General features: G+C 36.4%; 1 protein-coding gene across 21 annotated transcripts; it reads right to left on the bottom strand.

The window, feature by feature from the left end:
* Window positions 1-1524: 1524 nt before the first annotated feature.
* Window positions 1525-110563, bottom strand: PICALM (phosphatidylinositol binding clathrin assembly protein). 21 transcript variants are annotated; one of them, XM_049713444.1, is made up of 23 exons: window positions 110024-110562; window positions 78048-78190; window positions 74413-74488; window positions 71128-71230; window positions 54163-54256; window positions 50985-51096; window positions 49300-49406; window positions 46954-46995; window positions 43746-43831; window positions 41740-41863; window positions 41331-41467; window positions 39033-39136; window positions 33750-33878; window positions 30266-30346; window positions 24359-24466; window positions 22678-22809; window positions 22555-22585; window positions 22275-22374; window positions 18880-18903; window positions 17431-17490; window positions 15606-15710; window positions 4130-4232; window positions 1525-2871 (listed from the first exon to the last, which is right to left on the bottom strand). In XM_049713444.1, exons 1-22 carry the CDS (start codon window positions 110151-110153, stop codon window positions 4140-4142), a joined length of 2121 nt encoding a protein of 706 aa, XP_049569401.1. In that variant the 5' UTR covers window positions 110154-110562; the 3' UTR covers window positions 1525-2871; window positions 4130-4139. The 21 variants fall into 21 exon arrangements, with proteins under 21 accessions (XP_049569401.1, XP_049569400.1, XP_049569399.1 ...); XM_049713443.1 differs by having other exon boundaries at window positions 22678-22794; window positions 33750-33899; window positions 110024-110561; XM_049713442.1 differs by having other exon boundaries at window positions 33750-33899; window positions 110024-110561.
* Between the last annotated feature and the right edge of the window lie 33616 nt (window positions 110564-144179).

Genomic DNA, 144179 nt, shown 5'->3' on the forward strand with positions numbered 1-144179 from the left:
CCAGGGGTAATGTTTTGTTGGCTTGTGGAGAAGTAAAAGATTCCTGCTCTAACATAAGGCCTCTTCCTAAATATGGACTCTCACAGTCAATGGTTAAGAAAAGTATATCTTAAAAATATAATGAACAATAATAATGAGATGTTAAAAGGAAAAATTTTGCAAATGATCTGGGATGGGTTAGCTGCCCTCTGCTAACAGTCTTAATCTCTTTCTGCAGCCACTACCAACTTGTTAGCTGGGTAGTAAGATGGCGGGGGCATATACAGGTTTAGAACCTGATTTAGTTATGTATTTTTTTATGTATTCAACAGCTGACTTACTTCACTTACTTTTTTTTTTTTTTTTTTGGCGGTATGTGGGCCTCTCACTGTTGTGGCCTCTCCCGTTGCAGAGCACAAACTCCAGACGCGCAGGCTCAACGGCCATGGCTCACGGGCCCAGCCGCTCCGCGGCATGTGGGATCTTCCCGGACCGGGGCACGAACCCGTGTCCCCTGCATCAGCAGGCGGACTCTCAACCACTGTACCACTAGGGAAGCCCCCACTTGTTACATTTTGATTAAAGTTAACATGCTCATGTGTTTTGCAGGAGGTGGGAAGTATGCTTCATAGGAGAAGACCATCTGAGAATAGACAGTGGTCATCAGGCTTGACCACAGAGGGAAATAATTCCCTTTTCAGTTTATGCACAGACAGAACAATGGACCATGAAGCAAAGACCTGATTCCAATGTCTGTTAGCTTGTCAACCTGAGCAAGTTCCTTATTCCAATCTGTAAAATGGGTAAAATGTGGATAATACTAATCCAACAAGCCCAAAAGTTTGAACAATAAGATGGAAATGTTTATGAAGGATTTCACAAACTTGAGTATGTTGGAAAAAAAAAAAAAGTAGTATAAAAGGAACAAGCCATAGACCTCAAATATAACATCCACTCAAACACCACCAGGAGAGACAAATCAAAATCTGTGATGACGTTAAGGAAGTTAACTTACAAAAGTACATTTTCCAGTCTGTATGAAAATGGTTTAATAATAGTGAAACTTAAAAAGTGGTAAAATTAACAATGTATATTGGTTAAAGACTATGTTTTCCAACCATGGCAAATAGTATGCAGACATTTATCAATGCAAAGCTTTTAGTCCCTCTATCATGTACTCTGGATCCTACTTACTATTCAACATGAAACACGATACAGTCAGAGGTTTCTTTGGCAGACATAATCACATGCATCAATAGGTCAAATTCAAAGCATTTTCTCCCTTAAACTTACCTGACTGAAGGCGTCTGATCAAAAGACAAAAATGAACAGTTTTAATAAGTAGTTCAGTTTCTAGAAGGTAACAAAAGTACCAAGATCAAGCTTCTTGGAAGTTAAGTTAAAAGAGAAATAAATTTTACATTTTATTAAATCATCAAATATAATCACTTGGGTATACTTTTATTAGCAAAAAATAATAATACCAATGATAAAGAAAAGAGGAAAAAAGTAAATGTGCCTCAGACCAGAATACCATAACAAAAGTTTTGTGGAAGCTGCATTTTATTTGAAAATCCACCCATTTTTGCTAACATACATTTTAATATTGTAAACAAAAATAGAATCTGCAGAGACAATGCAACAAGTATGCTTAACTCATGTACAGAATTGCTTTCCTACAACAAACTGTCCTTCTTAAGGCCCCTCTCAACCCAAATGTTAAGATGTATTTACACAAAGCACCGATCAACAGTGCAGCTTAATTCTTCGTTAACTAAACTCTTGGCTAGACATTAACTTTAAAGATACTATTTCCCCTTATTTAAAAGGTACATGATCATAACATGGCATGAGCCAAATAAAAGGTTCAAGGATTTTGTCCCCTCCCCTCCCCCCATAACACCTCCTAGAGTTTTACTGAAAAGAAGGAAAGTCTTGAAGTGAAAGCAATTCCTCACATTCATTTTGGAAAGGCCCTAATGTCAAATGGAAAATAATGACATGCCAAGCACAAAGCAGTAAAGTCCCTTCCCAATGCACTAATGCTGAATTTAAAATGTAGTGCTTTTCCCAGTTCTGTGAACTGTTCCCTTGCAAAATCCTAGGCACAGAATTGACTATAAGGATTAATGCATTTATAATGCTTCCCTAAATCCCATAGAAACTGAGAATTCTTAAGCGATTCAGACCTATGGACTTGCCTTAAAATATTTAGTGCTCTGTATGTCAGCTGAAAAGCATTCTGAATCAGATTCATTCTTATGGATAAAAATCAAACATACTGTGTACATCCATACTCATTTTCATAAGGAGGTTTGATACAATATTAATGTTACGTAAATTGATAATCATAAATAAATACAAATACTTAAGGAATGTCTACTGCAAACTGAATATATAATTTTTTAAAAAGAAAAGTTAATTTTAGTTACTGTTTCTGTATCTGTGAGGACTGGAGAAAAGAAAGATACTGCATAATTAAGAATTATGATTTGATCCCCCCAAAAGAGTCCTGTTGCATTACAGTAAAGGACACAGCTCTTCTCTCCAGGCAGCTTTTCCAAATACAAATTTCACTCTTTCCAGATAAGGGCTTTTCTTGGTAGGTTACTGATTATGGGTATTAACAGGAGATGAAAGAACTGAAGAATTAGTCACCAAAAAGACAGTCTGAATTCATGGCAATTCTTGGCTTTATAAACTGTATTGATACGTTCTCCTATCGACTAGTCCCAATTTCCTTCATGGGCCTTCATTGGGTTACTGTAGCATTCTAATGAGAGTTTAAGAGACAGCAGTTTGGATTTTGCTGGAAGTAAGTATTTGCGCTGCTTGAGCACTTGTCTTTTTGGAATAATTCCATTCTCTTCCATCTAGTTACATAAACTGTATCTGGGGGAAAAAAAAGAGTGTAAGTTAATTCACTGCATTGTAGGGTATCTTCTCATAAGTAAAAATGCTTTGTGCCTCTTACTATTCAACTTGCCTGGAAGTGTTCATGGCATGCTTATCACAAACCCTGATTACAAAACGAAGTCAGTATTATCAGCTTATCATGAGCCAGAACTCAATATTTGAAGCATAACTACAGGAACTTCCAAATATCTTTCTAATTACTAAAAAACCAAGGGATATGGGAAGAAAGAAGACGAATGATTTTTCCATGACAAGTTCAGAAAATCTCTCCATGAACACAAATATTCCACATAAAAATCTCATTTAGGCAACAAGCAAAATTTGAAATATTATTTCCAAATATTATAATAAAATCAGAGATAATTAAGGCAACAGTAATATTTATTAAAAATTTCTGATATAAATCAAAATCTGAAAGATCTACAAAAGAATACTTTTCAATAGGGTGTCAACTAGTCACTCAGATATTTCACTCATGATATCTTTATCCTTTAAACTGCTCATCCAAAGACATTACTGAAATGATGTGCTAATAAACTGTTGTCAAATCAGAAGAGTACAAACTCTCAAAGATCCAGAAGGTGTATCTACACTGGGGGCTACGGCATCAAGAAGAACAAATGACATTGTCTTCCAGGAAAAGAGGCAGTGTGGATCAAAAGCAGAATCTTTCTATCAAAAAGGGCACTAAGTATTCACTTGCTTTTAATTTAAAAAATATATATAAGCTGTTTTTTTGGAAAATACTATTTTAAAATGAAAAAGGCATACATAAAAATATAACCCTTTAAAGAAATTGTTAAAATGAATTCTTCACAATGAATCCTGGCCATTATGTTAAAACTAAAGATGCTCCTAATAAAGCTTGAATCCAGTGTGTAAAATTGTGTTGTTCTCTATAAATCTTTTAAGACTGAATAAAACACCCAGTTTTTAACGGCTGGTGTTTGAGCTCATCCATCTGCTGTGCACAGTGGATGCTTATATGTACATATGTGAGATGGTCTTTTGATTTCACATCTTCTAATAATGTTAAAGATATTTTCCAAAAGTTCTTTGTCCTTATGCCCTGTCTTGATCTATTCTTCACCTAAAGAACAGAGGAGGAGGAGAAAGAGAGGGAACCTAGAGTCCTTTAAAGAAACAGAGGAGAAGAGTAAATTGTGCTTAATGTTTGGTAATTTTTAAAAGTATTGATATTTAAGTCCCCATCTCCCCCAACAAGCAGCAATACCTAAAGTGATTTATAAGAAATCCTCCAAAGAGAGCTCTGCAAAAGGGTCCTTTCCTGAAGCTCTGTGAGGACTGTGACTGGAGGGGCTGGATGCTGCCGACAGCTGGGGGAAAAGAAGACAGAGAGAGGGAAAGAAAAAAAGATCTCAGAATGACAGAACATGAAAGCAGAAAATGTAATGAAAGAAGAAGTGGTTTTTGTTTTGTCAACTTTAATAAATATAATGGCAGCCCTTGCAGAAGGTGGAATTATTTAAACAAAAGTTTCAGTCACACGTCTAGTTAAAAGGGTATCCAATGGCATGTGTTTTTCAGAAAACAAATTCTTGTTTCTGAATTCCAAAGGAATAAAGTCTTTTACCCAAAAAGGTTGAAATAAGCTGACCCATGGTTAAGACTTTTATTTTATGTGTGTGTGGGAGAGGGGAGGACGGGAACCACAGCCTAATTGTGAGCCACAGAAGATGGCTTCCTGTGTCCAGGCTGTCTGTCAAACGGTGTGTCAAATCTGACCTCAGTCCAGACCCAACACATCTAGCTGCAATACCCTTTCCTTCCTTCCTCATAAGAGGTGGAAAGTCCTGTTCTCAGTGTTTACACTTTTTTGACATGGAGTTGTCTCCTGCCTGTTTATCTGGACATGCCACAGCTGATGCTTATACTTTGGGAGGTAGAAGGAGCTTAGAGGTTATCTGGTCCAACTACCCGCATACTGCCCTGAATACATGGAATACTTAAGATCTTTGGTTCAGCTTCCTGTTAGAATACATTCACTTGATTCTTGGAATTTGCTCCTGTTGTTTAATTTGAATATACAGTAAGGCAAGCAGACTGTTGAACTCCATAACATATCTTTAGTAACCCTAAAGTACCAAGATGTTCATTTCATACATGTATCTCCTTCACCAAGCCTACTTTAAGAGTATTTTAAACCAAATATGAGCCATTTTAGTTTGGAACAAACTTTTAATTTTTTCCTCCTCCTGCATCAGATTGCAGAGGCATGAACAGGAATGTTCAACTGAGCATTAAATCAAAGTTAAGACTAAGTAGAAACAGTTTCAATTCATACGTCAACATTCGAATTCCTATAAAGGATTTCAAGGCTCAAAATCTGTCTTTGCTGGGTCAAAGTGATCTCATTTCTACCTTTTTATTTTCTTAAGAAAAGCACTATAAAGAATGAAGAGCCAATGAGTTTTCAACAAATATTACACCACAAGTATGTGCAATTTGTTGTTTTGGATGCCAAGATTAATTTACAGGTTTAGAAATCATCTTCAGTTATATTAGTGGTTGAGTCATTTTCTTAATCCATACCTTGTTCTCAGAAATAAATGTTCAAAGACAATGGGAAGAGACAATGGAAAAGTTGATGGAATTACACAAGCAGCTACAGATGGGAGGACAGGACAGCAGGTCTGGGTTTGGAGATTCAAGTATCATACGTGCTGAGACAGAATAAGGTGCAACTTATTAGAAAGACATTTCCTCCTCACCTTTCAGACCAACCAGGATGACCATTCAGAAGCGAAATGATTTTAAGTAAAGTGATCCCTGAGGTGGAGGGAGTTTAAGATTAACTGGGTTTTTCTCCAAAACAGATTTTCTTTTTCATTTGAAGTTAAAAAACAACAACAAAACCCCCCTGCTTACTGCAGATAGCTAAGCATCCAAAATCAACAGTCTCCCATGAGAGCCCCACACTGAAACATCTTCTTAAATCAAATTTTCATGAGGGCAGCAGTCTGAAGACCTGACAGTCTCAGGGGAAAATGTCCCTGAAGAATATGGTCAAAGGGAGCACCAGAATTCTGTTCTTTTCCATATGTGAGCATACTGCTGGAGAAAAGTCCTGGAGGCTCAAAAACAATGTTGAAGAGGATCAATTTTCCTTGAGGGAAGAAGTGCTAGTTTCTAACTAATACTTCTACTATTCTGTTAAATTGGCAAAACAAACATATACATATGTCTTATACCTATAAAAAATATGTAGCTAAATTAAAACATGAGAAAACAAGACTTAATATCCCTGCAGTAAGTTTCATATCATCAACATCCATTTCAAGCAGACGAAACCTTGGCCCAGACTGGACTGGCTGACTGCAGCGAGTGCCAAGGACTGAGCCATGGAGCAGCCCTTCACCAGCGGGCCCCACCCCTTCCTGGCACCTGTACCGAAGCATAGGCACATCTTGCACTGGTGAGAAGGTAGTCAGCTCAGCGAGTAAATAAGGAAGCAGAAGGAAAGGAAATATACTGCAATCGCCCAGTTAATGCTCAAGGAAAGAAGGAAGCACAAAGTACACAAAGGAGTAACAGGATCCTGGTGGGTGAGAAGCAGCAGGATTTAAAGAGCCTGAGAAAGTCAAGTTAACCCTCCTTTACTTATAATTCTTGGGAGTAGATTAAAGAACACGTAGGGTTGCTACGTACTGGAGGATAAGGAATTTAAAAAAAGAAAAAAATCCAATGACCATCATTAATTACAATATCACCATATTTTACAAGCCAGCGTAAGACAAATTGTAACTGACCATTCCGGTAAAATTCTACTACAAATATGCCAACACACACACACACACCAAACAAAAGAAAAAGACTTTCACTCATTTATTTCAAGTAACATTCTCTATACCAAAATTCCCACAGAACTAAAAAATTAGTACAGCTATCAGTTTGTTCAAATTAAATCGACCTACCTCACAACTAAATATGCCATTTAAACAAAGCAGTCAGTCTCACTAGTCTAATACAGACATACTTAAAGTCTTCTCATTTTATAGGAAAACGAAATACTGAGAAGCAGTGAAAGAAGAGCCGCAGATAAATAAAAATACTAAAATGTACAAGTAATTGATGATGGCAACTCTCAGGTGACATTCCTTCACCCACTCCCGCCACTCTAATCAACCTTTAAAAAAAATATGTTGAAATAGAAAAAAAAAGAATCTAATGTTACCAAAAATCTTTGTTTTTATCTCCAGAGCAAAGATTTTTTTTTGGCTGTAGTGTGTGTTTAGTATAGTAAAGACAAGAGTACAGAAATCGTAAGTTAACTTTATAAAAAAGCAAACATACAGAGAATAAAGGAATTTTTAAAAAAGAATTCTATCAGCACACTAAAGATCATAAATAAAAATGGTTACTCCTTCATTCTACTCCCATTCAACACCAAAGAAAGAAAATTTCATGTTAGAACAGGAAAATAGCATCAGTCTCAGAAAGTGAACCTAGTGCAATTGAAAGCTTACGGGAGAATAAAAGACTGGGTATTTAAGGACAAACTTGGCTGTGCTTAAAATTCTTAGCGAAGAAGCAAGGTGCCACATCTTTACATTTGAATTTGTATCCAAAAGCCTGGATAGCAAATAGCAATGCTGTAAAGACTCATTTTGTCTTTCTTGAAGAAGCAAAGTTAACATCTTAGGAAAAAATGGGCGTATTTCCTTTGCCTGGGATGAGAGAGCACAGTTTTATGGAAAGGAATCTAATCCTGGCTCTTTTGTAAAATGAGGTTAAGAATATCAAGACCCAATACCCACATCCCCGTTAATGGCTGTCTTGAGGATTAAAATATACAAAAAGCACCCTGGCATATGTTAGTCACTCAAATATTAGTTCAACCTTCCTTACCACCTACAATCAAATGCTCATCTAGTCTTACATAATAGGAGCCACTCTGTCTTGTCTGTGTTGCTCTTATAATAGTTCTTATTTTACCATCAACCAGTCACTTGTGCTTCCATATTATACTCACCTTTAGGCTCCTCAGATGTAAGAAACATATTCTCCCTGTCTCTTGTTCAGCAACTAGCAGTGACTTACACATATTATAAGCATTCTATAACATGCTAAATTAAAATGTTTTTTGGTGATAAAACAAGCTCTGTATAAAAATGTCACCAAAGTCGGATATTAGAAGTATTAGAACTTCCCTATTAATTTTTACCCTTTTAAAATGTCTATTTTTACATGTTATTTAATGTACATATTGTTGTAGGGATATATAAATATAAATACACTGAGGGTACATGCTTAAAGAATATTTTCCTGATATTGCTGTGCAATGGAAACATTTTAGAAACCTCAGCCCTACCTAATATGATTTCACAGAGATGTCAGATATAAAACTGAGCACAGAAAGGTATGTTGTTTTTGAATAATGTTAGACCACGGCCAGACCACTGAATCCAGATGCACAGGGATATAAACATATAGTGCTGCATTCCAAAATTTTATACTAAAGATAATGCTATTCTCAGCTGCCTCTGTGAAGTATAGCTAAAAGAGAGGACTCCTTTCTCCACTGCATAAGGTAGAGGGCCTGTCCTGTACGTTGAGTCTAGTGCCTTTTGATAACTGCTTCTTGGGTTTATGCTTAACACAACCCATCTTGGGCTTCTGCCCATCAATAACATCACAAAGTTACGCCAACCTTACTCCTGTCACCTTCAAAGCACTACTTCATCTTGTCTTAAGGGCACCAAACAGTGACCTAAGAGGATTTCTCTTTGAATGTGTTGTTTCTAAACCTCTCTACTGCTAGAGTCCACATAACTTAAAACTATTAACATAGGAGTGACATTATTCCAAAATGGCATCTAAGTCATCTCCTTAGAATTATGGCAAACTAAACTGACAAAGAGTTAAAGAAGACCAAATTGGAGAGAGGGAAATAGATCAGAAGATTTCCTAAACTCATGGGAGGAAATACTATTAACTGACCTAAGCCAAAAATAAACAACATTTCTGTATATCAGAAGTATTTGCAAGGGTAAGAGAAGTCTGTTTAAAGTTCCATTTGATGGATGGAAATCATGAAAACTGGCTCAGCTTATTTGAATAAAATGTTCACTGCTCATTCATATTAGACTCTTACCCCTTGAAAACCAAAGAAAATGAAAAGCTGTAACGTTTATGTCAACTGGTACATAAGGAGACAAAATAATAATTACATGTGCCTACAATGCACCACTTCTTTGCTGTTTATTGAAAATATGGCACTTTTGTTTGGTTAAAAAAAATTTCCAAACCGTGTTCCATATATGAGCTTGAGGCTACCTGCTTTTACCTGATTTATCTATTGGGCTTCCACTAAAAACGTCTAAGACAGAGTTCCTTAGACTTAGACATTTTCAAAAGAGGTTTGCCCCTCCCCACAAAAAGAGACTTATAAACTGTATTAAATTGGACCAAATAAAGATTTTAATTACTATAAAATAAAGCTTGGTCCTTTAGGGTAACACCACCTCCACAAATGCTGAGCCAATTCAGGTGCTGCTGACAGAGTCCTCAAGAGCGGTGTGTCAGGTTCCTGTAAACAATGTCCAGCGTCTACACCTCATGTGGATGATTCAGGCCCTAATGCAGACCGTGCTCACCCAGCCCGCCCCATCCCCACACCACAGTGACTACCCTAGCCTGTGGTTCTCTATGAGTTTATCTGATGTCATCAGATAATAGTGAGCCATGATTAAGGTTTCAAAATAATGAAGTATGAATTATTATATTTACAATAAAGATAATTTGTAACACATGGGCAGAAATATAAACTGTGTTATAAATCAGAAGTTGGGAATAGGGACACCTCATGGAATAGAAACAATTTCTGAAAATAGGGCAACCTTGTAACATTTTCTTCTAAAGACAAAAAAGGTTCCTTATAATCATCAATAAAAAAACATAAACATCCACATTCCTAAGTCAATTACAAATATTTTCATTTGGACCTTTCAACAAACTTATAAAGTACACAAGGTAAAAATCACCATTCTATATATAAAGAAACTGAGGCTCATCAAAGTTACGTAGACAATTTTCTCTGAAACACCCGGTTAAGTGAGGAGTCGAGCTGAGAGTCTGTTGAACTGTATCCCCTAAAAAGATACGCTGAAGCCCTGACCCCTATGAATGTATTTATGAATGTGACCTTATTTGGAAATAGGGTTTCTGCAGTTGTAATCAAGTTACGACAAGGTCATTAGGGTGGGCCCTAGTCCAATGACTGATGTCTTTGTAAAAAGAGGGAAAGGCCATGTGAAGACAGAGACACAAGGAGGATGCCATGTGAAAGAGGCAGAGACTGAAGTGCTGCAGCTCTAAGTCAAGGAATGACTGGGGCTACCAAAAGCTGGAAGCGGCAAGGAAGGATCCTCCTCTAGAGAATTCAGGAGGAGCGTGGCCCTACTGACACCTTGTTTTCGGACCTTAAGACTCCAGAACTGTGAGAGATTAAATTCCTGCTGTTTTAAGAAATCGAGTTTGTGGTACACTTTGTTACAGCAGCCCCAGGACACTAATAACAGACTCGAAAGCAGATCTGCTGACTCCAAGGCTGGTGCTTTGCTTTCTCTCTAAAATCTGCTATCTCAAGCTCAACTCAGCTAGAATTCATGGCTATATTTTAATGTACAGAAAAAAGTTTAAGAGTCGAGAAATAATTTTTTAAAAAGGACTTCTCTAGTAAATGTTAGACAGTCAATATACCTGTGTGCTTTCTATATTCACAGTGCCGTACACAATCACTGATGTTCATCATGAGGATTTTGAAGAACTTCACAGTCACCCAAGATTTTATGAATATGTTCTAAGTTTTGTTTAAAACAAGAATTAGATTTCCACCTTTTAGAAAAAATGTTCTCAGCAAAAATCCAGTGAAAAGGCCTGGTCGTACATGTTGTCTTATTAACAATAATGGTAAGCAGACGGGACTCCAGAAACATTCTCACCTATGGTCCTAAATCCCAATTCCCAAAGTAAATCCCCTCCTGAGCTCTTCTACTAAGCAAGGATGAATGAGCACAACACACTGCTGACAAGGAAAAAGGCTTTCACAGAAATGCAGCTGGGCAGATCAGCTGACAGAGAGGCACTGCCAACACCCACAGTTAACATACCAAGAAAGTAAACAAACAAACAAACAAACAAACAAAACTAAACTAAGCCTAAAAGCAAAGAGAGCTATTAGTTCTTATACACAGGAAAGTCATTAAAAGGCTTTTTTTTTTTTTTGGTAAGACTTGAATTATTCCAATATCCAAAGCCAACAGTGCCCCCATTTACATCGGTAAAAAGCACTCACAACTAGCCATTGTGTCCTTTCAGACACTTAACTGATGTCATACTTACTTAAATTTGGCCAATACAAAAAAAACCCAGCAGCCATTTTACATCTTTAACCACAGCCTCCATTAAAAAAACCCCTCAAAGCCCCCCAATACCAACCAAGAAAACAATAAAACTTTTAATATGCTTATTTTAAAAAATAAATCCCCAAATGTAACACTCTACTATGGTTTTCATATTGCTTTTGGGAAAACAGATAAGGGATCAGTTTGAGTTTCTCATATAAATAAGTGATAAGAACATAATAAACACAACCCTCCCCCTCAAAAATCTTCAACATCTAAACTGTCTTATAAACATTCATTAAGAGAATGTTAGCTCACGTCACAGTAACTTAAAAAAAGCAAAACTAACTAGGTTAATTGTCTTCATGCTTAGTAACATAATAGCTGCATACTGCAACGCAGAACGAGTTTATAAAATATTGACCAGCAATGGATATTTCAATTTATATACCAGTAAGTACCAGTAAGATTTATACAAAGCATGAGCGAGAGGGCATTAAGAGTCCCCACTCTCCCCAAGTTAATGAACACATTAGTAACCGGTAACAGGCAATCAAATAGTGTGAGGAAGCACAGAAGAGGAAAAAAAAGCATTAACCAAAGGTATCTAGTGTTTTCCATGTAGTCAAACACCTAGAAAGATGCACTCATGTAAAACATTAAAAAAAAAAAGCTACAATGTTAGGCATGGAACACAAGAACGTAATACCCATCTTTAAGCATCTAATAGTTGTGTTAAAATATCTTAAAAAATACAGAATAAGCCAGCACAAAAAATTGGATGGGAACAGAACAGAAGAAGTGTATAGGTGTATAGGGAGGCATAATTTCAACACTACAGTGTAGTCTATTAGATTAAAGCTATTCTGAAGACCATTTCCTAAAGAACAAAAAGTCTGAGCTAACAGTCATGTGGAAGGTATTAGCTACTTTCTCACTAGCAGGCCCTAACACAGCACTAAGAGTAATCTAGATATAATTCAGAACACACAACACATTGTTTGAAATACCTCACTGATGGTAATATGATAAATATATGTGGGAGGGTTGAGGTACTCTCAAGAATATTAGCTTGGTTCAATGGTAAGTAGGCAAGAGACCAGGAGCTACAAGTTACACCTTTGGTAAGTAATGGCTCCCAAAAGAAATACTTCAAGGAATAGGAAAAGATTTTTGATAAGAGCTGGAGAACTGGGATTTGATTAAAAGATTCTATTTTGATGGCATTTGACTTACATTTAAACTATCATTTACTTTACAATGTACAAAGAGACGTCTCTGCCTCAAGGAATTTTTATTGAAAAAAAGAGCAAAACAATGAGAGAACAATTAAAAGGTACTTCATTAAGAAAAATTACTTTGGTTACTACTACCATTGGATGGACAAAGTTAATGCAAGGGACTGGCTAAGAATCATTAAAATACTAAAGCATGAGAAAATCTTTCCTACTTCAAAGATAAATCGTTTAATTTTTAAATGATTAAAAATATTCAATCATGAAATTAAAGGTGTCTTCATTCTTCAGGTGACAGTCATCTAACATTTTAACTTATGGTCTATTAGCATAAATTAAACCAATTTTGAACACTGCTATAAATTATTACAATGGTTATAAGTAAGTAAAAAGCTATACCAATGAGAAGCAGAGTAAGTTACGAAATGGTAAAGGTAAGTTTTCAACCAAATTCACTTGTTTGACAAATAATGTTCAAAAACTATCATGAATCAGGCACTGTTTTAGGAACCATGAACACAGAAGTAAACAAGCCACATCTAAGCCTGCCTCTATGAGGGTTACAATCTAATATGGGATCAGATGGATGGATGGATGAACGGACAAATGGATAGACTGATGGACAAACAGATGTCAAGTAGTGGTAAGTTCTATAAAGAAAAATAATGCAGAATAAGGAAAAGAACTTCAGATCTCAGAAGAACTGAAAAGGGACAAGACATGACTAAGATTGAGTAAAGAGTAAACGCACTTTATGACAGACAAAGGACTTCTGGAAAAGACAAACAGCAGCAGAACACTGGATACTTATCGAGAGTTATAAAGGCATGGGAATTGAATATTCTGTTTATTCATTATTATTCTTACAAAGAGGGAGATTTTGTGAGGTAGTTTTTATGACAGAAGGAAAGCCTTACATTTCAGTTATGTTAGATTTGTCTCCTCAGATTTTTGAATATGGAGATGATACAAATGCTGCCTATAAAAGTTTACTCCAGTATCTACAAAATGGATTAAATTAGAAAGGCAAGAAAAGTTCCAATCTGGGCAAAGGATATAGACTGCAAAAAGGGTGGAGCTAATAATAGCAGAGGAACAATTAGTGGGACTTTATGACAAGACATATGGAAAACAAAGGGGTAAAAGGAATTAAAAGTAACATAAAATTTAAGATTCTGACTTTCAACTGATTCAAATAACTGCATAAGGAGAAGACCAAAGCCTCTTTGAGCCACTTTACTGCCACCTGATTTTCTTTTCCTAGTTATCAATTTCCTTCCTTCACAGGCTTTTCTCAATCAGTAATATTTAAAATTAAGTACTTGCTTCAAATTTGATTTCTCAACTAGAAACTTATTACCTTAATGTTCTCATTCTCTTCTCTTCTGGTATAATTAGAAAAAGGCAGTTCTATCACTCTTTCATTTAAAGAACTTGGAAATTCTTGCACTTTTTTTGGTGTTTCAGTGAAAGTTACATGGATTTCAAAAGGAAACAGGATATAAAATCTGTGTTAAGAAAACATGCCAGGAGGCCAGCAATTTTTTTAAAGGTAGATTTTACTAAGATTTTTTTTTTACCATATTAAAAAAAAAACCCTCATATAAAGTGTTTCAAGGTTGAAAGTATTATCCAAAATTGTATAGGATGCTCTTGACAACTACAGTAGTTATATCCCAAATACATAAATATAGTTTATAATATAACAGGAAACCCAAGGAATTAGCAGAGTGCTTCGTTGCTGACAAAAGGAAGACAGTACTACTGTAGTGGCCACAGGGGCTGAGTTGCACTAGTAGAGAGGCAGTGTGGCACAAATGAGCACTCGACCAGGAATCAAGGATTCTGGGAGCTAAGTTGCATTTCACCACTTATTTAGTTGAAGAACCTTTCCAAGTCTCAACTTTCTTTATCTATAAAGATAAAGGATGATGACAATAGTGATCCTAGGCCCATCTACCTTAAAGATTATTTTGAGAATAAGATGAGATAATGTATGTGAAAGTGCTTGGAGACTGTCAGGCAGCATCCAAGGTTAAGGTAACAATATATTCTGTTTTCTGTTTCTGTTTCTGAGACAAAAGCTTCAACTGGATCAATACAAATAATTTTGGCCATGTAACACTGTATGCACTGGCAAGTGTAATACTTATATCCATTCAAGTGGAAAAGGAATAAGTCCATTACCAAATGCTCCCATGAATGTTTTCAAATAGCATTAAACACATAAAGTAACCAATCAGTTGGCATCGGAAGCCAAGAAAGGTGTACTTTAACAATCACATGTCATTATTTCTAACTGTTAAATGATATGAGCACAGCCACAGATACAGAAGGACAAGCTGTCCTATCACTTTACAAGGATCTCATTCCATAGTATGCTGCCAGAGAAGTAAATAACAGAGAAACTTCATATCTCCTCTCCTAACCACAATGAGAAGCTTTTTTCAGAAAAAACAGATTCCCCTGATGCTAACAACGAGATGAAAAAGAAAGAGTGAATATTTAGGTGAATTTTCTTGAACTGGAAGAAGGCCTTAGAAACATTTGAAGAGGAAAGTCTTTTCTGTGAAGACATTAGGTCAGCATGGCATTTCAAGCTTTTTTGTCCTTTTGGAGGGGTTGCTTTTAAATATGATCTTTAGCAGCAGGAAGTTATCTAATGAAAAAACAGCATTCACAACTTTTGAAGACTTGTCAAGTTTCACAAATATCTCAAAGGCAACACCTTTATTGTAGCACCATTCAAGCCAAGGCACTGAGTTCTGAGTTCAAGGTTTCTAAGGCCCACAAAGGAGAGCATGTCAGAATCATCATCAGAAAAAAGGTTCCTTAACCTCAGAAAAACCATCCTCTGGACCCACCAACTGTAAGTTATCAAGAATTTTCCATCTTTAATATTTGTAATCTGCTTATCCTTTCTTTCTAAATAATCAATATTCCTACAAACTCTTAGATGAGAAAGATATGCAAAGAAAATAACATCCACAATGAAGGGGAAAAAATGCTAATAACCTGCTTCTCAAGTTGTATAAAAGGATTTTTTGCTATTATATTTCTTCCACATCAAGCACATTAAAACAGTTACGTGTAGCATGTTAATTAGTACCTGTGCTCCTGATACAGGGCCAAAAGGGTTTGGTGGTCTCATGACAGGCTGGCTGTATATTAAGGTTGGTTGTGTCATTACAGGTACACTTCCCATTTGAGGAGGCTAAAAAAACAAAAAATGTCAAGTTAAAGGATGTTAACTCACATTTTCCTTATTATGAGTAAGTAAACAAGAAGGATGACAGGGATGAACAGTACTAGTACTTTTGCAGTAACTCAAAGGGAAAATACCTGTAAATGCAAATAAGACTGACAGCTACAAATTTTTTTTTTTTTGCTGTACGCGGGCCTCTCACTGCTGTGGCCTCTCCCGTTGCAGAGCACAGGCTCCGGACGTGCAGGCCCAGCGGCCACGGCCCACGGGCCCAGCCGCTCCGCGGCATGTGGGATCCTCCCGGACCGGGCACGAATCCATGTCCCCTGCATCGGCAGGCGGACTCTCAACCACTGCGCCACCAGGGAAGCCCCATCTACAAATTTTTAGGAGTATTTTTTTTTATATGGAAAGTCTTTAATGTGCTCATCTTTTAAAGTTTGCAAAAAAGCTCAACTTTTTCTACATGAGTTGCAAAATTCAAACTACGATAAACAGACAAAATAATTTAGACCAAAAAAATTTCCAGATTTGCCAGCTTTAGACATGGGAAACTTGAAACTATAAAATGGCTAAGACATTTCAAAGAAAACTGCCTTTGTGTATCAAATCAAGTTCTTATGCCATTATGCAAATAAGCACAAGGGAAAATAGTTGATTGTTTGAAGAAGTTTACTCCCAATTGAAAGAACCCAATGGTTCTTTCATTTTATTTCAGACGTTTTTAGGGAAAACCAAGAGGCTTAAATTACACACAAAGAGGTTAGTTCATTCTTAAATAATTGAAAATCTCAACCAACCATCTCTTTAAAAATTACCACTCCATGGTATATAATTAACGTAAGTGACAAAATAAAGTACACACTGACCACCATATTATTTTGGTTAAAATGCTATATTCTAAAACCTTACCTTTCTGCAAGTTCTATTTAACCTTTTAGGATGACTCCTATTTGTAGTGAGATTCATTTTGAGTTTTTTGTGCAGACACCTTTTTAATGTAATGACTACTAATCCAAAAGCTGTGAAACTCCTTCATATGCAGGAAAAGAGCTACAGATGTATAATAAATAAAGAAGTAGCAGAAGCAGCCACAGTAGCAATACCAACGGATGCAGTGCTGCCTCCCAACAGCAACAGTTCCGCCAAGTGTGTGGTGGGCTGAAGCCACTACCTTCATTTCTTATTTATGTGAGTCTATGTATTAAGAGAGTTGGGAGAGTAAGGGCAGTCTAGAATGTGGGTTGTGGGCAGCTTAAAGGTTTAAGGACTGTTTCTGTACTATCCCAATCATGTCATAGGAAAATTTCTGTGGCCTTTACTAAACTAAATTTACCCCTACACAATTCAAGAAATATTAATTCCCCCCTTCCTCTAGAGTGGTATTCAGGTTATAAGACCTCACTGGTATTAATGTAAGATCACAGCAACGAAGACTTGGAGTTAACATTAATGTTTAAATGAGTTCATAATGAAGTATAAAATGCCTAACAAACTTATGAGAGGAAAAATAAGCCAAGTAAATACAGTGAACATTAATAAATAGTATCTGTTGTATAATGACTATTCTAGAAATACTTATGAAACCTATGCTATGGTGCAAGGTTCTGTGTTAGGCATTAAGGATATATGTGGCACTAAGTTCTTTTTTCAGTTAAGCTGCGAAATAAATTCATGTTAAATGTGAGTCAACCTATTTTCAAAAAGCTGTGTTGGGAAAAATACTTACGATTCCATATCCTATCATGCCTGTTGGTGTAGTAGCAGGATAGGCCATTACAGGGGGTGCCTGACATGATGAAAGAAAAAATAAACAAGGAAGTATAACTCATGTATGTCAACGGAGTTCAAGGAATTAATAGCTGTAGTTCCACTAAAAAGAATTGCTAAGACAGCTGTGATTAAATATGACATTTGTGTTCGTTAATAATTGTGTCAATTAAAGCTCAATGAAAAAAAGTGTCTTGAAATTAGCGGAAAAGAAGAATTATCAGAAAGAAAAAATACCATTTAAAGTTAGATACAACAGTGATCTAAGATTTCATTGTGCTTTTACAAGCTTTAAAAATATTCAGATTTTTAAAAATACTCAAAGTTCTAAATTTAAAGTCTATCACTAACATAAAAAATGTTTGCCTAGAAAAGTAGCATTACTGAATGTTTTCCTAGGTACTTCATTTTTTGAGCAAAATAAAATGTAAAGATCCCAAATCCATGAACAATCTGATCTTCCAAAAAATTAGTTTCTAAGGACCTCATTCACTCTTTTCAAATAACTCCAAAGATTTCAAACCACTATGGAGTATGACTATTTCTAAGAAGCACAAGTTCTTACATAGAGCATGTATACTAGTATTCCTTCTAATTTATTTCATAAATTATTTAAACTATCTTCTGCAAAGCACCAATTTGGAAGAGCAATACATTTTTAAGTCTGTTTATGCTTTAAGTCCTAAAAGAGCCATCTACCACTAAGATGTTTAAGGTCCCTTCCTCCTCCCACTTTAACTCAAAATAGACAATCTCAGCACAGAATCATTTTAGACATATCTGCTGTCTTAACAACATTCCCTGTGTGTGTTATCTTATAATAAAAACTGAAGAAGCTGAATACAGGTGAAAGACCAATAACACTGCTAAAACATGAAAAATAACAAATTATATGGCAATTTGAACATACACATGGAGAAGTTAAATGAAGCATAACTAAAGTGAACGGTTAAAAGTTTAGTATTTGGGTGAGCATGTAGGACTTATTGGTCTCTCCCTACTTAAAAACCAAGAGCTGCGAGAGCAGTAGACAAACTGCCAAGTTCAGCAGAAGCCTGTTAAGATTTCATGCAATTGTTATTTTCAACATTACCACAATCAACATTTCCCTTCATTCAGAAGTCATCAAGTGCATAGTGGCAGCACAGATACAGACACAGACACCCAGCCATCTGGCAGCAAATGGCAGAATATTAAGCAAGAAAAAAAAATTTGTATTTCCCATGCCACCATCAGAATCAATTCTGCAACAAACCCACAAAATCAGTAGATGCTAGGAAGAATTTTTGGCACATTGAAAATCTGAATGTGAAAACAAGTAATAGCTAGAAGGTTATGAGATTCTGCTACAGCATTGGTTAACAGCATGCCAATTTATTGCAAAAAAGGCTAGTTTTTGGTCACTTACGTATTGTGGAAAATGCATGCCATTCTGTTTTTCCCAGGGAGAACAATTACATAATGCAATAACACTGGATTAGAACAAGTACTTACACAACAGAAAATACATAGAGAGCATTTTAGTTCACATGAACATTCATTAACTACTTAAAATCCCTTGTATTTCCAGTATCTAATGGAAGAACATCTATACTAAAACACTATCAAGGTTGACACGGGAAATTTAGTCTTTGGCATCATCACCTTACTTGCATAATAGTTTATCGATTACAAGTGTCATCAAAACGTAAAATCTATCAGTAGCATCAACAGTGCATCCCATAAACAGGGTTGCATTGCATAATGTCTACCACAGAAAAAAAGCAAACAGTAATAGAAAGAGTTGGTAGTGTAACATCATTATATATTTTAATAAAACATCAATGAATGGTTAAAATGTTAAAAAATTTAAAAACCTTGACAGTGTTTAAGGATTAATTAAAAAGGTTAGAAATGTAAAGAAATGTCAAAAGCAGCAGTTTATCTAAGTAGTGAATCACATCACCAGCCCTAATGTTAGTCATTACAAAGAACCTCTATAAAATACATACATACAAATGTTTTACCAAAATCCTTAAGAGATGATATACCTTACCGTATACAACACAGCACCATAGATATTGCTTCTTATCAACAAATTCTAGATGGTTAGATGCCTATTAAATGCTAAAAGTCAATCTTAAGTCAAGTGCTATTCACAAACTTCTAATACTTCATACAGATTAATACTAATTTCATACAAAATAAGAAAATATTCATTGTATTTTTATATCATTTGGATTTATATCATTCCTCATATACTGTCAATGTATAATTCACTCCTGAGGCTATAACATCTACTAACCTAACCTCCTGCCATCCCTAGTCAGAGAGGTGTGTTAGAGTGGGAAAAACACTGATTGCGAGTCAGAAAGGATGGATTTCAATTTAAATCTGCTTTCTAGTTGCTTTGCAATTGAGGGAAAAAAAAAATTGCATAACTTTATCCTTACAGCTGGGACAATAGCTGCTCAAACTCCCCCAAGAGTGCACTATTTACAGACTCCGGATAGTGTGTGTGTGAGTGTGTGAGTGTGTAAAAATGTAAACTATTTAAATGCAAGGTTTTATTATTGGTGACGGTAGTGACCACTACCAGAGAAAAAGTACTGATTTAAAAAGGTGGCTAAATTTCAATATTATTTTCCATTAATGGAGACTGAAACTAATAAAACTCTTTAATGTCATGTAAAACTTTAACAGCACACTATTTTTAGCTCAGCCCTATTAATTTTAACATACAATTAACCCAAGGAAACAGCAAAACAGCACAGTACTCTGGAAGAGATTTAATAACAAAAAGTAGCTATAACAAGGATAATGTGGGGAGATCAGCTTGGTGCTTTGTAAGGACCTAGAGGGTGGGATGGGAGGATGGGAGGGAGACTCAGGAGGGAGGGGATATAGGTATACATATAGCTGATTCACTTTGTTGTACAGCAGAAACTAACACAACATTGTAAAGCAATTATAACCCAATAAGGATGTAAAAAATAAATAAATAAATAAAATGAAAAAAATTTAAAAAAAGAACACCCCTGAAGGTATATTAAAAAAAAGTGGGCAAATGGGGATATATGTATACGTGTGGCTGATTCACTTTGCTATACGGCAGAAACTAACACAACACTGTAAAGCAACTATACTCCAATAAAAAAAATTAAAAAATTAAAAAAAAAAAGGATAATGGGGGTCTCTAACAACAACAGAAAGGATACAATGTGTGGCTCGTGTAATCAAATGCTGATTAGCACACACTGTTGCAAGAAAGCATGTTTCAAATTTTTCTACAAAAAAATTGGTTTTCTCCGATGCAGGGAGACTTACTGGATTGGTAAAACAGCAGCTGACCAAGGATTGGGGTACGGCCACAAAACTACTCTGGGACGACCATACCTTATATTAATTAAAACCATTAGAACTTCTTCAGTACTAGATGCTAACTCATTAATTATCATATACAATTAATTTTCATTACTCATGGATTCTGTATTTGCAAATTTGCTATGCACTGAAATTTATTTGTAATCCTAAAATCAATACTTGTGGTGCTTTTGAAGTCATTCACATACGTGCGCAAAGTGGTGAAAAATTTGTAACCGGATGCATTCATTCCCAGCTGAGGTCAAACAGGGGCTGTGCCTTGTTTCAGCTCTGACATGAAGATGACCAGAAGATGGAGAAGTAGGGAACAGTGTAGTGTACTGCAAGAAGCTCTGGGACCAGTTGGATAGGGCAAGAGTCTCTCAATTCAGGCACCTATTAGTGGGGATGCCTCAGGCAAGTCACTTAATACCTCTGGCACTCATTTTCTCTTTTGTAAAATAAAAAAATATATAATCCACTAGAATGAATTTTTTTGTTTTGGGATTTAAGATTATAATCTATGTGAGATGTGTATGTGTATAGGCATACTCAATTAAAACTATACTTGCTTGGCTTTTGTTAATACTGTCATATAATTTATATAGTTGATTCTCCTTATTTGCTGCACTTACATTCTTAAAGTCACCAGAACACTGAATTAGTGAACACTGCACCATCAGTGCAGCGGTCCCCAACCTTTCTGGCACCAGGGACGGGTTTCAGGGAACACAATTTTTCCTCGGGTGGAGGAGCAGGGAGAGAATGGCTCAGGCGGTAGTGCGAGCGACGGGGAGCGGCAGATGAAACTCTGCTCGCTTGCCAGCCACTCACCTCTCCTGCTGTGTGGCCCGGTTTCCTAACAGGCAGCGGACCCATACTGGTCTGTGGCCCCAGGCATTGGGGACCCCTGCATTAGTGAACACTGAGCCACTGTTGGGGGAAACACGTGTATGTGTGTGAATCTAGCAATTGGTTCAGTGTTAAGGTTATTTATTTATTGTAGATAGATAAATAATAGATTTGAAACCAGCAGTAGAGAATAGTGATTAAGAAAATATGCTCTGAGGTAAGGCTGCCTGGGTTCTAAAAACCCACCCAATCTCTGTGATCTGGGCTTACTACTTAATAACCCTGTGTTTTCATTTCCTCATCTGTAAAATTGGGATAATAGTTACTACCGTGTAAGGTAAATTTGAGGATTATATAAAACAAAACCACATATTATTTGTTAGAATCATGCCTGACACAAAGTAACCTTTAAATAAATGTTAGCTACTAAAATGTACCTGGCAAACATAGTCAACCAAGCTTCCTTTAAAAGAAATACAAATTACTTATATTTCTAAAACTTGGTAACAATCTTTCCACTTATGCCTTATCACTATTTAAAAAACATTTTCATGTTACACATTTACCTAAATCATTCATGTTAGTATATAATGAGCTTTTCCAACTCACCATTGTTGCAGCATTCCAAGCAGTTGTTGGTGCAACCTTCGGTTGCCAGTTAGATCCTCCAGTTAGCTTCTTTTCACCTGGCTGACTCCAATTTACATCACTTTAAATAAATATGAGTGAGAATATTAAGTGTGTGTAATTATGAAGTTTCTTTACTACACATTTAGATTGAACAGAGCATTTAAGATGCAGATGACATCTCTATACATACTTTCTTGAGAGGAAAGCCTAATCAACCTCTAAATGGCACATAGGGAAAGAATACAAATAAAACACTCACTTCTTAGTGGTTCCATTTCCAATGCCAAGATCTAGGACAGGAGAAAAAGAAAGCATTTAAAAACTAGACTAATTTTTATAAAACAACTTATTTTAAAGATTAAAGAATACAAAAAATACTTACTGCCAACAAGGTTGGCTAAGGATGAATCCAAGTCATCAGATACTAACTTGTTAGGTGGGAGTTTGGCAACAGGAAGACTCTGGTTCTGAGAGGCCACTGTTGGTTTGAGAAGTCCACCTAGTTCATCAAAGCCTTAAAGTTACAAACAGACGAAATAGGATTTGTAAGGAACTTTATGGTGCTACAGCTTTCTAAAGGAGGTCTCTGCCTTTTCTCCTTGTTTGTTTACTGGAGAAGTCCTCCAGGTAAATGGGCACTAATAAATGCTCTTAAGTGGAAAAAGGAGAAATCCACAATTTCAAATCCCTTCTCTGTGAAAGAGAAGGGAATGGAATTAATCCTTCCCCTCAGCTGACAAAATTTTCTGAAGACTCACTTATACCTGAAGCAATACAGGTAAAAAATATATCTCTGTAACTTTGAAAAAAAGTTCCTTTTAAGAAATAATATTTTATAGACCTTTTAATACTCTTCAAAGTGGAGAATGTAAGGTATATGTAAAACAGTATATTAGAAGCAAGTGAAAATGAACCACTAGGTTATCTCTTCTCCTGTCTAAAAACAGCTAGCCTAAATTATACACAAGAAATAGTTAAACTACACTCAAACTGCATAAAACTATCTAGTAAAGTAGAACCCTGTTTAAAAATTAAAAATAAAATAAAATAAATAAAATAAAATCCCTTAAGGTTCTCTACCAAACGGTAAAAGGTGAAACAGATCCAATCAACAAACCACCAAAGGACTGAACGGCACAACCCAGGAATACCAGAGAATATGAAAAAGAAAGTCACCAAAAACAGGGGTTTATAAAATATGAACAATTGGTTTCTATTTCCTTTATCCTTTTTCCCAGCAAGATAAACTCAAGAGGACAAAGTCAAATGCATCAAAAAATGTAATTATAAACCTACTAGTGCACAGAAAAAAATAAATTCCTAGTTCATACACATTCTTTATAAGTTTGCTTCTTACTTTTGTATGTATACTTATGATAACTAATTGTATATTATAAAATTAACAACACCTCAATATATTTCTTTAAATGGCTTGAGTTTAATTACTACACTTACCACCCCATGATTAAGAATGTAATTTGGTGCCAACTTTACAGGAACTCAATCTTTACAAAACTTGAAATTACCAAGATGTTAAATGGAAACTTGGCTCTACAGATTTTATAAAGTTCTCTTAAGATGACTAAACAAGCATACTATAAAGCAATAAAAAGCCCCTGAACCCACAACTCTGATATTTAGTTATTCTAGCTGTTCATTACACAGACTACCTCAACGAGTCAAGGTACCACAGGTCATATTTTCCTAGTTTTCAAAAAAGCCAATTTCATTTCAGTAAAAGTAAAAATTAGAGTAAAAGGTACAGCATTCTACACACAGTCCCTAGCAATTTAGCAGTCTAATCTGAGTAAAACCTCTTTTTTTCTCTCTTATTTAATAGCTCTGGGAGAAATAAAATCTACCCAGATTCAAAACTGCCACTAAGAAAAGAGTAAAGGCTAACAACAGTCCCTTGAAGCTTTCTTCTAGTGGCTGGGGGAAGAGGGACCACTTCTTTGGCTACCCCAATTTCATCTTTACACGTTAAAAGGACCATTATCTGTCCTTACACAGACTCTAAACTAGAACATTATAGTAATGTTAATAAAGCAATTTTTTCTTACCCCCAGAATCTACAATAACGTTGGTAGATTTATTTCCAAACACAGATTCAAAGTCAACATTAAGGCCAGCTGAAGGATGTGGCTGTGCAACTGGAGAAGGAGTGAATCCTAAGAAAAACCAAAATGGAAAAAGCTCAATTCTTTAATAACTCTACATCTACAGCTCTTTAATAATGATGACAATAGAATGGAAAAAGCAGTAAATTCCCACAACAAAAAACAAAGCCAACCCTTCAAGCAAAATGCTTCCTAGACTACCACATCTCTTGTGATTACATTTTCCAAAACAAAATCATCCCACTAAGAAAACTAACAAAAGAGCAAGTGAAGTTGAACTACTAGTTTGTTTCATTACAGAAATAACATTTTTTGCTTATTTTTTACCTTAAACTTGTAAGCTGATGTTAAAAAACCAAACACATCTAAAATTCTAGGATTTTGCATGAAGCCAAATTTAATTTAAGGGATCATTTGGGAATAAAATAAGTATTCTGTGGTGCTTTAAAAAAATACGAGTCTACTTAGTATCCCCCAAGAGTCTTTCTCCCTCTACCTACTCACCTTCCATATTTCTCTCTCCTTCCTTCCTTTCTCCCTTCCTTCCTTCGATGGTTAATCAAAAGCTATATGGTTTAAGTTAATTTGAGAAGTGACAGGATTCTGAAAGTTATAACCCACTAATCCTTATGAGCCCCCCCCTTGTGTCCAGATGTGTTCTGAATATTAAACAAAAAACAGACTATTTTCAACACCCAACCACCCTCTAGCTTCAACTTAACTACTTCCTAAAGTGGAGCTGACATGTATAATCAAATATACTAATTTACCTAACTGTTCTGAAACACCAGAAAATTTATTCTTTCCTGTCCATGTTACACTGATGGTGGTGGCAATAAGCCAACAGACACCCAGCTCACGTTGCTGAAACCAGACAATGCTGAGTTAAACGTTAAGATTTTCAATTGTGTGAGGTTGTATTTTGTGAGGTGAGGCTCTGAATTTCCAGAGGCTGACAAGAAGAATTAAAATCATCTAAAACCATTAGGGCTGTCACATGACTTGGGGAGCTTTCAATCACTGAGTATATATCCAAGTAGAGAACAGCCTAGCAAGGATCACAAAGAAGGAATTCTTTTGCTTTGTGGAAGGCTGTAATAAATGGCTCCGGAATTCTCTTCCATTTCTAAATTCTATAAAGTCAGAATGTTAAAAATAAAAAAAAAGTCTGGTATCAGAAGATTAACAACTATATCATTAAAGAGAAGTTAAACTTTTGAGCCCTGAACATAGACTCTCTCTCTCTCTTCCTGTCCCAACTTTCTGCTAAAGGACTTTCAGTCCATAAGAATCTCACTTTGAACTCTTAATGTATACCACCAGGATATAAAGAAGTACAATAATGCTGTACTAAAAGGACTGATCTTAAAGAAAAACAAAAAGTAGGACAAGATTTGGTGAGAAGTTCAAGAAGGTCCTCAAAGCCAGAGAAGCCAGAAAGCAATGACTTATTATTAACAATGACCCACACAAGCTGGTATACATCAATGATACTACTTTAAAAGTAGCATTTTACATCATAGTATGAATATTCTGTAGGGCACATTTTTTAAACGTACAAATTTGATCTTATTCCATAATTATTTAACCCTTCCTTAACTCAAAGACACTGGTCATACAATGAGAATACAAGCACTATCAAAACATAAAATAAGTTAGTAAATAAATCTGACCATTCATCAAAAGGCTCCTAGAATTCTATAGATATACTGATTTAACAGCTCTTTGAAGTGTACAAACTGCTTAAGAAATATACCATGGGCTTGACGGTTCTTCTCCTAACTCCTTACAAAAAGAACAGATGTATCTACTCAAGACAGACAAAAATCTATCATGCTTAATTATATGCCCATGCTGAACCACCACACATAGCATTCTTTAAATCATCCTGGAAATAATATCTGAGCTATGATATCATTAAACTTTAGAAAACACAGGGAACAATAATTTATAAAGTAGGATGGCATTCCAATTTCTCTTTTCCCTTGCTATCTTGTCCCAAATTCTTTCTAGAATTTGATTGATATCAGAGATGAGCCTATCCTTTATAATAACACAAAAACAACTTCATTACTTTCTGTAAAGAGAGGAGCCATCTCCTGAGGTCCCTAGGGGTACCAATCTGTGAAATTATATTACTGCCTAAAAGTATAAAAGCTATGAAAAGATATAAAGTAATCCAGAGCTAGTACCTCAAATTTTAAAAGCTTCTACATAGCAGAAGAATAAACTAAAAGGGAAATTCTTTTTTTTTTTTTTTAAGAAAAAAGAATTTTATTAGACACTGGATGAAATTTGAATATTAAAAGTCAAAAGTTTTCTTCTATAGCAGCAGTAATCTCTCCTATATATATAATATATATACATATAATAATTATGTAAAAATTAAAACCACAGAAACCATAAAATATAGAACATATATTTAAAAACAAATTTATGTAAACTATGTATAGATATTCTTAAGGAGTCTTGTGGATTTCTGTGGGACAGATTCCTAGAAGTGATATTTAAGTGATTTCTTTTTTTTTTTTTTTTAACATCTTTATTGGGGTATAATTACTTTACAATGGTGTGTTAGTTTCTGCTTTATAACAAAGTGAATCAGTTATACATATACATATGTTCCCATATCTCTTCCCTCTTGCGTCTCCCTCCCTCCCACCCTCCCTATCCCACCCCTCCAGGCTGTCACAAAGCACCGAGCCAATATCCCTGTGCCATGCGGCTGCTTCCCACTATCTATCTATCTTACTACGTTTGTTAGTGTGTATATGTCCATGACTCTCTCTCGCCCCATCACAGCTCACCCTTCCCCCTCCCCATAACCTCAAGTCCGTTCTCTAGGAGGTCTGCGTCTTTATTCCTGCCTTACCCCTAGGTTCTTCATGACATTTTTTTTTTCTTAAATTCCATATATATGTGTTAGCATACTGTATTTGTCTTTCTCTTTCTGACTTACTTCACTCTGTATGACAGACTCTAGGTCTATCCACCTCATTACAAATAGCTCAATTTCGTTTCTTTTTATGGCTGAGTAATATTCCATTGTATATATGTGCCACATCTTCTTTATCCATTCATCCGATGACGGGCACTTAGGTTGTTTCCATCTCCGGGCTATTGTAAATAGAGCTGCGATGAACATTTTGGTACATGACTCTTTTTGAATTTCGGTTTTCTCAGGGTATATGCCCAGTAGTGGGATTGCTGGGTCATATGGTAGTTCTATTTGTAGTTTTTTAAGGAACCTCCATACTGTTCTCCATAGTGGCTGAACCAATTCACATTCCCACCAGCAGTGCAAGAGGGTTCCCTTTTCTCCACACCCTCTCCAGCATTTATTGTTTCTAGATTTTTTGATGATGGCCATTCTGACTGGTGCGAGATGATATCTCATTGTAGTTTTGATTTGCATTTCTCTAATGATTAATGATGTTGAGCATTCTTTCATGTGTTTGTTGGCAGTCTGTATATCTTCTTTGGAGAAATGTCTATTTAGGTCTTCTGCCCATTTTTGGATTGGGTTGTTTGTTTTTTTGTTGTTGAGCTGCATGAGCTGCTTGTAAATTTGGGAGATTAATCCTTTGTCGGTTGCTTCATTTGCAAATATTTTCTCCCATTCTGAGGGTTGTCTTTCGGTCTTGTTTATGGTTTCCTTTGCTGTGCAAAAGCTTTGAAGTTTCATTAGGTCCCATTTGTTTATTTTTGTTTTTATTTCCATTACTCTAGGGGGTGGGTCAGAAAGAATCTTGCTGTGATTTATGTCATAGAGTGTTCTGCCTATGTTTTCCTCTAAGAGTTTGATAGTTTCTGGCCTTATATTTAGGTCTTTAATCCATTTTGAGCTTATTTTTGTGTATGGTGTTAGGGAGTGTTCTAATTTCATTCTTTTACATGTACCTGTCCAGTTTTCTAAAAGGGAAATTCTTAATAAATTATAATAGCTGATTAGATTGTCAACCTTCAATTTTTAAAAGTTACTTAAAGCAAAGTTACAGAATTAATATCACCATTTCAAAAGAGCAGATTTAGGGACCGCCCCCAAAAAAGATGAATAGGCTATCAAAGTTAAGGTTAATTTTATGAAATAATCACTACATTGAACTGCCTTTCATTTCACAAAGCCCAATGAAAACTCTGTCACTGAACAGCTCCAGTTCACAGATTAACATTTAGAAACCACTGTACTACAGGGCAAATCTTGAGAGGACAATAGTAAGGTGACGGAAAGGTACAAGATGAAAACGCTTTTGGGACAGAAAGGCAATCCAAACACCTTTGAGAAAAATTGGCTGGGTTGTTTAATAGATTTTGATGGTAGTTCTGTAATAAATAGGCCTCATTCTTTTTTGAGAAAATTACTGCTACTATTTATTAAACATTATGCAAGGGCTTTATAGATAGGTTATTATTTAAACCACACAATAACACTATGAGACAGTTATTATTATCCTCATTTTACAGATGAGGAAACTAAGAGATTAAACAACTTATCCAAGGTAAAATAATTAGTAAGTGGCAGAATCAAGACTTAAACCCCAATTTGTTTGATTCCAGAATCTATTAAGGGTTTTTGGTTTATCCTGAGTATTTCATCTTATATAAATTAGTAGGTAGGAAAATTAGTTTTTATTATTATAGCTATAATAATTATATCTATCAGGACTCTTCAAGTTTTATGAACTTCTTGAGCTTTGAAATAGCGAATACTGGGCTAAAAAATAAATAGCCCTTGGCAATTTAAAAATCTATCAGCAATACAAAAACAATGAGTTTTCAAGATTATATCTGATGATTAAATAATTTAGGTAAGAAGTATACTCCAAGTATGAAATGATCTGCATACACAAGATAATTGCTTTTTTTTTTGGCCTCGCCCTGCGGCATGTGGGATTTTAGTTCCCCAATCAGGGACTGAACCCTTGCCCCTGCAGTGGGAGCGCAGAGTCTTAACCACTGGACCACCTGGGAAGTCCCCACAAGATAAGTTCCCAATGCAAGTAGTTTTAATGATACTTCTGTGTCAGGCATTGTGCTAGATGTTATACAGGCATATATGTACACCTCATTAACAATCCTGCAAGACATTATTATCCCAATTTTCATAGTCTTAGAAAGGTTAAATACTTGCTTAAAGTCACACAGGTAAAGGAGTGTAACTGGAATTCACACCCAAGTTCACCGTATTCCAAACATTTTCTTTCTGTTAAATGCCCTCAACAATTCCATTTTTAAACACTTTTAACCATGTCTAATTCTTACTGCCAGTCAAGAACCTCAGTTCTTCAGTTGTGTCAAACCTACTTTTTAATGCCAACTTAACTAAGGTAACAACTCCTATACACAAAAAAATTCAGCTGGATTTTGAGGTCTTATTGCTACTGCACTGGTCTAGACAGAATATATTTGGAAAGATACAGATCAAATTGGTTACACCTCCCTGGAAACTACTTCCCATTTCTATGGCCTTTGCATAGCGCTGGAAAAGTATACTTCTTTCCAGTATAATCTCCCTTCACCTGTGCCACAACTGTTCAAATCAAAATTATCTGCCATTCTATCACTAAGATCTATACACAGAGCTTTAAATTCCATAAGCTTGTAATATTAAAATATTATAAACTCTTCTGAAAATTTGAAAGTTTTGAGAATGAATAAAATCAGGAAGATGACAGGCATCCATTCATAAAACAATCGTGTTTAATCAAGGAAAACAAAATTAAGCAAAAAACTACCTGTTCTTCAAAACCAAGTATTTTTTTTCTTACCAACTCATTTTAAGGAAAACAACAAAAAGAAACCCCTCTTGCATAAATAAACTGATAAATTTTAGAGATTATTGTTACCTACCTCCAAATAAACCAGCTACAGTAGAAGGCTCATGGCACATAAGGGTAGTATTACGATAAGCTTGAGTACCACAAAAAGAATCTGACAAGGCATATAAGGGGGGAAAAGAAAGGACAGGAAAAAAAGAAAAAAGAGAAAGAGAAAAGTGAGAAAGTGAGGAGGAACAGTTAAGAGTGGAATGGAGTAATTAAAAACAAACAGAAACAAATAAAAACAAACAAAACAAAAGAAAAAACAGAGGAGTCCAAGCCATTGGTGTTCTTCAAATTACAACTTACTAAAAAAAAAGCACTTAAGCCTCCATTGTAAGTACTATATTTAAAAAATATATATAAATAATATTCACAACAAATTTTTAAAAATAACCAGTACTGCATTTCTTTAGATAAAGAAATATGAACCAGTTGGCTTTTTAGTCAATACCAACATGTCTTCTAATGTCTTCTTTTGCAGATGAGGAAGCAGGCCTAGACAAGGTCACAAACATGGTAAGGCTGAGACCACAACCCACTCCCCTTGACTTACAAATTTCAGTATTCTTACAGCTTTAATGAGGACAAGCTACAAAGTACACTGAGAATCATATCATCAAATCAAGGTCCTCTCCTGGAAGGGTTGGAAGGTATCTACATACCTAACTCTGATTGTTCTTGGTTGTTCTTAATCCTATAGAGCAGGGGTTGGCAAACTACAGCCTGGGGCCTATTTTATATGCCCATGTGAGCTAAAAATGGTTTTTACCTTTTGAAAGGGTTGTTTAAAAAAAAAAAAAGAAAGAAAAAAGAAAAGATGACGACTCAAAGATTTTATGCATCCTATAAAAACCTAAAGCATTTACTATCTGGTTCCTTACACCAGAAGTTTCCTGACCACTGTTCTAGAGCACTATCCAACAGAGCTTTCTAATAACAGAAATGTTTTATAAATCCACACAATATGCAGATATGTGCATATGGTACATTATGGTAGCCACTAGGCACATGTGCCACTGAAGAACGGAAATGTGGCTAGTACAAGTGAGGAAGTAAAATTTTAATTTTATTTAACATTTAATTTTAATTAACCTTTAAATGATGACATGTGGCTAGTGGCTAATTAGACTATACAGTGCCAGGAATGGCACACCTTGGGTGGTCCTCTCATGCTCTTACTACTCTGAGTAAGAAAGTATTGGAATTTTTATTACACAACTCTACTTCTCAGGAACTTTCAACTTGCATTGAAAGACTTATTAAAAAGCCTCTTCTAGGACAGGCATCAACAAACTACAGCGGCTTATCTTTGTAAATAAAGTTTTACTGGAACACAGCCAAGCTCATGTGTTTATGTCTTGTCTACAGCTGCTTTCACGCTATAATGTCAAAGTTGAGCAGCTGCGAAAGAGATCGTGTGGCTCACAAGCCAAAAATATTTACAATCTGACCTTTCAAGAAAAAGTTTGCTGACCCCTATTCTAGACTAATGCCTAATGGTTTGACATCAGTGGTTTTTAATTTCCCCTTCTGCACTCATTTTCATTAAAAAAGAAAAGTATTTAACAAGTTTTTTTCCTCTAATGACAAAACTTAGCAGATGTGATTTTTTTTTTTAAAGTATACTTCATACTTTCATTTGTATTATTCTCCATCAGAAAGAGGAAGATAAGGGTTTAAATGAAAGTCTGCACTTCCATAAGGGAAAGAGCGCTGCAGAGCAAAGCTGCTGTCTCCTGATTTAGGCTTTGCTCCCACTAGCTGGGTTATCTTGATTAACTTTTCTAGGACTCAGGTGATGCATCCATAAAATGGTAATAATGTTCTCTTACTACTGTGAGAGTTGAGCTGGACCAAACATTCTCTGCAGGTTTTTGCAAACTCTAAATCACCAATTCTATGATTTTAATTTTCAAATGGACCGACTGACCTTGGAGTATATAGCCATCAACTTTACTAATCCGCTTTGCTTTCTGGTCTTCCTCTTGCCCCAAATCATAGGCCTTAAACTTAAAAAACATTAGGAATATGACATTTCTAGGATATTCCTCTTATTACAGGCTTTTTTCCTTGAAAAGTCAAAATAATAATTAACTCTCTCACATGACTTTTATATATTTTTACTCTGTTCTTGTTTATATGTGAAATACCTACAACCTTCAGCACTTAAGGTTACTGTCCTCCATTCTGTCCCCCTTCAGGGGATACAGATGTGACATCCTGAAGCCCATGCACTGCTCTGACCTAAAAGATCTAAATATATAGTCCCAAAGCAAAGACGTATCTGTTTCATATCCCCAAATTAAGGCAACTGACTTAAAAAGATACAAACAGCCATATTTACAACATACAGACTATTCATATTCAGTAAATACGAAGAAAAGATAAACCTAAAAAACCACCACCCCAACAGAACACTCCAAAGATAACTCTAGTTACCCCTTATTACCAAGCAAAAAGGCACTCCATTTGACAAATTTCTAGAGCAACAAAATGTATAATTTAGTTTCAATTACTTTTTATATAATTTTTAAATGTACTACAATAAAGGAATTATTGCAACCAAATATTACACTTTAGAACTATTAGACTAGTTGTATAACTGGAGCACGTGCCTTGAAACTTTCTCATATCTCCAACTACTGCTTTCTAGTCACCTTCCATCCTCCCCTCTCTCAGATATATCTAACAGAATATGGCCACATGATCTACCTAGGGTACACAGATGACTTTCTGCATGCTGCTTTAATCAAAGATTTAAATTTGTGTCACCTTACGTTGTTTCTTTGAATAAAAGCAGTTTTCATCATCTTTTAAGGGGGTTTAGCATCTTTTTAGTAGGATTCAAAAACATTTATTTCAGTTTAGTATGTACTTAAAAACTTATTCTTCCTTGTACAACTTTGGTATGAAATTTTGCCTTTTTACAGATTTTTAGACCACAATTAAGCCTATTCAGTCAAGTTGCTTTTCATTTTCTACTTTTCACCCCAGGCTAACAATGAAATGAGACCCTTAAGATTGGACAGAGGGTATAGTGGGTTTTAGACAATATAAAGTTGTACCATTATTTGAAATTAAAAACAGAGAAAAAAGGAAGATTCAGAAAGCTACTAAGAGTGATAATCACCCTCTTTCTCAAGCAAAGAGGGGAAAATATAAGCACACATAAATACGTAACTAAGTTTAAGAGATGTTACGCCTTCAATCAACTCTAATAACCACCTCTCTGAACTAATAAACAGGATGTAGCATGTGATGCTACAGTATGATAGAGAACAAAACAAAGTCCAATTTCAAAGGAAATTTTCTTTCCTAAAAACTTGCATTAAATAAAATTAGGGATACTGGTGTAAAAAATCTCACTACATTATTGCTATTTAGTTTACTTAAAAATTTATTATTAAAATACAAAGTAATTATTGCAGTGCTTTAAAAATAATGGATACGTTAAAAAAAATACTTAGGCAGTATAAACATTAATTGGAAAGAAAGGTTAAATGGTACTTTACCAACAAACATTTCATGAGTAGGTGTCCTAGTAGTAAAAGTGGATACATCTGAAGAAATGGGAGGGTGAACATCACCACTACTTTTTGTGAGGAAAGGATTTAAGCTTGGAATGGCATCATCAACAGCATCTACAGTAGCAGAGAAAGGATCTGTGCAGTCCAAGTGCATTATAGCAAAATGAAGAGAGGAAGTAAATTAATTAGTATTGTAATCAGTCAAAAGATGCAAAGTGAAAAGTAGTAGCTATATTATTATTAATCTAAATGCAAATGATCAAATCTAATCACCAAGATAGAAGAAATGCATTTAACATATTTTAAAATGAACCCTCAGAAAAAAATACTTGTGTGTCCATAACAACAGTAGCATACGAAGGCTAGATCTGCTTTACATCAGAAAGCCAACAGTCATGTAGTTAAAAAAGAAGATAAGTAAGAACAAAAATGTTTCTATAAAAGAGCCATCTACCCTGAACCGTGTTCCCCACCCAAGGTGGGAGTGTATCAGTTCTGGTGGCATATCTATGTTTACTCACATAATTTGATATAAATAATTCAAATGTGGAATAAGCAGTATTTCAAAAGCCAAAGGGAATTAGGGGTTTCTAACATGTGAATATAAACTCTTGTATGGGTTCAGATGTAGGAAACAAAATAATAAAGACGAAGAAAAGGTCTAATGATGGGAAAGGAATTTTAGAAAAATTAAGAACAGAGACAAAAGACTGGCCATCCCAGTAGACTGGGATTAGCTTTGAAGGCCTAGCTATGAGTTTTAAAGCCTAAATGATTTGGAAGGAATAACAAAAGTATTGTTCCCTACTAGAATGGTACCAAATATGTACTTTATTATCAAATTTAGAATCACATATTTACTATACCTATACCTCATTCAAGGTAACTGTCACTGTAATGACTGAAAGCCATTCATCATACCTTAAGTTAATGGGGAGAAGAAAAAATAAAGAGCAGCGAAAATATAGTGTCATAATTTTTTCTCTTATAACACAATTAAAAATGAAAAGATACTCCTGTACTTCCAACCAGCACCTGTTCTTGCCTCTTCTAGTCTAGTTTGTGGTCCTTACTTAAGAATACAGTATTAAGCACTGTATTTTACTCTAAGACTGTATGACAAAACAATAAGGAAGCAATGGCCTAAGGATCAGCTTCTGCAAAACAATATAGGCACACTTTATCCTTAAAGTCAATAAATTCAAAGCTAGTGTTCCACAAATCCTGCAACTGCAACTTTAAAAAGAAAAATATCAAGATAATATTGAGGTCATTGTATGAAGTCCTACAAACATCAAAACTCACTGATGTACTATTCTAACTCAAATGATCATGTTAAACATCTTTCCCACCCCTCCACTTCTCAATAAATGGAACAATGGGGGAAGAGAGTCAGAAAAAATAATTCAGAAATAAAAAGCAGAAAATAGTCAAAAACAAGATTCATTTTTTTGTACTAAAATAAAAATGTAATGATGACCGCTCTAACTCCTTCTTGTATAAGAAAGGATTTGCGTTAAGTTTAGAGTTGACCAGTTTGGTTGAAAGTACTACTTTTAAATATTTGATAGAGGCATGGAGTTTTTAAAGTACATCATACTTTGTTGGACAAGTAACACAAAACTTCTCTCTGGTTTTCCATGCAAAAGAAGTCATGAGAGAAGTCATTCAAAAAGAGTACACATATTTCTACAACAGATCTATTAGGTTCATGAGAAAAGACATGTTTGGAAAAAGTTACTAGTTATCTGCTATTCTATTGATTGACACTTTTTACCTAAGCACTTAACATCAATCATTTCCTATTATATGAAACATCCTAAAGAAGAATATGCAGAAATGCATAAGTGAATCTGTATATTTAGATCAGTCAGACAATAAGAAAAACCAGCTCTTAATCTACCTTGACAAAACACTACTACTATGGGTAGCAGATTAACATCATTTAGATTAGATGACGATTTTTAAATCTAAATGTTAGTCTACTATACCATAAATGATTAATTCAAATTCATTAAAGATAAAAAAAATAGTAATAATGTTCCAGCTATTCCAACTTAAACTGTACTTATCAGACTGGCAACTCTAAAATTCCTTATACTTTTAATAAATACTTTTTTCCATTATTTTTATCATTATTCACTTGAAAGTTTAATTTTATGTTACATTAGAGTCATAGAAAAATAATGCAAAAAATTAAAACAAAAATAGTACCAGTCATATTACAGTCTTGAGGTAAATATTTGATATCTACGTTTATTCACAGAAAATTGAGAGTTTTCATAGTGTTGTGTGTCTCATGCCAGCTGAGACTAAAACAAATTCAACTTCAGAAAGGGTCATTCTTTTTTACCTGAATTAAATTCTGAAATCTTGCTTAAAATATACAACAGTATACTTAACCTGGTAATACTGTATATTTTTAGATTTGCTGTAACTCAAAGTTTTCAAGGTGATGAAAACTGATATCTCAAGATATTAGTATTCAACACCAAGTGCTTGTTTAGATGCCAGACCATTTCTTGAAAAATCAAAGGCTCACTAATAATGCAATGAGAGAAACAGGAGAGCTTGTGTTCTCTCTCTTCAATGTTCATTTTTAGGTGGAACCGTAAAATGCCTCTCACATTAAACATACGAACTTTACCTCCTCTTAACTCTAATCACTAACCTAGCTGTGATTGGGAATATACATCGTTTCTGTGGTGCATATAAGAACTAAATTAAATACCAAATCTGTTGTTAACATCCATTTTTAGCAAATGAGAGCAAGGAAAGCATAGAATAAGATTTTAGAATTATCAAAAAAAAAGCATACCTCTGTTTCGTCACATACTATAAAAAGCATGATGTAAAATGCTACATATTTCAAATGTTCAGGTAAATGGTTAACGTCAAAAAAATGCCTTTTAGAATTTACTGTTATGATCAAAGCTTTTTATATATAAGATTTATTTATCTTAGTAACTTTAATTTTAAAAATAAAGTAAAAAGTCTTAATCTGAATGTCATGGGTATGAACAATACAATGACTAAATTAGTAAGTATTCAAAGTTCTTGGCTTAAAATACTCTTCCACTATCCAATTATGCAGAAGTCAAAACTCTGAAATTATCACCAACTCAGAAGCCAAATATCTTTATATGAAATATAAGACAAGATTTCATTCTTCTTAAATTGAGGGGTTTATATAAGATCACTGTCCTTTCCTCGTATATAATTGTAAGCTTTTGGAAAAATAGTAGTCAGTTGCTACTGCCTCTGCTCTCAACTATACTTGATAATACTTTTTTTTTTTTAAACAGTTTAACAGTGTCACTTGGACACAGCAAGCCTAATGTTAAAATATGGGGGAAATTTTGATGAAAATAGTACATAAACCAAAATAACCTAAACTAGAAAAGGAAATCATGATTAAATGTACTCCCACACTGTATTCACACACAAATTGCCATGGAATATTTCTTCTAACAGAATATAAAACAATTTTTACAGGCTGAAATTACTTAAAATTATTCTCCTACAGTAACAGTCTATCTGCCTTCATATATGAGCTCAATAATTCCAAGCAGAAACTTTGTCATTGTTAGAATTAATTGTACATGGTATCCAGACAAAATAATTTCACAGTTCAGTTTCATTGAAATGTTATATTAGTCCTCATTAAGCCTTCTGTAAAATTTTTCATCTATCTAAAAATACAACTTTTCAGCCTTAATTTTAGAAAAACTGGTTTGTTTTTTTAAAAGGTGAGCAAGCTAAAACTGCTTAAACGGTCATGTTAATCCTACTGATGTTTCCTAAATCAATTCACAATAAGCAGGAAATAAGCATGTAAATTTTGGCAGATTAAAAATCCTAAAATTGTAATGACTGTTAGGATATTAAGAAAATGCTTTCTTAACCTTAATTTGCTGTCTACAGATCATTCAGATAAATAATTCTAAAATATTTACTGACTTTAAAACTAGCTTATCATTTTTAGAAATTACTCCCAGATCTTAAGATTTAGCTAAATTAAACTAGCTTTCAAAATCAATTAGTTTTAAAAATCAAGTTATGGCTCACAAAATTAGTCTAAAAATCTAGTATTTTAGTGTTTCACTATTCCTGTTCCCTGCCCTGTCTTGAACCACAAATAACCTGCCCCCCAAAAAAGAAAACGTCTAATCATTCAACAAATATTTACAAAGTACATGTTATATATCAATAAGTGTTCTAGGCATCAGGGATATATCACTCAACAAAACATTTTAGAGCTCTTCCCTTCACATAGTTTACATTCTATTATATAAAATATAGTCTTAAGAAATAACTATTAAAAAACCCCTAAAAAGTTATTAACTCAAATCAGTGAAATAAAGATGAAAAAGTCGAATACACCATAAAAACTCACTAGAACAATGAATCCTGCTATGAGAAGTAAGCTAGTCAATTCCGATTTTACATGTGACCAACATAAATGTTAAGGTAGCTTGCCATTCTCTAACGGTTCTCTAGACAGTGTCCTTTCTCAGAGTATCTTTCCCTCCCAAATAATTTTTCAGTGTTTATAAAATAATATTGATACTTACATAAAAACAAACAGAAGTACCAAAACCAAACAAAGGAAATGATTTGAAAACATACTAAATGTCTAAGCAAAACTGCTTAAAAACTGACATGGACTAGGCTCATTCCTTTAAAGATGCCAGGTCATGATCATAATATGGTCACCTTAAGATCAAAGAACTACTCAAGGTCAGCAAACTTTCCTGTTGGTATTAGGGGAAAAATTCTTTGAATACCAAAATCTTGCAGGTCTGAATTAAATCAACATTTTAAATACAAGTAGCATAAAGTTTGTCATGACATTCCTGCAGAGAAGCTAGTGCACTGCCTGATAACACCATCCGAATTTTATTAGAACTTTTATTAGATGAGTTTTCCCCTCTGCAAGTAAATTTTTTTTATATACCAAAGGTAAGATAACCATTACATATTTTTGGGTAATAGAACAGAAATTCAACATTGAAAGAATGATTTCACAACTAAACATACATTTGGTCCTTTTTCATCTTCATTAAACTTCATTTCATAATTTAATTGAACATACATTCCAAAATTGCATTTATAAATGAATGGAAATGTCTTCAAGGGGCAAAACAACTTCACTGTCATATTAATATTTTTCAAGTACTCATGTATCAAGTGTAAGGCAAGTAAACCCCACAGAATGGGGAAGGGAGATGCCTATACAACATACAAAGTAAGTTCATTAATGCTTACCTCCCCATGTACTTGCTACCTGAGAAGCAGCTGACATAGGAAGTACAGATGGGTGAAAAGTTGGCTGTTGCAAATCAAGCAGATCATTTGGTAGCTTTGATGTGCTAGGAAGATATTTTGAAAAGATGCTTTATTTATTAGATAAACTTTGCTACATTAGCCACTCCCCTCATCCACCCCGGTAAATAAAAACATTAAAAAGAAAAGTGAAAAAAGAGTCCCAATAATATAAATCTCCAAAGGAAAAACAGGTGCAACAAGATAACAGTTGCATACCCCTCACGTAACAGCATATTTCTAAGGAGGCCTGGAAAATTATTCAAGTACCATATCTTAAGTTTACATAGGATTCAAATAATAATAGCCCTTCTGGAAAGAATCAATGACTTCCCCAGGAAAAAACTAATTTCTTTATTGAAAAGAACCTAGAACCTAAACAACATAATTTTAAAATATGAAACGTCATGGCAATTAATTTTTTTTAAAAGAAATTTGTTTTCTCAATCTTCAAAAAAACTTCAATTAAATTTGCAACACTAATACTCCTACAAAGTAAAATACCTGTTAACCTTACCTTTATTGCTTCAAATATCAAACAACATACCAACAATACATGGAAAAACTTATACATGCATATATGATATAAATTTACAACGAAGCCACCCCATTACATAACTCTAGGGGAGTACTACTTACGTAATATATTTCGTGTTACGTGATTAAGGAACAACACAAAAAAAGATCCCAGTTTCCATGAATTGAGGCATTATGTGTATCTCAGCATAGATTATTTTTAACTTACACTTATTCAAAAACAAAAGTTTTGAAGACATATCTTTCAGATGTAAAACATAGTTTTATAAGTAGATAAATCAAAATACAAATGCATTTAGTGCTTTGGGGAAAAATACAGAATATGCAATAAGCATTCTGTAATAGGCTGTAGGTTTGTCCTCAATTACTGTTAAAAAGGTGAAAATGTTGAGGGTACTAAGTGAAATAAAAAGATTAGTTCTTTATCTAATAATTTGTTTCATCCTCAAACCGTCAACATTCTTTTCCATTTACCCCCATCCCCCCACCCTACTAAGACAGACTTCTTTTTAAGGTCCCTAAGTGAAAAACTTGACACTTAATGGTTCAGTGTTACTGGGGACTAAGGAAGGTATTATACAAAAATCAAAACAAACAAAAAGATAAAGCTGAAAGAGAAACACATAGCTAAATTCAACATCTACTAAGACTTCAGAGAGCAGGTAGCAGCTGAGTTAGTAAAAGTTACACTGAGCTGTGACAGGAGTCGGTAGGTGGAAGGGAAGACCATTTAAGGATGAGTTAATAAAATAAACAGCAACAACAAAAAAATCAAAGAAACACAAGCAAACAAAACACCCCATCACTCTCTATGTAGCATTTACCATGCACTAAGCACTGTGTTAAACCCTATACTAGTGATCCTGTGACCCTGGCAGAAATGAAAATTCTTGGGCCTTACCCTGCAGGTGGGGCCCAGAAACCTGTGGTTTAATAAACCCTCCAGGTGATTCTAATGTTAGGTAAAGACTGAGAACCACTGACTTATACCATACATTATCTTGCTTGGAAACTGAGGTTTAAAAAAAAAAAAAGATTAAGAAATAAATAAACCAGGATTCAAACCAGAATCTGAATTTCAAATTTCTCTAAACCACTCTGAGGTAAAACATAGGAGGAATTTAGAAAAATCCAGTTATTCCAATTTGCCTGGAAATATAATATTCCTATTGTTAAGCAGCTTGAAGTTGGGCTGGTAAGCTTCAATACCACAGAAATCTGGCAACTAAACTCTTATTGTGTTCCAGATTACTGAGTTTAACACCAGGGACTAGATATGAAAAACATTTAACATCCAATGAAAGGATATCCTGAAATACATATCATACATACATATCCAAGAGTTATATACAGGGTCTTGAACCATTAGACACTTCACAAATGTGTTTAACTATAGTTAATTTTTTTACAATGAAACGTTTGCCCAGAGATAACCCACCACCTTTCCAACTGGTATACCACCACCTTTCCAATTGGTATAAGTCTATCATTTAGCCATATCCCATTTCTTAAATATTTGAAATATAAAGTCTTTCACTTTGTATTTAGCTATTATACCACTACCACCATTTATCACTACCTCCTTTGTGTGAATTTATGATTACAAAATCATGTATCAAACTAAACCTGAAAAACTCTGCAAAATTTCTGTTAGAAGTCTTTAAGCCTAAGTATTCAAAGGTAATCATTAACCACTCCACCTACCTGTTAGAAGAACTAGGGGTAGAAAATATGTCAATGGCTGGTGCAGTCACTATACCCCCTGCTGAGGTGGACACAGGAGAGGCTGCAGTTGTTAAAGAGGTATGAGGTTTCTTTGCAAGTTCTTTTAGGCGCTGTTCCTGTTGAGAAAGGGAACTACCATAAGGAATCCAGAAACCAGATTTGTTTGTATGGCCTCTGAAAAAAAAAAGCATTTTCTAATTTTGTTTTGATAGCAGAAAGGTATTCTCTGTTTTGCCAGTCATTCAATGTCAGGATGAAAAATTAGACTACTGAATGTCACCCCATTTGTACAAATATTTATTAAATACTGTTAGTCTGTACAGAAGTCCCAGTTACTTTATGAACGCCTATACTTGTTTTTCCAAATAAAGAGAATGCACACACCTACCTTTAAAGCTTTTAAACGAGCCTGTTCTTCCTCTAATGCTGCCTGCTTTTCCCTTTCATCCACTTTGGTAAGAGACAGGCCAGTGCTTGCCAGGGAAGAGACTGCATTGGAAAGTGTTGTTGCCCTTGGATAATCAGACAAAGGTAATTTGGTATTTTGCCAAACATTTATTTCACTGGTTATGAAATGGTCTAGCAAGCTAGCCATGGATAGGCACCATAATTATGAACTAAACTTATGGAGTCAAAACCCATACTTCAGATGAAATATTCTACCCACTGACCTAGGGGATTATTAGAAATTAGTTGATCTACACATACATTCATTTATTTTTTTAAAGTAAGTGTTAGACTTTGGAAAGGGTTCACAGTAAAGGTGAGGGGCATTGCCTCTTCCAAGCCCCAAGGTAGGGAACCAATGCAATTAGAGAAGAGCTCACATACTTCTAGGAAAACCCTGATGTGTAAAAAGTATTGAATTTCTCATAGAAAATGATCTTCTGCTAATTTACAGCCTGGGTTTGGCAGTACTACTACAGAATACTAAAACATAAGTACCAGCAATAAATAATGTATGTCTAGGTATGTTTCCCTTATAATAACACCCAAAGATGTCATTCCCAGAGGATCCACAGGTTCTCTCAAAGGAAGATCAGTTTCATTCCAGTCACTGGTCCATCTGGCTCCCCCTTTCTGTCTGCTACCCTTTTGCCAAGCTAGAATTTTCTTTTCAAACATATTATATATGCACAATACATCATCCCTTACTGATGGATTCACAGCAAACCACCTCATTTCTCTTATATCAAAACCTTATCCAGATCATAAACCCCAACATTTAATTCCCCAATGTTATTAATCCTAGGCAAAATAAACATGTGTGGTAAAGAATCCTAACAGGAAACTACTCCTCAGTGACTGCTACTAATTTTCCTTTTCTCACACACCAAACACCATTAATTTCTACTCTAAGCACACAAGTGGAAAAACTAAGTTTTATGTAAAATCAATTTTATAAATGAGCCAATATAAAGATATAACTCAGAAAACAAAGGAAGAGTAATACTGCTGTGAAGAAATACAAGAAACCCAGAAAATTTTATGTTAAAAAACATATGAGGTAAATCGGTGTACCTGAGCTACCTGGCTATATTTTTCATTACTTTCTCAAATAATCGGACCTTATAACTTGGCTTATACTTCTAAAAACCTACTAGAAAATCCAAAGAACAAATCTACAATTAAAAAGCATTAAAATCCAGTAATGACATTTTCCTTTACAAATTACTTAAATTTTGTTGCTAAAAAAAAAAGTTCTGAAACAACAATCAAAAAGAAGAAGAGTTCTCATCATACTTCATACAAATTTCTTCTTCATACTGCTAAAAGGAAATCTTCATAAGAAAACATGAGAATTACTCAAGTTACTAACCAACACAAAAATCACGTTACAAGGTCAATAAGCGATGATGTATATTACTTTCAATTTGCTGGTCTTGGTCTTGGAAATCAGCTAAAAGTCTAATAGAATGATTAAAATATGTCCACAGTCAACCCCATAAACTGGCATTAGAGAAAGATGATGAAATCTTATGTCAGACATCCTAGGTTTGAGTCCCAGAATTACTACTGCATACTTCACAGGGCTATTGTGAGGGTTAGTCAAATCTGTAAAAAAGGCATCTTGTAATTATAATACACCATATGAACCTATGCATTTCATCTTAAAGAGAAATACTGACACTATGAACACCATTCTAAACCACGTAGTTTTCACTGCCATCATCTTAACAGATGCTGACATTTACTGAAAATTAAGAACTATCCCCAAAACTTACATGTGTTAATCCTTAACAGCAACTCTCTGAGGTTGATACTATTATTAAACCGACTTACAAATGGTTAAATCAAGATAAAGAGAAGTTCAATAACTTGGAACTTCAGCTAGACTCATCTACTTTCTCAGAAACATCACTACTGTTCTTTGCCCCACAAAGAATAATGTACCTGCTTGCAGCTGTAGAATCTTTGATTTTCTTTCCTTCCAAGGAAGCTAAATGTTGCTCCAAAGCATCAAGAAGACTGCTGGGGGCCTAAAATTGTACAAATATTAAGACTTTCTTTCGTCAAAATAAATCAAGTATCATCTAACACAGGAGAGCAATAAAAATAAATAGGTATATTCCTCATGATCTAATTAACAGTGTAGTTTCAGCCACCTAAGAATGACACTATTATTTTTATTACATAAGTATGACCTGGTAAGGAGTATTAACAAACATAAAGATATAAAAACTAAGACTATGTGAACATGAAACATTAAGAGAATCTTAGAATTTTCTATATTTAACTTATTTAAATTTTAAATAGAAACACAACCCTAAAAATCAGACATACTGTTGAGCATGGTCCTGGTACTTAATAACTACTCACTGAGTAACTGAAAATGTCCAAACACTATTTCTGAATAGTTATTGACAAATGAAACTGAAGACTAACATCAAGGAAACAAAAACTGAAATCACAGTGAGATATAACTTCTTACCCACTAGAATGGTTAAAGTTAGATAGACTAGTAATATCAAATGTTGATGAAGATATAAAACAAATGCAACTGTCATACAATGCTGGTGGGAGTACATCCACCTTGAAAAAAGCTGTGGGTTTTTAAAAAAAATAAAGTTAAATATACAACTACCTTAATTACCCAATTCTATTCCTAGCTATTTATTCAAGAGAGAGACAAATGTTATCTCCACAAGACTTGTTCAAGAATGTTTTAAGCAGCTTTATTTATGATAGTTAAAAAACTGCAAATAATCCAAAAATTTCCAAATTTTCCAATTTAGAAAACAGATAAACAAAATTGTGGTAAATTGACATGATGGAATACTATTCAGCAATTAAAAAGAATTAATCAATGGTATATTCAACAATATGGACAGATCTCAAAACATTATGATGAGCAAAAGAAGCCAGATATGAAAATAGTTGCATGATTCCATTTATATTAAATTCGAAATCTGATACAAATTATTCTATTAGAATTCAAAATAGTTATTTGTGTGGAGCGGATTAGGGAGTGACTGGAGGGGGACAGGAGGATTGGGGTGATGCAACTGATTTATATCTTGAATGGGGTGTTGATTACACAAGTGTTAATGGTTATCAATCCTCATTCAAATAGATATTTACCTCAATTTTTTTTAAAGACTAGCTTTAAACCTTCAGTCTATATATCAAATCTCAACTTAATATGAACAGTTAATTACTTTCAAAAGGAAATCTTTTCTGTGAGTTGAAAAGGAATTTTTCACTATTTTTAAGTGAAGCAAATACATCAGTGGCATTCACTTACATCAAATATTCTTTAGGATTTCAGATAGAGTTTCTCAATTACAGAGATCCAAAAGCAGTTGCAAGAGACAATACTAGCCAACTTCTCTGCCAATTATGACCTGAACAATTTCCTTCATCCTGTATTTTCTCTCTACATATCAAGACCTTAGCACAAGAAAGATATGGTAGAAAACATTGACTTCTTTGTTGATCTGAGAACACATGTGCACTCCCTCAACCCCAATAAATCAGCAGGCCAACTACTGTCCCAAGAGCTATTGTTAACAATAGCGGTTAACATTTAAAAAGCTCCTGTAACACCACAGGCACTGTGCAAGCTACCTTATATGTAATCACTGACTCTATGAGAAACACACTACTACATATCCATTTTACAAATAAACAACCTGAAACTGAAAATTAAGCAACTTGTCCCAGATCACATATCTGATACATAGCAGGAGCTAACATAGTGTGCAAGGTTTGTCCGATCTGAAAGCCTAGATACTAACTACTATGCTACAGAATCCTAAATTAAAACTGTGGTCATTTAAAGTGTACTTTAATTTTTTCTGAAGGGTTTAAGCTGTGCTTACAAATATTAAACTACCTAGTTATGATAATTAATAAACTATTTCCCAAATCCCTTCTAAATGTATCTGGCTGTTCTTTAAAAGTCAAACCCACATTACAAAGAGTGAAGGAAATGTGATGCTTCACATCCTAAAAAGAGCAATTTATAACAAACAAAAAAAGAATAAATAATCTCAAATTTCCTCTCTTGTGTTTAACTACCATCTTCCCTTAAGTATAAAAAGCTTTGTTTTAATTCACTTGAAAATTTTCTGAATCATTCAGAGATCATCAATGAAGAGGGAGGGACGGAGGAGGGTCAGAGGCTGGCCAACCCTACCCAATCACAATACCATGAATATTAAAGTACAGACACATAATAACAGTCTGGCCTGAGGCTGATGCTTTTTAAACAAAAATAGATGAAGCTGACATGACAAATGGGGTAATGGCTTATCTGAAACTGCCAAATTAGCTTATACTACTATTGTTCAAACAATGACTCTTCTCACTTTTAGCCTACAGTAATGTGCTTAATCTTAATGACATCAATTATCTCATGTGGGCATATGCAGAAATTTTTTATTTACATACAATCCATAACTAAATCTAGTGCATACTCTTAGCCTGGTGATCAAAGGGATGAATTAGAACAAGTGAGTACAGAGAAAAACAGTAAGAACCTTGATACATAAGGATAGTTTATGCCAGGTACTTTCATTCTTAATGCTCAGTACACAAACACCAGAAAAGGCCAGAACTTCAGGTTTAAAGTTTCCTTCCCAGAAATTTTTAGAAGATAATGATGATAAAAATAATATTATAATAGCTAACATTGAGTACTTAATGCTCTAATTGTTTTTTAGGTATTAACTCATTTAATCCTCCAAACTACCTAATGAAATGGGTATTGTAATATCTGCATTTTAGAGATGAAACTGAACCATAGAGAGAACTTCTCCAAATCACAGGGCCAGCTAGTGGAACAGCCAGGACTCAAACTTAGACAAAGCCTGCTCTCTTAACCCAACATCATGTTCTGAGGTTTATCCCATTTAATATATTTACCTGAGCCAAAGAGCCAAAGTGGAAGGTTTAAAACAGGAAAAATAAATCCTGTATAAGATCATTTTATACTGTAATAATGTTAGAACAATTGTCAGCAATATATCAAAATGTTAAAATCTGTCAAGAAAAATTACACTGATCTCCTTGACAGCAGAGGCTGCATATTATTCATCTTTGTACCCTTCATACCTAGCAGAATATAGCAGGCAGTGATTGGTATTATAACAATACTTACCTGTGAAAGGTCTGGTATATCACCTCTGTCAATTCCAACTTGCTGTAAGAAGAAGAAGCATTGTATTTAATAGATAAAATTACAATAGGGTGTTTTATAAGTAAAATTTAGAAAATGACATTTATGACTAGTACTATGAGCAATATTTTAGAAAGAATTCTTTAAAATTAGAAGAATATTTAATCCCCACAGATATCATTCAGTACTTCCAAGGACACAGATGTTGTCTGATGGCTCTACAAGTTCTAACAGGAGGGGAATAAGAGTTGGAAATTCAACAAGGCTCTTAAGTTACCATCTCCACATCTTCTAAACACCTATATAAACCACCTTGTCACAATCTGAAAAATCCATCACTTCTATGACAAAAACATTACACCAAGAATGAGAAAGGCTGACCATGAACAAGTCCCCTGGGGCATAAGAAGAAGTTAAAGGAACAAACCTAATGACAATGACTCTCTCTCCATATAGTATGCTTTCCCTGGCAATCACCACAGATAACAATTTTTAAAACCTATGTTCACTCAAGCAGGTCAGGTTTTATACAAATACCAAGTGATATTTAACCAGGATATAACTGTCACCACAAAGCAATCCCCATACACTTTCATGATGTTCAGGTACTAGGTAATTTCTAGCAAAAAAGATAAGAACCATTTCTATTTATTACAACACCCAAATTTAAAAATTCTTTTCCCTCCCATGACTATATATGACTATATTTCATTTTCTAATCATTCTCTCTTCCTTTTCTCAACCTCTCAAGGGCCAGTCCCAGAATGATAGCAGTAGAAAATTTGATAAAATAATTCATACTAAGATCTTAAGAGCTAATTGATATATTTGTCCTCTTCAAACACATTTAAAAAGGTTACTTGTGTCTTTTTTCATTTTTAAGTATCATTTTGACTTTATTTATTTTTATTTATTTTGGTTGCGCTGTGTCTTCGTTGCTGCGCGTGGGCTTTCTCTAATTGCGGGCAGCGAGGGCTACCCTTCGTTGCAGTGTGCGGGCTTCTCATTGCAGTGGCTTCTCTTGTTGCATAGCATGGGCTCTAGGCACGCAGGCTCAGTAGTTGTGGCTCACGGGCTCTAGAGCACAGGCTCAGTAGTTGTGGCGCATGGGCTTAGTTGCTCCGCAGCATGTGGGATCTTCCCGGACCAGGGATCAAACCCATGTCCCCTGCATTGGCAGGCATACTCTTAACCACTGCGTCACCAGGGAAGTCCCAGTTATTTGTGTCTTTACTCCCAAGAACTAAGGTCTCATAATGAAATTGCTAGCCCAAAGACCGCCTCATGAAAGAAAAGAAGCCAAAGGGAAATGCCAACAAACTAAAACTTTATTTAAGGAATTTGCTAGAATCATAGCATAAACACTACCTTTTTCTGGTTTTAGTATGTGACTGACCCTAAAGAAATGGGGGAAAAAAACCATTGATTTCTCCTTGAGAGATACTTTAAATCCAAAATAAATTTCAGTACACTTCACAAAATAGCTGATTAACACCACAAAGCTATTTTCTTCAAAGGTCTCGTCATCCTTTTCTATCCTATTCCATCTGCTACAGAATAAAACATCACTATGGTAATAGAGCTAGAATCACCAACTTGCTAGTTTCAGATTAACTACTTTGATATTATTAATCAGTTATATAGTCTATTCATCTTCTAGAATTATCCTAGCAAGACACCTCTGGTGGTAATGCATAGAGGGCAGAGAAAGGGAAAACAAACAAAAACACTTCAAGTGCCGCCTCTGTGCAAGCAAGATAATGCCCACAAGCATTACCACAACTACCTTCTGTGACAGTCGCAGAAAATTATTTTTTAAACCGATTTGTAAAATTAGATTATCCTATAACCTACGTTCATGGTTTTCATAATCAATGACAAACAATAAATGCACTATATTCACTTCTGAAGGGAACAAAACATTTTGAACAATGTGGCTCCAGCTGCAACTCTCGCTGGAGAAAAGAGACTTGCACTAACAGAATATTCTCTACCATATTGAATAGAATAAATCTTCTACAATACATGGCCAATTCCAAACATAAAAGTCACTGCCACCTACTTGATTTTATAGAGAAATAAACAATTTAAAAATAGATTACTTTTCAGTATTCAATACTGAATTAAATATACAGGAAATTTTTTATTCAATATTATATCATATTCATACCATAGCACAGAATTCAATATTGCATAGTGATATAATTGAATATATACCTTACTATATTTGACACTTCTTTCACTTGGATATAGACTGATTTCTTTGAAATGCACGCTTAAAGACAAAAAAAGCAACTTAAGAGATACAGTCACTTAAAGACAGTTTACCTCTGCAACTTTGAGAAACTCTGAGATTCTTGTCATCCTAGTCAGGAACTTCTTATAGATGTCAAGACCTTCTTTGCACTGGTTCTTTTTCATATCGAAATATTTTTCTGCAAAAAGTAGATGTAAATATACTTTTATTCACTTCAAAATATAACACTCAAAAAGGAAAAAGATTTAAAACAGCTCTAAAGAGATTATATTGATGTCTCAGAGAACACATTCACCCTACAGAAAAAATAGTGTTAAATAAGCTTAGATATTTAAAGCAAATTAAAATAGAGATGCTGTTATATTAAAAACTAAGAAATTATGACTTTACTCATATTACTAGTATGTTCTACAATATTTCTTCCCTCACAATTCCCTAAATATATACTTGCATGTTAATACAGATCACATTTGACTCCATTTAAAACAGTGCTAACATCTATTTCCAAATATTCTTACTAATGATAAAGAAAGATGGGGGCTTCCCTGGTGGCACAGTGGTTAAGAATCCGCCTGCCAATGCAGGAGACATGGGTTCGATCCCTGGTCCAGGTAAATCCCACATGCCACGGAGCAACTAAGCCCGTGAGCCACAAGTACTGAGCCCATGTGCCACAACTACTGAAGCCCGTGCTCCTATTGTCCATGCTCCTCAACAAGAGAAGCCACTGCAACGAGAAGCCTGCGCACCGCAACGAAGAGTAGCCCCCGCTCACTGCAACTAGAGAAAGTCCACATGCAGCAACAAACACCCAACACAGCCAAAAATAAATAATTAAAAAAGAAAGAAAGAAAGAAAGATGGCAACTTTTCCACGTCCAAATGTCACTTGGAAAGCTAATTTAACTTAATATATAAACAGCAGTAAAGAGCTTAATTTATACCAATCACAGGGTGGGAGACTATGCCTTCCAAAACTTTGTAGAAAAGAAAACTTTCCATTTTTCACTTGTTAAAAAAAACAACAACCTTATTTCCCTATCTCCATAGATTAAAGCATCCCTGAATGAGTCTGTGTTAAGCCAGCCTATGAAAAACAAATTTAAATAAATTCTAAAAAAAAAAGAAGTACTGAAAAGGGAGAACAATTACATTGGAATATTTGACATCTGACACTTGATACTTTGGCACACTTGGCAGACTGTTAATTGTCTACTCCAACCAAATCCCATTAAAAAAACTAGCATCTCTAGGCGAAATTAACTGCATTCCATATATACTGAATACACAGTAAAGCACCACATTCCTGAAATGCCTCAAAAGTAAAAAGCATCGTTAAAAATGCGTGTTTAATTATTTTAAAATAATTAGCAATCTGAAAATTAAGTTTACAATAAAATACCAATTTTACAGTTAAAGTTCATTTTGGAGTAAATTGTGAGGAAATGATTTTCCTGAGACAGAAAATTCCAACTTAATTTTTATGAAATTTTTGTATTTCTAAAAATAATAAAACTGATAGAAAAAAGATATATCTAAAAAATACAAAATTCATCTAGCTGAACATTCTAGTTGTATAAGTATTTAATCACTTAGCATATGTAGTCAGATATAAAATTCTTTTCTCCGAATTGTTACAATGAATGACTATATCTCAGTGGATTTTTAGGCAGCTTTAAGTAACAACTTAGACAATATTATTTACTATATGACACAAGATAAGAAATAAAATGTTATTTAACTATAGAAATACTTACCCAGCAGGTTAATAATTCCTTCATTGTACGCTGCAAACAGTCTAATGGCATCTTTGAACAGGAGCATGAAGGCAGCATTTATTACCCCATTTGTAAGTTCATTGCTATTAACCTGGAAAAACAAAAAGAAAGATTAGCTAATGTTTTGTTTTAAAATGACAATTACTTCCTTCAAATTAAAATACAATGAATTCAAACATTTAGGTGTATGAGAGGAAGACATTTATCTCTAGCAATCAGTTATAGCCATATAGTGCAAAAATCTTGATCAAAGAGTTCAGATTTATTTAAAAGCTACAAACACAAATCCTACAACATTCAATTTAGTTCAGAAATAAGTCATTGAGAACAAAAGTACCCTTTAACTCTTGAAATTCTTAGGCTACATCTCAAAAGTTTTTTAAGTTCAATTCAACATTAAATACTTCTAACTGCAAAATAAAGCCCATTTCTAGGTAGAAGTTCACTCTGAGTCATGAAGAATTTACTGAATATTTATAAATCAAAAAATATTTATTAAATGGCTACTACAATCACCAAGGCACTGAGTTAAGCTAGGCAGAATATATATATTTTAAAAATATAACTTTTCCCAATATTACAAACAACCTCACCTTCATAATGGTTATAATAATATTTCTACCTCACACAGTTACTGGGAGAATTAAATGATATACTGAGTGTAAACAGCCTGATGCAGTACTTTACAAATAAATGATCAATATTTATTATTATTAGTGAATTATGCTTTAACAAAAAAAGCACTTATTTGTTTACCAAGAAATACAAGAAACACCTTTAGTTTTATCTTAAAGAAAGAATCAAAAGGATAAACCAAATTTATCTTAAATTCCTTTTTAGATATCTAAGTACATGATAGTTACCTTGTTAGGTATAGAAAAATATAAGCACAAAACTGAATGGTAAGCAACCAACTGGTAAATATTTGCAGAATATCTGACAAGGTTGACTTCCATCATAGAGAGAATTCTATAAGACAATTCACAAAATAAAAAATACATACAGCTAATAACATGTGAAAAGAAGTTCAACTTCATTGATCAAGTAAATTAAAATAATCAAATTAAATTCCTGAACTATCCTTTCTTGAGCACCAGACTAGTAGGTATCAAGATAATCAAAACCAAGGTATTATTCTATACAGATAAGGATGAAGAAAAACAGGCACCTTTTGACAAGTGACTAGCTCAACCCTTTTGGAGTGTTAAGTTGGCAAAATTTAAATTTCTTAAAAATTTAAATGCTGGGACTTCCCTGGTGGCGCAGTGGTTAAGAATCTACCTGCCAATGCAGGCGACATGGGTTTGATCCCTGGTCCAGGAAGATCCCACATGCCGCAGAGCAACTAAGCCCATGTGCCACAACTACTGAGCCTGCGTTCTACAGCCCACGAGCCACAACTACTGAGCCCGGGCACCACAACTACTGAACCTGTGAGCTGCAACTACTGAGGCCACACTCGGCAACTACTGAAGCACGCACACCTAGAGACAGTGCTCCGCAACAAGAGAAGCCCGTGAACCACGACGAAGAGTAGCCCCGGCTCGCCCCAATTACAGAAAGCCCCCACGCAGCAATGAAGACCCAATGCAGCCAAAATAAATAAAGTTAGTATTCCTTAAAAAAAAAAAATTTAAATGTTTATGTCCTTGAACCACCAAATTCTTTTCCTAGGCATTAACCCTATAGAAGTAGGTTTATAAATGTGTAGATACACTATTATCTAACACACACAGAGTACATAGTGTCCCTCCCACTTGTTTTTTTTCTCCATTTATTTTCTGAATTAAAAAACCAAAATACCCTAAATATTTATCAACAGGAGGATCATATAAGTTGTTACATACAATGCAGTATAATAGACACTGAAAAGAATATGCAATTTTATAAAGGTACCCACAATAAATTAAGTGAAAAAAAAAATTCATGGTTGGACCCTCTCTCTATAAAAACCAAAATAAAGCTCAGTAGTTACATTAATCCCCTGTCATGTAGACTAGGGGCCAGCAAACTTTTTTGTAAAGGGCCTGATCGTGAGTATTTTAGACTTGCAGGCCATATGGTCTCTGTCACAACTACTCAATCCCGTTATTACATCAAAAAAAGCAGCCACAGACAACATGTAACCAATGAGCCTGTTCTAAAAACACAATTGTGGACACTGAAAAATAAACTTCATATACTTTTCACCTGTTAAAAATATTCTTTTTTTTATTATTTGCAACTATTTAAAAATTTAAAAATATTCTTTGTATTATTTGCAACCATTTAAAAATGTTCTCAGTTCACAAGCCTATAAAAAAATACTGGTTTGAGAACCTGTTCTAGTCTATAAAGCACCTTCAGGATTCATTTATTGAATGTTTACTGAACACTATCTATGTGCCACACACTACTGACAATGGAGACACAGCAGGGAAAAAGAAGACCCGGTCCCTGCCCTCCAGAAGCTTAAGACTACCAATTAATAGCATACCATTAAAGGAAAATCAATTTCAGCATAAAACTGTCACAGTTCCAATCACTAACTTACACTTACAAGCTCTAAAATACAATGTCTCTAAGCTAGATGAACCAAAAAAGAAAAGACTTGTAAATGCTAACACCTAACATATTACAAACAAATGACAAAGCTGGCAATTTGGTTCAAGTAACAGTCATTAAAACAAAAATCCCAGGGAACACAACATCCTTGGGCAATAGCTATATAACATGTTGTTACAAGTATATTTGAACTTCCCTTTATTTCTCAATAACTGTCATGCTTTGAGTTCTACAATGCAGACAAAAAGTGAAATATTAAGTTAGCTTATCATAAAGAAAATCTTTATACATTTTTAATATCTAAAAACCATTATCAAAAGAAAGTAGATTTTCACATCAATCTCTTCATCTCTCCATCACTTTCTTTAGCTTATATACCCTATAATTTGGGGGTTAGAGAAGCACCACCAAAGAAATCAGAGTAAATCTAAAACAATTATAAAAACGGAAAGTAATCTGGTTTGGGACCACATTTATAGAAAATCCTTAGGCAAATAGGATATTAGTGTGAAAAAATTAGTCTATGATAACTTGAGAATAAAAACTCTGACCAATTAAAATGATATAATTTTTAAAATCTCAAATTATAAAAGCATTTATGCAATCAACTTACATTAAAATCAAGAAGGGCATCCATTTGATTTTGAATAATTGGTACAGTTTTTAGGAGTTTTTCTGTGTTCATTGTTCTCATAACTCCATCAGCCCTGTTTAAAAAAAAAAAAATGAGTTTGTTATTAAATCTACATTTTGAACTCCCATCTGATTCTCTATTTAAACAGAGAACAAGGTGCTACAAAACATCGCATGTTTTTATCACTTTTTTTTTTTTTTTTTTTTTGCGGTACGCGGGCCTCTCACTGCTGTGGCCTCTCCCGTTGCGGAGCACAGGCTCCGGACGCGCAGGCTCAGCGGCCATGGCTCACAGGCCCAGCCACTCCGCGGCATGTGGGATCTTCCTGGACCGGGACACGAACCCGTGTCCCCTGCATCGGCAGGCGGACTCTCAACCACCGTGCCACCAGGTAAGCTCCATTGCATGTTTTTAAGTCATTATTGAACCTGAAACCTCAAGTATCAATAGAAATCATATAGAGAAAACAAAAACAGGAAACACCGTTATGTCCAATATCAAGGTGCTCGTTTATAACTAAAAAGAAGATGTAAAGCATGAGACATAAAAATAAAAGCTTGCATTATATAGCCAAGTTTATACTATACTTTTTACATGAGAAAATCGTCTGATCCTCACACCACTCATATGTGTGTAAAGGGCAGTTTTACAGATTTTTTTTTTAATTATAAATTTAAAAAAATCATTTCCCTCAAATCACTAAATAGGACACAATGGAGTCTGCAGTTGAACACAAGTCTTGGTGAGCACCACTTTACTTAAGGTACTTTATTTGTGACTCAAATCAAAATAAAATTATTTTATTATAAAATAAAGAACAATTTTACCAAGTCATTCTAATCTGGCCATTAAAATAAGTGATAATTAAGAGGAATGGTTTTTAATAAAATGTTCTGTTAAATATTTCCAAAAAAATTTCTTTAAATATTTCTTTAGATATTTCTAAAAATAGAGAAATATCAGCAGTACCAAATAAACTAGAATTTTACAAAACTGACAACAAAAACACTATATAAGAGGTACTGGGGTTAAGGTGCAGAACTAACACTAAGTGTTTATTATATATCAGGCTCCATATTAAGGGCCTGATGTATGTTTTTAAAATCCTCACAAAAATCCTCTGGACAGTCTTGTCCCATTTTATAGACATGAAATTTTAGGTTCAGGGAGGTTATGACTATCTAAGTTCAGAAAACAAATTCATTTTAGGGTCAGTATGTAAACCCAGGTGTATGAGACTCCAAAACAGTGCTTTTCATAATCTTTTGGCAGAGGAACAAGACCCTTTCAAAAAATATACAGGCTTTCCCTAATTTACAAATGATCCATACTTATAAACAGCTGTTCTACCTTAAGCTACCCCTTCAACCACAACTCCAGATACCAGAAAAACAATTAAGCTATGAAAAGCAAAAACAGTGCTTTGCAGGACAAAACAAGAGTTTAAAGAACAAACACTGGACTGCCTTACATAGGCAGCTATTGACCAGCTTTAGTCCAACAACTCTCCCACATAAGATGTGTTAACCCACCGACACCCATATCCTCTCAGGTATTAAACTACATTGACTGGAGTTTGGGATAAGGACGCCACTCCCTCTTTGTAACCCTTTCTTTATTCTCATACACATCACACTCTCGTTTTATCAGTCACTGTTAGTCCCCTTTTAGTTCTTCCTCCCTCTCCTTGCTGAAGTAATTTTTGATCTCCTGGTCACTTCCCCTCCATCACAGAAGACTTGAATACTGGCTCAGTTTTTCTCAGTTAACTTCAACATCTTAACATGCACAACCAATCCAACATCTTGATCGCAAAATCCCTTAACCACAACCCCTATTCCCATAGTCAGATCCTAACCTTAACTGCCCACCCCCCAAGAAACAACATTATCCCTACTCCCACTCCTACTCCCTTACCCCCAACTTAAGAAAAAGGCAAAATTCAGACACCTTATCCTGACAATAACCTTTTAACTTTCCAGCTGCCTTGGTCAAGTGTCCCATGGCAAAAACTATTTGACTTTATCATAAACTTCAATGCATCAACCCCACCACTACCCACATTGATCCCTTTTCATTTTTCCTTCTTTAATCTAGCTTATAATTCCACAGGTCATTATTATAATCACTCCCTTGCTAATACCCTAACTCTCTTACACCTCTCATTCCCTTGCGGTTACCTGGCAAATTCACAATCCTGGGTGAACACACATTTATCTTCTCCGTGCCTGTACACATGCAGCTGAGTGCTAGTAAAGAAAACTGGGTAAACTGGTTAAACTACAAATTCTTGATCATCAGCCTCAAATGGGGACTCAGCATTGCCAGCAGTCCTCTTAGCCTCTCTAGTGAATCCCTCCCCTGAGTACTTTCAAACCACCTTCTCCCACCTGTCCTTCTCCACCCCTCCCCCACATCCAACACACAAACTCTCAGCTCATAACTCTCAAAATATTTCATTCAGAAATAGAAAATGACAAAAAGAGATTGTCTGATTATCTTGCCACCAAAACTATATTTATCTGATCTGCTCATATTACAACGGAGGAAGTCTATTTCTTTCTATCAAATGTAAATATCAATCACACAGGTCCTTTGGATCCCACTCTGTCACAATCTTTGGTTATCCTCTTTCTCTTTAACACAGCAGTGTCCAATAGAACTATCTGCAATGGTAGAAATGTTCTACACCTACACCATTCAGTATGGTAGCCACCAGCCACACGTGGCTACTGAGCACCTGAAATGTGGTTGATGGAACTAAGGAAATGAATTTTTAATTTTATTTCAGGTGAATTTAAACAGCCACACGTGGCAAACAGCTACCATATTGGACAGTGCAGATCATTAATCTCTTTTAGACTATATCATTCCCATGAACATGCAAGCGAAGTCTACCACACTTTAAACACAACCACACTTTAAACACAAACACACACACACTTGCACTAACCCCACATTCCCATTCAGCTACCACTTCTATTGCATAGTCAAGCACACTTTTTAAAAGAATTGCCACTTCCTTTTCATTCATTATTCAATTCACTCCAGTAAAGATCCACTCTTGCCTCTCCATGTTGCCTCTCCAATGGGTACTTGCCTAACATTACCTGACTAGACTTCTCAGCATCATTCAAAAGTTTCCCTCATTCTTGTAATACTCTGTACTCTGTCTTAGCATCCCCTATATCCCCCACTCCTTGTTTTCTGCCTACTTCACTACCACTTTTTTAGTCTCTTTCATTGACTCCTCATCCTCTACTCATTCTCTAAAATAAATGCTGTGTATCTCAAGATGTTTCTAGGCCCTCTCCTCTCATTCTGTATTTATTCCCTAGAATACTGTCATTCCCAAGCCAGAAATTACCAAACTGCCACTGATATATTTATATTCCCAGACTAGAAATCTCAAAGTTCCTAGTTAGTATTGTTGAATTGCCTAATTGATACTTTAACTTATAAAAATTACAGGCATCTAAAAACTAATATTTCAAAAACGAAATCCTTAATTTTTAATCACTATACCCTACCCTACCATTCCCAAAAACCTTCCCAGTAAAAGGTAACATCTCCCCAGTGACTTAGGCCAGAAACTATGGGGATTTTTTTTATTCTTCCCTCTCTCACTAGCCACATCATTTCATCCCAGAGAACTTTAAATTTTTCAATTAAGAAAAATCCTAAGTTATCACATGCTTACATCAGACTTCAAAAAACTCAACTCACAAACCCAAATGCTTAAATATGATTCAGAGCAAATGTATGACAGTTCATACTCTATGTAGAAAACAAGCTTTTATTACTTCTTAAATAGATTATAATTCAGATACTTGCTTCCCAAATATAAGAGCAGTGAATTAAAGGATGATCATCCATATCCTTACTCACAGACAATACCTCTAATATTCTTTCTTTTGCTTGTTATGTAACAATGTCTTGTTACTTTGAACCGTACTAATTTAGAATTCAAGATAATTAAACATGGTAAGTTAACACTATCAAAAAATGGAATGTTAAACAAATAGAAAATGAAGGGACCAATCTTTAACACAACTAACTAAAAAGATAAATCTACAGGCAATTTACTGGATCCATTTTTCATAGAACCGTTTAATGTACTATTTAGAAACACCTAGTCATCTTTTCAAAAACTATTACATATTTACTATGTTTAGATACTGTGGAAAGTCCTGAAGATATGAATCTGAGTAAGACTATATTGTCTTCATGGACGGACAATCTCATATAAAATCTAACAGAAATAAGGCTTCCTCAAAAAAATGATGTTTGAGTGAATTCTTGAAGAATGACTAAGAATTTGCCAGAATAATGAATAAGGGGCTAGATAAAAGAAGTATATTTAAGTGAAAAGTCATTTAACCATACAAGGGTAATAATTCATTTTGATTTTGAATATCCTATATTTCTATTAAAAATTACAGTTATCTCCACCTCAATTTCTAAATACCAAGATATATTCTAAATGAATTAAAGATTTAAATATAAAATACTGGATCCATAAAAATATCCAATGAAAACATAAATACCTAGTTGATCACTTTGGGGTAGAAAACCCCGCTCCAAGTTTGCTTAAAAAACAACAGCCATAAAAATAAAGATAATGGGCTTCCCTGGTGGTGCAGTGGTTGAGAGTCCGCCTGCCGATGCAGGGGACACGGGTTCGTGCCCTGGTCCGGGAAGATCCCACATGCCGCGGAGCGGCTGGGCCCGTGAGCCATGGCCGCTGAGCCTGCGCGTCCGGAGCCTGTGCTCCACAACGGGAGAGGCCACAACAGTGAGAGGCCCGCGTACCACAAAAATAAATAAATAAATAAAATAAAGATAACAATTTTTAACACATAAGATTTTTTTTAAGTTTCAATACTGCTAAAATAAAACCAGGAGCAATATTTGTAACCTGTGACAGTTTATTTTCCCAATAAAACCAAAAGCTTATTTGTTACTTTGCCATGTGCTATAAACATTACATAAAATATATCATTTAATTCTCATAACAATCCTAATAGATAAGTGCTATTAACATCACCATTCTACAGATGAAAATATATTTACAGATGAAATAACTCGGAGCATAAGTCAAGGCTTCCCAAGTTGTGCCACAGCAGACTACTGTGGTACAATTGGATTATATGTATGCCAACACATTAATGCCTAACCCTTCAGCCTCAAACAGTCTTCTCCATGTAACTAACCCACTGTCCTGTACAAATAACATAAGTTTGTGTAGCATGATGCCGAAATAGTTAGCAAACTGATGGATATGTAAAAAAAAGATACTTGTTCTTAGGAAATAGACATTAAAGTATTAAGAGCTATACAATGTAAAAAGGCATGAGGTATGTAATCCACTTTCAAATGGATCAAAAAGAGAAGTATACAAACACACATACACAAAGAATGATTAAACAAATGTGACAAAATGTTAAAGCCTGGTAAATCTGACTAAAGTGTATAGGAGTTATCTGTATTATCCTTGCAGCATTTCAGGAAGTGAAATTATTTCAAAATAAAATTATTTTTTAAAACTTAAGCTGGGGGCTTCCCTGGTGGCGCAGTGGTTGAGAGTCCACCTGCCAATGCAGGGGACGTGGGTTCGTGCCCCAGTCCGGGAAGATCCCACATGCCACGGAGCGGCTGGGCCCGTGAGCCATGGCCACTGAGTCTGCGCATCCGGAGCGTGTGCTCCGCAACGGGAGAGGCCACAACAGTGAGAGGCCCGTGTACCGCAAAAAAAAAAAAAAAAAAAAAAAACTTAAGCTGGCTGAAGTATCCTACTAAAATCTTTCATATAACTGGAGTGAAGCTAGAAATCAAACCTAAATTTATCTGACAAAACAGCCAGTTAGTCTTAAGACAACAGAAAAGAATTGTAAAAGCCCAACAGAGAAGTGGGCAAAGGACACTGAAAAGCAATTAACAAAGCATGAATGGCATTTTTAAAAAGAGAGAAAGAGGCTCAATATCACCATTTAAAAATTAGTTGATCAACCAATATAAAATGAACACCTAATGAGATACATTTTCATGATGAGGGAAGAAAACAGAGGAAGAGGTATTTATAGCTGTAATTAACTCAGTAATCTGGTACCACTTTTATCCAGGGCAACTTAATATTTTCTAATAAATGGTAAATGTCTATAACGTTTGACTTGTCAATTCTAAGAATTTATTCTACAGGAAACTTCACTTAATGCAACCAGAGAGGACAGACGGAAGAATTATAATCCCGCAGCCTGCAGAATGAAAACCACAATCACAGAAAGACAGACAAAATGAAAAGGCAGAAGACTATGTCCCAGATGAAGGAACAAGATAAAACCCCAGAAAAACAACTAAATGAAGTGGAGATAGGCAACCTTCCAGAAAAAGAATTCAGAATAATGATAGTGAAGATGATCCAGGACCTCAGAAAAAGAATGAAGGCAAAGATCGAGAAAATGCAAGAAATGTTTAACAAAGTCCTAGAAGAATTAAAGAGCAAACAAACAGAGATGAACAATAAAATAACTGAAATGAAAAACACACTAGAAGGAATCAACAGTAGAATAACTGAGGCAGAAGAAAGGATAAGTGACCTGGAAGACAGAATGGTGGAAATCACTGCTACAGAACAGAATAAAGAAAAAGGAATGAAAAGAAATGAAGACAGCCTAAGAGACTGCTGGGACAACATTAAACGCACCAACATTCACATTATAGGAGTCCCAGAAGGAGAGAGAGAGAAAGGACCTGAGAAAACATTTGAAGAGATTATAGACGAAAACGTCCTTAACATGGGAAATAGGCACCCATGCCCAGGAAGCACAGAGGGTTCCAGGCAGGATAAACCCAAGCAGAAACACGCTGAGATACATAATAATCAAACTGACAAAATTAAAGACAAAGAAAAATTATTAAAAGCAACAAGGGAAAAATGACAACATACAAGGGAACTCCCATAAGATCAACAGCTGATTTCTCAGCAGAAACTCTGCAAGCCAGAAGGGAGTGGCACGACATATTTAAAGTGATGGAAGGGAAGAACCTACAACCAAGAATACTCTACCCAGCAATGATCTCATTCAGATTCAACGGAGAAATCAAAAGCTTTACAAACAAGCAAAAGCTAAGAGAATTCAGCACCACCAAACCAGCTCTACAACAAATGCTAAAGGAACTTCTCTAAGTGGGAAACACAAGAGAAGAAAACGACCTACAAAAACAAACCCAAAACAAGAAAATGGTAATAGGGACATATATATCGATAATTACCTTAAATGTGAATGGATTAAATGCTCCAGCCAAAAGACACAGACTGGCTGAATGGATACAAAAACAAGACCCACGGGCTTCCCTGGTGGCGCAGTGGTTGAGAGTCCGCCTGCCGATGCAGGAGACGCGGGTTCGTGTCCCGGTCTGGGAGGATCCCGCATGCCGCAGAGCGGCTAAGCCTGTGAGCCATGGCCGCTGAGCCTGCGCGTCCGGAGCCTGTGCTCCGCAACGGGAGAGGCCACAGCAGTGAGAGGCCCGCGTACCGCAAAAAAAAAAAACAAAAAAACAAGACCCATATATACGCTGTCTACAAGAGACCCACTTCAGACCTAGGGACACATACACACTGAAACTGAGGGAATGGAAAAAGATATTCCATGCAAATGGAAATCAAGAGAAAGCTGCAGTAGCAATACTCATATCAGATAAAATAGACTTTAAAATAAAGAATGTTACAAGAGACAAGGAAGGACACTATATAATGATCAAGGGATCAAGCCAATAAGATATAACAAGTAAAAATATATATGCACCCAACAAAGAAGCACCTCACTACATCAGGCAACTGCTAACAGCTCTAAAAGAGGAAATTGACAGTAACATAATAATAGCAGGGAATTTTAACACCTCACTTATACCAATGGACAGATCATCCAGACAGAAAATTAATAAGAAAACACAAGCTTTCAATGACACAACAGACCAGACAGAACTGATTGATATTTATAGGACAGTCCATCCGAAAACAGCAGATTACACTTTCTTCTCAAGGGCACACAGAACATTCTCCAGGACAGATCACATCTTGGGTCACAAATCAAGCCTCAGTAAATTTAAGAAAACTGAAATCGTATCGAGCATCTTTTCCAACCACAACGCTATGAGATCAGAAATAAATTACAGGAAAAAAAACGTAAAAAACACAAACACATGGAGGCTAAACAATACATTACTAAATAACCAAGAGATCACTGAAGAAATCAAAAAATACCTAGAGACAAATGACAATGAAAACACGACGATCCAAAACCTATGGGATGCAGCAAAAGCAGTTATAAGAGGGAAGTTTATAGCAATATAATCCTACCTCAAGAAACAAGAGAACTATCAAATAAACAATCTACTTACACCTAAAGGAACCAGAGAAAGAACAAACAAAACCCAAAGTTAGTAGAAGGAAAGAAATCATAAAGATCAGAGCAGAAATAAATGAAATAGAAACAAAGAAAACAATAGCAAAGATCAATAAAACTAAAAGTTGGTTCTTCGAGAAGATAAACAAAATTGATAAACCTTTAGCCAGACCCATCAAGAAAAAGAGGGAGAGGACTCAAATCAATAAAATTGGAAATGAAAAAGGAGAAGTTACCACAGACACCGCAGAAATACAAAGCATCCTAAGAGACTACTACAAGCAACTCCATGCCAATAAAATGGACAACCTGGAAGAAATGGACAAATTCTTAGAAAGGTATAACCTTCTAAGACTGAACCAGGAAGAAATAGAAAATATGAACTGACCAATCACAAGTAATGAAATTGAAACTGTGATTAAAAATCTTCCAACAAACTAAAGTCCAGGACCAGATGGCTTCACAGGTGAATTCGTTCAAACATTTAGAGAAGAACTAACACCCATCTTTGTCAAACTCTTCCAAAAAACTACAGAGGAAGGAACACTCCCAAACTCCTTCTATGAGGCCATCATCACCCTGATAGCAAAACCAGGGAAAGACACTACAAAAAAAGAAAATTACAGACCAATATCACTGATGAATATAGATGCAAAAACCCTCAGCAAAATACTAGCAAACAGAATCCAACAATACATTAAAAGGATCATAAACCATGATCAAGTGGGATTTATCCCAAGGATGCAAGGATTCGGATACTGTAAAACTCTTAGAGTAAAACATATGCGGAACACTCTGACATTAATTGCAGTAATATTTTTAATCCACCTCGTTGAGTAACAGAAGTAACAACAAAAATCGACAAATTAAAAGCTTTTTCACCACAAAAGAAACCATAAACAAAACCAAAAGACAACCAACAGAATCGGATAAAAATGTTTGCAAATGAAGCAACCGACAAGGGATTATCTCCAAAATATACAAACAGCTCATGCAGCTCTATGTCAGAAAAACAAACAACCCAATTGAAAAATGCGCAGGAGATCAAACCAGACATTTCTCCAAAGAAGACATACATGGCCAAGAGGCACATGAAAAGCTGCTCAACATCACTATTAGAGAAATGCAAATCAAAACTGCGAGGCATCACCTCACACTGGTTAGAATGGGCATCATCAGAAAATCTACAAACAAATGCTAGAGAGGGTGTGGAGAAAAAGGAACCCTCCTGCCTGTTGGTGGGAATGTAAATTGATACAGCCACTATGGAGAACAGTATGGAGGTTCCTTAAAAAACAAAAAAACAGAACTACCATATGACCCAGCAATCCCACTACTGAGCATATACCGAGAAAACCGTAATTCAAAAAGACACATGGGGCTTCTCTGGTGGCGCAGTGGTTGAGGGTCCACCTGCCGATGCAGGGGACACGGGTTCGTGCCCTGATCAGGGAGGATCCCACATGCCGCGGAGCAGCTAGGCCCGTGAGCCACAGCCGCTGAGCCTGCACGTCCGGAGCCTGTGCTCTGCAACGGGAGAAGCCACAAGAGTGAGAGGCCCACATACTGCAAAAAAAAAAAAGACACATGCACCCCAGTGTTCATTGTAGCACTATTTACAATAGCCAGGTCATGGAAGCAAACTAAATGTCCATCAACAGACGAATGGATAAAGAAGATGTAGTATATATATATATATACAATGGAATATTACTTGGCCATAAAAAGGAACAAAATTGGATCATTTGTAGAGACGTGGATGGACCTAGAGACTGTCATACAGAGTGAAGTCAGAAAGAGAAAAACAAATATCATATGTTAACGCAGGTATGTGGAATCTAGAAAAATTGTACAGATGAACCAGTTTGCAAGGCACAAATATAGACACAGAAGTAGAGAACAAACGTATGAACACCAAGGGAGGAAAGCAGCTGGGGGTGAGGGAGGGTGGGATGAATTGGGAGATTGGGATTGACATATATACACTAATATGTATAAAACTGATAACTAATAAGAACCTGCTGTATAGCACAGGAACTCCACTTCACTGTAGAGTAGAAACTAAGACAACATTGTAAAACGACTATATTCCAATTAAAAACAAAAACAAACCAAAAAAAACTGCCCAGTCATATGGTTTGGCCCTCTTTAGGCAGAAGAGTGGATATTCTCCAGGGATCTCTGATCAGATCCCTGGAAGCTAATTTATAACAAAGCCCAACGCTAATGACTCCCTATGAGGGCCACAGCAGCATCCACATATAAGGTGTCAAGATGAGGAGTGGGCCTTTGGTAAATCATACAACTACTATGCTGATTAATCCTTCTGCCCACAGTTTTCTTGTTGAAAGCCCTGACATACATTTTGATGCTGTGTAAAGGTTCCTTATTCCGCATGTCCATTCCTAGGGAGTAAGCCCAAATCTAGTTTGTTATTCCCCCTTATTCTCTAAAACAATAATACTTGTATATACATCTAACATATAATTATGTTACTTACATTAAAAAAAATGCAACCATATGTAAAAGAATGGTCAATGTGTTACTTTTGTAAGATAAAAAAAATGGGAATGGGGCTTCCCTGGTGGCGCAGTGGTTGGGAATCTGCCTGCCAATGCAGGGGACATGGGTTCGACCCCTGTGCTGGGAAGATCCCACATGCCGTGGAGCAACTAAGCACGTGAGCCACAACTACTGAGCCTGCGCGTCTGGAGCCTGTGCTCCACAATGGGAGAGGCCGCGACAGTGAGAGGCCCGTGCACCGCGATGAAGAGTGGCCCCCGCTCGCCACACCTGGAGAAAGCCCCTGCACAGAAACGAAGACCCAACACAGCCAAAAATAAATAAAATTTTTAAAAAAGGGAATAAATCAAATGTACATCTAGAACATAATTCTAAAGCCATTCAAAAGAATGAGATGGGGATTTCCCTAGTGGCACAGTAGTTAAGAATCCACCTGCCAATGCAGGGGACACGGTCTTGAGCCCCGGTTCGGGAAAATCCCACATGCCACAGAGCAACTAAGCCCGTACGCCACAACTACTGAGCCTGTGCTCTAGAGCCCGCAAGTCACAACTACTGAAGCCCATGCAGCCTAGAGCTCGTGCTCCTCAACAAGAGAAGCCACTGCAGTGAGAAGCCCCGCACCGCAACGAAGACAGCCCCCATCTGCCACAACTAGAGAAAGCCCGTGTGCAGCAATGAAGACCCAACGCAGCCAAAATAAAAAAAAAAATTAAAAAAAAAAAAATAATGAGATGGTTCTATGTGTACAGACATTGAAGATACCTAAAATATATATTAGGGGAGAGAAGCAGTCTTCAAATAATGTGATTATGTAATTTTCTGTGTCCCTGCATACACGTATTTACACACAGAAAACTGATTAGATACACCAAAATATTGTTTCTTTAAGTGAGAATGCTATGTTGCCTGAATTTTTGTAATAGTTTATTACTTTTGTAAACATAAAAATTCGTTACCCTAGTAAATAAAACTTTACTATATACTACACAAACCCTCTCCAAAACTGAAACAGTCTACTCAGGTTTTTGCCATCATATAATAAATTTCACACCTTCATCTTATACTCTTATGTTCTATATTCTTCTTTCTTATTTATACTGATATATATGTGTATGTGTAGGTATCCGGGTATTTTATACACCCAGATACATACACATGTTGTGCTACTCTTGATTCCACTCAATCATAGGTCCTCTTTGATTCACTTTCCTTTTCCTTAGCATTAAATAAGAGTAATTTCCTTTAAATCAGTACTAATTACATTGTGTATAATCAAGGACTGTTCTCATCCAAGTAATAAAAGTTTGCTCTATTAAATATAAAAATGCAACAACACTCCTCAATTGAGAAACTGACCCTTCAGATTAGAAAAGAAGTTACAATTTTTAAAATATATTAATCTGGGACTTCCCTGGTGGCGCAGTGGTTAAGACTCCACGCTCCCAAAGCCAGGGGCCCAGGTTTGATGCCTGGTCAGTGAACTAGATCCCACATGCATGTCACAACTAACAGTTCACATGCCACAACAAAGGAGACTGTGTGCCACAACTAAGGAGCCAGCAAGCCGCAACTAAGGAACCCGTGAGCAGCAACTATGATACAGCGCAACCAAATAAATATTTTAATATATACATATGTGTGTGTATATATATATATATATATATTAAAATGTGAAATCTACAAATATCTTGATCAGTTTTAACTGAACATGCTTTACAGGGAAGTATTAATATAAACCCAGCTGGAAAGTGGTTTACTGGACAGAATACTGAGGGTTAAGAATCAGACCTCTAATATGATCTCCTCTATCATAATCACCTACAAAGTACCTAAATATATGAAACAAAAATCTGTGGAATTCAGTTTTGGTAGGTTCCAAACTCATCACCTCCCAATTAATTTGAAACAGTGACACAGAAACATTTAAATTCAGCTTTAAAACTTCTTGAATAACTGAGAGGTTACTTTACATTTGTATTAAAATTTCCATTTCAGTCTAGTAATTTAACATGTCAAGAGAACAATTTAAAGGAACATATTAATTGCATAGATCTTTGGGATCTTTAAAGAGCAGGGAAATTCAGAAACTCAGAGTATTTCCGCAGAAGCCAGATTCCCCTCAGGGCAGGCCTCCATAGTTACAAGGGTCATCGATGTCCCTTAAGAATGTCTTCTTTCCTGAGGACTCATCATATATCCTAAAAAAAACCTGTACACCGGACTTTTTATCAGGTATAGAAACACTGATTCTATCATTCATGAGATTAGTTCTTATGACAAGAAGACTGTGATTTAGGGCACAGCAAGAAATAAATTCAACCTCTGCGTTCAAGATTAAAAAGAACCTTAAATGCAAAACAGCAATGAAAGAAATTACACAAGATAAACAGAAAGATATCCTGTATTTATGGATTAGAAACAATGTGTTAAGACACTTAACGCTTCCCAATTTGATCTACAGATTAAATGCAATCTTTATCAAAATCCAGCTACCATTTCTGCAGAAATTGATAAGCTAATCCTAAAATTCATACGAAAATGCAAGAGATACAGAATAGCCAAAACAATCTTGAAAATTAAGAAGAGAGCCAGAGAACTCACACTTCTCAATTTCAAAACTTACTACCAAGCAACATTCTTCAAAACAAGTGTGGTACTGGCATGAGGACAGACATAGATCAACAGAATAGAATTGAGAGCCCAGAAATAAGCCTTTACATTTATGATCAATCCATTTTCATCAAGACCATTCAATGGGAAAAGAAAAGACTTCAACAAATGGTGCTGGGATAACAGAATATCCACATACAAAAGAATGAATTTACACCCATACCTCATACCACATACAAAAATTAATTCAAAGTGGATCAAAACCTAAATGTAAGAGCTAAAACTACAAAACAGAAAAAAGGTAGGAGTATATCTTTGTGATCTTGGATTAAGCAATGTTTTCTTAGACATGATGCCAAAAGTATACACAACCAAAGAAAAATAAATAAATAAATAAATTGGAATCCATCAAAATTAAAAACTTACGTTTTTCAAAGGATACCATTAAGAAAGTGAAGACAAGCCACGGGAGGTGAGAAAATATGTGCAAATTATATATATGATAAGGAACTGATGTCCAGAATATATTAAAAAACGCTTACAATTCAACAGTAAAAGGACAACCCAATTAAAAAACAAGGACTTGAACAGACATTTTTCCAAAGAAGATATACAAATGGCCAATAAGCACATAAAAAGACACTCAACATCATTAGCCATCAAGAAAATGCAAACCAAAACACGATACATCACTCCACACCCACTAGGACGGTTATAATCAAAGACAGAAAATAACAAGCATTGACAAGAATGTGGAGAAATTGGAACCTGTATACATTGCTGGTGGGAATGTAAAATGGTTCAACTACTTTGAAAAACAGTTTGCTACCTAAGGAGGCAAAAGACCTGTACTCCGAAAACTATAAGACACTGATGAAAGAAACTGAAGATGATGCAAACAGATGTAAAGATTTACTGTGTTCTTGGATTGGAAGAATCAATATTCTTAAAATGACCTTACTAACCAAAGCAATCTGTGGATTCAGTGCAATTCCTATCAAATTACCAATGGCATTTTTCACAGAATTAGAACAAAAAAATTTTAAATTTGCATGGCAACACAAAAGATCCCAAATAGCCAAAACAATTTTGAGAAAGAAGAATGGAGCTGGAGGAATCATGCTCCCTGACTTCAGACTATAAAACAAAGCTACAGTAATCAAAACAGTATGGTACCAGCACAAAAAGAGACATATAGATCAACAGAACAGGATAGAAAGCCCAGAAATAAACCCATGCACTTATGGTCAATTAATCTATGACAAAGGATGCAAGAAGATACAATGGAGAAAAGACAATCTCTTCAGTAAGTGATGCTGGGCAAACTGGACAGCTACATGGAAAGAAAGAAATTAGAACATTCTCTAACACCATATACAAAAATAAGCTCAAAATGGATTAAGCACCTAAATGTAAGACCAGATACTATAAAAACCCCCAGAAGAAAACTCAGGCAGAACACTCTTTGACATAAATTGTAGCAATATTTTTTTGGATCCATCTCCTACAGTAACAGAGATAAGAACAAAAATAAACAAATGGACCTAATTAAATTTAAAAGCTTTTGCACAGAAAAGGAAACCATAAACAAAAACAAAGACACCTATGGACTGGAAGAAATTATTTTCACACAATGCTACCAACAATGGATTAATTTCCAAAGTACACAAACAGTTCATACAGCTTAACATCAAAATAAGAAAACTCAATCGGGACTTCCCTGGTGGCTCAGTGGTTAAAAGCTGCCTGCCAATGCAGGGGACACGGCTTTGTCCCCTGGTCCTGGGAAGATCCCACATGCATGGAGCAACTAAGCCTATGCACCACAACTACTGAGCCTGCACGCCCTAGAGCCCGCACCACAACTACTGAGCCCACACACAGCAACTACAGAAGCCCGCATGCTCGAGGGCCTGCGTGCAGCAACTACTGAGCCAGTGTGCTGCACCTATTGAAGCCTGTGTGCCTAGAGCCCATGCTCCACAAGAGAAGCCACCTCAATGAGAAGCCCACGCACCACAATGAAGAGTACCCCACACTCGCCGCAACTAGAGAAAACCCTTGTGCAGCAACAAAGACCCAATGTAGCCAAAAGTAAATTAATTAAATTTAAAAAATAAAATCCAAAAATGGGCAGAATAAAAAAATAATTTTTTTAAAAAAGGGCAAAAGGCCTAAATAGACATTTCTCCGAAGAAGACATACAGATGGCCAACAGGCACATGAAAAGATGCTCAATATCACTAATTATTAGAAAAATGCAAACCAAAACTACAATGAGGTATCACCTCACACCAGTCAAAACGCCCATCATTAAAGTCTACAAACAATAAATGCTGGAGAGGGTGTGGAGAAAAAGGAACCCTCCTTCACTGCTGGTGGGAATGTAAACTGGAGCAGCCACTATGGAGAACAGTATGGAGGTTCCTTAAAAAATGAAAAATAGAGTTACTGTATGATCCAGCAATCCTATCCTGGGCATATATTCAGACAAAACTCTAATTCAAAAAGATACATGAACCCCAATGTTCACAGCAGCACTATGTACAATAGCTAAGACATGGAAGCAACCTAAGTGTCCATCAAGGACAGATGAATGTATAAAGATGTGGTATGGGGCTTCCCTGGTGGCACAGTGGCTGGGGGTCCGCCTGCTGGTGCAGGGGACGCGGGTTCGTGCCCCGGTCCGGGAGGATCCCACATGCCGCGGAGCGGCTGGGCCCGTGGGCCATGGCCGCTGGGCCTGCGCGTCCGGAGCCTGTGCTCCGCAGCGGGACAGGCCGCAGCAGTGAGAGGCCCGCATACCCCAAAAAAAAAACAAAAAAAAAAAAACAAAAAAAACCAGATGTGGCATGTATATACATATGGTGTCTCTACATGATAGAATATTACTTGGGCATAAAAAGGAATGAAGTACTGATGCATGCCACAACAAAGATGCTGTAACTTGATTATGCTGAATGAAAGAAGTCAGACACAAAAGGCCACATATTGTACGATTCCACTTATACAAAATGTTCAGGACAAATCCATAGACATATAAAGTAGATTTGTCGTTGTCAGGGTCTAGAGGAAGAGGAAAATGGGAAGCAATGAAATGTTTTGGGATTAGATAGCGGTGATGCTGCACAACTTTGTAAATATACTAAAAACCACTTAATTATACACTTCAAAAGGGTGAATTTTATGTTGTGTGAATTGTCTCAATAAAGCTGTTATAAAATTCAAAAGAACTTTGAAAATCCTAGTGCAAAAAGTATCTGATATACTTCTTCAGAGAAAAATGAAGTTCACCTTTTAAAACTGGCCTGAAATTCCATAACGCATAATCAATAATGCCTACGATTTATATTTAAAATATTAAAATACATCAGATATCAAAAAAAAAGCAAGCTTAACTCACCCTCTTTTCACTTTTGTGAAATCAAATGCAACTTGTCTGTATGAAACTGCTTTTTCATTTAGATATCTACTATACCGCCTAATAAAGGTAGACATATCATATCCTGTAAGAAAAGAAACAGAAAAGGGTTTCATAATTAAAATCCCAATTAGCTTAGAAAACCAACTCATTTCATCCAATGGCCATATTGTCTTGTTATCCCACCTTCAATTTAGTGATGTAAATTAAGTGACATTAAAATCTAATACTTAACATTTTTAAAGTCAGTTATGTCATATGTGGCTTAGAAAAATTTTCCCCCTTAGAATTTCAATAAAACAACAATTCTGTTTTACTTCTGACCAATATTCCTATCTTTTATTTATCAGGAATTGAAAAGCCTGTTTTCTTATACTACCTGATAACCTCATAACTCAAATTTAACATCCTATGGAACCACAACCCCACTCCTTAAATCATTAATCAATTTAATTATTTTCATACTTACTAATCTTTAGCTGCATATGACTTAGAACAACTATAACTTATGTGTGCCAACCTTATAAGTAGCAGAGAAAATTACTGCATAGTACAATGAAAGAAATGGCAATACGAAAGTTTAAGGCCTAACAAAAAACAATTATGTGAATGTTTTCAACTAAACTTCCAAAATGAATACCTAAATCATTCTAAGATTTTGTTTTATCACAATCATGAGATTTGAAAACTTCAGCACCATAAAAATCTAATCAGTATTACTAAAAAAAAAAATTTGTGTTTTAGCTATTGCCTGGCTCAGTGAGGTCTACAAATTTTTGCTTCTCATTGTACAAGCAGGTCCATTCTATCATTCTATTTTAGGTCATCTTCATCTAACACATTCAACTTTAGTTGTTGATGGTCTCTGCTACTTTAAAAAGATAATACCAAAACAAGCAAAAAAAAAAAAAAAAAAAAGAAAGAAAGGAAAGGAAAGTGACTGGATTTAACATAATCACCAATTCATTTATTCAGCAAATATTTCTTGAGTGCCTACTAATTTGCCACTGGAGAAAAATCAGTAAATAGAAAAAAAAAATCACTGCCCTCAGATATTCTCATAGCTACTAGTGCATTTTATAAGGTGTTACATACTCACATTCTTCAGCTCTTTAGTTAATATTGTCCCCTCTAATCCACTCTACTCCATCCTCGATAATGGGAGAAATCTCTCTTATCCTTCAAGGCTCAATCTCTGAAACTTTCCCTGAGCTCTTTGTGCTCCCATATTATTCTTACTCCAAGTACAGCTCAAAGCTATTAGATGTACACAGTGTCTATCTCACTCACCAGACTGGAAGTTTGTATTATATACACCCATTATATATTTAAGAAAATATACCAGACTCCACCCAACAAAATACATCAGCAATCAAAACTACAAAAACACCACTGAATTATATACTTTAATTACCATTTCAGTCTTACCTTCATAATCTCTTTAGAATATGAGCTTTAAATAAAAGGCCTAAAAACTGTTCTCTACATAAAAGGAATGAAAGCCTTAAAACCTTATCACTAGAAGTGCTTAATTTCCATCTTAAGAAAGTAGAAAATCAGTAGCTAATAAGACACAAAAAACCCACTTGGACATATGCATATTTTCTGCTCTAGAGTAGTGGTTTGTATATTGCTTTCCACAGACTCTTACAGTTCAAATGAACTGAATAAGGGGGAAACCAGAAATAAAAAGATGAGCAGGCAGAGTTTTCTCCATGTTCCGGAAAACACAGCAGCTCCAGTTTCATCTGTTATATGTATCTAGCTTCTATTTAAGATTTTATTTGAAAAAGGGATTCCACTGCTTCATTTTTTTCCCCCTTAACTATTTAAGGCATTATATCTCTCATTAAAGTAAAATCAATCTTGTAACACTTGGTCCTATGTATAGATTACTGACCTTCCAGAATCTCTGGAAGACTGGGTATTCAATTCATTCTAATTAATACTTCCATCTGCCAAAAGTAAATAAGTATTGAACTGGACAGTTCCTAAACACAAACACAGTTAGTCACTAAATTCCATTGATTTTTATTGCCGTAAAAACCACAATTCAGGCCCTCATGAACTCTCTACCAGATGACCAAAATAATGACCAGAGCAGTCTCAAGGTCTTTAAGACTTTATTCACTCGAATCCAACCTGCACTGTGCTATGGTGCTTTCTTTATAACACACACTCCCTCTGTCCTCCTCCCTCAACTCAAAAAAGTTTGATGGTTTCTCACTGCATTACAAAATCCCAACTATATCAAAATCTTTTGTGCATGATTTTGGCCCCAAACAGCTTCTTGAGGGCTATCTGTCACTACATGTTCTCTAATACCTCCACCTACATTCTATTCACATTCATTTGCTCTATAAATCTTAAACACCCTTTCTCTTTCACATCCACGTCCATCTGTGTACCTCTGCTTAAGCCAACTCATGTTCTCATCCATCTTTCAAAGCGCAGCACACATCTCACAGATCTCTAAAGATACTTCCCAGTTGAACCTTATTGCTAAGTATTCCTTTAGTTTGTCTTAGTATGGTCTTAGTATGTCCTTTATGAGGCTCTTCCTAGAGTTAACATTCTATAATGCTAACAGCCTAGTTCTGGAACTAAGTATAACAGATCCCATTAAGACAGAATGTACATGGAGGGTGAGAATACCAGATTACAGCAATTTCCACTTACTGAATTAAAAGTAAAATAAGTAACAGGTAAGTATCAATGAACAATTCATCTGAATAACACATAATGCTTACCTTTGCTACTAAAATATATGATATTCCCAACTACATTTCTTGGAATAAAGCATAAAATAATAAGAACAACAATGAAAGCAGATACTTACATAGTGTTTCCTATTTGCCAGGCATCATTCTAGGCACTTTACATGTATAACTAGGTTAAGCCTCATGATAATCCTACAGGGTGGGTGCTATCATTATTCCTGATTTTACAGATGCAGAGAGGTGAAGTAACTTGCTCAAGTTTATGCAGTTGGTAAGTGTTACAGATGGGATTTGAATGCAGTCCGTCCAGTTCCAGAACCCATGCTCTCAAATTGCTACCTTATGCTACTTTTCAAAAAGCTCTGGGTGTCAAGTAGTGAAGTCCATCTTTATCTTCACATGAAAATACAGTTTTTCCTTCCCTACAACCCTCACTAAAACATGAGGTTCCTCCATAGCACATGTTCTAAAGGAAAGAGTTCAACTCTGCAGTAATCCTCAAATGGGGTCACTCTTGATTTTCTATAATGAATAAGTTGTTTTTTACCTTGCAATCCACTTTTATCCAAAAAATTGCTTAAGTTAAACAACGTGTTTCTTGAAGCCAAATACTGAATAAAACGCTGGGGAAAAAAAACAAACAAATAATTATGTCAAATAGTACTGCCATCTAAGAAACTCTAATTTGAGAATTAAGGGAGAAAGTGGTGGTTAACACATTCCATTAATCTTATCTAGTTTAAATTTATCATCCTCAATCCCCCTAAAAACATAAAATATATTTTTCACTAGCATGCAGGAATTTATTAAAGTCTAATGCCCACAGCTATGGTATTAAAGTTAAAATAAAAGGAAACAGGCACTTTTAAACTAGAAGCAGTAATTTTTGGCTTTACTATAGCATATTATGGCTATAGTTAATCATACTCAGATGGTGCCTTTATTTTACACGGATACCTGGTGACTCAAAAATTTTTATGACTTTTTTAAAAAGCAAAATACCTGTAATCATACTGGAGTATAATATTACAGACATCCTCTTACCCACTGTCCAGATTAAACACATTACCATAATCACTTCAGACCCCTTACAGAATCAAATTACAGACTATTGAAGACACACACCTTCAAAACCATTCCCTTCCCTCCCTCCCTCTTCAGAGGCAATGGCTTTTCTGAAGTAGGTTTACATCATTCCCACAAATGTTTTTACAATTTTACTACATATATAAGTATCTATAAACTGTACATAATTTTGTTTTCTATTTTAAATTTACAGAAATACCATACTGTACTTATTCTTTTCCAATGTGATTTTTAACAACTTCTTCCCAAGAATTATCCATTTAATACATGTACATCTAGTTCATTCATTTTAAACAACGTTTGAGCATTTAAATGAACTACTATATCATTATGTATCCATTTCTATACGGATATTTAAATTCTTTGCAATTTCACTATTATTAACAATGTTTCACTGACATCTTTGTACTGGTCTCCCACCTGCAAACATACAAGAGTTTCTCATGATATATACTTAGGGTTGAATTGTTGGGTCGGTATGCGTATGAAAGTTCATTTTCTCAAAATACTGTCAAAACCCTCTCCAAAGTGCTTACCACAGAACACTACCTTAGCTTCCCTTTACATACAACCTCTAAAATAGCTAAAGAAACTCCTTTCGATTTCCTTTAAAAGGATTACTTTTTTGTAAATGTATGCAGAGGATTATTATCAATTTTATGTACACCATCACTTCTCTGACTCAATCTTGTTCATCAGCGATCACCCCAAACAAACCAGGATTTTGAAAAACAATTTGTAAATCGAAGACTCCTGTTTCATCATTTATCCTAAAACAACCTGTTTAAAAAGGTGTTAAAATATCCTAAGAAAATATTACACTCTATGATTTTTTTATAAGTTTTGATCATTCTTTTTTGTGGGGGCCTGTCCTGTGCATTATAAGATGTTTAGCACGCCAGTAGCCTCTACCTACTACATGCCAGTAGCATCCCCTCCAGTTATGAGCAATGTCCCTTGGGGATGAAAATCACTCTCCGCCCTTGCCCTATTTGAGAACTACTGTTCTATGTAATTTCCAACACCATAGCATAGTGAAATCCTATGCATACTCTCTCACGGACTAATAACACCTGCCAATGCAAAAACCTGAGGGTTGTACAAACTAGCACCAAAAAAAGAGCAGAGCATTGGATTTCTCTTAGCTGCTGAAGGGAAACTAGAGTTCATCTGAAAACCACTACTGAAATGCTACCTTTCTCTTTCTGTCAGTCAACTGTAAGGAATGACAGTCAACTTTCTGGGTTTTTTGCCTTTATAAAGTTTTTGCTTCCGGTATCATCACCTTATTTACCTCTGAAAGTCACCACTGATAGTGTGCCTCCTTATCCAGCATTGTAGTTGGTTATATTTGTGGCTTTTTCTTTTTAAAGAATAAACTATATATATTTTTTAGAAAGGTAAAAAATACATACAAGCCTGAAATTCTTCTGAATAAATGATCATGATCTTAGACAAACACATTCCTGATGAAAATAGAAACTAATATCCTAGTTAAGATCAAAACGTTTCGAGTTACACGGAGGCTAGTATATCCAAATTTTTCTATTGACTCTATATACTGCTTATAATGAATGAGAAAGCAACTGAGTAACATATGTCCTAAAAATGGTCACGTCTGTTACCCAAGTAATCATATTTCAGGTAACGCTTCTGGAACTAATTTTTAAAACTTAAGAACTACAAATAAAATCATTCAATGTGGTACTGTAACGGTGAATAATCGGAAAACTAAATTTCCAGGAAAGAGAAGAATTAAGAAAATGATGGACCATATGATCAATTATGTAGTCATTAAAGATGATAAATAGAAAGAACACAGAACATGGAGATGCTTCTTATGCTGTGATATATAAAAAAGTTAAATATAATATTTTATATAAATTATTATAGCTATAAAAAAGACCAGAAAGGAACATCAAAATATGCAAACAGATCTGTTGCAATGTAAGAGTTATGGGTAAATTTCTGCTTTAATTCTGAACTCTAATGATGTTCTCTTTGGTATCTGTCAAAGATAACAGCAGGGGCTTCCCTGGTGGCGCAGTCGTTGAGAGTCCGCCTGCCGATGCAAGGGGACACAGGTTCGTGCCCCGGTCCAGGAAGATCCCACATGCCACGGAGCAGCTGGGTCCGTGGGCCATGGCCGCTGAGCCTGCGCGTCCAGAGCCTGTGCTCCGCAACGGGAGAGGCCACAACAGTGAGGCCCGCGTACCGCAAAAAAAAAAAAAAGATAACAGCAGAGTCTCATGACTGAAAAACCCAAAATAATGAGTAAAGTGATGATGTCAGAAAGTCATGTTTATAAATCTGATACAAATGAATAAAGTCCCTCCCCATCTCTATGGGAGCTATCTCCCAGCAACCAGTGGTCTGCATTTTTCTAAGGCACATACCAAGGTACCAGATTTATCTAGTTCCATTCAAATTTTCTTTTAACACAATTTAAAATACTCCTTTTGACACAATTTTACAAGTATGCTAGGCTGGGAAAATCACCTAAGGTAAGAACTCAAAAATTAGCTATCATGGAAAACAAGATGATTCTCTCCAAACAGTTAATTGCAAAAGCTCATGCATCTTATCTGTTACCCTTTTTTGGGAAACAAAGGCTTTAGACACAACTCTTTGCTGAAGAAGGCGTTCTTCAGTCAGTCTCCTCAGCAAAATGCCATCTTAGTCCTTAATATCACAGCCTTGAACTAGGCAAAGAGCGTCTATAGACAACTACATCAGATCAGACAGAAATCTGATTGGGCTACGATAAAAAAGTAAATGAAAATAGACGAACATACAATCTATACACAAAGGCCTGCAAAAAATCAGTGATGCTTATAGAACCCATCTCTAGGCATTAATCTTTGCTTCCTGATCCCATTACTGAAAGTGCCCTGTGCTCTGACCCATTTTCTGCTTTCTGACTTAAAGGCCATCTTTCCTCAAAGTGTAGGGTCTACAGTTATATTTCTGTATAAGCACCTTGCCCTTTTTACCTATATTATTCAGTTGCTATAGCCATTTCTGAAGTGTCAGTGAGAGAAACAAGCTGAATCAGTCAACTCCCCAGTATACTTGTTAACTAAAAATACTGCTTACCTCATTTCCATACACCATCAAATGATGAGTTGTAATGAGAGATTTGAAGACCACCACCCAACTACTGTTAGTAGTTCTTTCAAATAAACTGTCTGCCAACTGCGGGATGTTCACATTCATCTCATTTGTGCACTGAATTAAGTCTGCAATAAAAAAAAAAAGATTAATTTACTCTGGCTTTCATTTATTTTTAATGCTAGATCTGCATACTAATAGGGTAAAGATCTAAAAAGAGTGGAGCAACAATGGACAGTTCGCAGAAGTTGTTAAAAATCTCTCAAGAGAACAATTGAGACAGTACTTCTACCTGAGAAGTAAACAGCACATTGATTAATATCACACAATTGATCAGTAATACCAGAAAGTAAATCAAACTCCTTTCATCCTTAAGTATTTTATGTATCTCAAAAGGAACTGTTTCAAGGCCTTGAGTAACACTTTCAGTTCTCTTACTACTCACAAACCTTTAGTTACAATACTAATATTATACATCCCTACATTTAAAAAAGAACTTTAAAAATTCATACATATGGAAGCATAAACAAGCTGAAGTTCAAACACTTTATTAATATCCCCCCCTAGAATGCTGTGTTTGCACTAATAGAAAGAGCAGATACGTGGTCTGTGAGTGGATAGGATTCTCAGTTTGTTTAAATAAAATAATTCTCATTCTTTTCTCCCTTCAGTTCTACTGAGTTAGCTCAGTTTTCACTTGATATCAACTAGCTAACACTGACAAACAAAACTGAAAATGAACTGAAAGTTTCTCAATGCAATAAATTTCCAAAGAAGTGATCCAGGAATTCTACTTGATTATTACTCTGAACAGTTAAAACAATGTAAGTTCTAATTTTATATTTTAAAATATAAATAATTGGAAAGCATTACCATAAAATCATCTAATACACAATTGTTTTAGCACCAAAACTGAAAAAAAAAGTTAATATACCTCAGAGTTTCACCTCCAATCTGCTTCAGAGATATTACTGGCAAATTCAATGAAGAAAATACAAAATATGGTCCAATTTAGAGACTTAATGAAGAGGAAGACCAAGAAATGAGTTGTTTTATTTTTAAAGTATGCATAAAACAAAGTGTATAAATACCTCCATTATAACTACCATAAAGGGGAAAAAATTAGTTATCTGTGCCTCATCAGCAGTTTTGTCCACTTTTAACCTTTAGTACCTAATGATTAAATATGAATTCAAGCGACCTAACTTGGCCGTGATTGCTAGTAAGAAACATCAATGTTAACTATGACCGTTTATCTGCTTATAATCTTTCAAAAATGTTTGTTCTAACAGGTCTAATTACTATACAAAGTAACATTTGATAAGCAAATGCATTTTAGAGAAGCAGTTACCCTGGCCCACAATGCCTGAAGAACAAAGCACAAAACAGTCAAACAGAATGCCCATGGAACAGGAGAACGACACAAGGTTTTCACAATTGAGACTACCTGCAACAAAAATTAAATAGTACATTCAATGTACTTGTATGTATGTTTGTTTGGTTTGTATGGCTCAGCTTCTGATATTTCACTTCTGGTATTTTATAATTTGACCTCTGCCTTCTCTGAAAACTTCTTGAATAGTACTTTATACCAGTCCTATGGTACTGAATATACTGTACTTGCCTTATTCCCGAAGATAAATTTTCTGTCTCTCTCTCAAAATATAATTTACTGGGGGCAAGGCCTATCCATGTCTTGCTCATTCTGAATCCTTTAAAACTTCAAGCACAGTGGTCAAGTTCTGAACTTTATAAGAAGTTATATTTCTAGCTTCCTTTTTTCCCATGGATTTATCCTTATATATTTTTCTATATCCTTCTAGAAACTATCTTGATAAGCTATTCAGTTCTTAAATATAACAGTTACTTTCTCACAATGACATCAATAGTCATTTTACTCCTCAGAATCTTATTTTAGTTTCCAAAATTGAATCTGTCACAAAATTTCTTGTCGCAATACTTGCCCAAAGGTGCTCCTACCTGTGTGTGTGTGTTTATAAACACTCCCTAGAGCCAATAGGTAACCAAGTCTCTTAAACCTCTAGCAATCCCACCTTCTCCTCTCCATCCCGTTATCACTGCCAAAGCCAGAGTTCGGATCCCATTTTTCCTTAACTAGAGGTCACCACTTCCGGGAGCATTCAGAAATTGGGGAGAGTGATTATCACGCTCTCTGAGTTTTACTGGCACTTAATGTCAAGGATGAGGGAGACTGTCATGCAATGCACAATTAACACTCCACAATTAAAAATTACCCCACCCAAAACTGTCCCCACTGAGAAAATGCTGGACTGACTGGTCTCTTCACTTCTAACGATACCTAATTTGGGGTCTTACCCACGCCACACTTCCAAACATTCTCTAAACTGGCCATAAACTGACCTATAACACAACACTGACTGTCACTGCCTAACCTCAATGATGTCCCAAATGCTTACAGGATTGGCATACATTTCATCTTTGTCCATATCCTCCTTCTTGAACCTTAGCTTCCAACACAGAACCACCTTCCAGCGTTCTGTAATGTTACCTTTTGCTGTTACACAACCGAATCCTTCCATTCTTGCTCATTCTTCAAAATGAATGACGTCTTTTCCTTTGTGAAATCTTCTCCTCCACAGACTAAGGTACCCACCAAACAGACACTAAAGCTGGTACATAATTCTACATTTTCATTATTTACTTCCACATCATTCTCTTCTTCTACAATGAGAGATTTTAGAAGGAACCTACAAACACTTTTGTTAGTAATTTCCATACTCTTAATCAGGGAGGTAAGTAAACTGCTAGATTAGTCAGATAGAGCCTGATCCTAAATGAAGCCAAAAGTATAGATTTCAGTTTCAACAACTACAGTATTTTATATATTAGAATATATATATTCTATCTATGCTATGTTCCCTTTGTGATCAGCTCTCCTCTCTGCAGCGCTTTGCTTCAGTTACACTAATGTCTCCTTTGCAATACCTCCCATGAGTCAAGTACCCTTACCTCAGGAGCTCAGTACTTCTGTTCCTTGTGCCTAGAATACTCTTCTCCCAGATACCCACACTTCTCTTACTCCCTGGCTTTATTACTATAGATCTTTGCTCAAATGCCATCCATCAGAAGAACATCTCTCAATATTTATAAAAAGTAATAAAGCCTTAAGGGCACTCCTCTACCTCCATACCCTCACTATACCCTCTTACTCTGCTTTATTTCTCTCCAAAGCACTTATCATCACCTAACTCATTTTAATTTGTTTAATGTCTTTCTCTCCCAATTAAAGTATAAATTCCATGTAGGTAGGGCTCTATTATGTTCTCTGCTGTATCCCCAAAGGCCTAGAATAGTGCAACACATACAGTGGTCACCCATACTTTTTGAATAAATGCACTTATTTTAGTATGCACAAGGACAGTCGTAACAGGACCATCCAAAATGGTTTTTTTTTTACGTAGACTAAACCAACGATCCACAACTCTCTGCACAACCTGCTGTTCCCAGAAAGTTGAAAAACAAACCTGAGCCCATCGCATGTGAAAATTTTCAATTTCAAGTTAAAGAGGATCTAACAAATAATGGTTTATCATAATGCTATGAAAACTATATGGTATGCTTTAGAAATGACCACATAAAAACTGAAGGAAAACTCCAGAAACTAAAATGTAACACTTCACATAAAACAGGAAAAATGAGATGAGTTCATGCATGAATTCAGAGTAGACCAAAAGCAAAACCAAAGATATACAAACATTACTGGGAGAAAAAATACTGCACGGGTTATACAAACTCTGCAGAACACACTTCCCCATAGTACTTTAACTCAACCAGTCATTTTCTCCAGGGGTAACTTTTCCTCTGAACAATGTTTCTACTATAGTAGTAACCTGAAAATGCTTTTAAATCTGACCTCCAACAACTCAGGAAGGAAGATGTTTTCCCCACCTCTGACTAACCAAAAGCAAATTGTTTCAAACAAAAGTCAAGCACATCATGGAAATCTTGATAGCTACTGCTTTTCTCATTCTCAATCCAGATTTCATTTCTTAAAAAGCACAAACTTGGTATTAAACCTCCTTTACCAATCAAAAGGCTTCCAAACTAGAAACTCATATTTTTTTTTTTAGCTATTTACCTTAAGAATATTAAAAACTGTAAAACCTTCTTTAATATTACATTAGTAACAAATCCTAAACCCTACACTCAAAAAGTAACTACTATATGGCATATAGATTCTCTGCTTTAGGTAGGTGAGAATTCATGAGGATTTCTAGTATTTAAGGGCAGGGAGAAAACAGGCCCACTATGGAAATGAAGAGCATTTTTCCATACAGAGACAGCAGAAAGAATCAATCCCTACTATATTAAAAAAATGTTCTCACTTTTATTATTTAATATGCCTCTCCAACAAACAAGGTCTGGGGTAGATAAAATAAATGTTAATTATATTAACACAGGTTAGGTGCTTACCCATAGGTAAGGTCACAGGAGCTCACTACTAAATATAATAGATTTATTAATAGAATTAAATTTTTGTAAAAGATAAGGGTGCTTGGAAACATATACGAAGTGAATACCCAACCAGCCAATTTAATGCAAGTTCTAAATTTCTAGCTAACTAAAAACAGAAAAAGTAGTGAAATGCAAAAAAAAAATTTTGTATTCAAGGGAAAATGTTCAGCAAAGTACAAAACTTCGGAAGTAACTAGTTACCAGATGGTTTCATTAATCTTACAGCCGTATTCATAGAACGTGCCACACATCTGTATAGACCTCCCCAGGCAAAGTTCACCAACTTTAGAAACTTACAGGACTTGGGGCTGACTTCCACAGCAAGTCAGGCAATCCAGCCAGTGGCATGCACCATTAGCAGAATGTAGAGGCCTCAAGTTCCCATCTAAACAGGCACTCTCTAGGCTATATCAAAACTATGCTGACACCCAGGTAGATTTTCTAATAAATGAGCTTGCCTAAAACTTGTCTTTAAGATAAAAAAAATTATATATATATATATATATATATATATAAAAAATCATTTAGCCACATATCATTGTCTCTTTCAAAAGGGTCACTTCGAAAGATACTCTTTTTGCAACTGCTTTCATAAGTGATTTTAGTAACATAAGACTGATTTTGTCAACCATCCAGAAAACTGGAGACACTCAGTTTGGAAGGCAAATTAAGTGGTTCATCAAATGTTCCTTCACTGATCAGATCTCTGAAATTTTTCCTGGGTAGGAGTACAAATAAAAAGAAAAAATATTCACCAAATATCCAGTAACTAGAGGATAAAGAAAACAGTTTCTGAACTTTTGCTATAAAGTATTGGCACAATTTTTTTCACTTAGCAAAAGTGTGAAAGTATTTAGAAAACATGCAAGCTGAAATCAGACCTCAGCCAAAAGATGTCTGGGAAACAAAATGAACAGTCTTATACCTTACTCCATTCAATTTTTTGTGTAAGGGGTCACAAAACACGGTCCAAATTAAGATGTAACTGTTATAATTTTATCTTTAAAGTTTGTGGGATCCTCTGTGAGAAACATGTTACACTTTAACATAACTTCCATTAGAATTCACTCAAAAATACAGTCTTCACAGACTGATTTATACCTTAAGGAATAAATCTAACCAACATTTTAGTTGGATGTTAAAATTAAAACTAGGGAAAGACACAAAATATAGAATGCTCAGTACAAGTAATAAGGATTGAATTAATTTGAAAAGAGGAGAGAAAGGAGCATCCAAAGTACTAAAAAGAAATGACAAAGGTATCTAAAAGGCTTTGATAAAAGTACTATGACGCTAGGATACCTAAATCACAATGTGGGTGGGCACGTCCAATAATGGAGCAATAGCTCATTAAATGGCAGCAGTCTGACAGTGAAATACTATGAGGCCAACAAATACATGGCAAGAAAAGCTGAGTGGGGAAAACGCTCACAGTATATTATATCAAAACCATGTTAAAGGGACTTCCCTGGTGGCACAGTGGTTAAGAATCCGCCTGCCAATGCAGGGGACACGGGTTCGAGCCCTGGCCCAGGAAGATCCCACATGCCGCAGATCAACTAAGCCCGCATGCCACAACTACTGAAGACCCCGCGCCTAGAGCCTGTGCTCTGCAACAAGAGAAGCCACCGCAAGGAGAAGCCCGTGCACCGCAACAAAGTGTAGCCACAACTTGCCTCAACTAGAGAAAGCCCGTGCACAGTAACAAAGACCCAACGTGGCCAAAAATAAATAAATAAATAGATAGATTTATTTAAAAAAAAAATGTTAAAGAACAATGCAGAGTAAGATTCCATTTTTTAAAATCATAGATATACTATATTTTCTGATATATAGTGTATTTGCCCAAATATGGGATGATGCAAAAAGAACTGAACACTTTCAAAATTACTCAGCAATTAAGTTATATATGAACATGTAGTTAAAACCAATATGTAACAGAACTATATCACTGTTATTTCCATAATTTCACAAATTTCAGTAAGCACCTCTCATGTCACACAGCCAACACCAATCCTGTACTGTAATTCATTCCAGACCCTTTGGAGCATGTTATGATCAATGGTTGAAAGGACAGCACTGACATGTCCCTTTATTTCCTCAAGAATATGAGGAAGAGGTAGTAAAAGTACAAGCGTTGCATGGTGTAACAGCTGGAAATTCGGCAGCCACTCTTGCAGAGGTAGGCCAATATTTTGAATACAAGCTCAATCTCTCACCATGGTAGGTGAGTCTTGAGGAATCTCCAGAACCCATAAAGAAAGTAAGGCAAACTCCCATCTTACTAAAAAGAAACAAGTTGCAGCTGTAGGAAAAATCAATCTGTTAGCACAACTAGATATGCTATTTCTGTCACCGTGTTTTCTGCAAAATGAATGGACTAAGAATTCACACGTGAAAACTAAGAAATGTAAAGATAACTCTACAATTTGATAATCATATATTAGTATAGTTATATTAATAGTATGATAGTATAGTTATTTTTAACCTGGTTATTGAGCGGTAAGTTTTTCTTTAACTGTTTTTTTTTTTAATCACCATGTAAAAGGAGAGGTTTTTTTCCCCCTTAGAAACTATTCAACAGAAAAGCTGCTATAAATCTTCACAAATTCTCTCATTACCTGGTTTTGTTTATTTTAAACAAAGTTTTTTTGAAGAAGATATTAACCTGAAAACACCTCCATCAGTGCTAATTTCAGGTGCTTATGGAGGCCACCAAAAGAAATCAATTTTTTTAGTAAGAGGAATTAAAACAACAGATTTAGGAAGTGTTCAGTGCCTTCAGAACACTTTAAAAACCAATAGAAGAGAAAGGATTGACCTCCTTTACATCTGTAGCAGAAGAAAGAAGAAGAACTAAAAAGGGAATTCCTGGGCTTCCCTGGTGGCGCAGTGGTTGAGAGTCCGCCTGCCGATGCAGGGGACGCGGGTTCGTGCCCTGGTCCGGGAAGATCCCACCTGCCGCGAAGCGGCTGGGTCCGTGAGCCATGGCCGCTGAGCCTGCGCGTCCAGAGCCTGTGCTCTGCAACGGGAGAGGCCACAACAGTGAGAGGCCCACGTACCGCAAAAAAAAAAAAAAAAAAAAAGGGAATTCCTAAGAGAAGAAAGAATTCAGATGGAACTAGGTAAACAAAGCCAACCCTAAGGTACTCTACATTAATATTTCACTGAAATTTAGCTCTTCTGTCACAGATTAACACAAGCCAAGTTTGCTGAGTCGTCCATACTTTAATTTTAAAAGTTCAAAATAAATTGTTTTAGTTAATGGAATCATCACGTAGTTGCCGTAAAATTTTAATCACACACCAAGCATCTTCTTCAAATCAGCTCAACCTGTCTCTTAAAATTATCTATTATTATTTATTCATCGCAATCTGTCATACATAAAAGTCCTACAACAAGAGCAGAAAAAAGTTGAAGTCATGAAAGCACTACACAGAGAAACATATACTCCTGGAATACTCTCAGAATTCACTGCCACTACCTTCTTTCTCAAGTGAAATGGTCGTTTTCCACCCCCCGCCACTACCAAAATGTTTTAGCCTACTATGTAAAAGCATTCTTAATATGAAAAAGTCTGAAAACCTAAAGCTTTCTCCACAGTGTTGTGGTGTATTCTGCATTCCTACCACTAGATGGGAGACTGTACAGAGAAACAACAGGACTGGCAAGAACAGACAAGGGTTCAAGCTTACCTATAAACAGACCCCTTAATTTTGAGACTGCTTAGGATTCCACGTAATTTCCAAACCTAGACAAGTTTAGTCCCAACCCAGATTCCAAATAAGATCTTAGAGGTGAGGAGAATCACATTTTGGTAAGCACTACCTCAGAGGTAACTATTACTTCTGTATTAATGTTTAATTTACCAGATAATGTAAGGTAACAATAAAAAGTTACTTAATAGAATAAAAACACATCGCTTAATATAAGAATAAAAAAATTATTTAAATTTATTTAAACAAAATAAAAACATTACAGTGTTCCAACTTAAAAAAAAAAATCACATGTCTATGGTACAAGCACAAGGCATTCTCCTTCCCTTCTTTGAAGATCTGAAGTTTCAGAATTACAATCCCACCTGTAGAAAAGAAAACAAAGTACAGATTGAGTAATTTAAGAGTAAATGCCAAAATTACAAATTCTCTTTGTACTACATTCTAGGAACTTAGTAATAGTTCATCAGCCCAGTTAAGGAGATATAACCAGGATTCTCAAAAACAATCGAACACTGGATCAGAAACACACAAAACCTGATTTCCTAAGCAAAATAAAAGGTCAACTAACAATACATTACAAGTTCTGTACTTACCTCCACCAATGCTGTAAACCAGAACAGTCCAGGGCTCCAGAAAATATGGAACGAATTCTTTTCATTCCACTGAGACCAGGAAAAAGGAACCAAAGCTTGAGATTCTATGAGTGCAGATCAGAGTTCTCTAAAGGAGAAAAAAATTATGTGGAGAGGTTCAAAGAACTGGGACTAAGTCTGTAGGAAAGTATGTTATTAGTAAGGGGCGATCAGTGCCCTGATTTTCCTGGAACAGTCCTGGTTTACACCTGTTGCCCCAGTGTTCCATTCAGATAGCATATATATACTTCAGATAGCATATACTTTCACTCTTGAAAGTGACCCAGTTTGGAATATAAACCATCTGTCACTCTAGTTATAAGTGACCTAATAAAAGTCTACATGTAGCTACGGAATTAATAGACAATCACCATCTACTCCTAGTATATTTTGCATTTTTCTTTCTCTGAGGGCTATACCATTCTATTTTGTCCTCTCATCCCCAACAAAAACCTCTAGGCAAATGATTCTCAAGTTTCTTCTCTGGGGAATTGGAAATACTAGAAATTTTCACCTCTATGTCCAAAAATATCTTCTGCTTAAAAAACAGGAACATAATCTTAACTGTAACCTGACTGTCCCACCATTTTTGTTTTAAGTGATCAAGATTCATTCTTTGCTTTTTTAAAATAAATTCAGGAATCTTTTGTTTCCTTTTATCTTCCACAACGTGTGGCATGATTCCTTGTACATGTGTTGATATGATGGTATAAATACTTGTAGAGTTATAGGTGAAACAAAAGTCCATTTCTCCACTCTAAGATCCAGAGGGAAGAAGAGAGAATAAGAGACAAAAAGTCCTCCCCATAGCTAGGTTAATGTTATTCAGTAACAGCCAACCCCACGTCTAAAAAGTAGGAATCCAAAAGAATTTTAATGGCTTCTCTTAAGAGTTTAAATCTGCCTAGACAGAGGGAATAACAAATTGCAGTTAGCCTCTGTGCCAAAGTGTACTCACCCAGAAAGCACAAATTTCATGTCCCCAATGCAATTAGAACAATAGAATCTTTATATTCCATCTTCCCACAACTTTGCAAACTTCAGTACAAACAAACAGAAATCCCATTTCTTCTACAATACTCACTGCATACTATAATATGCCAAATAGTCTGACGAGTTAGAAATATACAATAGTGGACAAAGTTCCTGCCATCATGAAGCTTATATACTAGTGGGAGAGACAATCAATAAACAAATGAACAAAAACATGTCAGATGGTGAGAAGTGCTAAGGATTTGTTAGGCCTTAAGAAGAATGGGGCAGGTGCTTGGGGGAGGTTGCTATTTATACATGATAATCAGGAGTATTGCATAAACAGACTTCTAAAAATTAACAGCAACAATGGTAGGGTGTCACCAGTGGCTTGGAGGCCTATGGAACTGACCACCATGATTAATTACCATCTTCCACATAGTAGGGAAGTACGGAGGCATTCCATTCATTCTACATCACCTATGTGTGCTTCACCCTTACCAAACCAAAGTTATGCTGAACAGCAATCTTGTTGATTCTGCAAAGCCTCTAGTTTTATGTAGTTAAGTAGAGACAGTGGAAATCTCATTTATTCACACATTTCACAATTAAATCAAAGCAATACGTTCACCTTCAGTGAGTCAAAATGGTACCAGCCATCTACTACAGTTCATGAAGTAGGCATCAAGAGACCCCTCAAAGCTAGTGGGTAACAAAGTGAATGCCATTTCTGAAAACCTTTTTTCAAACTGATGTAAACAGTAATGACAGATATAACCAAAAATAGTAAGCACCAAACAATAACCCACCTACATGGCTTTAAATTTTGAAATAATGCTAAGTGAAAAATGTGAGTAATCAATATATTATTAACAAATCCCAATAAACTAAAGCCAAAGTATTTTTCCTAGTAAGTTTAAACTTGAGCCTTTAAGTTTCTACAGGAAAAAATAATCACTCGGAGTATTTCAGCCAAAAGATCTCCATTCTCACACATTTCGTAACCATACAACTGTTCTTATAAAATTCACTATAACCCATGTTAGCCTATTTCTCAGCATACAAGAAAAAAAAGCTGAAATTTTCATGACAAATGACTTTCTTGAAAGGCGTAATAGCTTCTGAGATAAAAATCTGCTTTATAAGATGTCAAAATTGAAGATATTACTTTTTTTAACTTAAAAATTCCATGTAAATTATGCAATAATATTAAAGAAAAAAACACCAGTTTGAATCTAAAAATCCAAGCTTTGGCCATTAAAAATTGTTTGTTGATCTGAAAACAACACTTTTTCAGAACTATGCAGGAGAATAGGGAAGGAATTTGGTACATTTATTTAAATTCTAAAATAAAGTTATTTGAGCTGTTTAAAAGTCATCAACCGATTAGCTCTTCTATTAAAAGTTGACAGGATCACAACTTATTCTACACAGTTAGTTACGGATTTATTTCCCCTAAATATAGGCTTTAAGTATTTCTCAATACAAGACATTTTGATAAACAGATCTCTGCTGCTACAGAATTTGGAAACAATCAATTTAACACAACATATATTGTACATAGTACTTACAGTGGGTTTTAATTTAGTTCTGCTTTTATGTACCAACTTCAATAACGCTAATAATAAAAGACTAAGAAAAACAGTTGATTCTTTCATGTAAGTATCTATATTTAGGTAGATAGATAATATCACATATATTTTCAAAATCCACATTCTGTCTGTGGATGGATATCTGAAGAGTTCCTCAAATTTGAAAGAATGTATCTTTCACTTGATTTGTTATGGTAAGGTAACACAAATCTTAAATGGTCCAGACAAGTAGCAGGGAAAATTTAACCACCTTTCTCCCTTCAATTTACAATACCACCCTTACACCAATTTCCCTTTTGCTGCAGTGACAAAGGCTCCCCAAGTAGCCTTCTACCCAACTAAAATGCTACTACTTTGAAGACTACTATTTTTAGGCTACGATCCTTGCCAAAAGACAATTTTTCCCACTGAAGGCGGGGGTGTGGGGGTGTGGGGGGGTGGATGGTTCAGGCGGTAATGCGAGTGATGGGGAGCGGCAGATGAAGCTTTGCTTGCTCTTCCACCACTCACTTCCTGCTGTGCCGCCGGCGTCCTGCTAGACCAGGAGGACCCTGCTATATTGGATACCTTCCAGAATGACTGGGATTGGCCAGTGAGGAGAAGGAACGTCTGTTTTTAGTTCTTTCTATTCCTTTAAAGTTCATTTCTCCCTATTAGAGCTCTTCTCTGACTCCACTTATTTGACAGTCTATCCTAAGTGCTATTCATTTCCAAAATGCATCGAACAGTAATGATGGGGATGCTAATTCCACCAATCGCTAAAATTCTGCTCTTGGCTCTCCTTCCAACACTCCCATGCATGGCTGAATCCACTTCCATGTGCTAGGACTGTACTGTAACAGGATGAAGTGACATCAGAATAACCAAAGGATCCAGAACCAAATTCTAGATTCACTATTTTACCATTATGACTTCAAGCATGTTAATTAGCCACTCAGTTTCAATTTCGCCATTTTAAAAACAGGGATAGCAGTAATTAATTTTCACAACAATATAAACTGTAAGACAACATATTTAGAGTACTTTACAAACTTTAAAGCACGATTAAATATTAGATATCATTCATTTTACTTAGTATCATATTTTACTGGTGAGTTTTCCCTCATTTTAGTAGACTATATTCCTCTATCACTTTTCCAATACAGTACTATGAAACCACCTCAAACTCAAGGACATCTGCAAAACCTTCTTCAGAATGTTTATAAAGCCCAACTTCTTCCACTGAGAAGTGTTAACCAGTTACTCGCACTGGATTGTAAGAGGGGCAAAATCTTTATACATAGGGATTTCTTCATACTTTATAACAAAGTTCTTTCACATCCTTAGTCTTTCGATTTTGTATTACAATAGCCTTGTGACAAGGCAAGGGATGCTTTGTTATTTCCATTGTAAAGATTTAAATACTTGCTTACCTTGCCTACCTAAAGTAACACAAACTAGTAGCTGTGCTGGAATTAGAGTCTTTAAGAGTATTTTCCACTAGAGGAATGGATGAAGATATATACATATTTTCCTCTCAATTCTCTCTCTCTTCATTTCACATGGTTCGAGTCTTGTCTTCACCTTCTCTAATTATTCTAAAATTCACACATTTCTTTTTAGCCCTCACAAATCTAATTACTAGTACAGACAGTAACCACCTCTTAACTAGTATAGTATATTCTGCTCATTAGCATCCTCGTTTTCATTCTGACTACAATAAACTGAAGTTGACAGGGTGTAAGGAAGGAACCATATCATTCAACTAAAGTTCACAAGGAATGGGTTTAAAGAGTTTGGCATCCCCATCTCCAAGTGACTCAGAAACTGCAAGCCTTAATTTATAAGCAAGGTTTAAAAAGCCAAGAATATTACAAAACAAAGTCAACTCACCAGATTTTAGGTGAGTAGGGCTTACATGATTTTACATGAGAGGAACACATAAGGCAGTTTTCCAGTCATCTGCCAGAGATGTTATCATTCCCAATTCTAAGTAATAGGAGAAGAGGTAAACTATGTTTAAAAGGGCCTCAAAAACTACCATACCTTCTGGTTGGTCACTGGCTAAGTTAGGAAAACCTAACTCTGATGAAGAAAGTCAAAGAAAAGGCACTTCTAGGTTAAGTCTACAAGCCCAAGGACAGGAAGCAGCTTAAGCTTGTCTTAAAAAGTTTTCCAGCTCCTGATCGGAAGAAACAGCTTTCTCCCAGCAGTTAAGCAAGGAGTGTCTCAGCCTCCTCAGCTGCTTTATAAATATCAATAGCTTTCTAACTTAGCTGCCAGTTGTAACTCTGTAACTAATTTCTTTTTCTGTAACTGATTTTTAAGTCAGTACTTATGGTTGTTGTTTACTGCCACTCAGCTATGTTTATGCAGTGTTTCTGGGATGTGCTACAGAAATCACCTGCAAATAATGCCTTGGTCCACTCTAGGTTGCTAATTCAAAACATTTTGCAAGAATATGAAGAACAAAAATAAAGGAGGGTTGGGCTTCCCTGGTGGCACAGTGGTTGAGAGTCCGCCTGCCGATGCAGGGGACACGGGTTCGTGCCCCGGTCTGGGAAGATCCCACATGCCACGGAGCGGCTGGGCCCATGAGCCATGGCGGCTGAGCCTGCGCATCCGGAGCCTGTGCTCTGCAGCAGGAGAGGCCACAACAGCGAGAGGCCCGTGTACCGCAAAAATAAATACATAAATAAATAAAAAATAAAGGAGGGTTTATACCATACCATGTCTAAAATCTCATACTGAATTAATACCTAACACAAATTCCAAACCTGATAACTAATACACAATTACATAGTTCTGTGAAAAGTTACAAAAGTTAATGCTGAGAAAAGAAAAATAAAAAAGGAAATACTGCCTGCTAAACCTTAACTTCTCAGTCATTGAAAAGCTGGTGTTACTTCTAAAAAGAAATGTACAAATGGGAATAAGGATAATGTGGTTATATCTTCCAGATCTGAAAACTGAAGACAACGTGATCATGTAAAGAACAAACCAGATCTTGCCTCCTTGAGTTTCATACCAAGAGATCAAACGCAGCTATCCTGTAACCCTCTTGGATATGCAGTTCTTAAAAACAAATTCACTGTAGAGCAATCCATTCAATTTCATTCAATTGAATTGAATTGAGCAATCCATTCAATTGAATCCATTCAATTAATTGGTATTTATACCAATTAATCTTCACACTGGCCTTATAAATCAAAACTAGACCCATTTCCCCACAACATCTCATCTGAAATAAAGCTAGTAACTGCAATTAGTGAGATGTTTTGTTTTCTACTCACCTAATATAAATGCTACACATTTCCAAAATCTTGCCCCTCCCTCCCCAAAAATGCTACCTGAAGACAAACTTAGCAGTTAAAAAAGATACCAACACATATTAAAACAAGTTTCCTAGGTATAATTCATATTGTATACAACTAAAGATTATTCTAAATGATATCAATAAGTTACTTACTTAAAGTTAAAAAAGGTAAAAAGACTGCCAAAAAGAAAGACAGCTCACACTGTATTTGACAAGTTAACTCAAAACTAACTACACATACATGTACCTGCAAGTAAAACTTTTTTTTTTTTTTTTTTGGCTGCACTGAACGGCTTGTGGGATTTTAGCTCCCTGACTGAATCCGGGCCCTCACCAGTGAGAGCGTGGAGTCCTAAACCTGGACCGCCAGGGAATTCCCTCATCTTCTCTTAGTGGTGGCCCTAAGAACACAAAAGGTTGCAGGCCAAAAAAGAGTAGGCAGCTATACTTGGAAAAACGGATGCAGTGTTGGTCTATTACAAGTTCCAGCCTTAATAAGTAGACATATGCAACCCCCATCCACAATAAATATCCATAGTATACATATAATTCAAGAAACAGTCTCCCCAACAAATAAATAATCTTTGAAACAAAAATAATGCTTAATTTCTATGGTTCTATGAAATAAAATAAGTGATAAAAATAAGGTATAAGGCTTTAATTCACAAATTCATCACTTAACCAAATAATTTTAAATTACTGTGCAAATGAACACAAGGGGATGGATTAGTGATGCTCCATTATATACAGTCAACTGATCTCCCATTATAACCAACAGCCAACAAAAGCAAGATAATCACCAGTGTACATCATTTAGTCTGTGGCAGTAGTTAAGGGACCACCACCATCACCGCTCTTCAGGTATCAAATTCATAATCCTAGCATGAACACTATGAACTTATCAGGTGAACCAACTAGCTAAAGACCAAGATCATATCTGAATATTTGCAATAAAGATTCTGTCCAGGAAATTCACATTTAAAAAATAAAACAAAAAACTGTTGACTAAATAGTTCATTAACCAGCCCAGTATATTAAGTCCATTATCTTCATCAAAGATTTATTAAATATTTACTAAGATATAATTATGCACCAGGCATTCATTATATTCTGGGTATTGGGGATACCGAGACAAAACAGTCCCTGTTTTCAGGAGAAATAAACAGGCTCAAGATGCTCTGAGTTAAAAAAAAAAAAAAAGAAAGAAAAAGACGACGACGAAAAAGAAAACAGAAAAAAGAAAGCCTCTGCAGAGGGATAGAGGAGCAATTTGATTACAACTGCTACTGAAGGCTTGACAGATATGGCTCATCTGACCAACCAGGGAAGGGGGAAGAGGGGAGAAGGGTCCTGTTCTCCCTCACCAAATAAGGGCATCCAACTCAAACATAAGTGCCCCAAGGGGGCAAACATGAAAGGAAGATAAACATCCTGTGGTCAACCTGGCTGACTTAAGTGAAAAATTCAGAAAAGAAAGCATTTGAAACATGGTTGGAAAGGCTAATAGGAAGTATTTTATTATCAAGTATGTTAATATTTTACATAATTCACATATTTTTAATAAGATAGAAGAAAATTCACATTTTTGTTGGCCATTTTCTCCTAAAACAAAGTCACAGAAAACAATGCTACCCCTCCCTCCCAATGACAGTAAAATATTTAAGTTAAAATTGTTTTTCATGGAAAGATGATATATTGGTAGGTGAGCTACTCTAATTAATGGAGAATGAAGCAAAAGCTCATAAAGAAACCATCCTTAATCTTAGTTTCCAAAGCACCAAGCCAAGAACAAAAAAGCTAAAGGGGCACAAATATAGCATCACAGAACAACAGAGCAGGGAGGCAATTTAGAAAATAAGCAATTTAAGTGAGTAAGGGATTTTCCTAAGGTCATATGGAGCTGGGGCCAGCACACCACATTCCAGTTCAGGCTTATTCCTCTAAAAGCATAAGAAGCGTAAGAAGTTGCTGTTTCCAAATGTAATCTTACATATTTACAGAAATTATATTTCTCAAAGAAAGGCTTTCTCCTAACTATATCCCATTCCCTAAAAGTTCTCTGTGAGCTAAGAGATTCCCCAGATTGCCTGACTTCCACTCAAGGTTCTTCATTGCCATTTAAGTGCTAAATTTATTCTCTATTTCCTTTTATTAATAATGTTTCCTTTATGTATCTGTATAATAGAGCTAATAAGACTACATATTCAATAGGTTTTTTTATGAAGATTAACTGTGTTCATGCATGTCAAGTGCTTAAGACAGAAAGGATTCTTTAAATCTGAGCTATTATCCCCACCATGCAGGTTGTGTCCTTAAAAAAAAACTGATCTGATCAGATTTTGTGCAACACTGAAGACTGAGTTTCCTTAAACTTTAATAAAATCTCTATCTTCAGATCAAAATTAGGAATATATTATTACTGTTTAGAAGACTTCTTCAATAATTCATTCCTGTGCAATCTATATACTCAGAAATCCCCAAAGCCTTAGATATTGCCACTATTAATACAGTCTATAACCAAGTTAATATGAGATATAAAATCTCATTCTCAGCTTCAAGATCAGCAAAACTTCTTGCCTTCCCTATTTTAACACTGGCAGCAGAAAACATAGTGCAACTTTGAAAATCAGCTCTAACTATGGTTCAACTTTACCTACAGCAGCCAAAAGCTACCAGGAGATGAGATATATCTAAAGGTCATATGATTAAAATCCATACTCCCTCCACAATCTCACCTCAGACAATTGCTCCAACTATCTCTCTCCTTACGCCTAACCTGTCCTTCCTCTGGCCTCAAAGCACCCCATTTACCATCTCAAGTTAAACAGATTGCTTTGTTCCCCAAGCACAGTTCCAGCTTTCCTACCTACAAATGTTTGCTCAATGCTCTTTCCTCCAGCTGAAATGCCTATTGCTCCTCCCTAATTATCATTTAAGGTCCATTTCTCCCCCTCATCGAAAGCAGTTATCTCTCTCTCTCCTCTAATTTTCAATGACGTCTGATCTGAGCTTATCTCACACTGCCTGGTAATACAACTATCTGTATATGTCATCTTCCTTACTAGACTGAGGACATGATCAGCAATTTCAGTTTTAGATTTCTCAATAATCTCAACATGGTAACTTGTTTATATAATAGACACTCAATATGCAATTGCTAATGAGTATATTAATTTCCACTAGACTAATAAAGTCTTGTTTGGTAGAAATCAGGCTTTAAAAACCTAAAGAAACTAATAATTAATGTATCCTTTGTAAATAAATTGATATCAATTGTTAAACCACATAAATCAAACATGCCCCCAAGAATCTTATCAAACTTTTCCTCTTCACGCTGACCATCGTCAGATGATAAGATAGTTTGTGTTTAAGTTCATTCATAAATTTGGAACTCAAAAACACTTCACTTGCATCCAAGCCCACAAAAGCCATGAGATCAGTGTACCTGATTTTATTTACTCAGTGAGCCAAACCACCATGTATAACAACATTCAGAAGTACAACTTCAGGTGCCAAAGCTCATCTAGCCCCCTGCACAAAAAGCAACAGGATTGTAGATTCCTATCTTCCTTCCCTTTCAATAACTCTGCCACAAATTACCAGGAAAAAGGAAAGCAGTTCCTCCAGTTCCATAACACTGGCATCTAAAGCTAGGAAAGCAGCTAATAAATGGGAGGAAAGGGGATCCTAAAATCAGGATCTGGGGAGGAGAGACCAGAGTCTATCAAGATAACTCCTGTCCTTACAAGACATTTAAGGGCTCTCTCTCCAACCTCATCTCCCTCTTACTCTCATTAACACTTTACATTCCACCATACAGCACTACTTAAAGTTTTCCCCAAACACATCAAAATGCTTTCTTGCCTCTGTGTCCCTAAATGTGCTAATCTATTTAGGAGGAATCCCTTTGTCCATCTGGCAAATCACTGTTCATTCTTAAAATTCTTGTTACCTCCTCTACAAAGCTGTCATTAACTCCTTCAAAATTACTCCAGCCCCTACTTTGATACTTTATGTAAATAATATTACGCATTTATCTCAATTATTACAATTATTTGTTTACACATTTTCAACATCAGATCTCATGTTCCTTTTAGAGTAACGATTAAGTGCCATTCATTTTTACATTACTTTCTAGGCCTTGATCACTTTTCCTCAGCACCCCATTTAATGCTTCTAACCAGGGGTTTTGCCAGCACTGTTCAATTCAACAGAACTCAATCTCAGAACTTTCACCCCATATTCTTGCTCATAGAACAAGTAAAAGATTTTAATACAGTTTCCTAGATAATTTTACTAAAATAACATGAAATTTTAAAAAAAGATTTGCTCTTATAATTCTCTTTTTTCCACTCAGGTCTTCTCCAAGAAATATAAAGTCACACAAAATAAACTCTTGAGTCTGTAGGTACACAAATGAATTAAGATTTATCTACATTACACATTCAAAAAAAATTAATTTGGATTTCCATAAGCAATTCACCACAGAGCCCTAAGACTAGGACAAAAAGGGCATAGGTGAAGTAGGTAGTAGAAAGAAGCCAATCAAGGTCAACATCCAGTTCATTATAGCCTATTAAAGACATATACTTCATTTCTATCTTACTTTACAAGTTTTGCCAATATCTTATAACAAAAAACACAAGCATTTAGCAAATAAGGCCTATAGCATTCTGCTATCAGGTGTGAACTATCACAGGTAACACAAAGTCTAAAATCAAAGACTGCCTGGAATTCACTTACAACAACCATACATTAGCAAATAATACTCATAATAACAGGGGAAAAAAGAAAACAAAAACAGAAGAAACATTTGAAATCAAATATACCAATATTAAGTAGGTCCTGGAATAAATAATATTTTAAGTGTGTCAAACTACCCTAATTTTATATAATCTAACTCTGGAAATTTACTTCTTAACTTCCATAATTCCTCACATTTTCAACCAATAAAGAATAAAAATTTACTTCATCATGGAAACAGAAAGAAGTTTAAACAAACAACTACTACTTATAGCAAAGGCATTAGCCCTACAGTAATCTTTCTCTTCCTTTATGGAAAAAATCCTAAAACGTTCTTTGATAACACATTAGAAACCCCTCATGGAAATTTCATCCCTTCTTCATTCTTTCAGCATCTTTTTATTACATACTTGCTATATGCTCTATTTAGCACAGTAAAGAGGACACACAAGGGTTTTCTGTAAACACTTATAATTATAGAAGCTATACGTACCCCAATGTCCACTGCAGCACTACTTACAATAGCCAGGACATGGAAACAACCTAAATGTCCAACAACAGATGAATGGATAAAGAAGATGTGGTACATATATACAATGGAATATTACTCAGCCATAAAAAGAAATGAAACTGGGTCATTTGTAGAGATGTAGATGGACCTAGAGTCTGTCATACAGAGTGCAGTAAGCCAGAAGGAGAAAAACAAATATCGTATATTAATGTATATATGTGGAATCTAGAAAAATGGTACAGATGAACCTATTTGTAGGGCAGGAATAGAGATGCAGACATAGAGAACAGACATGTGGACACAGGGTTGGAAGTGGAGGGTGGGATGAATTGGGAGATTAGGTTTGACATAAATACATTACCAAGTGTAAAATAGATAGCTAGTGGGAACCTGCTGTAGAGCACAGCGAGCTCAGCTCCATGCTCTGTTAACGACCTAGATGGGTGGGATGGTGGGGTGGGAGGGAGGTCCAAGAGGGGGGATATAGGTATACATATAGCTGATTCACTTCATTGTACAGCAAAAACTAATACAACATTGTAAAGCAATTTTACTCCAATAAGAAAAAGAAGTAGTACAAGTCATTATGGAGAAGTACAAGATACTATGGAAACATACACACCATTCTGTATAGACAAAAATTACTGCTTATGGACACTCATGCAACTATGTATTATCTCTTCATACATTTAAACTATCCCAAGAACCTAAAAAAAAAAAAAAAAGGTTGTTGGATTAGATTAATTAGTCCATTCAGTTGAAAAATGTTTGACTTGAATTTTCCATAGTCAATGAACTATTACCAGTACTGGAGAATGCCATCAAGGAAAATTTTTTCTCCCTCACTAATCTCTATTTCCACATTACACAGAGGTAGCAGAGTTGTACCCCATGTAAACCTCAAAAGAAGGGGAAAAACTCAAATATCCTTCATTTTCCTTAACGTCATCTTGTGTCCACACACCATATATAAAAATTAACTCAAAGCTGATCAAACCTAAAAGAGCTAAAACGCTTAGGAGTAGGTAAGGTGTAAATCTGCGTAACCTTGGATTAGCCAATGGTTACTTAAGATATTATACCAAAAGCACAAATATTCAAAGAAAATATAGACAAACTGAACTTCAAAATTAAAAACTTTTGTGCATCAAAGGACACTATCATTTATTTAAAAAATTATGAATCACTATGTTGTATACGTGGAACTAATATAATATTGTAAATCAACTATACTTTGCTTTTTAAAAGGGCAGGGGGAACACTATCAAAAAAGTGGAAAGACAAGACACAGGATGGGAAAAATATTTTCAAGTCATATAAGGATCTAGTATCCAGAATATGTAAAGAACTCTTCTAGCATTCCAAATAATAAAGAACCAAATTTAAAATGGGCAAAGGATCTGAATAGACATTTTTTCAAAGATATACAAAGGGTCAATAAGCTCAACATCATTAACAAGATGTTTAACATCATTAGTCATTAGGGAAATGCAAACCAAAATCATGATATATACTATATATATATATTTAACTAGGATGACTACGATGAAAAAAAATTTTTAAATACCCTGAAAATAACAAGTGTTAGCAAAAATACGGAGAAACTGAAACCTTTATACATTGTTGTTGGGAATGTAAAATGGTGCAGCTGCTGTGGAAAACAGTCTAGTAATTCCTCAAAAAGTTAACATATAACCACCATATGACCCAGAAATTCTTCTCCTTTGTACATACCCAAGAGAACTGAAAACACATGTTAACACAAACACTTCTATACAGATGTTCATAGCAATACTATTCTTCCTGGATTTAAAAGGATAAACAACCCAAGTGTCCATCAATGGATGAATGAGCAAAATGTGGTATATCCATACAAGGGAATATTATTAGGTTATAAAAAGAATGAAGTGTTGTTACATGCTACAACATAAATAAACCTTGAAAACATTACGCTAAGTGAAAGAAGCCAGACATGAAAGGTCATGTATTGTATGATTCTACTCATATGAAATGTCCAGAATAGGAAAATCCATAGACAGAAAGTAGATTACTGGTTGCCAGGGAATGAGGGTGGAGAGATGGGGGGAGTGATTGCTAACAGATAGGTGGTTTCTTTTGGGGGTGGGGGGAAACGTTCTGTTATTAGATACTGGAGATGGTTGCACACAACACTGTGAATATATTTTGTTATGTGAACTACATCTCAATTTAAAAATTGCATTAAAAAAATCACTTTGCCTCACAATCCCCCTTTTCACATTAGCTTTGGATTAAATGACAATATCTCAAATCAGTCAATACCATGCATGATAATAAATTTCTGCAAACAACTGTTTCTAATACACCAAAAAGGTCTGCAAATCCTCTCTGGTGTGAATACCACCCTATTTACTTTTTGGTATATACTTGAATTACGATAAGATTTTTGCATATTAGATGTATTTAAAATGTTACATTTGTATTTCTCAAGCTTCCACAGGATAACTAACTCTATTACCAGCACATAAAAATTTTAACATACATACACACACACACACCATGACCCTTGTTCTCAGAGCTTATAAATCACATGAGGAGATCTATAATCAGCAGAAACATGTACATTAAAATACAGCAACTGAGTATACCCTATGAAGTCACTTGTAAAGTATACCTGCAATCTTTAGTGAGGGAAGAAGTTTGCAAAGCATATCTAGCTTCCTCAACCACTACTTGAAAGAAATGTCCCTTGAGTAAAATCAGGGCCCCTAGCAAGCTTTCAAGTACTAAGTTTATGACTATAAATACCAGCACCGTTTCAGAAATCACTGCTGGAATTCCAAGCATTCAGAGAAGACTTGCAGCAACTCCTACCAGCCCCTGGAATGAACTGATGATCTGGATTTAGTGGTCTTACTATCATGGCCATCACTACTTAGCACTCCAACCTTTGCTTACCCTACAAGGCTTCGTTCTAAAACGGTCATTTGTTTTCTTTTGCATCTTGACGTTACCTACTACGTGTACTTTAGGCCATCACTACTACTACTCCAACCTTTGCTTCATACCTCACAAGGCTTAATTCTAAAAGTCATTTCTTTTCTTTTGCATTTTGACATTATCTATTAAGTGTACTTTATCCTAAAGTGAGGCTGCCACACAGTTATATACTGGAGGCACCCTGCACATAGATTATAATGTGATCAGCACCTCCTAGAGCTGTACAAGGAAGCAGCTCTGATAAACATTTCAAATCTAATTCTGGTACCCTGTTTAATTCTTAAAATTAATTTCTACTTTTAAGACCATATCCTCAAAAACCATGCATTTGAATATAGTTTTCAAACTGAGTAGCTGTAACCAAGAAACTTTTTTTCTTTGCTGTAACAATACTTTGGAAAAACCACATAATACCTAAACAAAACTAAACCTCAATGCCTCATAGGTGCCATAGCAATTTGTTATAATCTTTTTTATCAATGCTACTGAATGACTTCATATATAATTTTGTAATCAGGTGATTACCATTCACTGCAACTAAGATAATGCCCACAAAAACATTATTAAAATATCTACTGGAATAGATCTCTACGGTGTGTCCACCATACATTGTTCATGAAATAGCCTGAGCTGTGACGGGAGATTATGTGTAATCATTCAGTACTTACTGGGCACCCAAAGGGCCACTGATTAGTTACTTTGAGAAGAGACATAGAACAGTACAAAAAAGAACAGTTCCTATTCACAGAGAAAACACACATGAACCCAATATATACATAAAAGCATAATACTGAGTACAGTTTAATAAAAAAATATATATATATATGTAAACTTTAAATGGTGATAATAATGTTGGACTGACAGAACCAGGGGGAGTTATTCAGTAACGTCTTTAGGAAAGTGGTTACTTTAAAGGTGAATGTTAACAAAAGCAAGTTAGTTTAAAGAAGGTTTAAAAGGAAGGATGCATCTGTACTGACAGAGAGGGGAAGATATTTTGTGTCCAAGGAATGGGATTTGCAAAGGCTGGCTAATAGTTTGAGGGTCAAGAATTTATTTTGGTTCAACTGGTACCTAACGTGCTTGACTTAAAAGAAATAGCTTAGATATATTTAAAACAAAACAAGTGAGGAAAAATAGATCAAGAGTCTCAATTTCATGCCCCGGTCCGGGAAGATCCCACGTGCCGCGGAGCGGCCGGGCCCGTGAGCCATGGCCGCTGAGCCTGTGTGTCCGGAGCCTGTGCTCCGCAACGGGAGAGGACACATGGTGAGAGGCCCGCGTACTGCAAAAAAAAAAAAAAAAAAAAAGAGTCTCAATTAATGATGGACTCTATCAAGGCCTTTTAGGAAAACTTACATTATTACTGTTAGAGACTCTTTTTGCCCCCCAGAAGTCTCCTTTCCAAGTCACACAGCACATTCTTTCCAATCTACTCAACCGCATGACATAATCAAAAGATCACGTCACATCTCTTGCTCAGTCCTACAATGATTGGACCACTGTTACCCATCAAATCAAAATTACTCTGAGAATTTAAAGGACCACTTACATCTAGTTTCTCTCTAAGTATTCTTTTCTCCCCTCTTCTAAACACCATTCCTTAGAGTTGCATTTTTTAGTCTCAGAACCTTTACAATCTTAAAAATTGAAGACCCCAAAGAGCTTTTGCTTATGTGGTTTTTCTCTATTGGTATTTACTGTGTTAGAAATTAAAACTGAGAAATTTTTAAATATTAATTCATTTTAAAATAATAAAATTCATCATATGTTAGCATTATTCATAAAAAATAACTATTTTCCAAAACCAAAATTTAGAACAGTGGCATTGTTTCACATTTTTTTCCAAAACTCTTTACTATCTGGCTTAATAGAAAACAGTTAGATTTTCATATCTGCTACTACATTCAATTTGTTGCAGTACCACATAGCCTCTGGAAAACTCCACTGTACAATAGTGGAAGAATGAAAATGGAAAAGGAAAATAATGTCTCAGCATATGAATATAATTTCGATTTCACAAATACGCTGAAGGGGTCTTGGGGACTCCCAGGAATCCCTGGACCACACTTTAAGAAACAGCCATGAATAGATAAACATGGTCTATTCATTCTCTAGAATAGAAAATCATTACATAAAAAGTTACACTAAAGTGAAAGCCAGACCTGATGCTAGACTACCTGGGTTCAAATCCCAGTTCTCTTCTTCCTGGCAATGTGACCTTGGGCAAATTACTAAACTCAGTGCCTTAGTTTCCTCTTCAGTAAAATGGTGATAATAATAAAATCTCTTGGACTTCGCTGGTGGCACAGTGGTTAAGAATCCGCCTGCCAATGTAGGGGACACAGGTTCGAGTCCTGGTCCAGGAAGATTCCACATGCTGCGGAGCAACTACTACCGAGCCTGTGCTCTAGAGCTCGTGAGCCGCAGCCCGCACACCTAGAGCCCATGCTCTGCAACAAGAGAAGCCACTGCAATGAGAAGCCCACGTACTGCAACAGAGAGTAGCCCCCACTCGCTGCAACTAGAGAAAGTCTGCGCGCAGCAACGAAGATCCAACGCAGCCAAAAATAAATAAATAACTTTAAAAATAATAATAATAACATCTCTCACAAAGTTGTTGAAAGGAATAAACAAGTTTATAAATGCAAAGTGTTCAGTAATGTGAGTGCCCAGCACAAAGTAAGCATAAACATTTGTTAAATAAATATAAACACAACCTAGGCATAAACACAAAAAACATGTCTAGCTGTGAGTATTGCCACTATATTCTAATGTAACTTGAGAAATCCTTAATATTCTGATAACCCGGCAAATTACAATTCTGAACATAATTTTTAATACAAAGGTTTAAGTTCATTAAAATTCCCTTTTAAAGGAATATCATTAGTAAATTGTAACTGCCTACAAACAATTCTCCATGAAAAGAACCATATACACAGTGAATACACAAAATTCTGAAAGATCAAATCCAAAAATTTCAATTCTCTAGAGAAATATATAAAGCCATTTAACTGGGAACATACTGAGACAGAACACAAAGTAACGGAAATGCCACTTCAGCCACCAAAAGAACAGGAAAAGCAAATATTAAGCCTTTACTTTGAAAATCTAACCCTACTTCTTCTTGGTAGGGCGCTAACCTCTTGCCAAGAAGTCTTTAAGTTTATTTTACTTGCTTCTTTGACTTTAAGGGCAAAATCACAGAACTAAGCACTTTGAAACTGAAGAAAACAGAAAAGACTTTCTATGTATTAGGGTGAACTTTCACATTAAATATTCTAAATGATAATCAGAGTCAAAATAAAGTATTTTATTCAAATTAAAGCAATTCTGATGACTAATTAAAATCAATTATTTTAAACAAATTGGTGAACTTTCACATTATTTAAATTAAACCAATTCTGATTAGTTAAAATAAATTAAACAATGTATTTTTAAAACATCTGGGGGGGGCTTCCCTGGTGGCGCAGTGGTTGAAAGTCTGCCTGCTAACAGGGGACACGGGTTCGAGCCCTGGTCTGGGAGGATCCCACATGCCGCGGAGCAACTGGGCCCGTGAGCCACAAGTACTGAGCCTGCGCGTCTGGAGCCTGTGCTCTGCAACAAGAGAGGCCACAACAGTGAGAGGCCCGCGCACCGCAATGAAGAGTAGCCCCCGCTTGCCACAACTAGAGAAAGCCCTTGCACAGAAATGAAGACCCAACACAGCCAAAAATAAAAATAAATAAATTAAAAAAAAAAATCTAGGTAATTCCCTGACGGTCCAATGGTTAGGACTCCACGCTTCCACTAAAGGAGGCACGGGTTCAATCCCTGATCAGGAAACTAAGATCCCTCAAGCTGTGCGGCACGGCCAAAAAAAAAAAAAACAGGGACTTCCCTGGTGGTGCAGTGGTTAAGAATCCACCTGCCAATGCAGGGAACACGGGTTCGAGCCCTGGTCCGGGAAGATCCCACATGCCGCAGAGCAGCTGGGCCCATGTGCCACAACTACTGAGCCTGTGCTCTAGAGCCCGCAAGCCACAACTACTGAGCCCAGGTACTGCAACTACTGAATCCCGCATGCCTAGAGCCCATGTTCCTCAACAAGACAAGCCAGCACAACGAGAAGCCCACACACCGCAACGAAGAGCAGCCCCCACTCACTGCAACTAGAGAAAAGCCCTCACACAGCAATGAAGACCCAACACAGACAAAAATAAATAATAAATAAATATTTTTTAAATTTAAAAAGTAAAGTGGAAGAGCTTAAAAAAGTTAAAAAAATAAAACATCTAATTAAATATCATACAAGTGCTTTACAACTCAAATGAGAGGGAAAAAAGCATGTCACTTCATAATGATGCTTCACTTCTTTTCCATTGAAATTAAATTCTAAGACATCTTTAAAAATTATTCAGATATATAAAATATATAAACAAAAAAAGCACTGCTACAAGGATAAAAAATAGATGAATAAAGTCTAAACAGTATTTCTTAAAGTAACAAGTCCACCAGTGAAGCCTAATTACTTTACAAAGAAATTTTAGAATTAATTTGCTAGTTACAAATAAGGCAGCTACCGAAATGGCTACAGGTAAAATTCTCTTCAGGTTGCTCTTTTAAAATACATACTATTCAGAAACATAACTAAATATGTCAAGGAGGAAAAACTTATATTTGTGGAGTTCTACTATACATCTCCTACAATTGACATAAGTAGTCAAATCTTGCTATTACCACTTTGATGACTCAATTAACATTTTTTTTGTATTTCAGAACTATTAAAGTAGTAAGGGACAGAATAGGTCAAATAATGAAAATGAAAATATAAATCATACGATTAATTCTTATGGGAAAGAACAGTAAGCCCAAACATAACTATGAAATAATTGTCCATTTGGAAAGCCCCAGTTACCTTATTTCTAAACGAGCGCCATCTAGGGGCAGATCTTCTACTTACTATCTTCCTCACAGGTACCTTCTTTCAAATCAGATCCCAGTTACCAGATATATTCTTGACAATACGCAAACTAAGGACCCATTGGATATCATTAACTAAGACATTAAAAATCAATAATTTGCTTAGAAAGATAATTATTTTGGGTGCATGTCAATATTTTATATGTATTTTCAATGGTTATACAAACCACTTACCCAAATACAAATTCCACCCTCTACATATTCAAAACATTCACAAATTCTTACTTAAAAAAAAATATATGTTTCCACAATTAAAATTAGGCAGAGTCTAGAGCCATTACACAACACACAAATACCCACACTGTATCTACTTTAGAGGTATGCTTATAACGGATACTTAATAAGAACATGATCTTGATTTTGTTATACAGAATGTAAGGCAGATGGTGGCTGGAATGAAGTGTCCCTTGAAATTAACTGTAAAAAATATGGATATAAAAGTGAAAACATTAGAGCTATTAACATAATATTTCATCTCAGTGAAACATGCCCCAACATAAATGTCCAAGGAAAGTAAACAAGTATAGAAAAAAGTGTTCTTGTCAAAAAAACAAGAGTAAAGGTTGTGAAATCAGGTAAGAATGTTTTTACTTCAAGAATTTATAAATTTTAAAACTCTTTTCTGGGCTTCCCTGGTGGCACAGTGGTTCAGAGTCCGCCTGCCGACGCAGGTTCGAGCCCCGGTCTGGGAGGATCCCGCATGCCGCGGAGCAGCTGGGCCCGTGAGCCATGGCCGCTGAGCCTGTGCGTCCGGAGCCTGTGCTCTGCAATGGGAGAGGCCGCAACAGTGAGAGGCCTGCGTACCGCAAAAAAACCCACAAAAAAACAAAAAACAAACAAACAAACAAAACCTCTGTTCTGTCTGTACTTCAACCAATAATGTTTTAAGTATTCTACACCTCTTTAAATTTAGTTACAGATGATCTTCTATGCATATGACTTGCCTCTCCCATAGCTATGAGAAAGGATTAAATTAGATAATGGTTAATAAGTGCCTGGCAAACTGAAGTCCTTCAAATACAAGGCTGCTATTCTTCTATCTTGATTATGGCCATTAGAGGCCTGAAATTAAATGCAAACCATGTTTAGTTTTAAAAATATGCTTCAGGTTTGACAACTCTTTTCATATTAGGGACACTACTTAACATTATTATCTACTGACCCCTATAAGCAAAGCAAAAGCTCTTTCTTAAACAAGTATATACAATGTAGTATGAATTAAGCCATAATTCATGGATTACAATCATCATTTCCTAATATAGACAGATTTTGGCGAAGTACACAGAAACCACCTCCACACTCTAAAGGCTTATAGGAAAAAGCAGTCTTAAGCATATTTTTGTTAAATACTAATATTTAAAAAATAAAATCATTTTCATTAGGGTCAACTAATTAGGCAACAGTTTCTCAGTATATTAAAAGGCACAAGAGAACTAAGCCTTCACTAGAAAGAAAAATTCCTAAAAGAGGAAAAATTGTATCTACATTAAAGACTTAAAAGTCCATGATGTCAAAACCCAGAACTGTTTGTGAAAGCCTTTTCAATTTCCTCAAAGTATGTTAAAGTGTGTGGGGGAAGAAGGTGTTTACAAAAACCACTCATTGATCAGACTTAAATTTATTCCATTAGTGGAACTGGTTATAAGGGTGTTTTAAACAACAATATAAAGAAAATATTATTTTTAAAAAATTGTATTTTAAAAATAGTATTTTAAAAACCTCATAGAGTTAAGTGGCTCCTTATTCATACAGATTTTTTTAAAAAATCAAACATTACCAGGAATATTCAGGTTCTAAAGTGGGAATTTATAAACACAGCAGTGGTAGAGAAAAAGACTACAAATGTGAGATTATCCATATACCAAACTTAATCCCAGTTCTTATCTGCAGCAGCTTCCATTACAAGAGAAAAGGCTAACATTCATAAAACCACAAGCAAGTCTCACTCTCCTAAATTTACCTAGCCTATTTTCTGACCTTTTCCACAATGTGTTAGAACTGCAACATTTGAAATAAGACAAGAACCTTTAAAAAGACTTTTAAAAGTGGTATCTATTCGTGTTATAATTTATCATTTTGAAGGGAGAGATGAGGATAACAGTTCACAAAGTCACAAGTAGTTTCTTCAACGCCAAAAACAAACAAACAACAAAACCAACCTAACAAAAGAATTAACAGTGTTAGGGCAAACCATAGATTGGGTAGAGCAAGCCAAGTAGTCATTTGAAGAGAAGTAAACAGTAGAAATGTCTACTCCAAATATCAGACAATCAAAAGAGGTACTTAACAGCTTCATAATGTATTTAAAAGAATTTTCCATTTATAAATATGTCACCATTTAAATATATTCTGAATTCTTTAAAACAGTCAAGGATTGATAGTTAACAAGCAGCCTCCATGAACCGCACGTCAAAAGAAGAACCAAGCAATAATGATGCCTTTTTAAACTTTTCCACAAGGAAGGAATAAGTCACAGTGAATAATGGGTTTGTCTGTAGCAGTAACTTGTTCTAACAGTACTTCATGAGCAAAGTATCTTGGAAGAATTCACATTTTGTACATTTTTTTAAAAAGCGCAAACCTTACGGCCAAAGTCCAAACGAGAACTCAAAACAGGACTCCCGTCAGTGAATTCCCTTTCAGGACATGCTCACTCTTGCTTCATACAGTAAAGCAAAGTAACTTTCACGTAGGATGAAGTCAGTCAGGCTTATGTGTCCAGTAGCCATTTAAAAAAGGAACTTATCTATTACAATGCCTTTTTCACTATGTTTCCCTGAAAAGTTTCAGGTCAAAGCTCCATTGAGTCAAAGCTTGAGTAATCCACTGATCTTTGTACCTTGAGGTAAAGGAGTGGAATAAAAAAGGAGGATATTACAGGTGGCTTCCAGGTTTGGAAAAAGTTGGGAGGAGTTAGCTCTAGTAATTGTAGCTAAGTTAGTGAATGGTGTAATATCATGCGTGTAAGAAAAACTAGTTCCTCAAAAGATAACCAGCATAAATTAAAACGGAGTCCAAACTCAAGCATCACCAAATATCTTTTTACCAGTTTTTTAAAGGATGTATGTTATTTGTAGATTTGATTATTAATCTATTTTGAATTCCAATAGTCTACGCTTCACTCAAGCTTCAGAATTCAAACCGCCAGGCTTAACAGCTCTAGGAACTGATACCAAAATCAGCAAACCCTTTTCCATATCCCCATTAGAAAAAAGAAAAGGGGGGGGTGACTGACATTCACAAATTATCCCAGTCAAAAGCATGAAAATACAATGATTAAACCCCACCAGAGGTGATTAAAAATCCCGGCGTTCCACAAAGCTTTCCCCACACCAACAGAATCCCTTTACTTTCACGCCCACGAAGAAAGTAGTCAGGGGAAAAAAGTCGGATATTGAGTATGATATTTACAATGAGACGAAGGAACTTAAGTGAAGATACAGAGGCAAAGAAAGGTAACCCAAAGGGCGGGGTGAGGGGGGGAAGGTGGACGAGAAAACCGGGAAAGGAAGGGACAGAAGAGGCCAGTGGAGCAAAGGAAGTGAGAATCACTTCAAGGGAGGCGGCCCTCAGGGTTGCGGAGAAACAGGGATCCGGGCCCACGGAACCAGGCGTTTACGGAAACCCGAAGAAGGCTAGTGGGGAAACAATAGGGCGGTGAGGCCGGGAGCAAGCGGGGAGACGCTCAGGAGAGGGCGGCTAGGCAGCACGGGACAGATGGGAAGAAAGAGTAGAAGGCTGCAACAGACAGAGGCCGGGAGGTGAGAGGCTAGGTGGAGAGGCAAGTTGGCCGGCTGTAATGTGTATCGCGGAGCACCGGGCAGAGAAGCCAGGGTCCCCTAGGAACCTGGAGGGGAGTGGCTTGTCAGGGATTTTTAGACAGGGAACGGAAGCCGTGAAGGCAGGTGTGATGGAAGCAGAAAGAACACAGCTCGGATGAGCACAGGACCCGCCGCGCCAGAGAAGACGCAGGGAGGGAAGAGGCAGCTGAAGCGGGGAAGAAGAGAGATAGGGAGAAGGACGCGGGTCGCGGGGGCAGCGGTCGGCTTCACTCACAGTCCAGGTGCTTTTTCTTGGGCCCCATGATCTCGTGGGTCGTGGCCTTGCATACTGTCTTGGACACGGCGGAGCCGGTGACACTGTGTTGGGCGGCGGTGATTCGGTCCGTCAAGCTCTGGCCGGACATCTCTGCGGCTCCTCCGCCACCCCTCCCGCTCGGCAGCCGGCGGGGACTGGGACCCCCAAGCGCCGGAGGACCCCCACCCCCCCTACCCCCACCGGCTCCTTCTCCGCCTGCCGGCCTGGGGCGGGGCTCAGGGCCGCGCGCTGCCACCCAGCCCGGAAAGAACCGGCTCTTGTCACCCGCGGGGTCAGGCACGATATCGGGCACTCCCCTGCCCCCGCCTCAGCTCAGCCCACCCCCTCCCTGGTCAGCTGAAGCCGGGCAGGGCAAAAGGGACAGGCAGCTGCAGGAAAATGGCGGCGCCAGGCTCCTCCTCGGAGCTTTCCGGGCTGCCCCGGGTCACGTGACTCGGGCACCGCCCCTCCTTCTCCGTCTCCCGCCCCTTTTCCCTTCTCTTTCCTCTTCGACGCAGGCCCTCCCTCGCTCGGCGAGGGAAGAGCGGGGCGGCGCCCGCGCGTTACGTGATGGAACCCGCCCGGCGGGCGCAACAGGAGGCTCCCCCGCGGGGGCAGTGCGCGGCCCGCCGCGTCACGTGACGCTCCCTGCTAACAGGTCGCCCGAGGCTGGGCTCGCTGGGGTCACGGGGGGGGGAGGTGGGAGGCGGGGCGAGGGACGTATGGCTTCTCCCTTCTCCCCCCACAAGGGTGTCCTAGTGTCTGTGATTGAAACCAACGGCTCCCCACAGAGGAGGTGCAGCTACCTTCACAGCTACCCCTGAGCAAGGGGGTGTCAGAGCTGCTTGGGCTTTCCTAGCAGAATCAAGAATGTGTTTAGGGAGGCCCCCAAAACCATCCTCCTGGCTTTAATGAAAAGGAAAAGGCTTCCGTCGGCCCATTCTCGGAGGCTGTCAGCAGACCTCTCCCTACAGTGGGTATTGAAGCTCTCCCTGCTTACTTACCCCAGAAGGGTTGGGGGTTTTTTCCCCTTTTCTTGAGAGGCTTGGAAATGTCACCTGTTTTTGTTTATCTCTTCCCTGAAAACTTGACACATTGCTGCCAGTCTAAATTTGGATACTAATGGGCCAGTATTTTTTTCTCTAGGGTGTCAAATAGGACAGGAAACACATAGCTTCACTGGAATTTGAAAAGGGAAGTAGTACGATGATGTCAACAGAGATTAGCTGACCCTACAAGGCTGACTGCTGTGGTGATTAAAGTCCAGACCATAGAAGGAAGTGAGAAGGTAGTAAGTGGAGAAGTCCCATTCAGAGAATCCAGACATCACTACCTGCCATCTCCCCTGGTTTAGTCTTTGTTCTCTTTGGCCTCTTTTTCTCTTGCGTAAGCCAGATTTTCAGGGAAAGAAGACACTTGAAACTGTCCTGTGGGCATTTTAGAGGAATTATTATATCCTGTGAATCTATTCTATGAGATCCAGATCTATTTCACAAAGTCTTTTAAAATGTTAAAATGCCCCACTTTCAACACAAGTTTAAGGATAAATTTTAAAATCTCCATGAATGTTAAATTACCATGATAGTCCTATGTAATCTTGCTAGTTTCAAATGAAATGCTAACATACTCAGAAAGTCTGTGTACACCATCTGCTAGCCAAGTCCAAAATACTGTGCTTCAATCTGGTGACTCTCAAAAGATGCAAAGCTAATGGTTAACATTTTATGTATCATCATGAATTTTGTGGTCTCCTCCCATTCCCTTTCCCCCCCTTTTTTTTTCACTATGGCTGGTGAAAATTTGCAACACCATGCTTTTGCCAAGAACATAAAGTGCTTAAACCAGCAGGCTTCATCTGTGTCAAGCCAGCCCCAAATTTCTCAAAACTGTAATGACTTCCTTCAGTGCATCTGCAGTCCATCTGCAGTTTGGTGCCCAGTTTGCTGCCCTGTGTCCATTGGGCCGTGGAGTTACCCAATTCTTAAGACCTCCTTACTATTCTTCTGTGGGTTCCACTTAATAAGTTACCGGGTGGCCTGAGCCTCTGCATTGGTAGACCCCTGCTGAGGTAAACAGGAGCTAAATCAGTAGCTAAATATTTCATCTTTAGGGAAAATGTAAAAGTTATTCCTAAACACACAGAAGGCAACGTGTATTTTTTGCACTACTATGAATGTCATTCTAGGAAGGTATTTCACCATTACTTTTACCAAAGAGATTCTTACAAACCACCATTATTCAAATAACTGTAGACATGTTCACCTTATAAATAAACTAGCTTCTGTTAGAAATATCACTGTACTTTTTTTCAAGGGTGTATTTTAGAAGTTTCTAAATATGTAAACAATTAGTGTCAATTAATTGTTAGGGTCCCCTAAATTAAAAAGTATATTGTAGAGAGGTGCGAGGTACGGGGAGGGAACAACCGTTTTTTGAATGCTTTCTATGTGCTAGGAACACTACATGAATTTTTTCATTTAGTTCTCATTACTATAACTCTAAAAAGTATTGTGCCACTTAATAAAGGGAAGAAAAAAGTCTTAGAGATTAAATGCTTATATAATTTTCTCTATTGCTTAAAAAAAAAATTCTTAGAAGTCCCAGAATCCCACAAATACTCAAGTGATAGAAGCAAGATTTAAAAACTCATTGTCTTTCCATTACTTTATCTAGATTCTTTAGGCAAGACTTGAAGCAACTACCATATATATTAAATTCATTCAACAAATACTTCTTGCCTGCATACCCTGTGCTAGGCATTGCTAGGTGCTGATGTAATAATGTGTGATGCAAACATGGTCTCTGTTCTCAGAGTTCTTACACTATTTTAAATGGCAACAGAGGAGAAAAATAAGTGGGGAGAAGAAAATATGCTGCACCTGAAGAATCTTTATGATGTCTGTAACTTTAAGAAAATGAGGGAGAAAAAGAATATGGAAGAGGGGATTGATCAGAATTTTTACCCTTTATTATTTCAGTTAAGCCCATTCCCAAATCCAAAGAGTCTACCAGTTCCCTACACCCACTCTTCTTAGACATTAAGGTTATCTAAATTATAATCTTTTGACATTCTGTTAGCTAAGCTGACATGAACAACTTGGCAACCCCTTCATCCCTCACCTTTCAATGTTTATGTTTCCTGATGCTGCCAAATCAGTTAAAGATCATAATCTTATATAACCTTACACAAAGGTAAGGACTTTTCTTTGAATGTAGCTGAGCTCTCTTGCTAGAACCTCCAAGCAAGGACTTCACTTCCTTATTCAGACTCGCAGCATACACCCTTGTGATAATAATAATTACATGCAACTGTGTTGATTACTTACCCTATGCTAAGCACGTTACATGCATTATCTCAGTTAAGCCCTAAGACCACCTCATGACCTGAAGTGGCAGAGACACCTCTGAATTCCCCAAAGTCTGTTTCCTTTTCTCCTGAGCACACATACTATGTTTCCCAGCCTCTCCTGTGATTACTTGGGGTCAATACACAATAGACTGTGGACAGAAACAATGAAAGCTGTTTAAGTTTTGGCCCACAAAACCTCTAAAACCTCCTACACATGCGCCATATTCTCTTTCTTTCCCTACCTACCAGCTGAATGAAGATTTCAAAGAATCTAGAGGAAGTCAAAACTGCAAAATAGAAGAAGCATGGGGCCCCAAATTAGTCCTTGAAGGAATCCTGCCCCAGAGAACTGCATGACCAGGAACACCTGTATTGGATTTTACTTGTTTTATTAAATTATGCCTCTAAAATTTTAATGCTGTGTGTTATAGTAGTAATTAGCTACCCTACCTAATGCCCTTCTTTTCTCTCCATTTTACTGATGAAGAAATTGAGGCTTAAGAAAAGTTAAGTAACTTGCTTAAATTTGCTCAGCTATTAGGTAGGGGAGCAAGGATTAGATCTCAGGTCTGTCTGACTTTAGAGCTTGGGCTCTCACTGCTTGAGATCCTCGTGATACTATTTTATGTACTTCTAAAAACTTTATTAAAATTTTAATACACACTGCTTCACCTAGCATGCTGAAAAGACAGAAATCAGGGTAACCACCAGGTTCTCTCCCATATGTGAGACTGTCTTACTATCTTTACCTCATTCCTGCCACATTTTCCTTTCTTCCAGGTATATTAATTCTATAATTTCAATATGACTTTCAATGTATTTGGGCCTTTTATACCTCTTGAAAGATGACATGTGGACTAGCTCTTAAATATAATCCTTCTCTTAAAAGGAAAGACTAACCAAACCTTGACCCTGAATCATCATCAAAAACTCTCTAATTATGAAGCAGAATAAAAGTAGGATACCTGTGCTGTTAAGGTACCTGGGATCCATTCTTCTCTGTAATATAAAGAGGCTGAATCAAGTAAAAATGTATTCGAGCATGCAACACTGAACTAAAAGATCAGAGTTTCAATGTTAATGGTAAAATTAGGATATTAAATTTTGACCAGTAAGTATCACTAAAATTAAGGAGATTTATTAATTCATTTGAGGCAATGGGAGAAATACCAGTTTGGAGTCAGACACACTTAGGTTCGAAACTCTGGGCAAGTTATTCAGTTTCGTCATATGTAAAACAGGGGTAGTAGCATATATCTTACAGATTTCTTGTCAGGATTAAGATAATGTACATTTGTAGCCTTTATTTAGATTCCACGTATAAGCGATATCATGTGATATTTGTCTTTGTCTTACTTCACTCAGTATGACAATCTCTAGGTCCATACGTGTTGTCGCTAATGGCATTATTTCATCCTTTATTATGGCTGAGTAATATTCCATTGTATTTATGTACAAATGAACTTATCTACAAAATGGAAATAGAGTTACAGATGTAGAAAATAAACTTATGGTTACTGGGGGTAAGGAGTGGGGGAGGGATAGATTGGAAGATTGGGATTGACACATACTACTATATATAAAATAGATAACTAATAAGGACCTACTGTATAGCACAGGGAACTCTACTCAACACTCTGTAATGGCCTACAATGGGAAAAGAATCTACAAAAGAGTGGATATATATATATGTATAACTGATTCACTGTGCTGTACATCTGAAACTAAAACAACATTGTAAATCAACTATACCCCAATAAAAATTAAAAAAATAAAATAATGTGCATAAAAACTAGTACAGTGCTTGACACACAGTTGTCACTCAATGAATAAAACCATTCAACAAACATTTGCTCAGAATTTACTATGGGCAAAGCCCTCTACTAGAGTCTCAGGATACAGACATAGATTAGACAAAATTTTAATGCAATGTACAATTAACCCTTGAACAACATGGATTTCAACTGCACAGGTCCACTTATACGTAGATTTTTTTCAATAAATACATACTATAGTGCTACATGATCCCTGGTGGTTGAATCTGCAGATGCAGAAGTAGGACTGTAAAGCTATGCATGGATTTTCGACTTGACAGTGGGATGGGAGATGGGGGCTAACTCTTGCCTAGTTCAAGGGTCAACTGTATTAAGTACTATGATAGAGGTATGCCTAGAGTACTATTAGAACAAAGAGAGAGGACACCTAGTTCTTCCTAATGGGATCAAGGAAGGTTTATCAGGGACAGTGACACATAAACAGACTCTTGAAGGATGATTAGGAATTGTGAAGGAATCAAAGAGAAGTTATTGCAGGCAGAGGAAAACCACATCTGCAAAAGAAGGAGCCATTTGGGGACTGCAAATTGTTATATACGGCTGAAACATAGTGTATGTGACGTTTTTATTTATTCAGTCAATCAGCGAGTAGTTATTGAGCACCTACGTATGCTGAATAGTGTTCTAGGTCCTGAAAACACATCAGTGAACAAAATAGAAAAGTTTTCTGCCTTCTTGAATGGTGTGTATATTCAAGTGGGGCATATAACAAATAAATATGAAACAGATGCAGGGAGAGAAGAGTGCTATGAAGAAAAGTTAAGCAAGGTAAAAGAATCAAGAGGACTTTAAATGGGATGATGACAAGGGAAAGCCTTTCTAAGAAGGTGACATGTGACCTGAGTGGATTGTGGGAGTCAGCGGTGCAAATATTGGGGAGATCATTTTGCATAAAGGGAACAATGAGTACACTGTCTCTCAGACAGGAGCAAGGTTAACTTGTTTGTGGAACAGTAAGGACAGTGTGGCCACCAAAGAGAGAGTGAAGAGAAAAAGATTCAGGAAGTGATCCCAGAGATATGACCAGATTATGAAGGGCTTTATAAGGCATGTTGAGGAATCTAGGTAACATCTAGAGGTAGATGTCCCATGAGAAGAGACAGCCCTAGGTCCTTGGAACAACTAAAGACCGCATGAAGTAGGCTGTTTCCAACCAAGACAGCTGGAACAAGACCCCATTTGTTGCCATGTTCTTCTTTGTACCTGTATCCCCTTGGGTTTGCATCTTTATCTTCTCAGCTATTTTCTTCCCCCACTTCAGGATTAAGGTCCAAGATAGCTAATGGCTATCTGTGTCCTTTACTCATGGTATCCCCAAGACCTGTATTCCTCATACACTAGTAAGGTTGAATAAACCCTACCCAAATTAAAGGGCAAAAGAAACTTGATTACATAAGGAAAGTCCAAATAGATTGTCACATGCTTTCATTGTTCAGTTTTCAAAATCTAAGAATATGGCTTTCAAATGCCTTTCAAACTCTAATAATTTTTGTCTTAGTGTCTGTCTGCATAGCAGTTACCAGATATATGATCTTCAGAGTCTTAAATGCTGCTGCACAGCCACTGCTAACACTAGATGATTTACAAATGATCATCCAACCAAAAGAACAAGAAAGCCTGATACTTATAGAGGTCAATATGACTACCATGAAAAATTCAATACGTAATTGCAACTTACTAAATAGCAGTGCAGATCTGGATTGATCACCTCCCCAGGAAAATAATCGTCTTTCTTTCGACTTACGCTGCAGATTGACCAAAAGAATGGGGACTGAGAAATGCAGCAAAAACTAATGATTTGCAAAATGAAATGAAGCAAAAACTGAAATGATCCCCTGTACCTTTCCATGATATGTAATAAAAACTATTTAAGCTCTTATTGTTTTAACACCAGCTTATTTAGGCCCATTTGTAACAATATAAGACCACAAATAAACTGATTTAACTGTAACTCTGCACAGATTCATAGGTTCTAGTAATTCAATTACTTTACAAATTCTAACCAATTCCTGCCTAGGCTACTAATATCCACCTCAAAGGCAGCCTATGGTTAATCCTATAAATATCTTTCCCTTACCACCCCCTTTTGAGACATTATTGAGACTTTATTACTGTGATGCTTCCCCTTATTAGCAACTTTAACAAATCCATGTTTTTATGATGAAATATTTTTCTCATGATCTTTGTATGGAATGTGGCAGACTAAATCATATGCCCCACAGAGGTGTCCATGTTCTAATTCCCAAAACCTGTGAATTTGTTATCTTACATGGTAAAAAGGATGCAGCAGATAAGATTGAGGATGGAGAGATTATTATCTGGGTGGGCCTGATGTAAGGGGTCCTTATAGAGGGAAAGAGGAGGTCAGAGGGAGAAGAAGCTATGTGACAGGAGAAACAGAAATTGGAGTGATGTGACCACAAGCCAAGGAATGCCAGTCACCTCTAGAAGCTGCAAGAAACAAGGAATGGGTTGTCTCTCGAGCCTCTATAAGGAACCAGCCCTATTGTCACCTTGAAGTGAATTCTGGAGGTTACAGATCTAAAATAAGACAACAGAATAAATTTCTATTAGCAAGTCACTGAGTTTGTGGTAATTTTGTTACAGTAGCAATAGGAAACTAATGCAGAGAACTTTGGCAGGAATTTGAATTTTATTCTAAGTGAGATGAGAAGTCATCAGATGGATTTCAAAAATATATATATATATATATATTTTTATGTACATTCTTGCTGTGTGGAGAACGGAATTTAGAGCAAGGTAGAAGCAGGGAAAGTAGGAAGGAATTGCTTTAGACAAGAAGAGCAGTCAGTGACAGTGACTTGAATTAGAGTGGAAGGCATGGAAATGAACAGTAGATAGATTTAGGTATATTTTTAATGTAGAATCAACAGAATTTGCTGGTGGCTCAAATGGTGGGGAGAGACTCTGAGGACAGTGACTCAAGGGAAAGAGATTATACAAGGGTGACTTCTAAATTTTGGCCTGAACAAGTGGGTGAATGCAGAATAGGGGCAGATGAAGCTGGAATGAAGATAGTAGGCAGGTCATGAAGAACCTTTCTGTGTTTAGGAATCTGGATATTGTCCTGAAGGCAAAGGGAATGCATTGAAATATTCTAATCACAGGAATTGGATGGAGGTCTAACTGACCTTTGTGTCCCTTTCATTTTCTTAGTTCGATTAATACATTAAAAGATGTCCCAAAGCCATAAACCATTATTCCATCTCTTTCCTCATTCTCTACCTGTGTAATGCTTTGCTTTTTAATTTAATTGAAGCCTTGTTATGAGAAAAGTTATCAAGAAAGTTCTGAACAGCTAAGCTTTGCATTTTATGGTCTGCACTGGGCCTGATTTACAGAAGTCTGATAGATTAGAAAACAAAAAGCTTATAAAAATAGTTGTACTTGTTCATAACACTTAGCCCAAGGGTAGATCAAGGGAAAACTGGTTGGTGGGTAGAGGGCATTGTAGCAGTGGCATTAGAGAGGGGAAGAAGGAGATAGATTCTAGAGATATGAGGGGAAATGCATAGAACTTGATAAAGAGATTGCATGAAATATGCAAGGGAGAACACAAAGTAAAGGTTGATTCCTAGGTTTCTGATGGGGTTCATCTGGATACATCATGATTCCAGTTACTGAAAAGGAGGAACCTAGAGGGAGAGGAAGTTGGGAAGATGGCAGGGAGAGAATGATGCATTCAATTTGGATATAATTTATTTTTTAACTAATAAAATTGATATTTTAAGAGCAGTTTTAGGTTCACAGCAAAACGGAGTAGAGAGTACAGACAGTCCCCGTACACCTCTGTCCCCACACATGCACAAACTCCCCCACTATCGACGTCCACAGCGGTACATCTGTTACAACCAATGAGCCTACACTGACACATCATTATTATCCCAAGTCTGAAGTTTACTTTAGTGTTCACTCTTGGCGGTGTACATTCTATAGGTTTGGACAACTGTATAATAACAAGTATCTACCACTGTAGTATCATAAAGAGAAGTTTCTGCCCTAAACATTTTTGTGCTCTCCCTTTTTATCCCTTCCTCCCCACCCCCAACCTCTGTCAACCACTGATCTTTTTACTGTAGTTTTGCCTTTTCCGGAATGCCATATAGTTGGCACCATACGGTATGTAGCCTTTTCAGAGTTGCTTCTTTCACTTAGTGGTGTGCATTTAAGGTTCCTCTATGTCTTTTCATGGCTTGATAGCTCCGCTTTTTTGGTGCTGAGTAATATCCCATGGTCTAGATGTACCACAAGGTACTTTTTCATTCACCTACTGAAGGACATCTTGGTTGTTTCCAAGTTTTGGTAATTATAAATAAAGCTCTATAAACATCTGTATACTGGTTTTTGTATTTTGTATAGACATAAGTTTTCAATTCATTTGGGTAAATACCAAGGAGCACGAGTGCTGGATTGTATGGTATTAGTATGGTTAGTTTTGTAAGAAACTGCCAAACTGTCTTCCGAAGTGGATGTACCATTCCCACCAGCAATGAATGAGAGCTCCTGTTACTCTACATCCTCACCAGCATTTAGTGTTTTCATTGTTCCGAATTATGGCCATTACAATAGGTGTATAGAGGTATCTCTTTGTTGTTTTAACTTGTAATTCCCTAATGACATATGATGTTTAACATCTTTTCATATGCTTACTTGCTATCTGTGTATCTTCTTTGATGATGTACCTGTTCTGGTGTTTTGCCCATTTTTTAAGTGGGTTGTTTGATTTCTTATTGTTCAGTTTTTAAAGTTTTTTGTATACTTTGAATAAGTCCTTTAATCAGATGTGTCTTTTGCAAATATTTTCTCCCAACCTGTGGCTTGACTTCTTTCTCTTGACATTGTCTTTTGCAGAGCATAAGTTTTTTACTTAATTAATTCCAGCTTATCAATTTTTTTTCTCTCGTCGATGTTGTATCTAAAAAGTCATTGCCATACCCAAGGTTATCTAGGTTTCCTCCTATGTTATCTCCTATGAGTTTTATAGTTTTGCATTTTACATTCAGGGCTATGATTCATTTTGAGTTAATTTTTGTGGCAGGTGTAAGGTCTGTGTCTAGGTCTTTTTGTTTTTGCATGTGGATGTATTCCAGTACCATTTATACAGAAGACTATTTTTGCTCCATTGTATAGCTTTTGTGCCTTTGTCAAAGATCAGTTAACTATGTTTATGTGGCTGTATTTCTGGGCTCACCATTCTGTTCCATTGACCTATCTGACTATTCTTTAGCCAATACCACACTGTCTTGATGACTGTAGTGTTATAGTAAGTCTTGAAGTTGGGTAGTGTCAGTTCTCCATCTTTGTTCTTCTCCTTCTATACTGAGTTGACTTTCTGGGTTTTTTACTTCTCCATATAAACTTTAGAATCAGTTTGTCATTGTCCACAAAATAAGTTGCTGGGATTTGGATTGGGATTGAAAGGAATCTATAGATCAAGTTAGGAAAAACTGAAATCTTGACAATACTGAGTCTTCCTATTTATGAATATGGACTATCTATTTATTTAGGTTTTTAAAAAAATATCTTTCACTAGAGTTTTGTGGTTTTCCTCATATCAACATTATACATATTTTGTTAGATCTGTACCTAAGTATTTCACTTTTCTGAGTGCTAATGTAAATGATAATGTGTTTTCAATATCAAATTCTGCTTCTCTGTTGCTGGAATGTAGGAAAGTAGCTGACTTTTGTTTATTGGCCTTGTATTCTACAGACTTACTATAATCACTTATTAGATCCAGAAGGTTTTTTCTTTTGTTGATTCTTTCAGATTTTCTATATAGACAATTGTGTCATCTGCAAACAAAAATATTTTTATTTCTTCCTTCCCAGTCTGTATATCTTTTAATTCCTTTTCTTGTCTTCCTTCATTAGATAGTTTTTTTTTTTTTTTTGGTACGCGGGCCTCTCACTGCTGTGGCTTCTCCCGTTGCAGAGCACAGGCTCCGGACGCGCAGGCTCAGCGGCCATGTCTCACGGGACCAGCCGCTCCGCGGCATGTGGGATCTTCCCGGACCGGGGCACGAACCCGTGTCCCCTGCATCGGCAGGCGGACTCTCAACCACTGCGCCACCAGGGAAGCCCCTCATTGTGGTTTTGATTTGCATTTCTCTAATGATTAGTGATGTTGAACATCCTTGCATGTGTTTATTGGCAATCTCTATACCTTCTTTGGAGAAATGTCTATTTAGGTCTTCGACCCATTTTTGGATTGGGTTGTTTGTTTTTTTGATATTGAGCTGCATGAGCTGCTTGTAAATTTTGGAGATTAATCCTTTGTCAGTTGCTTCATTGCAAATATTTTCTCCCATTCTGAGGGTTGTCTTTTCATCTTCTTTATGGTTTCCTTTGCTGTGCAAAAGCTTTTAAGTTTCATTAAGTTCCATTTGTTTATTTTTGTTTTTATTTCCATTTCTCTAGGAGGTGGGTCAAAAAGGATCTTGCTGTGATGTATGTCATAGAGTGTTCTGCCTATGTTTTCCTCTAAGAGTTTGATAGTTTCTGGCCTTACATTTAGGTCTCTAATCCATTTCAAGTTTATTTTTGTGTATGGTGTTAGGGAGTGTTGTAATTTCATTCTTTTACATGTAGCTGTCCAGTTTTCCCAGCACCACTTATTGAAGAGGCTGTCTTTTCTCCATTATATATTCTTGCCTCCTTTATCAAAAATAAGGTGACCATAGGTGCGTGGATTTATCTCTGGGCTTTCTATCCTGTTCCAATGATCTATATTTCTGTTTTTGTGCCAGTATCATACTGTCTTGATTACTGTAGGTTTGTAGTATAGTCTGAAGTCAGGGAGCCTGATTCCTCCAGCTCCATTTTTCTTTCTCAAGATTGCTTTGGCTCTTTGGAGTCTTTTGTGTTTCCATACAAATTGTGAAATTTTTTGTTCTAGTTCTGTGAAAAATGCCATTGGTAGTTTGATAGGGATTGCATTGAATCTGTAGATTGCTTTAGGTAGGATGGTCATTTTCACAATGTTGTTTCTTCCAATCCAAGAACATGGTATAGCTGTTTGTGTCTGTTTGTGTCATCTTTAATTTCTTTCATCAGTGTCTTATAGTTTTCTCCATACAGGTCTTTTGTCTCCTTAGGTAGGTTTATTCCTAGGTATTTTATTCTTTTTGTTGCAATGGTAAATGGGAGTGTTTCCTTAATTTCCCTTTCAGGTTTTTCATCATTAGTGTATAGGAATGCAAGAGATTTCTGTGCATTAATTGTGTATCCTGCTACTCTACCAAATTCATTGATTATATTTAGTAGTTTTCTGGTAGCATATTTAGGATTCTCTATGTGTAGTATCATGTCATCTGCAAACGGTGACAGCTTTACTTCTTCTTTTCTGATTTGGATTCCTTTTATTTCTTTTTCCTCTCTGATTGCTGTGGCTAAAACTTCCAAAACAACATTGAATAATAGTGGTCAGAGTGTGCAACCTTGTCTTGTTCCTGATCTTAGAGGAAATGGTTTCAGTTTTTCACCATTGAGAAAGGTGTGTTGAGCCACCAGCAATTTGTCAATTATAGTTTAGGTTTCCCTACACTGGTACTGGTTCCCGTGGAGGTTTCTGCTTGTGGGTTTCTGCTCCTGCAAATTGTGATTCACTGTGTTCACCTGTGTGTCTCTCCAATTTTAGGGGCAGTTTGCTCTGTGACCTCACTTCTCTGACAAATGTATGAAGAGTTCATTTTTCAGTTTGTTCAGCTTTTTACCTGTTGTTGTGACAGTGTGCTGACTTCTAAGCTCCTTATATTTGGGACCAGAAACCAGAAGAGGGGATTTTGAAGTGCTCATGAGACACCCAAAATATACCAAGGGATAGTAATGTGGCTTTCAGTAAGCTGGAGATACAGGCCCAAACGATATGAGTGTACAAGTTGTGCAGTTGGTGAAATCACAGAGTGTATGAAGTCTACCTAGGAGTGAGCTCCCAGGAGTGAGATGAAGTCCTAGGGAATTCCAACATTAAAGAGGCAGCATACAATTTTAAAGGAGCACTGAAGATATAGCCACCCTCCAATAAAATTAAATTTTTCTCTGGTACTTTGTTGTAGCTCATATAAATTTATCAAAGTTCATTACCTTTTATTCTTTTACACCCACACCTCCCACACTCCAATTAACTGAAGCAATTATATTACATAATCTTCTCATCCTGGGGCAACTTTTAACGTGGAGACTTTTAAAAAGTATAATAAAATATTTTAAACTGCCTTTTAAATTACGATCTATAGATTGTCCTATAAATTTTTTGTTTAAAAGTATCACTGTAAAGAGAAGATATTTTATTCCAATTGGCAGGCCACCAAAAGTTTTGAGTACCAAGTTCTGAGCCTCCAAAAGTAGGATTAAAATTTTAGATACTGAAAGCTTTCAGGAAACAGCAGCATTCTGCCTGCTACAGTAAAATGAAGACAGGAGGGATACATCTGCCAAACTTGACATTGTAACTAAATCACTTGGTACTGACATAGCTTTACTTTAGCGGAGAATGTTTGTGGGGATTTTTAATCAGATAAAAATAGGGCTGCTGTTTTCTCTATACCAATTAACATAGTTGACATTTAGCCAGATCTGCCCTGGACACAGCAGGGGATGTACAGTTTGTCCTGATTCTGTGGGAAATGAAAAATGCAGCACTTGGCACAAGAGAAAATATGTGAACCCAAAAAATGTTGTCAAATATAGCAAGTCAAATTAAGAAAATTGATTTACTGAAGGGCAGTCTCTGCTTTCTAGAGAACAAAGGAGGAGGGAGGGTTCTCTGGACTTCTGAAAAAATTAGGGATCTTGAGTTTAACTATTAATATTACATATTAATGAATAAACATTTAGTTAAAGACTTTCCTACAACCCTATTAAATATGCAATTTGTCTTACTGTGAGTTTGAGAAAGGAACTGGTAGTGGCTCAAGCATAGCATACAAAGACTTATTGAACATTTCTTAACAGAAAGTCAGCCTAGATGTCATCTAGTCAAATTCTTTCATTTATGGATGAGGAAAATTGGTCCCAGAGATGTTAAATTACTTTTTATGAAGTCCCTCTGATACAATGCCCTCACAGACCCTTTGGCTCATGGACCGAAAACTTTATGGGGACATCAATTCTATAGTAACATTTCAAATAACCAGAGTGTTTGAAGAATAGTGTATTCTAGTTCATTTAAACTGGTGGTTAAATAATTGTTTGAAAGAAAAGTGTTTTTATATGTATAACTGCTTAAAAATTGATCTAAGGTATCTTAGTTCATAGTCCTACCTTTATAAGTAGTGGGTTGAAAACATGAAATTGCTGATATTGGATAATTATTTACCCACAAAAAATCACAAATTTCATATGGTTCAACCTAAAGTAGGAAAGTGAACTGAACTGAATATTTAAATAACTTGTAGTAACTCAAGTTCATCACTCCAAAGAGTATTTTGTATACTTTATCATTATGGCTTCAAATATAGATGGTTCAAGTGGCTATATAGGAAATATCCTGGTTCCCTAAATACCCTGAAAAATTTGGGACCTGTGCTAGCCAGCCTCCATGATGGACTTCAGTGATCCTCACCTCATGGTATTCATGTCCCTGTATGGTCCCCTCTCACAATGAACAGGAATGGCCTACATGGGAACATTGAGGAAATGATGGCGTGTGTCTTCTCAGGATTGATCATAAAAACTATTGCAGCCTTCACTTTGCTCTCTCTTGGCTCACTCACTCTGTCCGAAGTCCATCACCATGTTATGAGAACACTCAGTCTAACGGAGAGGTGCACGTGGCAAAGAACACAGGCCTCCCGCCACCAGCCTGCATGAACTTGCCAGCCTTGTGAGTGGGCCATCTTGGAAGCAGATCCTCTGGCACCACAGCCAAGTCTTCAGAAGCCCTGACCAACATCTTGATTGCAACCCCAGGAGAGACCTTGAGCCAGAATCACCCAGCCAAGCCGTTTCCAAATTCCTGATCCACAGACACTGTGTGAGGTATTGTTTTAGGCCACTAAGTTTTGGGATAATGATAACTAATACAGGGCTTTAAAAACATATCTCTGCCCTATGTGTTAGTTTTCTAGGGTGACTGTAATAAATTACTACACATTTCGTGGCTTAAAACAACACAAATTTATTCTCTCACAGTTCTGGAGGCCAGAAGTCCAAAACCAAGGTGTTGGCAAGGCTGCACTCCCTCCTAGGCCTCTAGGGGAGAACCCTTCCTTGCTCCTTCCCGCTTCTGGTGGCTCCATGTGTTCCTTGGCTTGTGGCTGCGTTAACTTAATTCTGCCTCCACTTTCACATGGCTTTCTCCTCTTCTCTGTGTGTCTCCCCTTTGTGTGGCTCTTACAAGGACCCTTGGATTTAGAGCCTACGCAGATAATCAAGGATGATTTCATATCCAGATCCTTAATATAATTACATCTGCAAAGACCTTTTTTTCAAATAAGGTCACATTCATATGTTAGAGAATATGGACATATCTCTGGGGGGGCCACCATTCAACCTAGTACATGTTATATGAGTTTACATATAATTTAATATATAATTTGCTTAAGTCACCTAAAAGAGTCATGAAAGCAAAATGATAATAACAGTAATAATAATAGTAATAATAGAAGACCTGGTTAATTGAGTGCTCTAGTGAATGGGTTTAATTCTCAAAGCTGCATCATATCATCTTTTTGTTTTTATGAAGAGGAACAAGAATCCTGGGTTCTAGCTACCACTGGTTGTATGGCCTTGGCAAAAAGCTTTACTTCTATGATCTCCCTTTCTTTTTTTTTGGCCATGCCGCGCAGCCTGTGATATCTTAGTTCCCCAACCGGGAATCGAACCCGTGCCCCCTGCAGGGTAATCATGGAGCCTTAACAACTGGACCACCGGGGAAGTCCCTCTATGATCTCTTTTAAGGGAAACTCCTTTCCCCTAGCCTTCTTCCATGTGCGGATACCTCCACTAGAGTAACCCCCCTGGCCTCTCTTTTCCTCCACAATCACTCTCCCTAGGGCAAGAGGAGGGATTTACCTGATGAGTGAGTTCAGGAAAAAGAAATGGACATGCTGGCTAGGGCCAGGATGGTATGAGGCCAGGGAGGCATCTGGGGCACAAAATTTAAGAAGGCGCTCACACTCAGGGTCATGAGACAGACATGGTCATGAGCCTGAGAATGCGGGCCTCCTTGAATTCTGCACTCTCCACACTCTAGTCCTGTGCATAGCCTTCACCTGTTTGGATCTGCCTGCCTGCAGAGGCCTCGTGTCTGGTCTGTCTCGGCTAAATGGTAAGGGGCCTGGGCCTGCTTAGGGAGGCCTGGTGTCTCTAGTGGACCCATGTCTAGATGAGTAAGTCTACCCAATTTGGGGGTGAAATGTATATCAGATTGGAAGATATTTGGTCACATATCAAAGCCATATCTTCCCATTTAGCTTTTCACCACTTTTTCACCCCTAATAAAGCTGCTATTTTAATCTTCAGTTATTTTAATCTGAATTTATTCACTATTTTAACCTGAATCCTATATCTGTCTCTCAGCTGATTCCTATATCTGTCTCTCAGCTGATTCCACAGTCAGGTAGAGGAAAAGAGCGCTATTAATGACATTCACACACACACATCACAGTTCCCTCATGGATTAAAAAAAAAAAAACTAAGTAACAGTAGGAGCCTTTATAGCATTGTTATGGAAGAGGAAGGAGACAGAGGGATGGCATTTCGTTTGTTTGAAAATATTGTTTACAGCTCATGTGATTTCCCTGGACCTATAAGGCCCTAACTCCATTCCAGGGATTATATTATTGGTCTCACTCCAGTGCCCCTCTGTGAAATCCTCCCTGCCGGATGATTCAAGATCACACCAATCTTTCTCTACTTTGATCCTCCATAATACTTGTTTGGACCTCACTGTTCACAGTTCTTAGTAACTATTCTCTAATTTTTCCAAGTATACATCATTTACCCCTTCAATTAAATTTTAAACCCTCGATGTTGGCCAACTATGTTGGGGCACATTATATGAACATCATTACCCATTTATTGATTGACCAAATTAATAGGAACACTTCTTCAAGAAAAACCCACTTATCATGCTTTTCCTCCATGAAGATCATTTTGTCTCAGAAATCATTCTTTATTTTAGAACATAGTACAGAGATTTTCCACATGGACTATTTTCCCCAAGAAAACTGTATAATGCTTAAAACACCTAAATCCCTTTTGTAATCCTCTTTAAGGTATTCCTATTTCAGAAATGTGCTAAATTTTTTGCTGTTAATTTGCTTTCCCGGTTTCTTAATTTTTGACTCTACTTGTGAGGCTACTGATTTAACTATATTATTTTAGACAGGCCAAAATACCAGTTAGGCCAAAATGAGCTTGCTGTGTATGGACTCTGCCCAAAAGGCACACCCCTAATGTATGTGGAGGTGAGACCAAACGGTACATAGAGGGCCACATATCATATGTCTACATGTTTAGAAGTTACATATCAAGTTCTCAAAGTTTTAGAGAAAAAGAACACCCTATACTTCTACTTGACATATTTTCTCTTTTCTTTTCTGAATTTCACATTTACGTTTTTCTATTTCTATCTTGGCCTGAACTTGTACTCACTCTTAATGCTCTAAAAGACTGAAAAACAAAATGTAATTGTATTCAAACTGTCCAAACTTTGAATGTATTTTCCATCAAAAAAATGTAAAGTAAACAAAACAACCTGAAAAATTACAATTATTTTTGGATTAAGGTGGTCAAAAAGTGCAAAATTTCAGTTATAAGATAAATAAGTTCTGGGAATATAAAGTACAACATGACAGCTATAGTTAAAAATACTGTCTTGTATATTTGAAAGTTGCTAAGTGAGTAGATTATAAAAGTTTTCACCACAAGGGGAAAAGAATTGTGACTGTGATTTAATGGATGTTAACTAAGCTTATTGCGGTAATCATTTTGCAATATATACATACAGTTGGCCCTCTGTATCAGCGGGTTATGCATCCATGGATTCAACTAACCATAGATCAAAAATATTTGAGAAAAAAAAAGTTCCAGAAAGTTTCAAATAGAAAAACTTTAATTTGCTCCATACAGGCAACTATTTACATAGCATTTATATGGTATTAGGTATTATATGTAAGCCACAAATGATTTAAAGTATATGGAAGATGTTCATAGGTTATATGCAAATACTACACCATTTTATATAGGGGACTTGAGCATCCATGGATTCTGGTATCCAAGGGGGTCCTGGAACCAATCCAGAGATGACTGTATCAAATTATTATGTTGTACACCTTAAGCTTACACAATGTTATATGCAAATTGTATCTCAATAAAACTGGAAATAATGGCAATATTTTATATGTTTTTTTAACATCTTTATTGGAGTATAATTGCTTTACAGTGGTGTGTTAGTTTCTGCTGTATAACAAAGTGAATCAGCTATATGTATAGATATATCCCCATATCTCCTCCCTCTTGCGTCTTCCTCTCACCCTCCCTATTCCACCCCTCTAGCTGGCTACAAAGCACTGAGCTGATCTCCCTGTGCTATGTGGCTGCTTCCCACTAGCTATCTATTTTACATTTGGTAGTGTTTATATGTCCATGCCACTCTCTCACTTTGTCCCACCTTACCCTTCCCCCTCCCCGTGTCCTCAAGTCCATTCTCTACATCTGTGTCTTTATCTCTATTCTGCCCCTAGGTTCTTCAGAACCATTTTTCTTTTTTTTTAGATTCCATATATGTGTGTTAGCATATGGTATTTGTTTTTCTCTTTCAGACTTACTTCACTTTGTATGACAGACTCTAGGTCCATCCATCTCACAACAAAAGAATCAATTTCATTTCTTTTTATGGTTGAGTAATATTCCATTGTATATATGTGCCACATCTTCTTTATCCATTCATTTGTCGTTGGACACGTAGGTTGCTTCCATGTCCTGGCTATTGTAAATAGTGCTGCAATGAACACTGTGACTCTTTTTGAATTATGGTTTTCTCAGGGTATAAAAAAAACTTTTTTTCTAGAGAATTCAAAATTCTCTCCCTAAATATTGAAAAGGGAAAAATAAATTGTAGTTATTGAATATCAAAATTTTAAATCAAAATTACAGAAAAAATTTTTGAAAGTTTATTTGCATTATTTAAATATTTTAATTAAAATAAAAGTATTCTTGATTCTCACATTGACCATCCAGTGGCCAACGTGAGGAACTGATATCACCGCTTCGTGTATGTTATGTTAGCCTACATGTACACACATGTAAGAGTAATATGAATTGTTTTATGTTGCAAAATGTCCCTCAGCCATCATGTTCAATTACTGTAAATAATATGCTAATTCACAAGTACGTCTGGAGACACAAATTAAAACGTGAAGAAAAGCAAGAAAATGGATGCTTGATACGCTAGAAAGTGATACCACGCTATGAAAAAATCTCTTGCGCTCACACTATCTGAGAGGAGGAATCTGAAAAGGTAGTCTTTTATTCTTCCTAGGTGTTTCTACTATCTAATACCCAAATTGCTGATGTACATCTCCAAGTTTGGTGGTGATATAATCCACAGGACTTCATAACATTTAGACACAGTTGCCTTTTCACTCAAGGACATAGGAGAAGGATCATAAAGAAGCATTTCCCTGGGGCCTGAATGCTGTTAAGCATGAAAGTGAATGTTTAAGGACATACTGTGCCAATGCTGAGCACAGAACTCAAGTGCCAGAGGTGCCCATGTGCTATTTAATAAATTTTGTGTGTGTTTTTATGATAAGTGAGGCCTTCTAAAACACAGGGTCTAAGGCAGGGCCACCTTGGGAGCAGAGTTGGTTGCACTACTGCTCCAAAAGTCAATCATTGAAAGTCAGAAAGTTCGTTCTAGTCCCTTATGGGATTCATGGATTAATGACTTAAGTTATTTGTAGTGTTACAGTATAATAGTGAGAGCACACAGACTCTGGAGACATAGTGCTTAGGTTCACATCCCAACTTTGCTACTTAGTTTTGTAACTTTGGGCAAGTCACTTAACCTTTCTACATCTCAGTTTTCTTATCTGTAGAATGGGGGTGCTAATAACAATAACTACCTTGAAGGACAGTTGCCATGCTTAAAAACACCTGTCTCATTGAGTAAAGTGTTGAGAACAGTACATGGATTATAGCAAGTTACATATATGTAATTATATATTAATATAATATTATATAATGATTAATAGAATATATTAGTAATTACATGATATATCATTATTATTATATATGATTATTCTATGTTTTAAACCAATTCATTCTTGGAAATAACACAATCATTAATAATAATTATAATAATTACAACTAGTTTTTGAGTGCCTTCTATGTGCCAAGCACAGCATTTACATTATATCATTTGAGCCTCAGAACACTCTCAGAACACTGAGAATAGGCATTATTCTCAATTTTCAGAGGAAGAAGCTAAAAGTAAGACTAGTTAACTAATCTGCTCAAGGGCACAGGTAGTAAGTGACTGGACTGAGCTTCAAATAGATGTTTTCTGAGTCTTCAGCCTGTATTTTTTTCACTTTGTTCTTGGTGAATCAACCATGTCTCTTAATTCCAGATTCCAACTTCACAAGGTACAATGTTACTATTATTCTTAAGGATGAAAATTGTAAGTAACTTCTCATCACCAAACTTTGAGCTCCTTGAGGGCAGAGATTGTTTTATTCAGCTCTTAGCACAGTGCCAGGAATACAGTTGACATGCAATATGTTTGTCAAACTAGAAAAAGACAAATGTTATATGATGTCACTTATATGTGGAATCTAAAAGATGATACAAATGAACTTATTTACAAACCAGAAACAGACTCAAGGACATGGAAAACAAATTTATGGTTACCAAAGGGAAAAGGCAGGGGTTGGGGGTGAGAGGGACAAATTAGGAATTTGGGATCAGCAGATACAAACTACTATATATAAAATAAAAAACAAGGTCCTACTGTATAGCACAAGGAACTAAATTCAATATCTTGTAATAACCTGTAATGGAAAAGAATATGAAGAAGCTTATATATGTATATGTATAACTGAGTCACTTTGTTGCACACCAGAAACTGGTGTACATTGTAAATCAACTATACTTCAATTATGTATATATATAGGGTTAGCAAACCAATGATGATTAATCTGGAGCCAAGAACAGGCTAGGGAAATTAACAAACATAATATTTTGTGATTTGAGTGTCTAAAATAGATTCACTGAGCTAACTGCAGTACTACCTCTGCTTCATGTAACAAAATTTTATATGATTAAATAATGATTTTTTAAGTTCAGTCATTTCTATACCCTTAGTCCTTGTTTTGACATGCTTTACCCAGGGCATGTAGGCCTTGACTCTGCCATGAAACTTTTTGAAGACTAGGAACATTCAAATTCTTTTCTTTCCACTATTATTCTCAGGATCCTTGCCAGAAAACAAATTACAGGATGTTTAGAGAGATGTTTTCCTTATTTAGATTTGAACTGCATGTGGCTATATTTTTCTCAGAAAAATCTCATGGTACACACAGGTTCATACCAGCTTGGGATATTATTTGTTTGCCTGCCATTTTAAATAACATTTAAATTTAAGTTCGTATATTTACAGATACAGTGACGATTCTATAGAGTTTTATTCTGAGTTTCAGTTCTTCTGGAGTTCCACAAGGAACAACCTGCAACTAGTACTGAACAACATCCTAAAATGCATTTCCTAGCAATTAGTAGGAGGAGAAAAATGAACCGCTGCCAGTTCTTCTACTGGACCAGAAGCAGCAGCTATTTATTTACACTTTAGTCCAGACTGGGAAAATGGGATTTCAAGCAGACGCAAGCAGCATAAGCCCAAGTGAGTGGCTAACCAAAACGGTGATGACAGAAGAAAAGACTTGTGTCAGATGTAATCCCAAATATCCACTCCTTCATCCTTACTTGGAGATGGAAACTTGAGTTAAGCTGGGTTTATAGCCACTCAAAAAACGAAACAAAATGAAGTTTCTTTTGCAGTTAGGTATGTCTATATAACTAAATTCTCATCAGTGAGATGTTAGTAGAACTGTCCTTTGCAATTCAACCTGGTTTATATATAGCATTGAAAAGAACCACACACTTGTTTCTCCTAAAAGCTTAGCATTTCTTTCCAAATGTTCCCTCATTTTTATAATCTAATCTCTAAAATCTTTCAATCTATTATTATATATTGAGTCCTATGTTGTAAGGTTATAAATTCATTTAAATTTTCTTTTTACCCTTGAAAAGATATTTTACGTTTTGAATAGTGAATAATTATTAGGGAGGTAGATAAGCATAGGGGTGGGAGGAGAAAAGAAAATGAAATGAAAAAATTAGACTTTAACACAAAAGAAAACTTATCTAAGCGCACATTAAACATTTTGGCCAAGAAAATTCTAATAAGAAATACCAAAAGATTTTTAACCAGCAGGAACAGGAGAAGTCTGACAAAACCAAAAGGCAGGTTGCCTTAGGAACTAATAAGATCATTTTGTCTTCTTATTAGCGAATGGATGTTGTTAAAATAACACATGGAAAAATATGCTCAGATGTGCCCCCAATGGTAACAATGTGCATGATTCAGTCTGTGAGCAATGGCAACTTACCATGATGTTGGGGAAATGCACACAATTGCCAAATCATATCCTCAGGCACCAGAATATGTGTGAGTCCTCTACCCACTACCGACTCATGTCTCTAAGATATGTTGACACACTTGTCATGTGTCTGTTTTTAGTCAGCAGTGTAGTGTAATACAAAGAGCACTGGGTTCAAGGTCAGAAGACTTGAGCCCCCGGCCAGGCTCTCACACTTCATGGCCTTGTGCAAGCCGCTTGACCTTGCCCAGTGTCAGTTTCCTCATCTTTAAATTGGGGTTAATAACACCTGCACTGCTTGCTCAGAAGTCTGTTGTGAAGATCCAACGATGTGTATGTGTTAGTGCTTTGTAAATTATAAAAGTTCAGCCTTCTCTTACTGCAGGCTTTTTGGCCTATACCTTCGGATCTACCTTGATATTTCTTTTCCTGAAAATCTTTTTTTGAAAATTAAGAGTGAGTCTGAATCCTTCAGTTACCTCTTTCGAGAACAAATCCCTTATCCTCTTCAGCCTCTTTATCATAAATGGTGAGTTGGACTAGACTGATAGGTCAAACTTCTATTCAGCTGCAGAAAAATATTTTAAATAAATGTATTCAGAAGATCAGCATGTAAAAAGGACAGAAACAGTTTTGCTCTTAGTTGAGATGGTTGAAGCTGGAATGAGGAGAGCTCAGAATCCTGTCTGATTAGACTTTCTAGCTGCTCGGGCAGCTCCTGAAGCCTTCTCAACAAAACTCAGATCCTTCCCACTCTAACCTATATTGTTGATGTTATGATTCCAGCCCTTATGTTTCTATGATTCTTCATGTCTACTTGAAAAGGGTAAAGAAAAACTGTAGTATGTTATGGACAGATAGATGCCTTGGCATCTGAACTCCTACTAGCTGGCCAACAAATTTGCTGAAATACAGCCAAATCCATTTAACCAGATAACTACCAAACTCCTCGAGACAGAAGATGTCTTTAAGAAGCTACGTGAGGGCTTCCCTGGTGGCGCAGTGGTTACGAATCCACCTGCCAATGCAGGAAACACAGGTTCCAACCCTGGTCCAGGAAGATCCCACATGCCACGGAGCAATTAAGCCCGAGTGCCACAACTACTGAGCCTGTGCTCTAGAGCCCGTGAGCCACAACTGCTGAGCCTGCGTGCTGCAACTGCTGCAGCCCATGTGCCCTAGAGCCCGTCCTCCGCAACAAGAGAAGCCACTGCAATGAGAAGCCCGTGCACCGCAACAAAGAGTAGCCCCCGCTCGCCACAACCAGAGAAAGCCTGCGCACAGCAACGAAGACCCAACACAGTCAAAAGTTAATAAAATAAATAATTTTTAAAAAAAGAAGAAGAAGAAGCTACGTGAAATATCTCAGCAGTCCCCATGAAGCTGAGAGCTCTGCCTGAAACCATAAAATAAATATTGAATGGTCAATTCTCCAAGCTGTTCTACACTAAATATACAGCAATTCTGCAGGCTCTTTGAAACTGTTTTCAGTAAGAATGACTCAGAGATGAAGAAGCCACTTATAACAAAGCAAGTAATGCAATACCATTTCTCAATGCCCCAAACAAGAGAGCTTGCTTAGGGAAGTTGGCTTCAGAATACACAGATCATATAATCGCATAATGTCAGAACTGGAAATAATGCTAGAGAACAACTGGTCTATTTTACAAATGACAAATCTGAAATCCAGAAAGACTGTGAGCTGCCCAAGATTAGGAATTCATTCAAGCTTCATTAAGTAAACATTAGCTGAGTACGAGCTATATGCCAGGTGGTAAGAATAAGTAGGCAAGTAAAACACAATCCCTGTCCAAGTGGTGAGAAAAGACAAGACAAGTAAATCCATAATTGCAGTTAGATTGTTGCAAAACCAGGTTTCAAACTCTGTGTCCAAGTTCTGAAGCCAGTGTCTGTCCCACCACCTCACACACTACTTCTCAGATCAAAAAGCTTGAGAAATTAGGAGTGGGGAACTATGGCCAAAATGATCCAAAGATAAATTAATGTCAACTAAGCCTCAGTCTTTGGGGTGCACAGGTACTTATCCCCATTTCTTAAGGACCTATGAGTAATAAAGAGGGCTCTATCCTTAAATGAAAGAAAATTTTTATGATGATCGCTCACTAATATTTATAAGGACTTCTTAGAACACCGAGGAAATCATGAATGAGAAAGTCCTACAAAGAAAACTAATGATAGCATGGCCTCTGCTCAACTTTTGGAGAAGATGCCATCAAGGTCAAAGTCATGAAAAATTCCATTAACTACTGGCCTACTTTTCAACCTACTTAAGCAAGAAAAGGAGACTTTTTTTTTTTTTGCGGTACGCGGGCCCCTCACTGCTGTGGCTTCTCCCGTTGCGGAGCACAGGCTCCAGATGCGCAGGTTCAGTGGCCATGGCTCACGGGCCCAGCCACTCCGCGGCATGTGGGATCTTCCCGGACTGGGGCATGAACCTGTGTCCCCTGCATTGGCAGGCAGACTCTCAACCACTGAGCCACCAGGGAAGCCCAGAAAAGGAGGCTTTAATCAGCTGTTTTCATGGGTTTATTATTTTTCTTTAGTATGTAAAATACTGGAGAAATGTACGAGATTTCAAAGACCTATGCCATCATCTAGAAAGAAAAACAAAAACAAAGCCAAACAAAAACCTATGGCCCCACCTATAAAATCTCATTTCTTCATTACTGGTAAGATGCTAACATGAATTCTTTCTTGCCAATTCCTACCTATTGTGTCTTTTCTAAACTGCATTGTGGTTTTCAACTACAGTAAAGTAAAATCAACACATATACCTAAACAAGAAAACTTTAGGAAACAATATCCCTACATTTATTTGGCAAAAGCCTAGCATTAGTAGACCTGAGGTCAGGCCCCTTACAAGGAATCCATCATCTATCCATCTATTGTCCATTCATTCATCTAGCAAGCATTTATTGAGTGCCTTCCTCATGAATACCATGACATCAGAAGCTATGTGAAATACTTACGACACAGAATAGTATTTCTCAAAATGTAGTTTGAGGATCCACCTGCATCAGAATCACTTGGAGAACTTGCTAAAACCTAAGTTCCTAGACTTCACTAGTATTAATCATTTATATTGGTTATAGCACCCTATAGTTCTGCAAGCAACAGAAACCAACTCAGCCTACCTTAGGCAAAGAAGGAGCTGATTGAAAGGATGTCAGAGGTTCACAGAATTTACCAGAGATTGGAACCAAGGAAGCTTTAGAGGAGTCACAACAAAAATCATAAGGCAGGAACGATGTGGTCTGCATGCTAACGCTGCGACTACCCCCAGTTATAATGTCAACGCATCACTGCTCTAGACTGAAAGTTCTGAAAAAGAGCCTCCAAATGATGGGGCCTGCAGCCCAGGCCCAGGGGAATTTTCTGAAGACTACACAAAGGGAGATTCCACTAAAAAGAAATTAGAAAGAAAATGGGAAGTGGAGTTAAATGCCAGTTAGTCAAAACTGACAAATGACTAGGTAGCTATTAAATCAGAATCTCTGAGGGTTAGGCTGGGAGTTTTCTACATTTTTTTAAACAAGTTTCTCAGACAATTAAACAAGCTTCTTCAAAGTCTGAGGAACAATGATGTGAAGGATAGGATCTATACCCTAGAATGCATTTTTTTTTTTTTTTCAGTATGCGGGCCTCTCACTGCTGTGGCCTCTCCCGTTGCGGAGCACAGGCTCCGGACGCGCAGGCTCAGCGGCCATGCCTCACGGGCCCAGCCACTCCGCGGCATGTGGGATCTTCCCGGACCGGGGCACGAACCCGTGTCCCCTGCATCGGCAGGCGGACTCTCAACCACTGCGCCACCAGGGAAGCCCCCTAGAATGCATTTAAATTGATTTTAATGGAAGTGGAAAACAGAGACATCTTATTTATGAAACTGAAGAATAATTCCAAGTTTCTTATCAGATGTCTCCCTATAGATATTGCCCCCCATGTCTACCTCTTGCCCTCATCAGCCATTATCTCTTCAGTCAAAAATGAACATCTTTATAAAAAGAGATATTATGCTTATACAATAGAATATGCAATTACAATAGAATATGTGTACACTCATATTTTTATGGAAAAAATATATAAATGCATAAAAGTAGGTTTGGAATACTACATATCAAAATGTAAACAATGAAAAAAAGAATAATTCCAAAGAAAATATAAAATGCATGACAGGTACATAGAATATACAGTACATAAAAGTAACAGAAATCCTTTATTTCAAACTCTTATGTATTTCAATATTTTCTAATTTTTCTGGAATGAAAAAAATACTCTAATCCAATGCATTTGGACTGTAATTGATCATTGTTAGTGACCATCTTTAGACTTTCATATGGCTGATAGTTTAGCACTTTCTAAAAGCACTACATGTCAAATTTTTTAAAGTTATAGAAATTTTCATCAGTATCACTTACTGAATGTCAAATGCAGAGAAATGGTCACCAAGAAGATGCTACAGTGCAATTAATTTATTCATTCCAACTGACATTTGAGTACTTTCCACATGTATAGTGTTATCCTAGGCTCTATGTTATACAAAAAAAAAATGTAGAAGGGAACTAGTTAAAGAAAAAAGATTATTTTAGTAGGAGACTACTAAAAAACAATGTGAAAGCAACTTATAAACAAATACATGATGGTATAATCTAGATTCTAGATAGTTTCTAATGTCTGCTTGAACAGCCCTAAAGCATGCTCCTCTCAAACTAACTCCAGTGGATAAGAGCAAGATAAACCATCAGCTTTTCTTGTGTGTTGCATTGATCTGAGATAGGAGTAGTCATAAAATAGAAGACTTACAGGCAGTTCTGAAATACAGCATCAACCACTGTGTGGTAGCTGCCTCCCAGGACAGCTGAGAACAGCCTGCCTCCTTTTAACAGAAAAGTACCCAGCATTCCCCAACAATTACCTTGCCTCTGGCTGATCACAGGGCTCGGAGGCAAAACTGAGACCAGGGAACCAAAAGGGCAGTTAGTAGCTGTGTTCAGGCAGTTAGGACAGTAGCTGGCTCCTAGGAGGAGCTCAGTGAATGCTCCTTGTTCAATAGTCATTTATTTGGAAAGAGCTGCTGCCGTTACATGGGTCTATCCAACTCTTCTCTCACCCTTTCCTCCTTATTTTCTCACTCCTCTGGGTCTCCCTGCCACATACAACACAAAGAGAGAATAATCACCATTCACATTCAAAGTGCTATCTTTGAATGAAACACAGAAGTGTTTACCTGGATGCCAAACACTTAAAACTACCAAAGTATCTCAAGTGCATTGCAAAACATAACCTAAAATGTATGTTTAGCTAGAGGCCCCTCGAAAGAAAGAAAGAATAAAAAGTAATTTGGGTTCAGGCAAGAAGGGATGTTTCTGCTGTTTTTATGCATAATGTTTTAAGCTTTGTCTCTACAAGGCTTAGAGATACTTGTTAAAAGCACATTAAAATGCAGCCAGCTGGTTAACTCACAAGTCAAGTCTTGTAGGTGTAGATCTTTATTATTATAATTATAACAGCTAATAATTATTATAATCAACACTTATGTAGTGTTGTACGTTACCAAATGCTTTACGCTATTCTTGGCTCTTATTCTGCTAATACTAAATCAATTAAAGCCAAGAGCATTTCATTTTTATTCACTAATGATGATGAAGTTTGAATGTTTTGTGGAACTTACAGAGAAAAAGACAGATGGGCTAAAAGTTTAAATATTTGGTGTAAATTACAGTTAAAATATTCAACTGTAGGAACTCCCCTGGTGGTGCAGTGGTTGAGAATCTGCCTGCCAGTGCAGAGGACTCGGGTTTGATCCCTGGTCCCACATTCTGTGGAGCAATGTGGAATGTGATCCCACATTCTGTGGAGCAACTAAGCCTGTGCGCCACAACTACTGAGCCTGCGCTCTAGAGTCCGCGAGCCACAACTACTGAGCCCGCATGCCACAACTACTGAAGCCCGTGCACCTAGAGACCGTGCTCCGCAGCAAGAGAAGCCACCGCAATGAGTAGCCCGCGTACCACAATGAATAATAGCCCCCGCTGGCCGCAACTAGAGAAAGCCCACGCGCAGCAAAGAAGAACCAATGCAGCCAAAAATAAAAATAATTAATTATTTTAAAAAGTAAGAGCAAGTTTTAAAAAAATATTCAATGGCGTAATTTAATTGAAGCTTCACACATTTAAAATCAATTATTAAAGTGGCTATTTAAAAAATTTATGTATTTATGTATGTATGTATTTATTTATTGGAGTACAGCTGATTTCCAATATTGTGTTAGTTTCAGGTGTACTTTTATTTTTTATTGTTTATTTATTGAAGTATAGTTGATTTACAATATTGTAAAATAGTTATTTTATTTTGATTTTGCTTATAATTACAGAACATAACAGATACTGATAGCCTATATCAGTGTTTCCATAACTTTTCTAATGATATGAATTACAAAGGAATATTTATTAAAAATACAATTCCTTAGCTCCCAAGCCTTGGAGTTTCTGATTCATTAGCTCTGGGATGAGACCAAGAAAATTGTAATTTTAACCAATACTGTAAGAAATTTTTATTATCAGGGAAATTTGGGAAATAGTAGTTTCTGTTAACTGGTATCCAACTCCCAGACCCCATGGGAACTTGGAACATACAAACTCTACTTGTATAATCAATCTGTCAGACACTGGGCTCAGGGCTTTCCACCTCTCTTTTGGTCTCCACAACATTCCATAAGATAGAGAGTGTAACCATTTTTGGGAATCAAATTTTGAAAGGTTGAATAACTAGACCAACAGAAAAGTTGAATAACCAGAACAGGAATACAAAGCCAGGTCTACCTGTCTCCAAAAGCTATGCCCAATCAGTCTGTATTTTCTTCTGCACATTGCCAAGTCTTGCATCTCAGAAAAGGAAAGAAGAGAGGAGGAAAAGAAGGAAATAGAATTCCAGTAAGTGCACTTTAGCTTTTCAAGAGATTATTGAATATACACACTAAGTCAAAAAGTTAAATACACCTTAAAATTATCCAACTGAAATGTAAAATTGTTAAAAAGAATCATGTAGAAGTTCCAGGGGAAGACCAAAGGGAATAGATGGTCGTAAAATAGATCTAAGATGATAGTTGATTTCTATATTAGTGTTCAGGTAGTTGTTATTTTGTTGGGAAGTAGAGAGCCCCTTCTGTTTGAGGAAGGAGAGGAAAGAATAACTAGGTTATGATGCTTGAGGGGAACTGGTTTATGGTTTCTCTGAAGTTGGCAATTTAAACTATAAGGAGAACATTCTTTTCCGATGGCTGCAACCATTAATCTTGACTGAAGGAATGAAGCAAAAGTAATGCACAGTCTGTAGCTCCAATCTTTGTTCTGCATTAATGATGCTGAGAAAGGAAATTCTCCAAAGTCTCTTGATAAGCAATCCTAGTTATAAGAATCAGATTATTTTATAAAAATGCAAGACCTGAGTTGAGCTAACTTTTTCAGAGAACACAAGCTGAGTTGAGCTGGTTTTTGCGCAGAACGCAAGCTCTAATGTTACGCTGAAAGGCCCAGCAAGCAAAACCTTCAGGCCTTTGGTGCAGAAATGGGACAGATAGCCCATGACGAGAAAGGGTGGAATATGTCAGCAAGTTGTTATTGAAATAGCACCGCCCCCCTTTGGGTTGGTGGTATTGGTCTGAATGCAGACAATGGTGATTATTTTTCAGTTTTGTTATGGATGTGGCTGCTTCCTTGGCTTTCAAAAAATTCTACTGCCTTGGTTTCTCTGTTTCAACGTGTCATAATATCTCTGCTTTACAATTAGGGGCGGTGGTCTTGGAAATAGACTAGTATGCAGGTGGGATTTATAGCTTAGGGGAGACTACAGTGCGGTAATGAACTTAGCTCAGGGGAGCTTCCAGAAAGGTAACAGACCCATTAACCAGTAAGAGGACAGTTATAGGAATGCGTCTGAAAGTGAAAAAGCCATTATAAAAGAGCCTGATAAGCTGAAAAGGCCTGGCTATAAAGCAACATCAAAAACCCTGTTAATTCCCAACCTTCTTATATAGTTGATATAGATCAGAAATTAATCTAAGAACTTTGTGTTAGAAAAGCAAAGTAATATCCCAGGGGAGATGTTTAAACACTAGGGCAGGGTGTTGTGGTTTTCACTTTCAAAGCACAGTTTGCATAAGGAAGCATCCTGGTGAATATAAATAATTTTATTATTTTGTCTATTTTATTTTGTCTATATTATTTTGTCTATATTGAATTTATTTCATTTACACTTAATTTTTTAGCTGAAGATAGGTTTTTAAGACCTGAATGTGTAAAGTAGGGATGTCGAAGAAAAGGCCCAGTTCTCAAATGCAGAAAACTACTACAAAAAGTGGTGTGATTTGTCTAGGCATTTGCTGCCTTGATGCTTTGCGTGCCTGAGATCAGGGGTTAAACGCATTGTTTTTTGAGATCCTCCCAATTCTAAGAGCTATATATCTATGAACCAGAATCTGAAGGGGAATAAAAATAAAGCCTTTTCTCATTAGTATGTCTAAGAAACATTTTCCAACTAGATTGTATTATCTCTCTGTGTCATGTCATATACTATCTATATGCCAAGTGGAAAATATAGTTGGAAATTTTTTTTTTTTTTTTTTGCCAAATATAACTCTGTTCTGGGAAACTACTTTCTTTACCAACCATGGCTATTCAGTCACATCTTAGAATGTAGTATAGGTGTCCCAGGAATACCCACCATGGTCTTCTGAGTCACTGAATCAACTCTTAACAAAAATTACAGATATATTACAAAGGCACCAGGGACTGGCATAATGTCCACCTGTTTTTCTTGCAGATGTCTAATCTAGCCAACCAATTGGTTGTGCATTGTGAGAGGGGAGAACAGAAGCATCCTGTAATAGTCAAGCAAGTTGGTTTCTTAGACATCTCCATATGACTGTCTCATAGGTCTATCGTACTTAACATATCCAAATCAAACCACATCCCCAAAAAGTGTTCTACATGCAATCTTTCCTATCTTGGTAAATGGTATCACCATACACCCAGGAATTCAAGTCCAAACCTAGGACTCATTCTAGTTCCTGTTTTACCTCACTCCCCAAATCTAATTCACCAACACATTCTGGAAATTCTGAACAAATTCTTCTGAAATAAATCCTGAATTTCACCATTATTACTCTTATGATCCCACTCTAAGCCACCATCATCACTCATCTGGACTGCCATAAAAGCCTCCTGTTTTCACTGTTGCTCCTCTATACTCCATTCTCTAGCCAGAAAATAGAATCATCTTTAAAAAACACAAATCAGTCCATATCTCTCCCTTGTTTAATTTAACCCTGTCCATGGTCTTTCACTATAAAACATAGCCAATAGTCTTACCAAACCCTATAAGATCCTACATGATCTGGCCTCTGCCTACCTCTATGGTCTCACCTCCTACCTCTCACCTTTTTCTTCAATTCACCTCAACTAAATTGTCTTTTTCTTCTGTCCCAGGAACCTGTACACCAAGCTCCGTTGCACTCGGTGCCTTTGGGTTACTGTTCTCTATGCCTGATATGCTTTTCCTGGACCTTTTTATAGCTGTCTCCTCATAATTCAGGTCTCAGCTCAGGGATCACCTCCACAGAGAAGCCTCTTCACCTCTCCTCTCCCTATTCATTAGATTTATTCTGGGATTTGATTTTTTTAAAGCTATATTATTTTTTAAAGCTATATTTAAAAAATCTATTACTTTGAGTTTTTAAATTAAGGAAAAATAAATATATAAACAAATAAAATAGCCTCCCTGGTCACTATTATATGACTTTGTTTTGTTTTCTTCATTAGAATCATAATTTTCTCAAATTAATATTTTTATTTATGAGTTTACTTGTTTATTGTGGGTTTCTCACTATAATGTAAGCTCCATGAGAAGGGAGATTTGTTTCAATGACCCCCATGCCTGCCATATCAACCAGTGTATCCCAGCACCTACAAGGTCTTTTGTACATTGTAGACTCTCAATAAATATTTGTTAAGTGCATAGATTTCAGTCGCCTAAGAGAAAGGTAGTTTTCTTTTGGCTGAGAATGGTCACATGCATTCATTTAAAAAGAATGTTTTAATGAAATATTTTGTTCAAGTTGGGTTCTGTTTGCATGTTAAGATACTATTGCCAGGGACATCCTTGGTGGTCCATTGGTAAGACGCCACACTTCCAATGCAGGGGGCCAGGGTTCGATCCCTAGTCGGGGAACTAGATCCTGCATGCATGCCGCAACTGAGCCCACATGCCGCAACTAAAGATTCCTGAATGCTGCAGTGAAGATCCGGCATGCTGCAGCTAAGGCCTGGAGCAGCCAAAATAAATAATAAATTTTTTTTTTAAAAAATCGAAGAACATGGTATATCTCTCCATCTATTTGTATCATCTTTAATTTCTTTCATCAGTGTCTTATAATTTTCTGCATACAGGTCTTTTGTCTCCTTAGGCAGGTTTATTCCTAGATATTTTATTCTTTTTGTTGCAATGGTAAATGGGAGTGTTTTCTTGATTTCACTTTCAGATTTTTCATCATTAGTGCATAGGAATGCCAGAGATTTCTGTGCATTAATTTTGTATCCTGCAACTTTACCAAATTCATTGATGAGCTCTAGTAGTTTTCTGGTAGCATCTTTAGGATTCTCTAGGTATAGTATCATGTCATCTGCAAACAGTGACAGCTTTACTTCTTCCCACGCACATATGGTCACCTTATCTTTGATAAAGGAGGCAGGAATGTACAGTGGAGAAAGGACAGCCTCTTCAATAAGTGGTGCTGGGAAAACTGGACAGGTACATGTAAAAGTAGGAGATTAGATCACTCCCTAACACCATACACAAAAATAAGCTCAAAATGGATTAAAGACCTAAATGTAAGGCCAGAAGCTATCAAACTCTCAGAGGAAAACATAGGCAGAACACTCTATGACATAAATCACAGCAAAATCCTTTTTGACCCACCTCCTAGAGAAATGGGAATAAAAACAAAAATAAACAAATGGGACCTAATGAAACTTCAAAGCTTTTGCACAGCAAAGGAAACCATAAACAAGACCAAAAGACAACCCTCAGAATGGGAGAAAAGAGTTGCAAATGCAGCTGCAACTGACAAAGGATTAATCTCCAAAATTTATAAGCAGCTCATGCACCTCAATAACAAAAAAACAAACAGCCCAATCCAAAAATGGGCAGAAGACCTAAATAGACATTTCTCCAAAGAAGATACACAGATTGCCAACAAACACATGAAAGAATGCTCAACATCACTAATCATTAGAGAAATGCAAATCA

This window comes from Orcinus orca, chromosome 8, assembly GCF_937001465.1.
Source record: "Orcinus orca chromosome 8, mOrcOrc1.1, whole genome shotgun sequence".
Taxonomy (NCBI): domain Eukaryota; kingdom Metazoa; phylum Chordata; class Mammalia; order Artiodactyla; family Delphinidae; genus Orcinus; species Orcinus orca.

What these genes read in the sequence shown, in the direction of transcription:
- PICALM (XM_049713442.1), bottom strand. Translation starts at nt 110,153, where the DNA reads ATGTCCGGCCAGAGCTTGACGGACCGAATCACCGCCGCCCAACACAGT. An exon ending in TGATGGTGTATGGAAATGAG is followed by an intron (nt 74,489 to 78,047) that starts GTAAGCAGTATT and finishes TTTTTTCCCCAG; the next exon opens with CGTTTTATTCAGTATTTGGC. An exon ending in CTCGTTTAAAAGCTTTAAAG is followed by an intron (nt 41,468 to 41,739) that starts GTAGGTGTGTGC and finishes CTTTCTCAACAG; the next exon opens with GAACAGCGCCTAAAAGAACT.